This window comes from Phyllostomus discolor, chromosome 3 (assembly GCF_004126475.2).
Source record: "Phyllostomus discolor isolate MPI-MPIP mPhyDis1 chromosome 3, mPhyDis1.pri.v3, whole genome shotgun sequence".
Taxonomy (NCBI): domain Eukaryota; kingdom Metazoa; phylum Chordata; class Mammalia; order Chiroptera; family Phyllostomidae; genus Phyllostomus; species Phyllostomus discolor.
In genome coordinates this window covers 190,939,673-191,065,852 of record NC_040905.2, presented here as the reverse complement: position 1 = coordinate 191,065,852, position 126,180 = coordinate 190,939,673, and the positions used below count along the sequence as shown (strand labels likewise).

At 36.0% G+C, this 126,180-nt stretch overlaps 7 protein-coding genes across 7 annotated transcripts; 3 read left to right on the top strand and 4 right to left on the bottom strand.

The window, feature by feature from the left end:
* The first annotated feature begins 8,641 nt into the window (after positions 1-8,641).
* On the top strand, positions 8,642-9,775 carry LOC114504280 (olfactory receptor 13C7-like). Its single transcript, XM_028522051.2, has one exon. The coding sequence runs from the start codon at positions 8,763-8,765 to the stop codon at positions 9,723-9,725; it is 963 nt and encodes a 320-aa protein (XP_028377852.1). The 5' UTR covers positions 8,642-8,762; the 3' UTR covers positions 9,726-9,775.
* A 15,138-nt stretch (positions 9,776-24,913) lies between these two features.
* LOC114504815 (olfactory receptor 13C9) lies at positions 24,914-26,400 on the top strand. The gene has a single exon (XM_028522677.2). The coding sequence runs from the start codon at positions 24,935-24,937 to the stop codon at positions 25,889-25,891; it is 957 nt and encodes a 318-aa protein (XP_028378478.1). The 5' UTR covers positions 24,914-24,934; the 3' UTR covers positions 25,892-26,400.
* Positions 26,401-40,425: 14,025 nt separating this feature from the next.
* On the top strand, positions 40,426-41,856 carry LOC114500705 (olfactory receptor 13F1). Its single transcript, XM_028517473.2, has one exon. It carries the CDS (start codon positions 40,707-40,709, stop codon positions 41,664-41,666), a length of 960 nt encoding a protein of 319 aa, XP_028373274.1. The 5' UTR covers positions 40,426-40,706; the 3' UTR covers positions 41,667-41,856.
* A 7,508-nt stretch (positions 41,857-49,364) lies between these two features.
* On the bottom strand, positions 49,365-50,458 carry LOC114488763 (olfactory receptor 13C7-like). Its single transcript, XM_028502583.2, has one exon. It carries the CDS (start codon positions 50,301-50,303, stop codon positions 49,365-49,367), a length of 939 nt encoding a protein of 312 aa, XP_028358384.1. The 5' UTR covers positions 50,304-50,458.
* Positions 50,459-67,341: 16,883 nt separating this feature from the next.
* On the bottom strand, positions 67,342-68,323 carry LOC114505410 (olfactory receptor 13C8). The gene has a single exon (XM_028523320.2). The coding sequence runs from the start codon at positions 68,302-68,304 to the stop codon at positions 67,342-67,344; it is 963 nt and encodes a 320-aa protein (XP_028379121.1). The 5' UTR covers positions 68,305-68,323.
* Positions 68,324-95,946: 27,623 nt separating this feature from the next.
* Positions 95,947-96,885, bottom strand: LOC114488824 (olfactory receptor 13C3-like). The gene has a single exon (XM_028502711.1). It carries the CDS (start codon positions 96,883-96,885, stop codon positions 95,947-95,949), a length of 939 nt encoding a protein of 312 aa, XP_028358512.1.
* Positions 96,886-112,876: 15,991 nt separating this feature from the next.
* Positions 112,877-114,071, bottom strand: LOC114504764 (olfactory receptor 13C8). Its single transcript, XM_028522620.2, has one exon. The coding sequence runs from the start codon at positions 114,069-114,071 to the stop codon at positions 113,109-113,111; it is 963 nt and encodes a 320-aa protein (XP_028378421.1). The 3' UTR covers positions 112,877-113,108.
* Between the last annotated feature and the right edge of the window lie 12,109 nt (positions 114,072-126,180).

Genomic DNA, 126,180 nt, shown 5'->3' with positions numbered 1-126,180 from the left:
TTTCTTTGTCAGATTGAATTTTGAGGTATATTTTTCACACATAGTATGTAGCATGTCTTATTCCAAGATGGCATAGATACCTCTCCCTATTCTATTAAATACAGCTAAAAGTCCAGACATCTTATATACATATAAAACCATGAAAAGACTCTGAAACATGGAGAGTAAAAAAAGACCAGTAGGGGACTTTAGGACCTAAGGACCTATAAGGGAGTGGTCTCCTTGTTTTTTTTTTTCTGCCTTCTATATATTCCAGGCTGAGTACTAGGTAAGCCAACAGCTTGGAAATTAACTAATGGAAACAAAAGAATGACCCAGAAAACCTTTCTTTCTCGAGTTCTAGGGCCAGAAAAGGAGTGGTTTAGCAAGACAGAAAGTCTTATGGCAATAGTTGCCCTAGTTCAGACAAACACCAGAGAAAAATACTGCAACCCTACCTCCTCTCCTGCTCTTTCAGCTCCAGACAGGGTTTCAGAAGAGGAATAGTGGGAAGTCAGGGCTTTCACCATAGCCCAGTGATAATTAATCTTCCCACTACTGTGTCATGAAGATCATATGGGATGGAGCCTAGACTTCCATCCCATTTGGAGTGAATGAGGTAGTGGCTCCCTTTCCTAAAGGGCATCATGGTTTTAGAGGAGGCCTGCTAAAATGGAATATTTGAAGAAGATTCAGATTTGCATTGTTCTAAAATAAAAAATGTACAGATGAATATTATTCATCATACAAAGATTTGAGCATCTTATGGTAATTTGAATGATAAAAGACGATCTCTTTTATGCAACAAAAAGATGAACAGTTGTTGGAGTTCTTTGACAAGGAATTTAAAGCAACCATGGTAAAATACTTCAGTGAGCAATTTTGCACACACTTGAAACAAATGAGAAAATGGGAGGCATAAACAGATAAACTCTCAGAAAATATATAGAAAATATAAATAAGAATGAAAGGGAGACTCTGTTCGAGATGGTAGCATAAGTAAATGCAGTGCTCACATCCACCAACAACCACATCAAAATTATTAAAACTGAACTATAGAAAAACTGCCATTCAGAACCACCTGAAACCTAGCTGAATGGAAGTCCTACAACTAGGGATTTAAAGAAGGAGCTATATTGAGATTGGTAGGAGAGGCACAGACAAGGAACAGGCTGGTCCCATACCCACCTGAGGCAGATAAAAATTGAGAGGGATATCTTGGCTGCATGGGACATCCTGAGGAGTGAGGAGTCCCACCCCACACCAGGCCCCAAGCCCAGGGTTTTAGTGCCAGGAAGAGAAGTCTCTATAACTTCTGGCTGTAAAAACCAGCAGGAATTATGGCTAAGTGAGACAGAAGCTTCTGGAGTCCCAGGCAGTTCCTCTTCAAGGGTGACACTGGGACTTACTCTGACTCACTCCCTCTGTGCTCCAGCACTGGGACAGCACCTTGAAAGGCACCAGGGGAATACAGGGAGGAACTAAAGTCTTTGGCCTTAGGGTGAAAGCTGGGGGGACAGCTGTCTGTCAGACAGCAGTGCTGGGAGAAGTTCTTTTGATGAGTCCTGTCCCAACAGAGCCAGCAGGTGGGTGCCATAACTGAGGTTCCATCAACCTGGTTCACACTGTTTGTCCCACCCTGGTGATTCTTTGAGGTCCTGGCCACCCAACTGTGGGCCCACCCAAGCTGTTTCCTATGGCTTTTCCATACGAATGGCTTGTCTTCGTTCATGCTTCAGATTTTCTAAAAATTGCTCAAACAAGCAACATCTGCCCTTGGTGTGCCCTGTTCCCCTTGCTAAGTGGCCCCAGGCCTGGCACTAGTAGTAGTCATCCTTGGTTTACAGTTTGGCCTCACCTAGGCACCTCAAAGCCCAGCAAAAGTTGCAGCCATCTGCAGATTGCTTTGTAGCTCATGACACGTGGCCCCAGGCAGAACACAGGAGGTCATTGACCTTGGCTCATACCTCCCAGGAGGTGCCAGAGTCAGTGTACCCAGAGGATAGCTTCAGACCACATTGGAGCACCACCCAATCACCTCCACAATTGACACATGTAAGGGCAAACTCAGCAGGCACCAGAGCTCCGTTGAAATAAATCCTGCTCTATAGGGTTGGCCCCTGCACAGCTGATTCTTAAAGGTAGTTGGTGGTTGCACCCAGTCTTTGCAGCTAATTGACCTGGAGGTAAATCCCTCCCACTGATGTGCCAACAGTAATCAAGGCTTAAGTACTATAGGAAGGTATACACAGCCTGCCTGGGCAGGTGCACAGAAGGTGCCCAGCTCAGGTGAAGGGGGAGACTATGCCACTGGGTCCTACAGGACACCTACAACATTAGGCCACTCTACCAAGCCCAAGAGATGTGGCAGCTCTACCTAATACATAAAAAGAAAGGCAGGGAAGCTGCCAAAATGAAGAGACAAAGAAACACGTCCCTAATGAAAGAACAGAACAAAATTCCAGAAAAAAATACTAAACAAAATGGAGACAATCAATCTACTAGATGCAAAGTTCAAAACACTCTTTATGAGGATACTTGGTAAACTCAGTGAGAACTTCAAGACCATGAAAAAGAACCAGCCAAAAATTAAGATTACACTAACCAAAACAAATAATAATATACAGGGAATGAACAGTAGAATAGATGAGGATGACAAATCAGGGATTTGGAATATAAGGAAGCAAAAAACACCCAAAAAGAACAGCAGAAAGAAAAAAAGAATAAAAAAGAAATGAAGATAGGGTAAGGAGCCTTTGGAACAACTTCAAGTGTACGAACATTTGCATCATGGGGATGCTGGAAGGGAAAAAGAGAGAGCAAGAAATTGAAAACTTATTTGAAAAAAAATAATGGCAGAAAACTTCCCTAACCTGGTGAAGGAAATAGACATACAAGTCCAGGAAGCACAGGGTTCCAAACAAGAACCCAAAGAGGCCCACACCAAAACACATCATAGTTAAAATGCAAAAGGTTAAAGACAAGAAGAATGTGAGAAGCAGCAATAGAAATGCTGTTAGTTATTTACAAGTGGGCTCCCATAAGACTATCAGCTGGTTTCTCCCTAGGATCTTTGCAGCAATATTCAAAGTGTTGAAAAGCAAGTGCCTGCAACCAGGATTATTCTACTCAGCAAAGCTGTCATTTAGAATCAAAGGACAGACAGCTTCCCAGACATGAAAATACTAAATGAGTTTGTCATCACCAAACCAGTGTTATATGAACTGTTAAACAGTCTTCTTTAAGAAGAAGAAGAAAAAGAAAAGTATGAACAATAAAATGGACAATACACACACACGCATATACATACCTCAACCATTGAATCTAAAAAACAAAATAAACAAGCAGAACAGAAACCAATGCACAGGTACAGAGAATATTTTGATGGTTGCTGTATGGGAATGGGGTTGGGAGGATAGGTGAAAAAGGTGAAGGGATTAAGAAGTACAGATTGGTTGTTACAGAATGGTCATGGGGGTGTAAATACAGCAAAGGGAATATAGTCAATAATATTCTAACAACAATGTATGAGTGCATATGTGGGTATAAGATTTGTCAGGATGATCACTTTGTGAGGTATATACTGTCTAACCACTGGGGTGTACACCTGAAACCAACATAATATTGTATGCCAACTCCAATTGAAAAATTAAAATGAGTTAAATGAAAAATAAATAATAAGAGAAAAACTAACAATATATCAATTTATAAAATATGTGAATACATTTTGTTAATCAAATCGTAAAAGAATGGGTTCAGAAAATTCATTTGTGCTTTCAAAATCTGCATCATTTTTCCTGGAACTTGTATTCCATATGGAGTTAATAAGTTTTTTCCCTTTGCTCATTTTGGAAATGGAGAAAAATTTTATTTTATCTTTGTCACAAAAGAATACCTATATATTGCCATGTATAATATACACCCACATCTTTGTGCACATTACAAATAAGATTATAATATTATACCCATGGTATATAATCATTATGCCCATGTATAATGTGCATCCTTATTTTTCCCTCAAAAATTTGGGCAAAACATGCATTATACATGGCAAAATATGGTACTAATCTTTTTGCCTCCTTATTTTTCTTGCCATGGCTAGTCTTCATAAATTTTCTAAATAACTGCTATTCTTTGCACCTAAGCAAAAATTAGATTCACCATCTGTATAGCAGGCATTTTTTTTTGCAATAAATTCAATAAAAGAATGAAAAGGAAATTTTAGAACTGCAAAATACAATGATGGAATAAAAATTTCAGTGAATGGGCTCAACAGCAGAACAGAGGTGGTAGCATGCTGGCTTTCAACAGTGTTTGGTTTTCTGTTGTTTTTCTAATTTAGAGACAGAATCAAAGATCATTTTCCAACACATGTATTTTGGATGATAAATTTTCTTCTGTTCCCTGGCTTTAGCTAAATCGCTAAGTTTTTATTAGTGTCTTCATTATCATTAATTTCAAAACAGTTTTATATTTGTTGTAATTTATTCCTCACACTGTATGTTATTACGAGTACATTATGAAAATTCATAACATTTAGGGATTTTTTACATTATATTTTCTCTAAAGTTTTAGCTTAATTCTGTATGGCCAAAGACATTCAATAAATTATTTAAATTGTTTTAAAGTATTTGAGGCTTATTTTAAGACCCATTGTATATTGTAGTATTCATTCTGCTCCATATACTGAGTTTCTTATTTGGACAGTTCTGCTTTTTATCTAGTCTATCTAGTCTTACCATGTGATTCTTTTTTTTTTCTTTTTTTGGTAATTACTTCTTATTGCTTTATGCCACCAATACTCTCCCATATCTCATTAAGGGTATTTATTTTGCTCATTCAATATTTTTACTCTGTTCAATGAATTCTACCTCATATGATCTTGGGTTGTTCGTTTTATTGTCTTTTATAGTTGTTCTCACATTATTAGTCTTTATGGACTTCATTTTCCACAGGAAAGGAAAAAGTTCAGGCCCTAACTCGAGGTGGGTTCAAGGTTTGGGGATCCCTATTTGTGTATAAGCAAATCTGTTTCTTCTCCTGGAAACCACCACCTAAGGGTACATTCCTTCACCTCTGTCTAGACACGGTTCTTTCCTAAGTCCCTTTTTTTATTGATAAAAATACCCCAGGTTTTGCAGTGAGATAAGGCAGAAGGAAGGACCTCTCTAGGTAGGCTGCTTTCTGTGCCCTTACAGTGAATTGTTCAAGCTTTACCTGTTCTTAGTTCTGTGCAAATCTCATGTTACATTGTCTGCCTTAGTTAGTGAGGGTTAGAGGAGGGTCAAGTGTAATTTCCCCATGGCGATGCAGTAAATAAAGAAGAATTAGACTCAAAACTATTCAATCAATATCTTGTCAGTGGTTACATTCTGCTTCCTTGGGTCTCTTCTAGCTTCAATCTGTTCTTCAGAGTGGTGCATTTTAAATCTCATCTCTATAGCATTTCCATGTTTGAGTGAGGAGGAAGTCAGAAGATTATGTTAGATTGCTCTTTCCAGAACTGGAAATATATTACTTTCATAATAAGTTTTTTATTGAATGATTAGATTAAAAAGTTAATAGTTCCTGGAACAAGGTCTCAATTAGTAAAAACTGAATGAATGAAATCAGAAGGGGAGAAGATGAGGTAATAGACTAGGGCTTGGGAATGTTGAAGAACAGTAGTCAATCGTGTGTCTCAATAAGTTCTTCCTAGTTGTGTCTTCCTACCATTTTTTGCCCTAGAAAAGGACAGAAGGTTGAAGCTATAGGTGATATTTATGTGGTGGGTGGGTACATTTGAGACAACAATATATAATCATGTATCTACTAGAATGGCTTAGGGAAATACACTAAATATTCTTCTCTCTTCCTCATTTAAAAATTCTAAAATAGTACTGTCTCATGGGGTTGTTGTGAGCAGTACTGCCCAGACACTGGGGCTTTGGGAATGGCCAGAACTGGCAGTGATGCTGGGTGGGGCAATGCAGGCTTGCACTGGGGTCCATGTAAGTCCTGGTTGCAGCAGGTTAGGGTTGCCATGTAAGCAAATAAAAATAGATGACACTCAGTTAAATTTGAATTATTCCTAAGTGCCTTTGCATATGTACACTGGGATAAAAGAAAATATTGCATAGGAAATACTTATACTAAAAATTACTTGTTGTTTATCTGAAATAAATTATAAGTATCTATATCACGTACTGCTTTAATTTCATTTCTGTAATTATTTGGCTCTACTCTAACATTTCTTTGTTATACATAATTTGCCCATAAAACTTCTTGCAGTTACATTTGCAATGTAATATAGCTTTACTATGGCCAAATCAAAACTATTTAATTCCTTTGTCCACTGAACATTCATTAAGGAGAAAACATGTTCAACATTTGCATTATGAGCCAGTATACTGAAAACGTATTTGCATAAAGTTAGAAACTCTGAGAATTGCTCTTCAAATTTGATTTGTTGAAGCACATAATACCATTTTTCATGGCATAAGTTGCTTTCCTATGTTCAGCATTATGATACATCTTTTGCTCAAAAACTTTTGACAAATGTTGTCCCCTGACAATAGCAAGTGCTATTGTGAAATTTTATTCCATTCTTTTTAACAGCACACATGATGATTTGGACTATTTTAATGCTGAAGAATATTTTATAATATCCCTGTATAATGATTTAATTCTTCAAGATTTGACATTGATTTCAAAAGATAGTCATGACAAGGGTCATGAGGATTATCCACTTTAAGTCAGAAGTTCCTTTATTGTTCTAAGTACAGTTTGCTTGTCCCATGGAAATCATTGATGTGGTCTGCTCCATGTTGTCTCAAGCCAGTGTGGGCCTGACTGAAGGACAGGTTGGGTAAGTCTGGGGCATTGTGTGTGTGCAGGGTGGGGCAAAACTAGGTCTACAGTTGTTCATATAGAAAATACAATAATTCACAAATAATAATAATACAAGAATCAACTCTGTTTTGTGAACTCACAACTGTAAACCTACTATTGCCACATCCTCTATTTGAACAGAGGACATGAGTGAGAACAGTTAAAGTGGCTGTGCATATGACTGGCTGCTTTAGGGAGACCAGTGACAACAGAATGAAGCTTATGGGTTCTGAGACTGCAGGGTATAGAGATCAAAATAAAGGTGATTAGCAAATAATTTTATTAAGAACAAAGCATCATTTTTTACTCATGTGTCACAGATTACTATTGCATCTCTCCATCAGATATAGTCAATTTTAATTTCCATGTCTTGAAATTCCATTTTACCAGGGTTGTAGTTTTAACTCTGTTCTTCCCAGGGAATGTAAAGTCAGAAGAATTATTTCTGTTTTGTGAGTTACACTTCAATTAAATTGTATTAGCAACTTTGTTTTAATTGCTGCTAAGGGATTTCATCTCCAAAGTACTAGAAAGTTTCTAAATTCTGTTCAATCCACATTGTGAACTTTAAATTGCTTTTGGGATTTAGGAACATCCTCAAAGCAGCAAAAACTTCAAGTTGCTTTGGTGTTCTGTTGGCTGGTTCTTTAAAGGAGCCTCTCATAGTGAAATGACTGTAAAGAGCCTGACTTTCATCTTTACTGGAAGTCTGTTCTATTTTGCCACTGGTAAATTATTATTATTTTTAACAATGGTAATGGTAGCTACTTGATGTTAATGAAAACTAAAGCAGATAGTTCTTTTAGTTATCATACTGAACTTATTGGGATGGGATTTATGAGACTAGCAATCTCATAAAATAGTAGGACTTCTGTTTCTGGCATTCTAATATGGAAATATTCTATATTCCAGTGAAGTGGGATGCAAATAATTATAACATTGCTAATGCTAATAATACTTTGAGTGACTTTATCATGGGTGATCTGGATATCCAGGGAGAGGAGGGCCAGCTGAGCAGCTGTTGGAGTGGAGGGAGCTGATTTCTGTGTAAGGTGAAGATAACATGTGCTTTCTCATACTTGGCAGTGAAAGAGTAAATTCCCTGTCACTTAAATCCTTAGTTTATACATTAACTTATGGTTTAGCTCTAGACTGAGACATATCCATTAGAGTTTTTCTGTGATCAACTTGTCATTCATTAATATGTATGAGCTAGGATAGTTACCTAAATGTTCCAATTTTGTACAGAAAAAACAATTTTATCTAAAAATGTTTTCTTTTACAAACATCACTGATGCATCTAGTTAATGCTCTTAAGATATTGCAGGTATACATTTTCCCCAAATTAGAAATAACCAAAAGTTCTCTTTTCTAAAAATGTATCTTTTTGATTTGTTCTCTTAGTCACAAAACTTTTGTAAAACCAAAGTTGTTACCATTGAAGCAGGATTTGTATAGACCATTGTGTGTGTATGTATATGCTGAAGACCAGTGATTTTTGTTAAGGCTAACATATTAGTTGTGGAGGAAATTATATATATATCCCCATTAATATTTTATATATTTTAGATTTTTTTGGTCAAAATGTTATGGTGATACCGCATTCAAAATAATTTCAAATTCATAATGTAAGTAACATACATAATTCTAACCCAGTTGTGTGTGTTCTGAATCTTTTTTTAACACAGACTTTTTTTTTGAGCTAGAATCTCTTTTATGAGATCTAAAAGTCTAACTGATCTTAGCTTAGAAGATTGTAACATTCTTATTCTATCTGTGTATCCAGTTATAGGTCCATATTACCTAGAGGGAAACCACTGAAGAATGCACACAACTCTTATGAACACCTCTTTAACAGATCCACATGTACTCTGGATGCTGCAGAATTCCTTTTGGTGAAAGAAAATATTAACATGGGAAAGACCAATCAGTCTTATGTGACAGAATTTGTCCTTTTGGGGCTTTCCGGCTACCCAGAGCTTGAGGCCATTTACTTTGCTCTGGTCCTTTATATGTACCTGGTGATCCTGCTGGGAAATGGAATCATCATCGTTGTCAGTGTCTGTGACTCCCACCTGCACACCCCCATGTACTTCTTCCTCAGTAACTTGTCGTTCTTGGACATTTGCTACACCAGTTCTTCTATTCCCCTATTTCTCAGCAGCTTCTTAACTTCAAAGAAAACCATTTCCTTCTCTGGATGTGGAGTGCAAATGTTTCTTTCCTTTGCTATGGGAGCCACAGAGTGTGTCCTCCTGAGCATGATGGCATTTGACCGCTATGTGGCCATCTGTAACCCTCTGAGATACCCCATCATCATGAGCAAGGCTTCATATGTGCCCATGGCTGCTGGGTCCTGGATTGCAGGGAGCGTCAATTCTGTGCTGCAAACGTCTCTTGCAATGCGGCTTCCTTTCTGTGGGGATAATGTCATCAATCATTTTACTTGTGAAATCTTGGCTGTCTTAAAATTGGCCTGTGCTGATATCTCCATAAATGTTATTAGTATGGTTGTTGCTAATATGATTTTTCTTGTTGTCCCAGTACTTTTCATCTTTGTTTCTTATGTTTTAATTATCTCCACCATCCTAAGGATCCCTTCTGCGGAAGGAAGGCGCAAAGCCTTCTCCACTTGCTCTGCCCACCTAGCAGTGGTGATCATATTCTATGGAACCATCCTCTTCATGTATGCAAAACCCAAAGCTAAAGACTCTTCTGGTGCAGACAAAGTCCAAGTCACAGACAAAATCATCTCTCTCTTCTATGGAGTCGTGACACCTATGCTTAATCCTCTCATCTATAGTTTGAGGAACAAAGATGTGAAGGCAGCTGTGAAGAACATACTGTGTCGGAAATGCTCTTCAGAGGGAATGTGAATGCTATTTTTATTTAAAAAAATTCTTTTACTCTGAATGCAGGACTAGTTCTTACCTGAAGTCTCCAAAATAAAAATAAATGTTAGTGACACCGTGAATCCCTGAAACCTCTTTTTCTGTTCCTGGTATTTAAAGGTGAGAGAAATCTAGGGCCTACATTTTCCCTTTATGACTAGATTAAGGAGAAAGGGGACAGAAATTTATGGGTAAAAGGATTGTCATCCAAACCACTCACCTTCCCATGGATAACAGATTTTAGTTCAGGAATGATGAGTTCTATAATTTTATGTAAAAGGAAATATTATTTTACTAGCTGAACTTATTTTCGATGTAAATCAGTTTTCCAGTCTCATATCTTTTTTTTTTTTTTAAGAAGTAGAAAGTGCCTTGTTAAGGGGCAGAGTATTATATGAACTCAACATTAAATAATTCATAATGAGACTGGTAGTCTTTGATCACTTAGAGGGAAAGGGTGAGCGCTTTAGGGTGTTAGGTGCCTGACCTTATGTATATGTCATAGAGAGACAAGAGTAGCAAAATGAAGCTATTTCTTACTAGGGTTGATTTTCTTTTTGCTACAAACTGGCAAGCGCACCTCTCTTCAGAGATGTCTGAGGTAATGTGAGAATTGGTGCAGACAACCCAGCTAATAGGGAAATTTGGTCTATCTTGAGTTTCAATAGATGAGCTGTGGTATCTTTGAGTGAAAAAACATTGTTACTGATAAATGACTCAAAAAAAGTACTTGATTTCTAAAGAAATTGGTTGCATGGTTCTCTACAAACATTGTGATAATGGGCTTAGAGTGTCACACATTAAATATTTTTTCAGTTATGTGAATTTCCTGTAGAATATTAGCTTTCCATTCATTCAGTTAGTTGTTTATATCTTATTTCAGTTACACAATCAACCAGTATTTACTGATTACCTATTTTGTCTCAGGCAATGTGCTATTGGGGATATCAAAACACTAAATAAAATAGAAACAAAAACCAAAACATTATGAAAGAGATCACAGTCTTGTGGAGCACAGACTGACACATAAATTCAGGACAAAAATATTAAAGGATATTCATAACATCTTCCTCTCCCTTACCTTCTAAGCTGACTATTTTGCTTTCATAGTATGCCGAGTCTTTATTGGGCTGAACGGAGTAATGGATGGACTTGGAGTAGTTTAAATGGTATAAACTGAAAGGGCTTGGTCCGTCTCTAAGACACAAATAAAAGAGGATAATGAGAAAGAGGAGATCATACAATGAGGAAGAAAGATTTGCATATTAGAGATTTCAAAGGTAGATATGGGAGATATCTAAATAGCTACTGGAAAAATAGAGGAAAAGAAAAATTGGCCAACTGGGAAGATTTGATGCTGGTGATTCTTTCTCGGTGTCTTTTAAAAATCTCAGTAAAGATGTGTACTATCTTTTAAGAAATTTGGTGATGTATTTTGTTTGCTTTGCAGTCTCACCATGCTGACACTGGCCATAAAATTGGTTAACTTAAGTGGGTCACAATTATAATTCAGTGTCTTAAGAACTATAATAGGCGAATACGTAAATTTTCCCTAGAAGGGGGAATTCTGGGATGGGAAAGGGCTATTTTTGCTTGACTGAACTGGGAAACACAATTCTCCCCATGGTGCAGAGGAAATTCTTGTGCAGAAGAAATTTTCAGACAGATAATAAAACATGTATATTGCCTTACCCCTAAGAATGCACTAACACTAACGGTTTGGATTGATTGAGTTTAGGTTGTTTTGTTGGTGTAGTAATAGGGGAAAAGATTGGAAAGGCAGCCTAGAGCCAAATTGTGGGGGCTTCAGATGCTAAGCTGTCAATGTCTCAATATAGTTTTGAAGTGGCCACCCTCTACTCTCTGGGGCTTAGGAGGATGCATTAGGGCTACCACACAGATTAGCACATTCCAAGAAGTCACATCTCTGATACCCCTAACTCTCTACCTGGCTCTGCTTTTGTCTGTCTTATATGCCCCAGGGTTCCACAGAATATTTTATTTGGAAAAAAGTATTCTGTTGCTAGGAAAAGTTTTAAAATACTAAGGTGGGCAATGGAATTCAGTAAGGGTTATAAGAAAGAAATTGGTGCTTTTGGATTGGTGTTTTAGAAAGATTATTTTGGCACTGGGGAGGATAAAGTGCTATACCTCTTGCTGATAAGTTCTCAGAGCTGTTTCATATTTCTTGGCTAGCCACTGCCTTCATCTTGTCTTCTTTCCTGTACGCTTCCGGTACTGAGACCTACCCAGTTCTTTAGAGTTTCTGTTCTCTTCCTGACTGGTTGTGGAATAGTTTCTCAAATAACTTTCATAATCCTTTGGTTTAAAGTTTCACTGTAATTAATAGAGGCAACAGAGAATAAAAAGAAAGTAACATGAATGAGAACATTCTACAGGATTAGGAAATCTAGGCATTACCAGAATTGGCTTTGATATATAGATATTGACTATATATATTCACCTCTGCATCTTTCCTAGGACTTCAAGTTATTTTTCTTTAGTGGGAGATCTTTTCAGCACCTAAGTCTAAGAGAAAAAAAATGCCTCCAACACTTGGGAGGCTATTTTACTTTATGTTAGTGGAGGGTGGTATTGTTTAAACACTTCTTGTGGTGCAGAGAGTCAATTTGACTGCTGGATGTTAGCTTTTTCCTTGATTCTTTCCTTATGTTTTTGTTCCTTCTTTCTAAAGTTAGGTTTAGGTACTTAATGTATGTTCTTATGTCACTGACTAATCCCAACACCCTCTACCATTTTCCCCTTAGCTGTTCAGTATTCACATTGCTCTGCATGTATTCATTTGTGCCCACAAATATATATAATTTAAGGAGACCTGGAGTGAAATAATATGACTTTGGACAATTTCTAAATTCACTCATTGTCTGAAATTCAGTTTCATCATTATTAAAATCCAACTTGAATCACTTGGTCAATGTGAAGTGGTAGGCTAGTGAAATCCTTTATGTAAACATAGTGGAAAACCTTAAAATACTGGAAAAATGAGACATATTAAATTATAACTTTACTTATTTATTTTTAATAGCAGGGACTAGATCCTTCATTTCTTCTGCGTTCCACTATAATCTAGTATTATACCATAGTTTATGTGTTTTTAGGTCTATAACACAAGCCCCATAAGTATCACACACCTTGTTTAGTTGATTGATTTACAAAAATTGGCTGAGTACACTAAATTTAGAATATATTAATACTAGTGAAGCAGTGCATTTATCATGCTATGGTTAATGTAAAGATGAAATATCTGAAATATCTGCTTCTAGTCCATTCCTCTCTTGATCAGACAAAATGAAGCCTGACCTCCAGAGTTCATCCCCTTTAGCCACCTCATCCTCTTCCATCGCCTCCTGCGAATGCTCCCTCCTTTCTTGTGCCATGTTCAATTGTAAACATCCAGGGATCCACAATGAACAAATTAGGAAAGTAAGTGATGAGATATAAAGTAATATTTAAATAATGCAGAATTAACACATGCTATTTATAAGGTAATAAATATATATACTAGTATAAGATTATATATATACACTATTTTAAAGTAGCTTACTGTTTCATTTAGATACAGATACCCAGGAATTCTTGCTTAGTGTCCTTATTTTTAAGAATCAGAGAACAAATGAGGAAGGCTGTACATGGGTAAGGCATTATTATTTAATTAATGCATACTGATAAATACTATCTGGTTTGCTAAGTGTCTCATATATATTATCTTTTAAAATTGTTTTTATTAATTGATAATAATAGGTAGTGTTAATAGGTGTTGCCTTTCTTTTTTAAATTTGTGATTACTTCCCCCTTTTCTTCAACACTCTGTGTGTGTCTTTTAGGGGTTGAAGATTCAGTGCTGGGTATGCTATTGTCCCTACTCTCAAGGATCAGTTCCATATGGCCTTTAAGGTAGATGAGAAATTGTAGGCTTATATAAAAGTCACATAGGTCATAAATGGCAGCTAAGACTTAAGTCCATTGTCTGTCTCTGCTTCCTATATAAATTCCATAATATGTTTGAGGAGTAAGGTAAATATCAAGAGATATGTCAGGAGGACAAGAAAAATGGTGATACATTCTTTAAAAGGGAGAAAAAGGTTGCCTATTAATGATGTATAATTTTTCTGAAGGAGAATCACAATTTAGATTTTGACTTTTGATTTTAAATCAGGATATTTTTGTTTGTGCTACAAACTGAATTTCCTTTGTGGCAAAAAAAAAAAAATTTTTTTCTTTTGCACAGCATTTCAACAATATTCTTTAGAAATCACCACCATATATGTAGAGTTAATTTAAAATTGTTTTTAAAAGTACAACCTGAGCCTTAGCTGGTGTGGCTCAGTGGATTGAGTGCCAACCTGTAAACCTAAAGGTCACTGGTTTGATTCCCAGTCAGGGCATCTGGTTTGATTTCCAGTCAGTACCTGGGTTGTGAGCCTGCTCCTCAGTTGAGGGTGTGCAAGAGGCAACTGATTGATGTCTCTCACATATTGATGTTTCTGTATCTCCCTTCCCCTCTTTCTAAAAATAAATAAATAAAATCTTAAAAAAATAAAATCTGAGTTAATAGTTCAGAATTGGAGCAGATATATAAAATCAGAGGAGCAATGATATCTTAAAAAATGCCACTATATATTACAACTCAATAGTCATTCAAAGGAGAAGTTTTTATGATCTCTTCTGTATCTTTTATTCATTCCTTTATCTTCCATTACTTTAAAGATTAGCTGCTATTTTCCAAAAGTATTTGGAATTTTTGTTTGGGAGATGACATATTATTTAAAATATATTTACCTTGTTTCCCTGTGTCATATTTCAGATATATGGACCTCAATTTTTACTGTTCCCTTTCCATTTTAATTAATTTATTAATTTAACAAAATGAGTGCCCAGTATTTTTTATTAATTGGCACTCAGTTTTCATACAGAGAACAATGAGCCATGGTTTTGCCATTGGTGAGATTTCAGAAGCTAACACATGGTTATAGCATAGAAGAAAATTGCTGTAGGAGGTAAGGGTTAGGGTAGCACGGAGGAGGTAGCATTAAATTATATATATATATATATTTTTTTTATATATATAAATATATATGTGTTATATATATATTTTTGGAAATGCTTAATTTCAAATATTCTTTTGTCTTGTTCCCATAAGCTTACTTGTGTTTCTTAAGACTACTTAGCCCTACATTTTTATGAGATTACAGTCATTTTTAGAAAGTGATATAATTGGACTCCAAGCTCTTGAGATTTCTTCTAACTCTGAAACTGTGAGTCAACATATGACCTTCTTTTGTTCTGTTTATGTTTAAAACCCATGTCCCAAAATATGTGAGCTTTTTTCATGCAATTGAACTCTCAAAGATGTCAGTTTCTTATAATTTTCTCCAGAAACAGGGCCTATTCATTAATTTTCATAGCTCCAGGCATGTACCTCCTTGCTCCTCAGGCTATAGATGATAGAATTGAGCATGGGGATGACTGTCCCACAGAACCAGGTAATCAGTTTGTCTGAAGTCATGTCTTTGGACTTCAGCTTTATGTACAAAAAGAAGATTGTCCCATAAGACACAATCAACACTGTTATGTGGTCTGAGCTCATAGAAGAGGCTTTATTTTCCCCTCTTCAGCTAAATTGATTCTCAGTATGGCACAGATCATGAAAATATAGGAAACAGAAATGATCACTAATGATAATGGACCAAATGAAAATAATACATTACCCCACATTATTACACTGTCATTCAAGAAAATAGCTGTTGCAGGCCAGCTTTATTAAAGTAAATGTCTTACAAAAGCTATTAATGTACTAAAGTTTGAGAGACTCTCTACTAGATCAGTGGTTCTCATGCTTGATTGAATATTAAAATCAGCCGGTGCCTAATTGTGTTGGAAAAGTTCACTCATAGTGAAAAAAAAGTAAAGTCTGAAAGACACCTGTCCAAGGCGGACCTACACAGGGCCCATAGACATATGAAAGGATGCTCAGCACCACTAGCCATCGGAGAGATGTAAATTAAAACCACAATGAGATACCACTTCACACAGGTCAGAATGGCCATTATAAACAAATCAACAAATAACAAGTGCTGTCTAGATTGTGGAAAAAAGGGAACTCTAGTACACTGTTGATGGGAATGCAGACTGGTGCAGCCACTGTGGAAAACAGTATGGAATTTTCTCAGAAAACTAAAAACGGAACTGCCTTTTGACCCAGCAATACCACTGCTGGGATTATACCCTAAGAATTCTGAAACACCAATTCAAAAGAACCTATGCACCTCAATGTTCATAGCAGCACAATGCCCATCAGTAAATGAGTGGATCAAAAAAAGAAACTATGGTACATTTACACGGTGGAATACTACACAGGAGAAAGAAAGAAGGAGCTCCTACCCTTTGCAACAGCATGGATGGATCTAGAGGGCCTTATGCTAAGTGAAATAAGCCAGGTAGTAAAAGACAAATACCATATGATCTCACCCATAAGTGGAACCTAATCAACAAAACAAACAAGCAAGCAAAATATAATCAGAGACATTGAAATAAAGAACAAACTGACAGTAACCAGAGGGGAGGTGGGTAAGAATAATGGGGGAGAAGGGAAGGGTCATTAAAGAACATGTATTAAAGGACACCATGGGCAAAGCCAAAGGGGGGTAGGATAGAGGGTGGGAAGTGAAGATGGCTGGAGTGGGGGGAGTGGTTGGGGGAAAATGGAGACAACTGTACTTGAACAACAATAAAACAAAAAGACAGAAAAAATAAATTGTTTAAGCAATTTCTTTAGGCCTGGAGATTACACATTGGGTCTGAGTTGAACTGCATGCCCATTAGAGCATTTTATATGTCCTAGGTGATGACATAACAGATAACTATAGCTTAAAAAATTATTTTTGTGTGGGGCCTTATTTAACTTATAAAATTATCACCCATGTTCTAGCATTAATGAAATAGGTTGAAAAAAGTAGCAACTAAAACTTCTCTGCCAAGAAAAGTAAAGGCATAATTTCATTTGCTTGAAACATCGTTCTGCTGTGACTTAATTGGGTGCTTCACTTATGCAATGCTGGATAAAGGATTTTAAGGATCCCCTGTGACTTATGGTGAAGAAAGGAAGACATGGGTAAAGAGCTCTGTTCTTGGGAAAAGAGTCTAGAAAACTGTCTGGGAAGCAATTCCTTGTCATCAGGTCACTGAATTTCATGAACAATGATGTTAAAGACCCAATTTTAACTTGTTTCCTATTCATTTTGTAATTTTTTCCCCATACTTTTAGACCTCAGCAAAAATCTATTTTGTCTGGATTAGTGGTCTTATGGTGAACAAACTGCACTCATTACTTGGGTGAAGCAGTTCAAGAAAAGGCAAGCACTGCCTGTAGAAGTATTGGGTTGGCCAAAGTAGTGCTTAGTTGTCTTTAACTTCATTTGAAACAATTTTGTTAGATTGTATTGTGACAGCTGTCATATTAGCATGCATTAAAAAAACTTACCAAAATTGGTAAATTTTTGTGTAGCCATTTTAATATTGAAGATAGAAGAAAATATGGAATATTTTTGGTATATTATGCTTTATTATTTCAAGGAAGGTAAAAACAAAACTGAAATGCAAAGAAAGATTTGTGCTGTGACTGATTGAATGTGTCAAAAGTAGTTTGCCAAGTTTCATGTTGGATGTTCTCACTGGACGATGCTCCATAGTCAGGTAGACCAGTTGAAGTTGATAGCAATCAAACTGAGACATTAACTGAGAATAATCAATGTTATACCATGTGGGAGATAGCCAGCATACTCAAAATATCCAACTCAATAAAGTTATTGGTGAAAATAAAAACTTTGTCTTTCTAACAGGAAAAAAAACCCCTAAACAGAACTGTTGGCCAAATAGAATATGACTGAGCGCATGTCCTAATTGTTTAAATTAGATAGGTGGTTGTTACCAGATAGACACAGGCCTGGAGTGCTCTGCCTCAGGCTGTAGCATGTGGGTTCCTGACTTCATACAGGAAAGCTTTCACAGAACAAGTTCAGGTGATTTTGAGAATACATTTATTAAGGCTGGGGACAGTGAAACAAAGGAAAGACTTAGCGTAGGAGACGTAAAAGGAGAGTGCCTAGGTGAGGCTGCTTTGGCTCCCTAGACAAGTTATAGGAAAGAAGTGAGCACAACCAGGCTGCTATTAGCTCACCTGGAAGTCAGAGAAAAAGCCGGCCCCCTGGAGACAGGATTAGGGGGTAAGCCTGGGTCCAGCTGCCACTGCCCACTGCTCCCTTGGCTGCAAGACTCCTTAAGACCCGTAGAGTTCAAAAGGATATAAAAAGTTCATGTCCAACAAGGGGCAAGGGCATGCTCTAGAGTGAGCCCACACTGAGTCTTTGTTCTGAGGGTTTTTAATCTTTTTTTCCTGCAGGTTAGAATCTTAGGGGATGGTTTCAGCAGTATATTCATCAGCTTTCCAGCTACATTTTTAATATGCTGATGTGTTAAAATGAGTGCATAGGTTTTGGAAATATGTTTTGGTCTGTTATACCAAAGAATATCTTTGGTCTGTCTGGTTTTACTTTTATCTTGGGTCTGTCTGGTTTTTAATGGGACTTTTTGTTTTTTGTTCCCAACTTCATCTGTCCTTGGGTTTAGCTGGTACAAATGACATTAATTGGGTCTCTGTTCTCTATGTCCCAGACCAGGGTGATCACTGGTTAGGGAGAAGAGGTATAAACCATTCACTCTCAAGTGTCCTTGGTTAGGGGAGATAAGTTCTTGGGATTCACACAGCTGTCTATAAGTTGCTCAAACTGTTTGGCCTTGTTTAATTTTTTGTCTCAGTTTCCCCATTCCACTTACCCATGAACTTTCTTAGCTTCTTACTATCCTGCTTCTTGGTGATTTTATGCCAATTAATCTGGGTGATAGGTCTGTCTGTTTAGGTGAATTCTTTGGAGATGCATATAGTATGGAGTGGGACTGAGTTACAAATTAGGTTGTACAGTTACAATAAGGAAACCAAATACTTTGATACCTTCTATGTTTTCATTATATAGTTTCAAAATTTTGAATTTATTGTGAATTTCAAAATGCCACTCATTCACATAAGCACATATAAATTCTGAGCTTGAGTCAAATGAAATAATTTTCCCTTATTTTGTAAAATAAAACCCTTTTGTCTTTTCTCACTAATTTAATTCAAATTAAATATCAATATGTATAGAATTCTTAAAACAAAGTCTAGAACCTTATATATTTTTATTCTTATTCTTCTTACTAATAACTAAGACTTAGGATAGGTTAATGAGGTATTTCTACTATATTACCAATAAAGTATGGTAAAATGAACAAAATTCTGGACAAACCAATTAGAATATGTTTGGGTTGAGGATTGCAACAGTGTCTGATAATAGACTGAGAATAGGAGAAGATACATCCTCAAGACTTCTGATTGGTTATTTGAAATATAGTAATGGATCCAGTATAATTAAGTCTTTAGGGGATTATTTTTAAATTTTCAAAAGTTTTGAACACCTTTCCCCTGAAGCAATTTAAAGTTGTGGCTTGCAAAATTGCATAAGTCCCTGAGAGCAAGAAATATTTAAATGGCTTTCCTGAGCCTGCAGAAGATTCTTTAGAGCATTTCCTGGGTCTTCAGAATGGGGCAGTATTTCCACCTGGGCTTGAAGAGCTAATGAAATTGTCCATATTCTCAAATATTCATTTTCCTCTTACTTTGAACTAGCATAACCAAAATACTATATACTTCCTTTGTAATCAATCATATTTGGTAGTATTATATAGGCTTTAAAACAATTTTGAAATCGTACCTTTGCTATCAATGTTTTCCAGAAAACGAGTCCTGTGACACTGTCTTTTCAGTGATAACATCTTCAGAAGTTCAACCTCACAGAAAATTTCATTCAAAAGCCTGCAAATAGAAGAACAAGGCAAAACAATCTTCTGTGTGTTGCAACCTAGGAGGTGAGTGAACCCTCCATTTAGATGTAATTGCTGCAAACATACCAATAACACAAATCCAAGGGATGTCAGGCCAATGAACTGAGTTGATATAGGATATATGTTTTGGGATATAATATATCTTACCGCAGAGAGTCTACAGAGAATAGGACTAAAAAATTTCTGAGTGGATTTTCTTGTATATATTTAGAAAATGAAGAAAAATAGAACAAATATGACCAAAAAAGTAATTTGAAATATAAAGTAGTTTAAATGTCAAAAAAGATGGCTATATAGGTGTAGAATTTATCTTACAGAAAATAAAGGTTCATTTAGTCAGAATATAGTTCACTGGTCCTTAGTACAAGTGCCTACATGTCTGATGGTGTCATTTCTCACTGGTCCAGCGAGGTTGCTGTACAATAGGCAGCAGATTTGTACTCTTGATCCAGAACATAAAGTAGGCTGGTGTCACCAAAACTTGGATTCTGTAAAAATTTACCTCACAGCACCAATCCATTTCTATTTGGTTCAGTTAGCAAATGCTTGTCCAGTACCAATCACAGCAGACAGTCCCTGTCCCGGCGCCTCTCCACTGGGAGTGCTGTTTGAAAACTTCATTACTTGTTTTTGAATACGTCTTTTGATCAGTGTAAAAAGGAAATAAAAAAGAGCGATGAGTTCTTAGCTAATAGGAAAGAATTTGACTTTCACTGTTATGTTTGCATGAGTCTTGGAAATTGTTTTGAGTGTGTTTAATTCTTTTCGTTGGTGGTGGCGGTAATGTATTTCTATGGTAACTGAGGTATAATATTTGTCAGACTTTAACTCTAACATTTAGATGAATGAATTTAAATAGCCCCTCTTTAAAATAATGCCAACCTGTGAGTTCATTGTTTTAAGTGGCACTGGCCTCTGCTATACTGTACTTGTATAATGCTCCTCATTGCAAAGTGAATAGAGTTTGGTATAATGTGCACCCATGTCATACCATATGTGATGAAAATTATTGGTTGGGTAAGAAGAGACCAGATATTGGAACAAGTCTGACTGTGAAAATTTAAAGGTACTCTTGTAAGAGCATGAAACTGGGACCCACAATGTAAAAGGCCTTGAAAAAAGAAAAAGTCGAGGGAAGATGAAGGAAACCAAACAGTGCTTACCATGTGCTAGGTGCTTTCCAGGCGTTTTATTTACCCTTCCGAGAGCACTTGATAATGCTATTAAAATCCTCTGTTAAATGTAAGGATACTGAGATACAGAAGTTACGCAAATTGCCCAAGGTCACAAAGCTAGCTACTGGCCTTGCAAGCAGTGGGGACATGGATAAGGGACCCTAGCCCTGAGGACATTGCTGGCCATAGGCAGGTTTAATTCATATAGAAACCATATAGAGTGTGTGTCCTGCACATAACCAGAGGCCTGTCATCACTCATCCAATCCACTGAACAACGGCTTTCAGTGAGGACTGAAGGGAGCAATGTGGGCTGAAGCTACAGGTTTTTGCTGGTGCAGGACCCCAGGCAGGACAGGGCTGGGAAGAAGCAAAGCTGGGGAAACAGGAGGTGGAGTCCCCTGTGGGTGATTCCATCTGCAGCACAGACTTGCACGATGCCCTTTTGTTGGGCAGTGCTTGAGCTTTTCCCTGTTAATTGTGAAAGACATCTCACAGCCTGTTCCCCTCCAAAGTTGATAGCGGCCTACTCCTCTCTGTGGTTGGAGCTGTGGAGGAGCTGATTGTATTTGTTGTACTGTAATAGTTTTAACATCCCGTGACTTCATGCTAGAAGTTTTCTATCATTTACAGAACATTTTCTGTAGAAAGATTTTCTCAGAAGCATATCTGCATGTCAGTAAAAATCTCAATTTCATTTAAAAAATTCAGGTTCTTTTTAATAGGCAAAGCGAGCTTGCTTTGTGAGACAGTGAGATTGCCTTTCAGTTATCAATTACCAGGATTAGGATTTGGGTGGCTAGCTTTACAAAGGTGATCTGGGCCTCAGAGTAAAAGAAGCATATATCTTTAGGGTATAAAAGAATCTCAAAGTAAAAAGTGTAGAATTGATCAGAATAAGGACAAAATAGAATAAGTATCCTAATAATGACCAAAAGTAAATATAGGTAATTAGAAGCTAGTTGAAATATGTCAAAAGTATTCAGTTCAGATGTAAAATTCCCTCCAAGCTTCCTGAATAAGGAGAAATAGTCTACACACTAAGAGCTTATTTGTTTTGTGAATAGGTTAGAGCACTTTCAATGGATTCTGTGTCCTTGAACCAGGATATTGCTGGAAATTAGTGTGTGTGTGTGGGGAGACACTATTTTGGAAAAAAAAAAAGAAAAGGAATGGCCTGAGACTTTATGAGTAAAGATCTTTGAATGCAAAAACCTACCTTTTCTGATTCCTGAGTGATGGCAGTAGTTATTTCCCTGAGCATTCACTCAAGGTAAGAGGTGTCAGTGAACTTTTGGAAGATGTCTTTTTGGTCATCATCTTTCTTTCAGTTGGACTTAAGAAGCAACTAATTAGTCCTGGCTGGTGTGACTCAGTGGTTGAGTACAGGCTTGTGAATCAAAGGGTCTCTGGTTTGATTCCTGGTCTAGGGCATATGCCTGGGTTGCTGGCCAAGTCCCTGGTGGGGGGTGGGTGAGAGGCAATCACACATTGATGTTTCTTTCCCTCTCCTTTTCCTTCCCTTCCTCTCTCTAAAAAATAAATAAATAAAATCTTAAAAAGGAAAGAAACAACTGATAAAAATGGCAACTAAAGGTGTTTGCATTAGGAGAATTAGAAGACAAGTCATAGATTTGTAGACAATATGTGCATGATATATCTGATAAATGATTCGTACCAGAATATATAAAGTGTTGGGAACCACTCTGCCTGGTTTCAGAAGCTGTAACCCGCCCGTGCAAGGCTAAGGCTGAGGGAGCGACCTTTGGACCAGAAGCCACTAAGGAGACAAAGCTTATCTCCCTGGCAGGAGCACTGCTTCTGCTCCTTTTACTTCATCCATAACTGGCCCCCAATGCTTGGTTGATTAGCCAATGATGGGTAAGATTCCCCAAGGGGGGAATGATCTAAGACAGGCATGATCATGTGGGAAGCCCCCAAGGAAGGACTTGGGGGGCTACTGCAAAAGGGGGTGATGGACCCTCACCCCACGGCTTTGACAAAGCCTGAGTCCTCATTCTGTTTGAGAGAAGTCTCCTAATCTCTTGGCTGCCTTACTTCCCCTGCCTGACTTAAGCCTGAAACAATGACAGAGGGCATCCCAGTGCTGGAAAGGGCGGGTTCCTCAGGCAATCAGGCCTAAGAAAGAATATGTAAAATCCTGTGAAACCTGCTTTGTTTAGAATGCTCTCAATTAAATAAGGGTCCAAGCAAGAAGTGAGTTTGTTCCTCAGAAGTTTTATTTCTCTTTAGCTATCAGGTCCTGACTCAGAATAGGCCCTCAGAGTTCTTTGTTATCTATTGTTTGATCCTTACTGCCTGACAATGATTAATGAGCTTTACCTGTATTCTTGTGCAAACAAACTCAATAAAAACCCATTGAGGAAAAGGCTCTTGGCCTTCTCCTTTGAGAGATCAGCCACTTTTCCTCCCCAAGCAGCTCTTGTCTTGGTAGACTTATTCTCATTCATGGCAGTGGGGGTGGGGTGTGGGGTGGGATGGGGGGGCAGAGCCCCCCCCCAATAAAGAACTCTCAAAACTTAACAATAAGGAACCAAACAACCCAATTAAAAATGGGCAAAAACATGAATGACACTTTACTAAAAGGAATATAAGAATGAAAAAAATTCCCCAAACATTAGTCATTAGGGACATGCAAATTTAAATTTTGAAGAAATATCACAGCATGCATATGAGAATGTATAAAAAATACATATGCTAACACTGCCAAGTGTTGAAATCATATACATTTTTGGTTGGAGTGCAAAAATGACATAGCCATTCTGAAAAACTGCAGTGTCTAATAAACTTAAGTATGCATGTCTCATAACATCCAGTATTCTGCTCATGGACATTTACCTTAGAAAAATGAAAACTGTTAACACAAAAATCTGGGCATAAATATTTATAGCAGCTCTATTCATAATCGCCCCAACTTGGAAATGACCCAGCTGTCTTTAAACAGGTGAATAAATAAACTGTGAACTGGAATACTAGTCAGCAATAACAACTTGAATGAATCTCACTGCTTTATGCTAAGAGAAACCAGACACCAATGGCTCATATATTTCCATTTATATGACATTCTGGAAAAGGTAAAACCGTAGGGATGAAAAATTAGTCCTTGATAGAATTTATGAGTGGACGAAAGTGGTGGCTATAAAGGGTTAGCCCAATGGGGATTTTAGGGTGATCGAAGAGTTCCATGTCCTGATTATGGTAGTAGTTGCATGATCTATACATGTTTTAAAATTTACAGAACTGTATAACAAAGTAAACAAAATCAATTTTACTGTATGATGATTTAGAAAATAAAAATTAAAAAATTACTTTATATTCCACACAAAAAGGATACTTATATTGTAATAAAAAGGCAACATATTATTGGGCTTTCCATGAATTTTACTGGCTTTTCTGTTTTTTATTTTTGTTTTTGTTTTTGGCAATCAGTCAATAAACACTGCTTGGTTTTATTGCTGACCTTCTCTCATCAGACTGACACATGTCTTTCAGTGTTTTAATATGCAGGGCATTGCTGCTGAGTTTTCTTGGTCTGGGAGCTGGGTTGTCTTTACAAGTTAATTAACCCAATCGCTAATGTAATTCATTCTGTATTGCTTTTATAGTTCATTAATAAAAACCCATAATTATGGAAGACAATCAAGTTGGAGTTTGATCCTGGGCTTTGCTACATGTTAATTTTAGAACTTCAGGCTAAAATAAACTCTCTTAGGTTAACTTAGAAAAATTTCTTATCTTTAAAATGATAAGGATTGTGGCGTTTAAATGAGGTAATGTATTAATAAAACCTCATGAACTTGCTGGTGCAGAAAGAGTGATTGTTATAAAGCTCCCTCATACTCTTCTTTCTGTATTGTTTGTTTCTTTACTCCCTCACCATTTTTTCCCTCTTCTTTCCTTTCCTTATTTTCTCTCTTCCTTCTTCTTATTGGGTTCATGGCAAACTTTTATATTTATACATTGATGAACTTGAAGTTATCATATTAAAGAAATTATTATTATTTTTTAATTATTTGAATATTCACAGGTAAAAGAGAAAAGTAAAATGGAATGGGAGAACCAAACTATTCTGGTGGAATTCTTTTTAAAGGGGCTTTCTGGTTACCCAAGTCTTGAGCTACTCTTTTTTGTGCTAATCTTAATAATGTACATGGTCATCCTTCTGGGCAATGGCACCCTTATTTTAATCAGCATCTTGGACTCCCACCTTCACACCCCTATGTACTTCTTCCTGGGAAACCTCTCTTTTTTGGACATCTGCTACACTACCACCTCCATCCCTTCCACACTGGTGAGCTTCCTCTCAGAAAGAAAGACCATCTCTTTCTCTGGCTGTACGGTGCAGATGTTCCTTGGCTTGGCCATGGGGACAACAGAGTGTGTGCTCCTGGGCATGATGGCCTTTGACCGGTATGTGGCTATCTGCAACCCTCTGAGATATCCTGCCATCATGAGCAAGAATTCCTATGTGCCCATGGCAGCTGGGTCCTGGTTTGCAGGGGTTATCAACTCTGCAGTACAAACTACATTTGTGGTACAATTGACCTTTTGCAGGAACAATGTCATCAATCATTTCTCCTGTGAAATTCTGGCTGTCATGAAGATGGCCTGTGATGACATCTCAGACAATGAGTTCATCATGCTCGTGGCCACAACATTGTTCACATTGATGCCCCTGCTCTTGATTGTCATCTCTTACTCATTAATCATTTCCAGTATCCTCAAGATCCACACTTCAGGGGGGAGAAACAAAGCTTTCTCTACTTGCTCAGCCCATCTGACTGTGGTGATAATATTCTATGGAACCATTCTCTTCATGTACATGAAGCCCAGGTCTAAAGAGACACTCAATTCAGATGACTTGGATGTTACTGACAAACTTGTATCCATGTTTTATGGGGTGATGACTCCTATGATGAACCCTTTAATCTACAGTCTCAGAAACAAAGATGTGAAGGAAGCAGTAAAACACCTACTTAAAAGAAAAGTTTTTAACAAGTAAATGGGAAAGGAACATGTGATTTTTATAATCACAGTGAGGAAATGAGGAAATTGAAGCCAAATGTGTAGGTTCTTGCTATTGTGTCAAATTTACCTCTTGCTGCTTTCAAGCTCTAAAATATTTTTTTTGGTGCAGTGCACAATGAAAGTAAGTAAACATCAGTGTTTTAAGAGTGGAGTCAATGACTGTAGTTTGCTGTTGTTATGATGAGCCTGATTGTGAGGGCAAGTGGAGGGATGGTGGAATATGGAGAGAAATTTCTAGATGAAAGTTATACTAGTATTAAAACCTTAAATTTTTTGATATGATTATTTCCAAAACCAATTTTACATTTTATTTACAACAAAGAATGAAATCTGATTTCAGATTTTTAAAACTCAGTTAAAATTATGAGTTTCCAAAACTGTACTTACTGAAATAATTTAATTTATTTGAGGTCTATTCAGTTGTGTAATGATGATTATCTTATATCTAAGTAGCTGTATACTATTAAATTTTGGGTTCTAAAATACTATAACTTTTTGTTCATCTCTAACTATGAGGCATTAAATTATTGCTTTCTGCTTTTAATGTATCTGTGGTATTCTTTTTTCCAAAGATATTCTGATACATGGGATCTGACTACTTTGGACTTGGAACCAAACAACTGACCTTTAAAGCTGTTTGAAAATTAAATATAAATAACTTCGGTGTCAAATATTCACTGATAAAAGTAGAGCTACATCTTCTCCCCTCTCTCATTGGCTCTTTATCCATTAAGCATGTTGCTGATCCAAGAGGAATTTGATACTAATATACATTTTTATTAGCTCTACCTTGTTATTAGATCTCCCTTTTCCATGATTTTTACACTTTATTTTTATAAAGATTTATACTTTTTTCCTCTGTTATGGTAACCTTCTTTTTAAAAAGTTTATCATTTTATTTCCTCTTGACTGAATTTCACACTTAAAATTTTTATGTTAGACTTTACTGCTTATTTTAATATTACATCTTTCTTCTTCTCTATCTGCTATCAAGTTAGCCTCAAATTTTTTTATTTTAAATTTTATGTAGTTTAGCTTATATTTGTTTTAGAATTTTAGAAAACTTAGCTTTTATTCTTAGTTTTATTCTTTTATTTCTATTTGGTTGCTTTAGCTTTTTAATGCTAATTGAAATTCCACATCATATAATTGTTAATTTTTTAACTTAGATTTTAAAATATTCTTAGTTTTATATTTTGTCCTTTAGATTCTTAAAAAATCTTGTATTTATTTACTTTTTTGCCAACCCTAGAAATTGTCAATACTTTAATAAGATGATATAGGTATCAAGAGTACTTTTAGCTTAAATTAGACATCTATTTCTCCCTTACAGTTCAGAAATGAAGCAGCAAGGAGCATTACATAGAACACCACACCATGAAGTAGAGAGTTTAATGGGTCTTCTGTTTCATTGTCATCCTACTTCTATCACTGTGTCCTTGAATAGTCTTTTAGCTCGTTAATTATTTTTTGAGAATGTCCCCCAAGAAATTTGAGTGAACTACAAGAAAAACCTAACTGACTTCATGGAATTGTATCCTTTCCTAAAATATATGAGGGATAAAATGTTTTAAGATGTAGTTTCTCCAATACATAAAGCTATTAGATTTGGATAAACTGAGCCAAAATTTGTCTCAAACCAGAAGCTATCAGCATACCCAAGGAGGTCATGAGAGATTTAACAAAACACAGTAGAGATTTTGTATATGGGTTCACAGGTTGCTTTAAAATTTTTTTTAATTTATTGAGGTGACATTGGTTAATAAAATTATGTAGGTTTCAAACCTACAGTTCTATAATATATCATCTGTATATTGTATTGTGTGTTCACCACCTAAAGTCAAGTCTCCTTCTGTCACCATTTCTCCCCATTTATCTTCTTCTATCTCTCTCACCCGCCTTTTCCTCTGATGATCACCATACTGTTTTCTGTATCTATGAGACGTATTTTTTCTTTTTTTCTTAATCTCTTCATGTTTTTCTCTCAGTCCCCCAACACCCCTCCTCTCTGACAGCTGTCTGTCTGTTCTTCTGAGTCTATCTCTACTTTTTTTAGTTTATTTTGTTTATTTATTCTACATATAAGCAAAATTGTATGGTATTTGTCTTTCACTGACTGTCTTATTTCACTTAGCATAATACCTTTCAGGTCCATCCAGACTGTCACAAAAGGTAAGATTTTCTTCTTTTTTATGGCTGAGTAGGATTCCATTATATAATTGTATCACAGAATTTATTAATCCACTACTCTATTTATGGGCCCTTGGGCTGCTTCTGAATTTTGCCTATTGTAAATAACTCTGCAATGATATACAGGTACATATATTCTTTCAAATTAGTGTTTTGGGTTTCTTCAGGTATACTTGCAGAAATGGAATTGCTGGGTAATAAGGCAGCTCCATTTTTTATTTTTTTGAGGGAACCCCATACTGTTTTCTACAGTGGCTGCTCCAATTTGCATTCCCACCAAAAGTGTACAAAGTTTCCCTTTTCTCCACATCCTTGTGAACACTTGTTTGTTGACTTATTGGTGGTAGCCATTCTAATAGGTATGAGGTGGCATGTTATTGTGGTTTTAATTTGCATTTCTCTGATAATCAGTGACATTGAGCATCTTTTCATATGTCTATTGACTATCTGTATGTCCACTTTGGGGAGGTGTCTATTCAGGTCCTTTACCCTTTTTTAAATTGGATTGTTTTTTTTCAGTGTTGAGTTATACAAGGTCTTTATAAATTTTTTATTTCAACTCCCTATCAGATGTATCATTGGCAAATATATTATCCCATTTAGTAGGTTCCCTTTTTATTTTGTTGATGGTTTCCTTTGCTGTGCAAAAGTTTTTAGTTTGATGCAGTCCCTCCTGTTTGTAGCTGATCATCTCTTGTTTCAGATCACTATATAGGTTTTACTGCTAGTCACTTCTGACTATTCTTTAATGTCATCACTGTTGATGCAGCTCCTTCTGCAGTTTGTTTCATCCCATGCATAGGTATACCTTACCTTTATTTTTTGAACTACAGTGGAAAAAGCTCAGGGCTTTTCCATTTACTAATTGAATGAGGATTTGAGAAGGTATAAAGGCATGAAAATGCTGAAAAGGAAAAAAGAAGACCCTAATTAGACATTAGATCTCACTGTTCCTAAACTCCAACATAAGCTTTTATAAAGGTAACTTATTTTCCAACTCTCTCCTTACCCCCTGGTGTCCTGTTATGTTAATAAGGTCCACTCTGCCTCAGATTAGAATTATATCTTAAATGTATTACTGTCCTGAGTCCCATGAAAGCTTAGTATCTGTCCAGGATTTTTTCCTCTGCCTGACTTCATGAACTTAGTTTCTGTGGAAGTGCAGTCCAAAGTTTAAGTAGTTGCTGTCAGCAAGGGCAAAACAGTACAGTTTTTGGGTGATGGTAATCCCTAGTGTAATTAGTGATAGTTCTCCCTTTCATTGTCAAAAGTATCCTAGTTTGGGTGGTCTAATACATGATGACCCTAAAGTGTAGGGCCTATTAGAGGCAAGAGGAGCATCAAATCCCAGGGAAGTGATAGCAACAGCACATCATAACATTGTGATGGCAGTGTCCCGAGGGGGACGGAATGGACACATGTGAAATACTCCCTGGGATACTTCAAATTAAGTGAGTGGGTTTTTTATTGAGTTTGGTGGTATTTGAAGGAAAGTTAGAAGATACTATTCACTTGGCAAATGTGCTATAAATTAGATTTTACATTTTATTGAAAAATTATATAATGTTCACCCATAATAACTTTTATATGAATCTATAGATTTTCTTTTAAGCAATAATTTACTAGAATGGTTATTCTGGTAAAAGGATAATAAACATCATCTGTTTATTAAAATTTTGTGATTTTTTCTTTGTATGGAGGAATAGCAACCAATTCATCTAAAATATTATGTGATAGTTAGATAACAAGTAAAAATACAAGGGACCAAAGCAAAGCAATTCAGTTTTCCTACTGGAAATGTTAGCACAGAAGATCACTCTTGTTGTCTTTGCCTCTTTTGAGATGAGGAGTATAAATGGGAAGTCTATTTTGAGCTTGAAAACCTTGGCCGATTACTCATTTTTGAACATTAAATATGAACAATTTAATGGAGCAATATCTACAGGCAAATAGGAACAATTTCACATACTTCCCTATTCACCAGCATTGCTAGGGGCTCAACAGTTACCTAAAATTGCCTTATGCTTAAACATATGCACATAGATTTTCTTTTATTCTATTTGTATGTTTCATTGCTTAATGACATTCTTTTATAAGACATTCTTGATATTCTTCTTGCTATTGGTCTTTTAAGGCTACGATAGAATTTCACATTAATTAATTAAAAGAAGAAAGTTTTTTTTATTCACTGATGTAGTAATTGTTGGGGACTGCCCTGTCTGGTCTCAGGAAGCTGTAACCCCCCATGACTTAGGCTGAGTGAGAGACCTCTGGACCAGGAGCCACTAAGGAGACAAAACTTATTTCCCTGGCATGAATGCTGCCTGTTCTATGCCTGTCCTCCTAAGCTTGATCAGTTAGCCAATGACGGGTAAGGTTTCCCATGGAGGGAATTGCCTAAGACAGGCGTAATCACATGGAGGCTTCTGGGAAGAGACTTGGGGCGGTGGAAATGAATGGGTGATGGACATCAACCCCTACCCCCTCAGCTTTGTCAAAGCCTGAGTCCTTGTTCTTAGAGGTGAGTAATCCAAGTCTCCTGGCTGCCTTTGTCTTCTCTGTTAACTCAGGCCTGGGGAAATAGCAGGGGTGGTGCAGCCCAGACCAGAAATGGCGGACCCCCTGGGGTAATCAGGCCTAGGACGTAGAATATGCAAGATCCTGTGAGATCTGTTTGCTGGAGGATGTTATTAGATTAGAATTTGAAGGCACAGACGGGAAACCAAAACTAGCCCTTTGAGCCCTGTTAGATAAAACCCCAAGCTCTGCCCAGAATCACAGTGGGGGTTCTGTCCGCACCTTTGTAAGTCATCTACTTCTTTTGATTTTTTCTGCCAGACTGTGAATCCACAAACTAAGTCTGTATTCTCAATAAAAATCTGCTTGGGAATGGAGACTGGGCATTCTCCACTAGAGATAGTGGCCATGACGCTCTCCACTAGAGAGAGTGACCATTCTGTCCCTATTTCTCCACAGGGCTTGGTTGTCTCTGTGTATGTTTTTCTCGTGGTTCAACGAGCATCCGCAGCAGAGATGGACACTGCCGGCCAGTATCCACCTCATAGAATGATCTCTAAAATTTTGTTAAGTGAAAGAAGCAAGGTGCAGATCAATGTCAGTAGTTTGCAACCTCTTTGCTAACTTATGCATAAAACATCTTCAGAAGGATACATAAAAAACTGTTAATATTGGTTGTCTCCAACAAAGGAGAGCTGTTTGTTAGGTGACAGGGTTTGGAAGGTTTTTTTGTTTGTTTTTTTTTCTTTTATTGTCATTCAATTACAGTTGTCCCCATTTTATCCCCATTATTCTCCCCTTGTCCTACCCACCCTCACCTCTCACATTTACTCTCCCCCCATTTGTCTTAGTCCATGGGTCCTTTATACATATTCCTTGGTGACCTTTCCCCTTCTTTGCCTGTTATCCCCCTCCTCCCTCCCCTCTGGCTACTGTCAGTTTGTTATTTATTTTCATGTCTTTGGTTCTATTTTGCTTGCTCATTTGTTTTATTGATTACATTCCATTTATAGGTGAGATCATATGGTATTTGTCTTTCACTGCATGGCTTATTTCACTTAGCATAATGTTCTCCAGTTCCATCCATACTATCACAAAGGGTAGTAATTCTTTCTTTCTTTCTGCTGCATTTTATTCAATTGTGTTGATTTTCATATTATTTTAAAAGCTACATATCAAGAAATCTTCAAAAATGAGATATCATTAATGGTTTTATTAATTCTGAGGAAACTTGAAAATATCAAGATGTGTCTGCCATTACTCTGAAAAGACTAACACTGAAAACCAAACTTCCTACTCTCCACTAGACTGGGGAAATGAGTTTCTGGGATCTGGATTAATCTGGACAAAATGTGCTTATTTACTGTGATCTTGAGTTACCACACATATGAAATATCTTGGATTCTGAAGAGTAACAAGTTTCTCAGGTTTCTACGAATGGACTATTAACTGTCTTTCTTTGGTTACTGGGAAACCATGCTCTGCACACAGTGAATGCAGTTTAACTAAGGCTAAAAGTAAGTTAATATGTTTTCCCAACAAATTTCCTCATTAGTCACAAAGAATATTATTCTGGACAGATGTAAATTGATGTCTATAGTCTGTCTGGTACCCATGGAATATTGGAATCCTAAATTTGTTACCCATTTAGCTGTTGATAAATTTTGTTAGAATGTTGAATAAATTAGCAGACTCATACTTATTGAGGAGTATAGGTATACCTAGTTTTGAATGTTTGGATCCAGTTTGAAGGGATATCAGCCTATAATTACTAACATTGACTCAATTGATACAGATCAGAGGAATTTGTCATCTTCTCTGGAAATGAAGAATTTTATTCTTGGGCACATTTCCTTTCACCTTAAGTTTTTAAACAAGCTCTATGATATGTGCGGGCCCATTATCTGGACCCCTGGAAGAAAGTAGCTTATTACATAAAATCTTTAGGAATATGGACCTTGGTCTGTGCTAAAATATGTGAAGGTTTCTACTGAAGTCTTGGATCTCCATCACCTTGGATCAAGTCATTCTGTTTCAGAATCTGCTCATACCGTATATCTAGTGGCAGAGCACATCTACCAAAACTATATTATAATGATGTTTTCCACAACTTATTTTGAAATTCGTAACTTGCTTTATACTCACTAGACATGAGATAATGACCAGGTTTTTTTTCTTATTTTCATTTTCTTTGATTTTATCTCACTAACATTATTAGAAATATGTTTTATAGGATTCCTGGGAGCTCATTTATTCCTGATATTAAAAAGATGGATATATATTTTCTATAATAATTTGTAGCAAGAAATATTTTGTTTTCTGCAATCTTCTTGTTTGTGTTACAGGAGAATCTTAATGTTTTAATGAATATTAAACCTAGTTTTAAATAGTTAATAGTCATTTTCAGGCAACAATTAATTTTTCAAATAAAATTCTCTTATTTTACCTTATTTTCTCAGCCCCTGAATACTCACTGTAATAGTAACTATTGATGACCTCTGCAACAATTATACCCAGGGTTAAGAAATTCTTCCTAACCCAGAATGATTATTGTAAACAGAATAAGATAGCACAGGGAGCAAACAGTATTATCATTTATTTATTATTTTATTTATTTTTAATTGAATGTATTGGGTGACATTGGTTAATAAAATTATATAGGTTTCAGGTACACAATTCTATAATACATCATCTGCATATTGTGTGTTCACCACCTCAAGTAATATAATTTAAATTATTAGACATTTACAGAGCGATAAGCTAGAAGCAATCTTCCTTTCACAATAGATCATGTACTGAGTCCTCAAAAGATATGCAATTCAATTTTCTCATACCTAATATTTTCTTAGCAGCCTTCTAGGTACACACAATGCATTGGTGAAATAACAGACAAGACACTTTTTTCTCTAATGGGGCTTGTACTCTAGAAGACGTGTTTTCAAAAATGTAAAAGAAAATTGAAAAGTAGTGAACATTTGGTTTTCCACATGAGCATTTGCTGATTCTTAGGCTGCTCAGTAAGAAGCTTATAAACTGGGCAAAAAGGAACTAAGGACATTAGGTCAGATTTTAGCAGTCCCACAGTACTTATGAGATAAACATTGAGATCTTGGACTCATGAGAGAGAAAATTCTTCATAAAAACTCCTGGTTTTCAATTCAGACTCTAAATAGGTAAATCTTAAAAAGGAGGTAATCTAGATTTTGCCTAAACCTTATAAAACCTGAAATTCATCACTAATTTACCTCAATCTTTCTTTGATGTATTGCAATCTCTCCTATTCTAGGTTTCTACCTGAGGATAAAGTAATTCTCTCTGTATAAATAAAACATCATCCAGATATTCTGCATTTTTTCATATACAAAATCTGGCATTAAGTTTAAAAATTACTGGTATATTAAAATGTGAGATCAAGAGACAAGAACAGACAGATTGAATACCTTTAAGTGATCCAAATTGGACACAGATGAAGAGTTCACCAAGAATTAGATATTATGTAAAAATCAAAGAGGAATTATGAAGCTGAAAAATACAACTGGAATTAAGAACTACATAGATGAATTTCATAACAGATTAGACAAAATTGAAGAAAGGCTTAGCAAACTGAATATAGATCAGAAGAAAACATCCATACTGGTGCATGGAAGAGAAAAGAGAAGGAAAATATATGAAGAACTATAAAAGCTATATGGAACCTTTTGGAAAATTCTAACATATATAGATATACACAACTGAACACTTATACAGAAGGGAGAAAGAAGAAATGGGGCATTAGAGAATATGACTCATACTGAATGATTTTCTCAAGAAAATGTCAACCCACAAACTCAAGGAGATCTACAATATCTAAAGAGAAAGCAACATTTAAGAACTTCATTATAAAATTTCTGAAACCAACAGTAAAAATAAATATTTAAAAAACAGTCAAAGGTAAAAACAAAGGCACTTTTCCTTAAAGAAGCAGCAACAAAACTAAGATGTGACTTCTCAACAGAAACAATGGATATTAGAATATAAAGAAGAGCATTTTAAAAGTGTTGAAAAAATAATTGCCAAATGATAATTATATACTCAATGAAATATCCTTCAAAAGTGAAAACAAAATGAAGACATTTCCAGATCTTGCCTCCTAAATCCTCATCTACACACACACACATTTGTCTCTATCCAACTTGCCTTAAAAAAATTCTAGAGGGATAATAACTATTCAAGTGAAAAGAAAATGATCTCAGACACAAACAGATGGGTCAATCCAAGGGACTATCAAGTTTAACAAGCAACAATCACAAGGAATGGCTATATGGAGTTAAAGGATTTCATTTCTAGAAAGACATAATTGACATATATGTTATATATGATATTACATAAATTATAACCTTATAAATCAGAGATAGATATTTTTATCTATAAGGTTAGTATCTCCCCAAAGAAGTTTTAAAAATGAAGGGGAAATGACAATTGCTTCAAAGGAAGGACAAAAGGAGAGACAAAGGATAAAATAGGACATTTGGGACTAATAGAAAACAAAGTGAAGTATTAGATAAAAATGCACACATATATATGTACTTATATATGTAGGTATTTACAATAACTGAAGTAATAAACGAAAAAAAATGCATGATGTCATCATTTACATTCACTATTGTAGTGATAGTCATAGTCCATACTATAAGTAATGACAAAGGATATAAATGAGAAACAGAAAAATATGTCATTATTTACCATGTGGTCTATAAACTATTGGAATTAATAAAGTGAATTAGCGAGATTGATTAATGCAAGTTTGGCATACAAAAGTCATTATATACCAGCAACAAAAAGTAGAAAATGGAATATAATGCATGTTATAATAACATTAGAAACATAAAGTTATGTAATAAATCTAATATAATATGTGCAAGACATTTATACAAGTAAAACCAATACACATGGTTGAAAGAAATTAAAGATCTAAATAAATGGAAAGATATACCTTTCTTATGGATTACAAGATTCAATAATGTAAAGATGTTAATTAACATGAAAGTTCAAGGCTATCACAATCAAAATTCTGGCCAAATGATAAGGATATGCTAAAGCATGTGAATGCTAACACAAGCCAACCATCCATAAAGAATAAAAAATTAAGAGGACCAGAAATCAAGACTTATTATAGAGCTACAGTTAACAATATGTTGTAGTATTAGTGCAAATTTAGAAAAATAGACCAGCAGAACAGAACAAGAGGCCCAAAACAGATCCATACAAAAATAGTCAATTAGTTTATATGAAAAGTAACACTACAATGCAGTCATGAAGGGATCTTTTCAATAAGTTATGCTGAGTCAAATAGTACCCAGATAGTAAAAAATAACTCTTGACCTTTGTTTCATACATGCACAAAAATTAATTCCAGATGGATTCTATATGTCAATATTAAAGATAAAATGTAAGTTTTCTAGAAAGTAAGGTCAGAGACTTGAGCTAATCAGGACCTTCTATGGATAAAAACAGGACAAAAAAATGAATGCAATCATGATTCTTTTAAGAAGGGTAAGTGTCCAAAGTGAGTTAACGTTGAATAGGTAATGAAAGCACTTCTTGCTACATCAGTGTTACATTGCTACAATGATGCAACATAATCAACAATCATAAAATCTCAGTGTCATACCAACATAAATATTTATTAAAATCTATTAGATAATAGTTTATCTGGACTGGAGCCAAGTGATCTTAACTAGATTATCTTTGCATCTTAAATCAGCTGTGAGTTGGCTTGTTTTGACACCCACTAATTTGTTGAGCATTGACTGAGAGCTGGCTCAACTGTGGGGACTGGGGAAATTCAATTCTGCTTAATGTGCATTTCATCCTCCAGTTGACTAACTTGGACATATTCTCATAACAATAGCAAAGATGGAGGGAATAGGGCTAGCCTAACTATACAAGTCTCTGCATGCATCCTGTTTGCTACTACCCCTGTGACCAAATTGGGTCATGTGCCTAGATCTAAAGTCAGACTAGGCTGGTCTAGGAAGAAGTGAATAACTGGGGTCATTAATGCAATTAATGTACAACTGTATATGATCACTTAGTAGTTGAGCTGAAATTCAATCCATAGCTCTTACTTTAAGTCCAATACTCATTCTAATGACTACACCATCAGGGATTATTACATAATCTTTATAAAATCACAAACTGTACTAGGGACCCAGTCTATTCAAGGGGCATTTGGTAATAATAAACTATCTGGTAGATCAATGCTGTCTCTTCACTTCACAGTGATTTAAAAGTTCAGTAAGGATGTTTTATCTTCTATTACTCAGATAACTGAGTTATTTTGAGATATTTCTCAAAATAAATAGATCACTGTATAAGCTCAAAGGTCATATGGGAAGGCATTTCCACAGTGCTATTAATTGCAATATTTGCTGTATGATTCCTGGGCAATCTACAGAATGAATAGAATAGGCAAATAGTTTTCTCTAGTTCTGCTTACTCAAATGCTTTTGTTTTCTTTTCTTTTTGATTGCTGTTCAGTGACAGTTGCCAGCCTTTTTCCTCATTGCTCTCAAATGCTTTTCAAGTCAGGTCTTTTACTGGGCCAAATGACTTGAAATAATTTTAAAAATTTGCCTAATATTTTAGGGTCCTGAATTAGTTAATGTAACTTGGAGAAGCATACCTTTGAGAACTAGGAAATGTATTAACTTTATGTTTCTGAATCAAAACATTAAAACTGTTAAGGGAATTGGAAGGCCCCAAAGGGCAACAAGAGACTTTATTAGTCTTAGTTCCAGGGGTAACCCTTTGGAAGTTTTTTGAGCAGATCATAGGTGGTGATTGTAGCAGAACAAATCTTCATGTCATGATTTCTCTTAAGTTATTTTTAAAATTTTTAATTAATAGGAGCTATGCATGTTGAGACTTTTTGAATCAGGCAAGAGTTGAATTGATTTTTTGCAAACTAAGACCATCTATGTTTGTTTTCACTGCAAACTTCTGAATAAAAATGCCTCTTCACAACTGACTTTAATATAGTTTTCATAAGGTATGATTGTAATTTAAAATTCGGAATCTTTTACTCTTTTGAGATCTGTACCAGATTCATAAGAAGGACTGGGCTGAAGACAACTAACCCTAAACATTGAAACGTACGTTAGCCGAAAGGAACATGTTCATCCTACATTCTAAGGTAAATGGAAATAGGCATTGTGCACCTCTGATTGTATTCTCAGATTAGCAGAATTTACTGACAGGTCTCAGCTAGGCCAGGAAACCGGAACAGAGAGGTTTATTTAAAAAGAAGTACCAGTTGGAAGGAAAATGTTGAGTCAAAGAAATAAGTCATGATACACAGGGTGGGGCAAAGGTGTGTGTTTGCAGTTGTGAGTGTGCGATACAGTCTGTCCTTGTGTTGTTATTTAATTATTGTCTCATTTTCCGCATGAACCACTGCATGCTGCAGCCTGTATTGTTATAGAATTTTTACCACTGTTATGCCCTTCACCTCAGACATTGCATTAAACTTCTCCAGGCATCTGTCAACTTCAAAGTGAGAGGGCTTGATTATAAATTCTCTGGCCCTGACATTTGAAAAAGGGGGAATTTGTAGGAAACCATCAAATTATTTTAGCACTGTTATCAGAAGAATTTTCAGATAAAGATAAAAAATATCTAAATAAAAAGTGGGATAGGTGAGACTGGTGAACATGTAAGATATGGGTAAGGGAATGAGTAGGGATTGAATATGCATGAGAGAAGCCTTCATTGTTCAGTTTCTGAAAGGGAGGACTGGAGAGTGTTGGAGAGATGTGAAAGGAGAGGGGAGACAGGAGCCAGAGGTAGAGCAAGAGGACTGGATGCTGTCTGGGTGAAGACCCACTGAGAACCCCTCAGTTGAAATAGAGGGTGTATGTTCACAAAAATGGACTTGAGCTCTGGTCAGTGGACATCAGAGACCAGGCATGTCTAACATTCACCCTCCTGGAAATAATCAGTAAAGGGTTCATATTCACCTATGGACTGGGGGTTGAAAGTTTACTAGATTCTAAAGAGGTGCAAATTTATTTCCTCTGAATCAATGTGGGCCAGCACTGGAGGAACACACGGCAGTTATGTTTCTGGAAAGCAGGGAGACTGTGCAATCTAAACCCTTTGTGACTCTGGAAAATTTTAGAGAAGCTGTGGAATTAGGGTAGAGGGAGGAGAATTTAAAAGAAGTTGACTTACATCTCTGATATCTGCAAGAGATAGGAATGATCATCCTTGTTGTATAGGTTAGAAAACCAAGTTGCAAAGGGGTCAAGTGATTTACCTAATTTTGCATACTGGTAAGTAGCATGGCTGGATTTAGAGCCCAAACCTCACACTCTGAGGCTAGTGCTCTAGCTGCCTACAGAGAATGATTGGAAAACATTTCTACCTCCTCTGGGAGTCAAGTGGTCATTGTTTTGACCCCATCACCGTATATCAAATATTTAAAGATCTTTATTTCTTATGTCATCTAGTTTTTTTAATGTTGCTGATAAGATTTCAAATGTAAATGACAGGTTGAGAAATGTTCAGGCTTTTATGTTGACACAGAACTATAGTGAAAATGTACTTATTTTAATGTGTATCAAAAACTTGCCATGTTCAAGGCAGCATGGTGTCATGAAAAGTATTAAATGTGCATTATTACTTTGGTAGTATTGTGGGGAATAAGCTCTTGAGTCAGTGGTTGTGCACATCTGACTGTGGGTCAGTGTGATATATTTGGGTAACATAAGTGTGTACACATAACCAAGTGTATTTGAGACAATGGCAAACAGTTTTAATGATTGGATAAAATATTCAAGAAAAACAGATTGGAGCTGGGAATGAAGGACAACTCTAAGTGAATAAACTGTAAATAAAAGCCACAAAATATATAAAATTGCATGGTAAGTGTGAGGAACCACAAGCTACTTGTCTCAGACTAGAGTATGGAGTCTTGGGAGATGAGGTTGGAGAAGTAGGCAATGATGAAAATGTGAGGCTTGTTTGTTTGATAGTGATTTCATCTGAACTCTACCTTGTAGGACAGTAGTTTTTAAACATAGTGCCATGTGTGATGAATTGTGAGATCTATTGCAAGTAATTTGATTTGCATTATAAAATGATTACTTTGAAAGAAATTTTCTAAGAAAGCCAAAGTTCATGATTATTCCACGTTAAAAAGTGCCTTCTTGAAGTCAGAAATCAGTTAGTGTTACAGTGACTGGAGTCTTGTGTATCTTCTGCTTATATTTTTCAGGGTGCGGCGTATCCATCTGTTATATTACATAATTTGCAGCTTCATGAAGTGCAACCAAATATTTTCTTTTTGCAGCTTTTATAAAAAATTTCTTTGCCCAGAAAACCACCCCTGATCCTTAACTTGAGTAGGTCCAATACATTTTTTTATTAAACTAATTCTCAAAGTCTCTCACTGTGAATTGCCCCCAACATAGAGTTAGGATTCTTACTTCATATTTACCTAGTACCCTGGGACATACTTATATCATTTTACTGTAATTATTTATTTACTTGACTGTGTCTCATTTTTTTTGAATTGTCACTTTATAAATAACAGAAGATATTAAGAGGGAAAATTCTTGTTAAAATATTTTCTAGCTCAACAACTAAACTTCTGCTTTTCTTTTTCTCTCTAGGCCTGTTGCTCTTCTTTTTTTTAAAATCATTTTTTATTGTTATTATATTATAGTTGTCGCAACTTTTTCCACTTTTCCCTCCTCTATCCTTCCAATTCCTCACTCCAACAATCAATTTCCACACTGTTGTCCATGCCCATGGGTCTTTGCCCATACATGTTCTTTGACTAGTCCCTTCTCCTCTCCACCATTATTCCTCTACTCATATTTTATTATGAGTTGCCTGGGAGAAGCTTTAGATCTTCAGTGACTTGTAGCATATTCAATAAATGTTGAATGAATGGATGAATAATTAAATGGTATTGCTAGAATATTGGTTCTTTTAAAGTACCCCTAACAAAAACCCCTTATCAGTTGGTAGAGTTTAAATTTTTAAGTATACACAATGATATTTTTATTCATTATGGCAGATGAACAAGAAGGAATAACATGGTCAAGACAAACTCAACAGTCATTTCAAATTTTGTTTTTCTGGGATTTACTCACTACCCCAATGTTGAAATCGTCATATTTGTTCTGTGCTTGCTGATGTACCTGGTCACCTTGTTGGGTAACATCATTCTGATCTGCATCACCATCCTGGATTCCCGCCTACACACACCCATGTATTTCTTCCTCAGCAATCTCTCCTTTCTGGACATCTGGTACACCTCTTCTGCTCTCACTCCAATGCTGGCCAACTTTGTGTCAGGCAAAAACACCATCTCATTCTCAGGATGTGCCTCTCAAATGTACTTCTCTCTTGCCATGGGCTCCACTGAGTGTGTGCTCCTGTCCATGATGGCATATGACCGATATGTGGCCATCTGCAAGCCCTTGAGGTACCCCACCATCATGAACAAGAGGGTTTGTGTGCAGATTGCAGCTGGCTCCTGGGTGACAGGCTGCCTCACGTCCCTGGTGGAAACTATGTCTGTGCTGCATCTGTCTCTCTGTGGAAATAACATTATCAATCATTTCATTTGTGAAATTCTGGCTGTCTTGAAACTGGTTTGTGTAGACACTTCCAAAGTGCAGTTAATCATGCTGGTGGTCAGCATACTTCTTCTTCCTATGCCGATGCTTCTAATTTGTATCTCTTATGCATTTATCCTTACCAACATCCTAAGAATCACCTCAGGGGAGGGTCGAAGCAAAGCCTTTTCGACGTGTGCAGCCCACCTAACTGTGGTGGTTTTGTTCTACGGGACGGCTCTCTCCATGTACTTGAAGCCCTCAGCTGTCAATTCACAAGAAATAGATAAATTTATGGCTTTGGTATATGCTGGATTAACTCCCATGTTGAATCCTATCATTTACAGTCTACGAAACAAAGAGGTGAAAGAGGCTGTGAAAAAATTGCTGATTAGACACCCTCTTTGTACTCTTCTCATTCACAGTAGCAAATAATATCAATAAACGTTAAGGGGTGTTTAGTGTTTTGTGTACACCAGAACTTTGGGATAGTGGGCGAAGACACTCATGTTAAATGAGGTGTGGATTTCCTAAGTCTCTTCCTTGACCAACCTCTGAAACTCAAAGATAATATAGATACATTGCGTATAAGTTTATATATGGTATCTTATACAAATAGGTCTCATGCTTTGAAGTTTCAATTTTTGTTCTGAGTTGCACAATATGAATGTAACTTTAAAATAAACATTGAAAGTTAATATAAGGGATATGCAAGGTGGTAGAGATGTAATATACAAATATAATAAGTCTAGATTTTTAAAAGCTAATTTATGGTTAAGTTCTATTTCAGGCTGACTTGTTTCTCTCTGGAACTCTTAGGTTGAAGTGCTGACCTCCCAGCACCACAGAGTGTGTCTTTATTTGGAGATATGGTCTTTAGAAAGGTGATCAAATTAAAATGAAGCTGTTGTTGGGGGCCCGCATGTAATCTGAGTGTGTCATCATAAGAAGAAACTACAACATGCTCAGATTTACCAGGGGTGCTCACACTCAGCAGAAGGCACAGAGTGAGGAGGCAGTCATCTGCAAGCCAAGGAGAGGCCTCAGAAGAAATCCAGCCTACCCACGCCTTAATTTTGGACTTCTGGCCTCCAAAACTAAGAGCAAATAAATTTTTGTTACTTAAGCCATCCAAACTCTGGAATTTTGTTCAGGCAGTCAGCACATGAATACAATCTCTTTTTCAACAGAGGTTACATTTAATGGAAATCACTTCATATTCGTTAAATGTGTGGCTATGTTTTACATGTGTTGATATGTTTGTGTGTGCAGACGGGTGTGTGTGATGTGAACGTCTGTGTACAAATGTAAAAAGTCTGCACAAATACATCCTGAATAGCAGTGGGTAGAGAGTAGTGTCAGGCAGGAAAAACAGTATCAGAGAGTTTGGTGGCATGCTGTAGGCCTCATGCTGCTGACATTATTTTGTAAATTCAGGGAAGCTACAGAGTATATCAGTGAAACTACTAGTACTCTTTCTTTTAACTGTGCCTTTTCCTGACAGCTGTTTTCTTAAATCCACAGGTGTATAGGGACCCATTAGCACTTAAAAAGACATGGTATCTATATTATATAATATATAATACCCCAAATTCACTAAATTTATGTAAATTATTAAAACATATGAATATATCTTATATAAATATTATATAAACACAATATATGAGGAATTTAAAAATGTACACTCAGCAGCATTTATAGTGTTTGTAATTCTCCTCTGGGCCAGATGATTAAGTGTGAGGTTAATGTGCAAAACTTATTTGTTCTTTATCATGGAGTTGTCACGAGAGTCAGTACAGTTGTTGTGATGGTTTAGACCCAGGTTAAAGGCTGTGCATTGGTGTAGAAGATACAAGAAAAGAACTTGGATTAACTTTAGGGCATGTGAGAATATTGTATCAGAATATATCTATTCTGTCTAAAGTGTAACAACTTCAATACAGGTAGATATACTGGGGTCAAGGAACTGACCAATTGTTATTCCATGATAATCCTTGAAGGCAATGACCTGTGGCCATTGAAAGAGTAAAGGAAAGGTGAGGGAGTGGAAGTAATAGGTAGGAGAGTAGCAGTAAATATAAGCAACAGCTAACACAGTGATACGAGTTCAAGCTTATTAATTCCAACTAGTCATAGGTACTCATTTTACCCTCAGAGATTTCGCCTTCACTCCCTGAAGAAAGGCAGGGTGAATATGATCTCTGCATAAGTAGATAGAAAGCATCTGAGCCTCACAAACCTCTATTTCTATATGGAGCCTTCCTAAGTAAAGCTTTCATTCCCTTTAAATTGTTCTGTTATCTGGCCGTGGGTTTACTAAGTCCAAATGGATACTTTTCTGAGCCTGACTTCACAAAATATCTATAAGTTTATGATGATGCCTTCACTTTGTGAAGACCTCCTAAAGTTTTTGAAAGGATGACAGGCATTGGTGTTGTGAATTGCTCTGCCTGATTTGAATCAACTTCAGTAGCACACATACCTGATTACCATGGATCTCTTATTCTTTTATTGCCTATAATTAGTATTTCTATATTTCATATATTATTTTAATACATTAAATAGCATGGTACTGTTAGCATTCTCTTTTATTTCCATTTCACAATGAAAAGGAGAGATTGGTAGATTCCATATGAAATAATCAATACTTTTTAATGTTAACACATAGACTACACTGAATTGCAGATGCAATGAGGCATTGCCCCATTGAAGATGAAGGGGCATATCATAGCAAATAAAAAGGTGTGTGAACAAAGGAAGGAGTGAAGTAAATGGTAATAGATAATAACTCAAAAAATCCTGTTCATCATCCTTTCCATTGAATCCTCATTAGCACAATAAAATAAGGTATATGATAACCTGATTCTCAATGAACATCAAGAAGCATATTATTCTACCTAAAGATCTACATACTCTTGTTGAAGAAGTAAAAACTTGTGGAAAAAATCTATTTCTCACTTAAAATGCCAATACCTATCAATATAGTAACTACTGCCACAGGAGTAGTGAGGTGGTATTATGGGAAACCATGGTCTTTACAACCAAAGAACTCAGGATTGAATTCCTACTTTTCTACTGCCTAGCTACATGACCTAGGACAACTGAGTATGACCTCTCTGTGCTTTGGTTACTTCATTTGGAAAATGGACACAGCAATGCCTGTATCATGAGGTTGTTTGCAACAACCAAATGAGAAAATAAATCCAAAACCCATAACCAGTTGCCTCAATTTTTGTTATCCAAGGGCTTAGAGAGATTATTTCAATACTGTTAGCATTCATTTAAGAGATGAAGGTGAAATGGTTTAATGAGGCCAGATTTCCAATAATCTTGTATATTGGTCTTGGTAGAAAATGGAAAGTCAGTGCAGATTTTCTCCCACTTGTTTGATATAATCATATTAAATGTTTGGTTAGAAAGACTGGTTTTGTGACAGTGTGGAGGATTGATTAAGAATGAGTTAGAAGCCCATTGCAACAGCATCCATTGAGGCAATGAAGACTAGTGAAACAATGGGATGGGAAAGACAGGATGAATATAGGAATTATAGGGTTGTGGGATTGGATTGGAGGATTTCTCAGATAGATAGTCACCAAAGATGACTCTAAGGATCTAAGTAAAGAAGTCTGATGCAACCATTGGTTAGATGAGAAGAGAGGCTTAAGGAGGATCACTTCATGAAAATAAGGATGTCAACTGGTTGACTGGTGGACTATGCAGTGATGGTGAGACTTCTGGGTGAAGAGATTAGGGAAGTCGAGAAGAGAGGTCAGGACTAAAGCAATACATTGCAAAGTCCAGAGAAGAAAACTGAGCCCTAGGTGTGGATGATGTACTCTAGGGAGAAGTTTAGGACAAATGTCTACAAAGTGATTGACTATGTTTTCCTGTGAATGGTCAGAGCTGTGATATAGGGGAAAAACAGTACACTTGTGATCTGGAGTGAAGAATTGCAATTTGGATTTTCTGTATAAGCTGAGTGATTTTAGTCAATTTCTTAAATATCCATATCCAATATCCTCTCCCATGAAAGAGGGATGATGGATTTATCCCTTTGATACAGTTTTTGATCCCTTTTTCATGGCTAGACTCTACTAGCTTCAGGTAGTTTGAATTTACCTGTGATGTCAAATGTATTGAGCAACCTCTGTTAGTGTATTACAAGTCTAAGCCTATCACTATGGCAGTACTTAGGGATTAAGCAAAAAATACCCCAAGATAACTCTTTGTTTTTTTCCAGCTTAATCCATAGATATGCACCCTGGAATTGTGCTTTTCCCCAGTTTCTGGGGGTAGAACATCAAAGTGGTGAGGATTTAGATGTCTGCTTCTGAACAACATGAGGTAACAAGGACCAGATTTACCTGTCTTCCTGTAACAATAAAACAAAACAGAAAAAATATGAAAAACTGATTTTACGATATCAGACATCAAGCAACATAGGACAATGAGCCCTGAGAAATGAGAAGCAAATTAATTGGGCCCTATAATTTTCCTAGCTTACTTCCTTGAGTGAGTTTTTAGGTAATACAATAGAGAGAGGAACTTGTGTGGAATCTGTATTAGTTTAGGGGATGGAGTTGAGAATCCAGGGAGAACAAGGCAGGTAGTTTTGAAAAACAAAATACTGAAGAGGAGAAAGCTACAGAGAAAAAGAGTTCTGGAGATCTAAGGGGATGGCTGTTGAATCTGCAACTGAGTACTGATTAGTGCAAGTATATGAGAAAACTAACTGAGTCCTAAGAAAGAATCATTTAAGAGGATTGAAAGAAATGAGTTTTAGAGCTCACACAAGGCTGAAAATAAAATCAACACATTGTACACGTATAAAGAAGTCACATTGTGCAACCTAAATGGATACAATTTTATTTGTTAGTCATATATCAATAAAGCTGAAAAAAAGTAGTTTATAAAACAAACGTAAAAACCACTGGAGGTATAATACTAGCACACGCACACACACACAAAACCGACAGATGAATGACTGATAGAATTACTAGACAAGGCATTAAAAAGTTATTCTGACTATATCCCATAGAGTCAAGAAGATAGATAAAAACTCATTCATGTCATTTGAGGCATAGATTACATAGAGATATAGAAGATTTTTTAAAAGGACAAAATCTAAGATCTAGAAATGAAGACTACATCAACCAGTTGTGTACCTAATACATTTAGGTGGAATTAAATAACTGGACTCTGTAGAAGAAAAGGTTAGTAAACTTGGAATCAGAGCAATAGTAACTTAAAAATGAAGCACAGGGAATAAAAAAAACTAAAAAAAGTGACTAGACCATTAGTTGCTGTGAGACAGCTGAAGTGGTCTGATACACAAGTAACAGAAGCCCAAGAAGAAAATATTGACAGAAGAATACTTAAAAAATAATGATGTAAATTTTCTAAATTTGGTGAAAACAATAACTGTACAGAGATGGAAATTCAAAAATCAAGACAATAAGAAAGGAAGAAAACCACACCAAGGCACATGATAATTAAGTTGCTTTAAGAAAAGAAAGATAGAAAAAGATAGATTGTGGTTCTGAAAGAGTTCTGTGTTCTTTTCTAAGCATGATAAGACTTCCCTTAGTACAAACCAGAGGCAATGGAGCAATATCATTAAAGTACTGAAAGAAAAAACTGTTCATCTAGAATTTTACACCCAAAGTACATGTCTTTCAAAATCAAGATTTTTCTCTGCATTATTCCTAGAATCAGATCTGGTTCCTTTTTAGTGGAAAACTGTTTTAGAAATTAAGTTATGGTACCAGATATCATAATAATTACAATAATAATAATAATTCCTCACATACCATTGCTCCCAGGCACTGTCAGTGAGTATGTTTGGGGAATAAATGTGTGAAGTTCTATGTACATATATATATATATACACACACACACATTTACAAACATTTACAACCATGTTAATTTTATACATATATCTACATCTATACATCATGTGTCTATGTCTTTCCACATGTATGTGTGCATCACTCTATCTATCTATACATGTTGAAAGCCATGAGTTCACAGTTTCAAATTCTAATCCAACACCATATTATTTATTCTATTGTAGTTTCTTGTCTTTCTACATTTGTCACTTCTTCTGTGGTAGTGAGAAAACTGGTCTCAATATGTTTAATTGTTACTTGTTTTATCCACTGTAAATAACTGACCTCCCATTTCTTCTGCTTCATGTTACTCTCTACAACCCACTGTTCCTACACTAATATTCTTTTAAGTCTATTGAGACCTAATACTTCAGGCAAGGTTGTCCCACTTTAAAGATGCCTGTGTGAGGCTAATCCATCTGACTCACTTGACTATTTCCCCCTCCTCAGGTATGCTCTTCTCACACCACGGAGGTCTTTATTTTCTCCTCAGCCCTCTTAGACTTGGGCACCCATGCTCTGAATTATCGGCCTGTGAAGGCCTTTCTCACCCATTTAGGCCCTGAGAATTAATTCAGGGCCTCCTGGCCCACTCCTTCCCCTGGCTTTTCAATGTTTACCTTGTGCTACGTGTGTTCTGATATCTTCTACTAGGCAGCCTTCCTTTATAGATGTGATCCTCAACCAGGTGCTGGGATCCATATTCTGCCTCTTTGTGTAGGCCCCTTTCATCCTGCTTGGGCTCTGTCAACCTGAGCTGGCCAATTGCTCTGTGGACATTGTCTTCATTCTGCTTGTGTTCCATCAACCTGCACTGGGCCTCCCTTCCACATTGACATTCCACTTACTGCATAAGGCTTCAGACCATCATGCTGGGCAGAATAAGCACAGGTGCCCTCCTGCACACTGTTGGGTTACTAAAAGCTTTGCCAGGTGGCACTTGAGCATAGGATGCTCTGTTTATCCAGCTCAGGCTATGACATTGTACCAGGCAGTTCAACTATATATCACAGAAATATGTGATATGATATTATACAAAAATACAACTATATACTATTCTTCATTTGACATTTCAAAGAGATTTTTTGAAAAAGGAAATATTTATAATGAGACTACTATTGCTTCTGAAAAAGTGCAATTGTCAGTGTTTTTAAGGATTTCTACACTTGATGTATTTTTCCTTAACAGTTGCTTATTAGAGGATAATATACACCAATATGACTTTTTCTTATCCAGCCCAAATGACCTCTTCAATATGTTTTATTCAATCTTTTATCTGTCTTTAAAATTAGCTCTTGGATTTGTCATTGGATAAATTAAATAATACATAAATTCAGGTTTTCTTATCTCCCTGTATTATATCAAGTACTCAGACTGTATTTTACTCTTCTTTTAAATTTTAATTAATTAGTTCAATTGTTAATTACTGCCTACTGTTTTTAATCAATTTTGCACTGAATTTCATAAAGAGAACATGAAGAACTTCATAAAGAGAACAGTGAATTCTGCCCTTGGGGAGATTTTTAGAAGTTAACAAATGATTATAGTAAAAGGAAAATTGCTATGAAAGAGATAAAGTTCAAGGCAGTGTAGAGGAGGGCATAACTAATTCTAGGTAAATTTTGGAAGGATTTGCAGAAAATAGAACACTTGTATTGTCTTTAGTGAGCATGCTGGGATGTCACCTTAGAAAGGGAAATGTGATAATGGGAATGAAATGGCATATGCTATTGACCTTAGGTGTGAAAGGACCTGATGCAATTGAATAACTGCATAGTGAGTGAGGCACAGAATATGTAAAGGGGGTGGCAGAAAAATGGGTAGGAAGAGAAAAAGGGCAAAAGTACGTGAAAATTTAGGTCAGGGCCAGATCAAGTGTCAGAGTAAAACAAAAATGAACAATAAGCAAACAGAAAAACATGAATGAAATAGTTCTCTCAAAAAGGGGAATGAAAAATACATGTTTTCTCATTGTTTAGACTTATGTACTGGATTTACTTGGAAAAACTTAATTTAGTTTTTCTTGCTTTTAAAAGTTTAATCTTCCTTCTTAGACCAATTGTCTCTATGTTTTTGTGTCATTTTCCTAAAAAGATAAAGTTAGATTATTATCTTGAAATTTATTCCCAACTCTGAAATTCTGTGACTCTACATAGGATTTTACTTCTCTTGTTGCACTTATATTAAAAAACCTTTGGCTTCAATATTTAAGCTTATTTTTGCATGAACCCAAAGATTAAGTTTCTTATCCTTTCCTCCAGAACCAGTGTCTACTCATCAGTTTTCTCATAGCTCCATGCACCTCCTTATTCCTCAGACTGTAGATGATAGGGTTGAGCATGGGGGTGACTACTCCATAGAAAAGGGCAGCGAGTTTGTTAAAAGCAGAATCTTTGGATTTTGGATTCATATATATGAAAAGGATTGTCCCATAAAACATAGTCACCACTGTTATGTGGGCTGAGCAGGTGGAAAAGGCTTTTTTCCTTCCTTCTGCTGAGTTGATTCTTAGTACAGTAGAAAGGATGAAAATGTAGGAGATACAAATCAACAGCAATGGCAAAAACACAAATATTACATTACCCAACATTATAGTAATCTCATTCAAGGAGATATCTGTGCAAGCCAGCTTGACAAAGGCCAACATTTCACAAAGAAAATGATTAATGACATTTTTTCCACAGAAGGGCAATCGTATTGCAAGAATAGTTTCTGTTAATGAGTTGAAAAAGCCCAGTACCCAGGAGAGAGCAGCCATCTGAATGCACAGTGCCTTGCTCATGATGATGGGGTATCTCAGAGGCTTGCAAATGGCTACAAAGCGATCATATGCCATCACTGCTAGGAGCACACACTCTGTGGACCCCATAATGTAGGAGACAGACATCTGAACAACACATCTAGTGAAGGAGATGGTTTTTTTCTTTGACAGGAAGTGTATCAACATTGAGGGGATAAACGAGGATGTGTACCAAATGTCTAGGAAGGAAAGATTACCAAGGAAGAAGTACATGGGTATGTGGAGGCAGGAATCCAGGAGAGTCAGGATGACCAAGGTGCTGTTCCCCAGGAGGATCACCAGGTACATCACCAAGCACACCACAAAAAGGACCTTCTCAACTCTTGGATACTCAGAGAGTCCCAGCAGAATGAACTCAATCTCTGTCCAGTTGGTCCTTTCCATTTGATTATTTTATACCTGGAGTAATCCAAAAGAGAAAACTGCATGTGAATGTAATGAGTCTGTAGAGTATTAAGATGTGAAGCAGGAGATTGTTGTAGGAGGGGCATCAAGTGTATCAGTACTAGCCAGAATGGTGGTAACAGTTTTGAATTTAGCTTTACAAATTCCCCTTCTAGCTTGTAAGGCAGAAGATTGAAGGCATATGATAATTACATTGGTTGCTTATTAAAACTACAGGTGTCTTCTGTATTCCATTGCTGAGGTTATAATGCATTTTGAAATAAATGGCTGTCATTTCTGATTCAGTGAACCCACAGAACACACTTTAAATATTATTATTTTAAAAGAACATTCATAATCTGTTAAAATATCTATTTATTTGATTTTATACCATGCCACTCATTAACCATCACACTCATTTAGGGTTTTATACTTTACAAATAGGGTTCACACATCATATGTATTTTATCATTACAATATTTTCCCTAAGGAAATAAAATTCAAAGAGGAAATTTATATAAAAACATAATAAGTGAAATATATATATACAAATGTACCACTCAAATCTGCATTTTCTTACTTTACCCCACCTCCTTTTTTAACTGCATGCTGATTGCTGTCCCAAAATTATGCAAGTTGTCTAAGGGATGAGAATCAGTCATATATTTTTAATAGTGCTCTCCAGATGATCCTCACATGCAACTGAGGAACTGAACCACTTGTCTAGTGGAATATTTCCAAATTTTAGTAAACAGCTGAATCACATAGAGAATCTGTGTAAAAGGCTCTGAGTCAGTGGTTCTGATGTGGATTTGAAGATCTGCATTTATTAACAAGTTCCCAGATGCTGTTGACGCTGCTTCTCAACAGAATTCACAGGAATAGTAAGGCCTTTTAGACCATATTTTTTCAAAACCTTTGGAGAGCACCATTGGTGCTTTGATTGTTTGTCAAATTGAATTGAAAAGTAGACAATGCAAAACTGAACATTTTGTGAGTTGGAGGTGAGACTTCTGTGTAAGTATATAGCAAGAAATTTTGTATCCTTTAGATTTTAGATAATCAAATAACCAAAGTGCATACAAAAGAGTCTGCTTTTTTTTCCTGCCCAGGTAAAAGTCACCCCTCTGTCATTTGTTGAGTTTTTAATTAGGGTCAATATTTTTTCAGAACAGGAATTGGAAGTTAGCTCAAGTATCTGAGTTATGTACCATAAAGCATGGAACTAATGACTTTAATTTGAAAAAAATGAAAGAATAGATATTAGTAGTTGGCCTTCTTCTTGATAGTAAATAAATTATAAAACATAATTTTGGAAACACCTCCTTCATTCTCAAGGTATTGTACCTAGCTTTGAGAATATCCCTAGAGAGCCCTGTCTGGTTGGCTCATTTGGTTGAAGTGTCCTGCCGTGCACCAAATGGTTGTGGGTTTGATTCCTAGTCAGGGCACATATAGGAAGCAACTGATTGATGTCTGTCTCTCACACATCAGAAAACACATCCTTAGGTGAGGATTAAAAAAAGATTCAATGGATTAGTTTCTACCTACTGTTTTTAACTAATGGCTGTGTTTCTGGTGTAGGATTTGCCATTTCTCTGTGTGATAGTCATTTGAAAATTCCAGTTTATAATTGTGAGACATGTTAGTCAGCATAATAGAATGTTTATGTATTTGTTGGCTATGGAAAGGAGAACTCCCATGCAATTCAAACTGCACCCTGATTCGTAGACACACATTACAAAGAGGGTAGAAAGGCTTGAGTAGACCAGAATATACATGAATTGAGTATGAAAGATGTGAATTGATTACCTGTACGTGTGTATATCAACCTACTCTAAATCTGGGAATAATATAGAAGCTATGAAACAACATTAACCATTTGGGGTCTGTACTGAAATTTTTTCCAGGAAAGATGAGAATTAGGTTAAATGTTCTCTTTTTCTTTTCTAAAAACATCTCCTAAAAATTGATTCCTATTTGGAAGTTGCAGATAATAATTATGGTGTGCATTTGGACTTCTAACAACCCTGAGATAGTTGCTGGGGGAAAAATCACTTGCAAACCTTTAGAAGAGAAACCACCAATCTGCTTTAATTCTTCTAAATGGACAGTATAAAGGAAGTTATTTTCATTACTCTTGTAGTGGTAGTGTAACTTTTAAGAAGCACTCAACAAACACTTTGTTGAATATCATTGTGTCTGAAATGTTTTTCCCATTTATGTTTACTTCCGTAAATGTATTCCTGGGAACAATGGGATGAACGTTTTTTTTTTTTTTTTTAATATTTTATTTATTTATTTGTAGAGAGGGAAGGGAGGGAGAGAGAGAGAGAGAAACATCAATGTGCGGTTGCTGGGGGTTATGGCCTGCAACCCAGGAATGTACCCTGGCTGGGAATCGAACCTGGGACACTTTGGTTCCCAGCCCGTGCTCAATCCACTGAGCTATGCCAGCCAGGGGGGATGAACAGTTTTAAGATTCTTGATAGTTTCTAATAAATTACTTTCCATGAGATCTGTATATTAGATAATTCAATTTTTCCTAGATCTTTGTCATTACTGGATATTATTTTTGTAAAATAGTTTTCAAATTTTGGTTAACACTAAGATGATTTTTAAATAATTATAGTACACTTATTTGATGGGTTATTATGCACTTATTAATATGACATTTGTGGGGAATTTGTATAAATATGAACATGATGTTACAGTATTGTTTGCAAAACCAAAACCTCCACCCAGATAACCTAGACAGAATAGGAAGATTGGAAAGAAATTTCCAAAACATTAGTGGTTACCTTACAGACCTTTTATCTGTTTTTCTGACTTATCCAAATTTCTAAAATAGATGTGCATGAAGAAAAATTGTAATAGAAAACAAAAAAAACACTGAAGCAGATATCCAATTAGGAAAATTAACTCAGAAAAAATATTAAAACAATATAAATTATACACCAATTGTCTTAGGTATCTAGAGGCTACACAGTGAGCCCAAGTCGTGTTGGTGTCCAGGTATCAATGGGAACCCACTCTTTCTGGTGGACCCAGAGCATTTATAATCCTTACCCTCAAAATCCTCCTGTAAGAGTGTTTATTGTTTTAGGAGGTACACCAACATAAACAACTTGAGTTCCTCACTTAATCATATATTATAAAAAGAGGTTGCAGACCACTGATTTCTAGAACAGAATTGTTCCTAGAAGATGAAATTCTTATTTGTAAAGTCAGAATGGCCTGGGTCCTAGCCATCCTCTAATCCCTCTCTTCCAACCCCTGGTCTTTTATAAGAAATCAACTCTCTGGTTCAATGCTTTGGGACTTCATGCAGGTCCAGACATGAAGTTACAGTGTTGGAATGGACCTAGGAAAGTTTGTGACTTTTTTCCTATCCAACTCAGAAGTCAAACTCTAACTTGTAGAAGGACCCCTAACTTTCTGTGTTTTCCCTTTTGTTTTGTTTTATTGACTTAGCTACTTAAAGATCTAACTTTTAAAGTACTAAGATTTTTCAATGAAAAAGTTATGCTATCTGTACTCTAAATTCTCCCTATAGGAAATAATCCTATTATCCTCTCCAACTCTTTTAAAATGATTAATTCAGCCCATTCATGATACTGCACAAAGATTAATGGATTTGCCAACTCTCAAATTATAGATTTTAAAAACTCTAATCTTTGATTTATATACTACAAGGAAAGATGTACTATTTTAGCTATATGAGAGAAGAATGATTGACATGTAAGGTCCTAGTATGATGCACTTTATATAATTTTTATCATTTAGTCTTCAAAGTAACCCAAATATTATTCTTACTATTTTAACTATGAGGAAATTAATCTGAGATTTCAAAGGTTAAGTACAATATAAATATCTTATGGTTAGCAAATTTAAACCCTTATTTCTATGACTCCCTAATCTCCATTTCCCCCTCTATGCCTCAATGTTTACTATTTATAAATTTTCAAATAAAATTATACTTTAACATGTACAATTAACTTTCATCAAGAATTCATTTGGGAATTATGCAGTATATATATATATATATATATATATATATACATCAAAACATGTTGAATACTGTAAACTTATCGTTACATAATATAAATCATATCTCAATAAAGCTGTGGAGGACAAATTCTTGGGGAAGTTTAACTTTTCTCAGAACTTTTGGACATATTCTAATTCCAGGCCCAATTTACATTGAAGTCATAAATATGTGATGAATACTCCAAAAAATGTATGGGAGATTTTCAAATGAAACATACAAAATACATTTACCTCTTTTGAAAACATTGAAGACATTGTCTTCCTCTTATGAAGACATGTATCACAACAATGAATTCCAATGAAAACATGCCCAAAACTCCTTTCATGACTAGTATGGAGAGAATTAAGGCATGGGGTAGTAGAATTTGATTTGTAATAAATGAAAATGCAAGCATTTTTAATATGTTTTCTTTTGGCTTCACCTCCTGGGATTCAGACTAACAGGTGTAAGTACTTCTGCCCTCTGTTACTTACTTTTGTTTCTAATCCTATTTTCCCCTAAACAACTTTCACTACATGTGTTTTTGAACTCTTACTGAACATAGTTTATGTCTGAATATTATATAAATCACCATGGGCCCTTGCTGCAGATAATTTTTACTTAAGATTTTAGTGATTGGATACTTGAATATAGTAGTCATTTGGGCCTATTATTTATGAGGGTCTGTTAATGTTGCAAGCACCTTTGACTTTCTCCCTAGTCTCTTCCATGAACTATTTTGTGATTAAAATATAAATTCAGATAATATTCTGGTCTTGAAAATGATGTCTTTGTATTTGTATTTTTTCCTTTACATATATGTATTTAAATATATGTATATGTTTATGCCTATAAATATATGTGTATATATGTGATTTTCAAAATCCTACTAGCAAGCATCACCTGCACTCAAAATCTTTATATTTATTGTTAGAATGTTTTTCTTTTGAAATAATTTTAATAAAAATCTCATCATCTTACCTTGTGACTGGGCTTTTAAAGTCATCCACACCATCCACTCTGTTAAGTAATAGGAAAAGTCCCCAGAAATTTAAATTTTATTTGCATTTTTCAGGTGAGACCAGAAATTTTTCAATTTTAAAGATGGTTGCTTCTCCTTCCTAAGGGGTGGAAATATATGGGATAGAATAGCCATAGTTAGGCGATCTTGAATCTTTTTAGGAGGGTGTCAAGGAAATAAAACATATTAAAAATAAAGATGAATGATGCAACTCTAGTTTTACATCATTTGCTCTAAAGTTGACACTTACTTGAAAGATACTGGACTTCTTTTGGCAGTCAATTGAGCACGTATTTTTACAATCTTCTTCAGTCCCTAAGGCTGTGAGTCAGAAATTCAGGATTCCCTAGAGACAAAGACTTTACTTCTGCACCTTGCAAAGGCCCAATTACCTTGACTTAAAGAAAATCTCCCATACATTTCTTGGAGTATTCATCACATATTATGACTTATGACTTCAGTATAAGTTGGGCCTGGAATTAGAATATGTCCAAAAGTTCTGAGAAAAGTTAAACTTCCCCAAGAACTTGTCCCCCACAGCTTTATTGAGATATAATTTATATTATATAATGATAAGTTTACAGTATTCAACATGATGATTTGATGTATGTACATACTGCAGAATAATTACCATAATTAAGCTTAGTGAACACCACACATCATCTCACATTGTTGCTTTTTTGTGTGTGTGGTGAGAACACTTCCAGTCTACACTTTTAGCAACTTGCTAGTTTGCAATACATATTAAGTATAGTCACCATGCTGTACATTTGGGCTCCACAATTTTTTTTTTTTTAAAGATTTTATTTATTTATTTTTAGGGAGGGAGGGGAGGGAGAGAGAGAGAGAGAGAGAGAGAGAGAGAGAGAGAGCGCGCGCGAGAGAGAAACATCAATGTGCGGTTGCTGGGGGTTATGACCTGCAACCCAGGAATGTACCCTGGCTGGGAATCGAACCTGGGACACTTTGGCTCCCAGCCCGCGCTCAATCCACTGAGCTACGCCAGCCAGGTGGGCTCCACAATTTATTAATCTTGTAACTAGAAGTTTGTACCATCTGGCCACCATCACTCATTTACTCCTCCCCCAGCCCCAGAAACCACTAATCTACTCTCTGTTTCCTTAAATTCAGCTTTTGTAGAGTCCACACATAATGATGTAGATCATATAATATTTGTCTTTCAGGAATTTGTTTATCTTTTTATTCCAATATAATACTGTGTCAATGCTCCTGTATCCTAAATAAGTCATTTCACCTGTTTCATATCTTGTAATCTTATATAATTTTGTTAATTTTACAACACGTATGATTTTTCTTTAGCCAGTTTAATCATTGTACAGATATATTTTAATTAGTATGTGCCATTTTAGAGCAATAATTTTTTGTGATTTTCACAGTCCTTGTAATATCCCTTTTTTATAATGGAAAAATATTTCATGAAGTGTGATTGCTATAAATCTACCCTGCAATTTTAATATTATTGGATATTTTAATTTGTTTCTAATCTTTTGAGATTTTGATAAAGTGACCATTACTATATATGTATCAGACTATCTGCTTTATTTCTACTGGAAATAAGGTAAATCTCTACAGATAGGATTATAAAACAAAAGGATGCAAACTGAGAGAATTCTTAGTACCCATGTAAAATAATTGTCCCCAAACTAATGCTTTACACTATTATCAATGTATTTGCCCAATGTTGTATTTTTTCTGGAAGCAGAGAAAGTTTTTTTCTTTTCTTTTTGGGTAAAACATTACTTTGTTTTAGTGATTAACAATCATGTCTATGATTGTTAATTTGAACATTTCTTCCATCTTTATTTGTTACTTATACAAGTATTTATTTACTTTTGTTGCCTATCCACATTCCTTGCTTAACTATCCTTTGCTTAACTATCTCTTGGTATTTGAATAGTTTTCCTTTTAATTTGCATAAGCCCTCAATACACTTTGCACTCTAATATTTTTGCAAATACTTTTCCAACTTGTGAATTCCCTCCTTACTTTTGACATGTTATCTTAATTTCCATTGAGGTAAGATTTTCATATGATCACTAAAAATATGAATGTATTTTCTTCTATGATTTGATTTTTTGTTTCATCCATATGAAGGTGGAGATAAAAAGAATTAAGTGTACACTCTTTTAAATTTTAAAATTGATTAATTTTAACTTATTAGAAATACCTTAAAAATCTTATTGTTTGTGCTATTATAGTTGTCCCATTTTTCCCCTTGTCCCTCTCTCTTCACACATCCCCACCACTCCCTCAGGCAATCCCCACACTGTTGTTCATGTCCTTGGATCATATATATATGCTCTTTGGCTACTCTATTTTCTATACAATACTTACATCCCCATGATTGTTCTGTACCGATTTGTGCTTCAGAATCCTTTCACCTTTTTCACCTGTCCCCCTGACCTGCCTCCCATCTGGCAACCATTAGAATGTTTTCTGCATCTATATTTTTGTTTCTGTCCTGCTTGTTTGTTAATTTTGTTTTTAGATTCAATTGTTGATAGATATGTATTTATTGCCTCTTCTTCTCTTTCTCCTGCTCCTTCTCCTTCTTCTTCTTGTTCTTCTTGTTGTTGTTCTTCTTTTTCAAGAAGACCCTTCTTTAATGTGGTGGTGATGAACTTTAGCTTTCTTGTCAGGGAAGCTCTTTAACTGTCCTTCTGTTCTAAATGACAACATTGTTGTGTAGAGTAATCTTTGTTGTAGGTCCTTGCTTTTCATCATTTTAAATATGTCTTGCCTGAAAAGTTTCTTTTGAGAAATCTGACAGTCTTGTGGGAGCTCCCTTGTACTTAACTGTTTTTCTCTTGCTGCTTTTAAGATTTTCTTTGTATTTAACTTTGGATAGTTTAGTTATGGTGTGTCTTGGTGTGGGCCTCTTAAGGTTTATCTTGTCTTGGACCCTCTGTACTTCCTGGACTTATTATGTCTATTTCCTTCAGAACAGCAAGGAGAAGAAAGAATTCCCCCAAAATGAGTTTAGTGTAAGGAGCCTCTGGGATGACTTCAAGCATACCAACATTTCCATCATGGGAGTGTCAGAACTAGAAGAGAAAGAACAAGAATTTGGAAACATTTTGGAAAAAAATAATGACAGGAAACTTTGCTATCTTGGTAAATGTAAACTCTTATACACTTAGACCAGTAAAATAGTCAAATTCTAAATTATTGGAACTTAGAGCTGGAAATCATCTTTATCTTTGTCTTAACCTATTTATAACACTTATGAGATGACAGAAACACATCTAAGTATGGTTGACATTCATCTTATTTCTGCTCCCAAACCCAGTGATGGTTAGAGCACTTCATGAGGCCACTGAGGTTATGTTAGGACAATTCTCATTTTTAGAGTATTCTTTATATGCATAACTCTTTGTATGCAACTCATCTTTCCATTTCAAACAACAAAAAATAAGTATATACTCCTTTTTCTTGGCATCTTTTCAAGTATTTACAGTTTGTGGACAGGGTTATTATGTGATAAAGAGTACTTATTACCAAGAGTACTTGGTTGTTAGTATTTAATAGGCACTCCATGAAAGACAGTTAACATTATTATATTTAATTACAAATCAGTGAGTCTGAGTATAGTTTGCCTACTGTTAATGATATAAATAATCTCAGTTTGTTCTGGTAAAAAAAAGACTTAATCATTATGCGTCAATATGAGCTATAAAAATCAGTAAGAAGAATATCAAAATGAATCACTGCCACCAAAGAATATAGTCTGTTCCTTAATGAGTTGAAGAAAATACTGTTTGCTTGTATGAGACAACATTATATAACTTACTGAATTTGATTACACAAAGCCTTGGCAAGTCTTTAAGATCATTCCATCTAAATTACAGGAGTCTCATTTTTCTGGATACATGTATTCAAGTCAACTTAACTCAGCAGGCACATTGGTATTCCAAAGAGCTGTGGGAAACCCCAAGCTGAGTAGTGTACAGCTCTGACAAGTCATGAGCTCCTGCTTAAAATGGCATTTCTGTAACAGCTTCCTGCTGGTCTCTTGGCTTTCACTCTGGCCTTCCTTCAATACATTCTTCAAACAGCAGCATGATGGATCACCTTAAAATGTGATATAGAACATATCACCACCACTCTGCTTATAGCTTAATATGTTATTAAGCACCCCAGCTGTGCTTCTGTTGTGATTTGTTGTTGCCTGTGCCTTATTTGTTCAATACTTTTTTGCATATTGTCTCTTGTTAGGGACAAGTTTCACACTTAAAGTGGGAAATGGCCACAACTTGATGTCTTGTGAGGACTATCTTCTAGATAATATTTATTTTCTCAAGACGAGAAAATATGCTCTGTTCTGACTCTCATGTTTCATGGGTTCTTATAAAACAAAGTAGAAAATATTTGGAAGAAGCAGAGCTTATACTCTCAAGGATTGAGGGTGTAATTTCCATGATCATCTTTGGGTATTTCATTTGTAGCCAAAACTAGGGTAGCTTATCCTACTTTCTTGGAACTTTGTGTGGTTTGATGGTGGGTAAAGAAGAAGGTATGACAGGAACACAGGAGTTGGCAGATCAGTATGGCCCAATTCCCTTCTCCCCACACTTGTCTGTGTCCAGTGCTGCCAGATGCCAAATGGACAGATAAATTTTTAACTGTGATAAGTTCTAGGTAATGTTTAAGATGACATATTTATTTGAGACATTTCAAATCTGAGTCCTCTAAAATTAGATTGCAATCATAAAAAATCTCCAAAAAGATAAAGTGGTTTGATCAGCCTTCGTGCCCTTACTCACATTTGTGTTATAATCAGTACAAATATATTCTCAGTGACTCAGCTTAAAGATATCTGATCACATAGCTACTATTAGAAACCTTGGGCAACAATATATTAAAATTTCTGCAATAAATGTTCCCATATTTAGATGCAGATGAACAAATAGTTTGTTAACTGCCTCCAAAACAACCATAGTAGAATCAATTGCTCTTTGAGGGTCAATTCACACTGATTTTGAATTGATGTGATGAACAGTCCTATTACAAAGGTGTGCTAATTAGTATGACTAATTATTACCAATTTTGTTTACTTGCCATTAATGATCTTACTGGCCCTGTGCTGAGCACCTGATCTGAACTATATTTAAATGTCATTATGGATTATTTAAATTCAGAGTAAGAAAAAAAAGTCTTAATACTGATTGAAGCTTACTCTGGATAGGAGGAATCCTAGTCAAGATTCTCCTTTGTAATATCCTGAGCCATGGTTGTCCTGGGCTTATGTGAATATGGGAGAAAAGAAGGCCTCTCTGCTTTAAAAATAAGAGCATTTTACTTCCCAACAACTGTAATGATTTTTTAAAAATCACAACATTAATTAGATGGGCCTTCAATTGATTTCATAGAATGCAAATGGAGTATCTGCATGATTTTATGTCTTTTGGAAGTCAGAAACTCAAGTATCTTCACTGCTGTGCCATTAATGTACTTGAGCAAAACAAGTTGAGTGTAATCAAGGTGAAGGGGTGAGGACTGTGGCTATCTCTTGAAATCTTTTAGACTAAAGAGAATGCACATGTTAGATTATCCCCTTCCCACCAGTTTATCAAGACTGTCCACTCCATGTTTTCACTAGAATGTCTTATTTACCCTGTGTAATTACACTTTATGAATGGCATGGTGATGGCAAGTGCACAGGGAGCTGCTTTCTATTCACAGAATAAACAGATTCCACTTTCAGAATTTCCATGTGATGACCTCATACATTCTTTACTTTTGTGTTTTGTTGGCAACTAAGGTGGAGAATTGACTCTCCTAGGAAAATCCTGGATTCCCTCCAGAAAACTTGCGGAGGGAAGAGTGTTGTTGTTAAAAAGTTACAAGTTCACTTTAACAAGCTTGACTTCAGACTGTTGCAAGCACATGGGATCCTGTCCCTATGTAACTTATTTGTACCTTGATATCAGAGACAAGTAGGTCAGTCAACTTTTAATGATGTCCTTTGAGATGTAGTTCTCTGCTTAGTTATAAATATCAGACTGTGTTTTGTGTTCCCGTGGGAGGAGATTACCAGGTTACGAGATAAGAAGTAGAAAAGAAATGGTGTCCTCCTAGGCCGATTGGCCTTTTTGGACCCATTGTGTTCTACACTAGGAGAAGTCATATAAAGCTGCAGATCATTCTTTGTGTATTTGCTAAAGAGATGAATAGGAAGGCCTTTCAGCAGTCAAAAAATGACATATGTGATGTGGTGATGGGAAATGTATGAATTTTGGAGTCTGTTTAATTGTGCTCCAATCTCCCCTGTGCCATTTCTTATCTGTGTGACCCAGGGCATTTTGTATAACTTTTGTGGACTCCACATTCCTTATTATGTAAAATTATGTATATCTTAAGTGTTTTATGAGAATTAAGTGTATCTGCAACTGAAGTGATGTTTAACGTGTTCCCTTCCCTGAGCTCCATGAAACCTTAGTCACTGAAGCAGTGACTTTAATCCATCTGCAACAGGGAGGAGGGCTCTTCCTTCCTTTTCCCATTTCTCTGGAAACCTCATGGGTGTTATCCAGAGATAGTCATGAGAATTTTCTCTCTGGGCTCCATAAAATGATTGCTTTTTTATTATTCTTTATGGTCCTACTGATCCTATGACACCTTTGGCCTTAACAGTGGTGTCTCTCCAGCTGCCCTACAAGGAGCCATTCCTGACCCAACTGAGCCACAGTCTCTCTTCTGCACATGAATATCCCTGGTATCGCCAATGCCCATCATGGCAGACTCCAGCCAGCAGAGTCTGTGTGTTGTGGCTGATGACGAGAACCAATGCACACAGACTACAGAAGGCCTGTGGAGAAAAAGGGACAGTACAGATAGTGTCTTAAGAGGAGAGTCCTGCAGTCACTTCTCTCAAGGGGGGAGTGGCTTGGCCACTGTCTTAAGGGGAGAGCACCCTGACCCTTGCCTGGACAGGCTTTTATTGTTTCTCTTGGGTCTTACATCAAAGAAGGATTAATTATCTATTACATAGAATGTTATTTTCTATGTATTAGGTACAATCATGGAAATGAAAATAACAAAGGCAGAAGGGAAAGATGGGGAGCTGAATATGGTATGTCCTTGGGAAAATTGACACAAGCTTTGGAAATTACCTTGAAGACAGGCAATACACATGTACTGTTTCAGACCAGGTTGAGGGAGCTTTTAGCAAGAGCAAGCTATATCAGTCTGGATGCATTTTCTAGGCCTGATTCCCATGAGAAAACCTGGTTTGAGGGTCTGGCTCCTGCCTGCCACTTTACTCCTGTTGGTTTTCCCATACAGAGCTGAGTCGCATTTGCCAGATTTAAAGCAAACCAGTTCCCTACAGTTGGTATATTCAATTTCCTTTCTTAGAGTTAGGATATTTCCTTTTAAGCTTCTGGAGGCTTCCCCTTTTGTGATCTTGGTGACTCTATGTATCCGTGCCTTCTTTCTCTTTCTCCCAACTTACTCCTCCTTTCAGTGGTTCTAAAGGATTGTTTCTTCCCTAAAATGTGGATGCAATTTTAATTTTTGCTCTGCCTTCCTCATATACTGCAAGGATATTACCTATAATATGTGCATAAAAAATCACACCATTTACAGCATCACATGAAATGTCCATCATTAGTGTTTAACTTTTTATTTCTTCTAATGGCTAGACTACATCTTCCTGGTGACCCACTATACTACAGCAAACATGGTTATAGTTGAACTCCCCCTATTACTCTGGCTTTTTGGTTTTTCAGACTAAGACCCTTTCTCTAGAGTGTGAGAAGTGCTATAAAGTATGGATGAATGATCTGGTATATTTAGTCCTTACAATAAATAAGAAAAGTGAGATTCAGAGAAGTTAAATTGCTTGCCTAGGCTATAGATTAGTACGGTAGATGTGGGGATGAGATTCGTCTCAACAGTTTAATTGCACATGTATTCTCCTAACCAGTAATGTTTTCTGCCTCTCTTATAAACTAAAAATCCTTGAACCCTAAGAATTCATCCCTACATCACACTGAACACCCATGATCCTAGGTTTATTTAGCAGTTTTCTGCTTGGTTAAGACACTTGATTCCTTGTGATTATTGTCTGTCATATGAAGCACAAGGATATCAATGAATTTCTCAGGAGGATGATATAATACTGGGAATAAACAAAGTCAAAGTGTTACTCACTCTTATTCATGGCTTTTGCTAAAATTATTGAGAAGTTTGACATTATAGTCCCCTGAATTTACCGATATATCCAGTTAATAGCATTGGAAATATTCTGAGGTTAAATTCATTTAGGCTATTTCAACTTTCTTGCCCTCTCATATCTTTAGTTTCCTAATTCATGTGCAACTGGACTTGGGGATGTTTCCCTTAATACTAGTAGGCAGTAAAGGAAATAACACATCTTCATAGTCACAACCATGGTTGGGGAACTAGCTTTACTAATTAGAACCTGCATGATCTTAACTTCTATGAGTCTTGGTCTCTTCATTTATAAGTTAAGAGCAAGGAGATATACTTTCCAACCTTATAGGGATGATTTCATAGGAAATAAGATGTGAATACACAGCACAATGCTTTGCATATGGCTTTGCATTCAAATTCTATAGTTTCTTATCCTTATCTTCTGTTTCTGTTTCCTTCAGTCTCTCTTCTTTATGAAACTGTTTCCTATAAGAACTTAAAAATGAAAAATTTCCTCAACTACTTTTTCTCTATCTAGTGAATGTTAATATACAGTATTCAGTCATATTTTATTTCTTAGCAGGGTTGATAGTGAAAATATCTTTTACAAAGACTATATCACATTTATCATCCAATCAGCATGACTACTCACTATCAACAACAGGCATTGTGGTACTAATGGGTATGAGTTCAGGTCTAGATTTATGAGATTTTAATTTTTTTTTGTAATTTTCTCTGATCTGTAAAGCAAAGGTGAAATTTACCTGGCATATATCACTATAGCCACACTGGTTATATATGGCAGGCATTCATTCTGATTTATTGGATTACTTGTCATAGAAATTGCTACATATTTTAAATATGGTTACTCATTTGTTATTTAGAAGAGTTACCTTAGGTTATGGAGTTTTTAAAATTAGTTACTTGTAATTAATTGGAAGAATATGACTATTTAATATAATTTTTAAAATTTGCTGATTTGTGCTTTCAGTCTAAAAAAGGATTAATTTTTGTATATGTTTTATATGTGCTTTAGAAGAGTATATAATGTGTATTCTATATTAGTTAAGTTGTTATACTTGTTCATTATTTTGTTCAAATGAATTCCTTCCCATGTCCTGCTTGTGACTTCAGCAATTTCTGTAATGTTGGAACTAGGTTTCATATTATATAAAGTTGGGCCAATGTTAGCTACTTGAACAGTTATCATGAGGATCCAATAATATGAGCTTGATAAATTATTTTGGAAACTACATGTACCCTTCTGAAGTTTTCTCATTCATTTATTTACTTACCTAGGAATTAATTTACCATATTTATAGAAATAGCATACTTTGTGCCAGAGCTAGAACTTAGGTAGGTGCTAGGTATGCATTAATAAAAGAAAAGAATTATGCTTATGTTTGTGTCAAGGTCCTAAGTTTGTCCCTTCTCACTCCTATTTCAGGGTCTGGTATAATTACTCAATATTTTCCTTTCATTGGACTATATGACTATTATCATGTTATTTTAGCATATACTAAAGAAGCTTTCATTATCTACTTTTAGACGCAAGAAAGCAACAGCTGAAGAACTACAAATATCTTCCCACTACCTTTTGTTATTTAGTTGTGTATGAAAATGATAATCTAACGAAATCTATTGCTTATACTCTATCTAATTCACTGAACTTCTGAAGCAGAGAACTGCATATGTTATTGCTTTGAAAGATCTTCAAGACAGGCTAGAGACTTGACAGGCTTATTCATTTCAGAAGGAACAGCTGAGAAGTACATACAAACTTCTGAAGAGATGGCACTGGTAGCTGCTGGCTCTAGGTTATAGAAAAGATGAAATGAAAACTAAAACCAGAACTGTAAGCCATGGAGGAGCTGCGATTGTCATGGTGAAGGGTCACATGTGGCATGATGCTGACAGGAACAAGACGTGTATAGGGAGGTCCCTTATCCTCATCCAACCTTCCATTCTCTCTCTTGCAACTCTTTTGGAAGAATTTAACAGATGCTAGCTAGCAAAGGAGCAGTGTGGTTTCCAGGTGCCAATCTTTACTCACAAAGCAGAGCATAGAAAAGTGGATTGGAAGCTGAGATATAGTAGTTTAATCCTATCAAAATTACCTCATAAAGAGTGAGGATGAAAGTCTTGTGCCTCCTCAAAGCTCTATGGCCCAGTATAGTACACCCAACAACCACAATAATAAAACAGTCAATGTTTATTGGACATTTAGTGTTTTAGGCACTTTTTAGTGTTATGCATGAATTAACTTATTCAGTCTTATGAAGAAACAATAATTACCTGCTGACAAGAAAGGAAGATTTTATGGGCTTACTTTCACAATTTAGAAGTAGCTATAGTCTTTTACTTTAGATTTGTGTTCTACATTTAAACTCTTGTAGATTCCCCAAAGGGCTAGATGTGACTCAGTTCCTTTAATGTCTATGGGGCTTCCAGAACCCTATAGCCTTCAGTTTACCGAACAACTTGACTCTTTCTCCTTTGCCACTTCTACTCCTCTTATTACAGTTTTTGTCAGTTACCAGTCCTGTCTAGCTCTCCTGCTGTTTAGGAATTGTGTGATTCAATGTAGACTAGGAAAGAAGTCTTCATTACAGCCCAGTTTCTTTCAAGAATCCAAGAAGAGTTCTGTGGCACCATGTCACCTCTATTTTATGAGGTTAAAACTTATATTGCATCACTAAGGGACTCTTTCAGCTATCTTAGTCTCATTGTGTATCAAATCCAGAAAAGTTATGACAGCTGCAAATAAAACCTGTTCTTCTATATCACATAATACATATTATATGAGGAAGGTAGTACTTTAACTATTCACGGTGTCATGTGACAGAATGCCAATACAGGTAATTTAGATACTATTACATTGGATCAATTTTTTTTTTAATTTTTTTTCTTTTTTTTTATTTCAATCATTGTTCAAGTACAGTTTTCTCCCCCCTACTCCCGTTTCAGCCCCTCCATGGATCAATTTTTAAAAAGATTGTATTAATTTATTTTTAGACAAAGAGTAGGGAGGGAGAAAGAGAGGGAGAGAAATATCAATGTGTGGTTGCACTTGTGTGCTCCCTACTGTGGAACTGGACTGCAACCCAGGCCTGTGTCCTGACTGGGCACTGAACCAGCGACCCCTTGGTTCTCAGACCAACACTCAATCCACTGAGCCACACCAGCCAGGGTGGATCAAATATTTTTGAATAAACTTTTTAACTTCAGTTATGACAGATATATATTTCTATTTTATACATGATATAATTGGTTTATTCATTGTAAAATATATATTGAGCATCTGTAAGATGTCATGTTCTATTCTAGGCCCTTGGGATGTTATAGGGTAATAAAGAGACAAGTCCCCACTCTCATAGAGTTTATATTTGTGGTGGACACAAATAGTAAATAAATGAATAAATTAAAAGTAAGTATGTAATATATCATATGTTGATTAACGATCACTTTGAATAAGTGACAAATAGTGCACTTATTGTAGGTTACAGAGTTCTTTTTAGAACACCTTTTGCCTTTATTATTTTCTGAAGGTTTGAGAATGATTATGTTTTGCTGGGCCTTCCTAAGAGACTTTCAACATTTTGCATTCCATAAACTGTTTTATAAATCCAAAGTGTGTTTTTTTCTGCACCTAGAATAAAAACTAATAGTAACAACTGCAGCCAAAATATTCTATAATATGGTTTTGAATGGCATAGTGAATTTGTTTTCACATAGTAAATTTCTGTATTTGAATTTTGTGTCTGCTGCAGTTTTGAATGGTGAGTCACACAGAGTAAGTCAGAATTCATTCATGTCCCATCAGAGAAGTTTTTCCTGCCCAGCAAGTTCTTCACAGCAGCTTTTACATCCTTGTTCCGCAGACTGTAGATGAGAGGGTTGAGCGCGGGAGTTACCACTCCATAGAAGAGGGAGATGAGGGCCTCAATGATGTCTTGATTATCTGTGCCAACAGACCTGGATGACTTGGGCTTTGAATACATGAAGAAAACTGTTCCATAGAATATAGTCACCACTGTCAAGTGGGCTGAGCAGGTGGAGAAGGCCTTACGTTTTCCTTCAGTGGAAGGGATCCTCAGAATAGTAGCAACAATGAAAGTGTAAGAGATAGAAATTACTAGCAATGGAATAACCAGAAACATCAGATTTGATACTGTCATGCTGATCACATTGATTGAAATATCAGCACAGGCGAGTTTTAGGATAGCCAGAATTTCACAGACAAAATGGTTAATGACGTTGTTAGTGCAGAATGGTAATCGCATTGCGAGAGATGTCTGTACCACTGAATTGACAAGGCCAGAGACCCAGGAACCAGCTGCCATAAGCATGTAGACACCTTTGCTCATGATGACAGGGTATCTCAGTGGGTAGCAAATAGCCACATAGCGGTCAAGTGCCATCATGCCTAGAAGCACACACTCTGTGACCCCCATTGCAAAGGAGAGAAACATTTGCACCATGCACCCAGAGAAGGGAACACTGTTCCTTACTGTCAGAAAGGTGTTAAGAACTAGTGGGACAGAAGAGCTTGTGTAGCAAATGTCCAGGAAGGAAAGATTACAGAGGAAGAAATACATGGGGGTGTGCAAGTGAGAATCATAGATGATTACTGAGATAAGGACACCATTTCCCAGAAAGATCATCAGGTACATCCACAAAACTAGCACAAAGAAAACTGTCTGGAGCTTTGGGTGGGAAGAAAGTCCAACCAGGACAAATTCTGTCACTATGGAATCATTGGTCCTTCCCATATTTCATATACTCTTTTTCCAACAGCACTCTAAGGACAATAGAATAGAAACTTGTTAAAACAGTGGAGGTAAGAGCTCCTCTCTTAAGAATTGTATTCTATACTACTGTACTCTTGTATTTGGATACAACAATATAACTCCAGGAGAAATTTCATACTGGAAACCCATGTCACTAGAGCAGAAATTCTAATTTGATTTTCTTGGGGCTAAGAGAAAACACATTTGATTATGGGCTATTTGGATCCCAAACTAGTTTATTGCCATTTTAGTGGTTCTGCCTCTTAATGCATTGACCACAAATCAGTGGCCTATAGCCAGGATGCAGGAGACAGATGTGCTTTGTTTAGCAGTGATTGGTGCACCGTGCTGTAAATTTAAATTAAAGGTCAGCATTGTATCAGGAGATAGAGTATAAAATCTGTGTTTTTAGCCTATCTTCCAACAAATTATAGTTATTTGAAACATTGGACCCATTTCTATCATTGAGCTCAGTTATAGCTGACCCATTGGACTTGAAGCATGTTCTCTGTTCTACCCGGATACCCTCCTCTGTCTGTTACCTGTGTACTACTGGAGATGAATGCTAACATGTTATTCCCAGTTGGTCCCAATAACAATTACTACCTGTCAGAATCCTGTGTGTATTTGAATGCTTGGCCCCTGGCTGCCAGGCTGACTTATCCACTAGGCACAGTAGGCCTCCCATACTGTTAGGAGACTATGACAATGTTTTGATTTCTTGTAAAAATGAATAAAATGATGAATTTTAAAGTTTTAATAGACACTATACTTATCTTCATGCCAATGCAGATATAACATGTAATATTATTACATGGAGAAAAGGACCTATAATGGCCAAGTTCTGGGGCCCATCAAAATCATATAATGCAGTCCCATGTGGTTGAGTCTCGTTTTAGAGCTCAGTGTGGTGTGCTGGCGATACAAGTAGTCATTACATATATGCACACTGTCTCACTGAGGACAGTAACTTTGTAGAAAGGACACGTATTTATATGATTCCAGTATCTACCTCAATTTGATGAGTAACTTTGTGTTCAATGACTGTTTTTAATAGAAATGAAGTAAAAGTATTTACAAAGTCAATTTTTATCACTGACACAGAGATATAATGTTGTGTATTGTAGCTGCCCCCAAACTTGTTCCTTTTCATCTCATGTGAGAACTATCACTTAGGGATCAACTGTAATAACAGTGCCTTTGTTAACAATGTGTATGCGTAAAACATTAAGCCAGTGACATGCAACTATTATTTCTTTGCAAACAAAATTTAAACAGAAGTATAATACATAAAACAAACAAAAAGAAGAATTTTTCTGAAGTTGCACTGTTTGCAAGAAAAGAAAAAGGCACTATTTTTAGTACCTTATTCATTCTCCCTCCCTTGATTTGGTTTCTAAAGGGCATGGTTTGAAGACCAATGCAAAGAATAGGGAGTAATATTAATAATCTGCAATAGAAAAATTTTATTATCAAATACAATAGTAATATATATTGATTACTCTATGCCAGAGACATTTGTAAATGTTTTTATTCATAACAATGTAAGGAAGTAAGAACTATTATTCTATGCATATGGACCATGCTTATTAGCCTTCCTTAAACATTTGGTAAACAACATCAGTAAATTGTAATAGAAACAGATAGAAGAAGGTTAAAAGTAATTATTTTATGAGATGCAAGAAAAAATTTGGTAGAGGTCAATTAATCATTTTCATACAAACCATGTGAAGTTCAGAAACAGAAGGTAACTTCCTAATCTTAAAAGGAAACTATATACCAAAAGCCTAGAGAAAATTACTATTCAGTAACAATCAAAACAGTTTATGCATTGTCACTAAGATTTTTAATAAGGATCTTCACTGCTACAGCTACTATTTTACATAGACTTGGTAGTCCTGTTTAAAATCATACAATAAATGGCAGAAGTAACAATAAAAGGAGACTAAAAAATAAGTAAGACCTAATGAGAAAAAATTAGTAAGACTTTTGAATGTAAGCTCAGTGGAAAAATCAATAGTTCTCTCTATATTAGCAATACATGATTAGCAAACATAATGGATATTAGTATAATAAAAATAAAATTATGAGGCATCTGGCTTATTTTAACCAAGCCTGTACAGGTATTTATAGAAGTTGTTTAAAATTATAATAGACTATGAGTAATTCAAAAGGTACATGTTAATAAATGGGATAAAATATAAGGCTGCCATTTCCCCCCAAATTAGGCTATACATTCAATTAAATACATTCAAAATTTTGGCTGGATTTATTTTGAGGAATATGAATACTCATTCTAACATTCATATGGACGAATAAAAGTACACAACTTGCACAATTAAACTATAAGAGAAAAATAAGGGGAACATCCATATTTGAAACACACTGTAAAGTCACAGTTGTATAATATTATAGCCCTGGCTGGGTAGCTCAGGTGGTTAGAGCATCGTCCTGTGCACCAGAGGGTTGTGGGTGCAGTCCCCATTCAGGATGCATATGGGTGACAACCAATTGATGTTTCTCTGTCACATGGATGTTTCTCCATCTCTCTCTTTCCCTCTCTCTCTGTCTCTGTCTCTCTCTCTTCTTCGCTGTCTCTAAAATCTCAATAAATATATCCTGTGATGAGGATGGAAAAATATTGTCATAAAAGTTCAGGGATATTAAAGTGCAGTCTGGTGTAAAGGAAAAGAAATCTTAGATATAGACACATGTTTGTATGGAAATATGACATATTATAAAACTGTCACCCCAAAGCAATGGGGAAGTAACATCATAGTAGATCATGCTAGGAAAATGCTCATATATATGAAAAAAGATAAGAGTAGATCCTTAGATTACTGTACAAAAAAGTGGAAACCAGATGGACTAACAATTTATATGCAAAGAAAAAAATAGTATAAAATTAATAAAAGACAGTACAGAAAATCTTGTGAATTTATAGCACAGGAATCAACCTTATAAAACTCCAAGATTGCTCTACCAAGCAAAGCTTTCATTTAGAATGGAAGGGCAGATAAAGTGCTTCTCAGATAAGGTCAAGTTGAAGGAGTTCATCATCACCAAGTCCTTATTTTATGAAACGTTAAAGGGACTTATCTAAGAAAAAGAAGATAAAAAACATATATAGTAAAATGACAGCAAACTCACAATTATTAACAACCACACCTAAGACAAAAACAAAAACAAACTAAGCAAACAACTAGAACAGGAACAGAACCACAGAAATGGAGATCACATGGAGGGTTAGCAAGAGGGGAGTGGGAGGAGGATAGAGGGGGAAAGGTACAGAGAATAAGTAGCATACATGGTAGGTAGAAAATAGACAAGGGGAGCGCAAGAATAGTATAGGAAATGTAGAAGCTAAAGAACTTTTGACACATGGACATGAACTAAAGGGGGAGAATGTGGGTGGGAGAGGGTGTACAGGGTGGAAGGGAATGAAGGGGAGGATGTGGGACAACTGTAATAGCATAATCAATAAAATATATTTAAACAATTGAAAAAAATTCCAGTTAATAATTTGAAAAACAACAACAACAACATAAAGATTTAAACCAATAGAAAGTTAGAAAGGATAAAAATCTCTGATTCATAGAAAGGGTTTCCTATGTGGCTGACAAGTATATGGAAAAATTCTCACAGTTAGAAAATCTGAAAATGCTCACTAAATGATAAAAAGCCATGATATATCATTACTTTTTAAAAGTAAGATGATACCAAAAGTTGGTAAGCGTGTGGGAAGGTAGATTCTGGTGGGAGTGGACACTGGTATGCTGGAAAAGTCTCTGACTGTATTTAAAGTTGCATAGGTCCCAGTGATTTCAGTCATGAGAATATGTCCTTGATAATTTCTTACCCATGACTACAAAGGGAATAGCCTTAGGATGCTCATTATTGCATTGCTTGTGGCAAAATATGATTGGAGGAAACCTGGATGTCCATCATCAAAGGAATGGGCCCTCTACATGTGAGCATGCATTATAGAACAATTTGCAGAAGTGAGAAGCAAATGAAGTAGATGCTTATACAACAGTGTAGATAGATCATTGGAAAAGTATTTAAAAAAGGAATCTGTATTGTGATTTTTTAGCACAATAAAGTGTACATATAAATTTAAAATACATAAAATGTGCTGTTCATATAAGTAACCCCCTTCATTTGGCCTAGTTTTCCCCTTCTGATGAGAATGCTGCATCCAGGCATTGAGCAAAAAAAAATGGACTGATCAGAGGAGTTCAGTGACAGCTCCCCCACTGACCTTTCTGTTTCTCATGTAAAGGATGACACACTGCTTCACAGTAGCATTTGCAAGCTGGTGTGAATCCACTCCTGTGAATGAGGTTCAGCCTCTTCTCATTTTAATTATTTTGAACTCAACAATTATTTTGAATAGAACTAGCAATAGCAACTGCTGAGTATGATTAAAAAAAAAAAGAAAAGGAAGATAACCCATAGATTCTTTGGGCCTTTGTGGTTATCTGAATGTTTCTGTACCTTTTGAGCTCCAGAAAGATCCCCCAAGACAGCAGCCATTAGTACAGCAAGACATTTTAAGTTCTTTTTGAAGTGAGCCAGGGAGGGGCTCAATATTTGCAGCAAGTTAAAGTTAGAACTGTCAACATGGAGGATTCAAAACTTTCCAAAACTCCAGGGAGAATACAGTTAGATCCAATTATATCCTATAATTGGTGTATTCCTGTTGCATTGCAACCTAAATAAAAAATTTACATCACCGTCTACATTACCACAGTATTTGAAGAATTAATAATTTACACAGTAAAACTCTTTAATCAGCATTGTTTTTTCTTTTCTGAAATTCTATGAAATCATCTCATGATTAATAGCATATAATTGCCTTCATTGGTATAGTATTTTCAAATATCAACAGTTCTCAGAATACTAGCATGAGTTAGTCCAATTTTCCTGTTTTACAGATGTAGAGCCTGAGACTCTGAAAGTTGAGATATTTTGCTGAATGCTGTCCAGCCAGTAGAAGAGGTGGTAAAAAAGATCTCAAATCCAGCTTTTATGACTATTGCTACTGCAGTCTACTTGCCACCCTGCCCCATGGCTCACCAATGAGAACCTGCAATGAAAATTAGCTTTTTGAGTATTGCATCCCCACTCTGCAATGAGTGCAGGAAAAGTTAGGTTAGAAGATTTTAATAATTTAAACTGACAATTAGATGTCAATTAAAAGTTAAAACTAGGCTTCCTTTTCCTTCTAGATACAAATAAAAGTTAAAGCATGTGGAACAGAATGTAAACTTTTATCAAAAACAGATTCTGTTTGACTTGGATTATAAAGGTCTGTGTTCAAACTCAATTTTTGCCCCAGAAGTGAATCCCCCTTTCTCAGTACTTTCCTGTTAAAGCTTTTTCAGACAGCTCTATTATTTCAAATTAGTCATTTCTCTTTAACTGTTTACATATTTCTTTAGTTCACTCTAAATGCTATGTTATGCTGTACAGGTATCTGTAATTTAATGCTAGTTAATAACAGACAATACCAGATGAGTGGGGGAAAGGAGTATTTTTGGTAAGCTTTACATGCATTTAATTTGTATAATCCTTATTACAATTTTATGAGATATATGCTATTATTATCTTTATTTTAAAGATTGAATGACTGAGAAACAAAAAGGTTATTAATCCAGTGAAATGTATGTGCAATGAGTTTCCCCTCAGGGGCTGACACATACTTAAGGCAGAAAACTTTCTGCTCTTCTGTACCCCAGCAACATCTCAAGACATGCCTTGAGCACGGTGGACACTCAGAATATCTCCTTGTGGGCAAATGGGCAGCTTTACCATCCACGTTTAGTTTCACAGATGTGCTGTATGGTTTCTGTACCATGAAATTACATGTTGCCTTAGTGTTTATAATTTTTGTCTGCAATGGTACTTTTCACCAAAGACCACTGGAAAAATAAAGAGTCCTGAAAGGAGGCAGAGCTTGATTTCTCTTTTGCTCACTTCTTTTTCCCTCGCTTCAATCAGAAAATCTTGGAATATATGTTTTATGTGTTATTCTGAGTTTTCCTATTGACATATAATATTGTGTTGATATGCTACAATTATAAATTACCGTATGAATACCATCATTGGATTAGCTAACACTTCTATCACATCACATAATTATCATTTCTTGTGGTGGTAACATTTAAGATCTATTGTCTTAGTAACTTTCAAGTATATAACACAGTATTGTTAATTATAATCACAATGCTGTCATTATATCTTCAGAACTTAGTCAGCTTCTAACTGCAAGTGTGTATGTTCTCTTTGACCAACACCTTCCCAGCTCCCCCACTCCACAGCCACTGGTAACTACCATTCTACTCTGTATGAGTTTGGCCTTTCTAGATTGTACATGTAAGTGACATACAGTATTTGTCTTTCTCTGTCTGAGATATCTCAATTACTATCATGCCCTTAAGGTCTATTCATGTTGTCCCAAATGGCAGGATTTCTTTCTTTATTATGGTTGAGTAATATTCCATTGTGTATATGTATGTATATTATATTATATTAATCTTCATTCATTGATGGACACATAGGTTGTCTCCTTATCTGGGCTAATGTGAATAAGGCTGTAGTGAACAGATATCTTTTAACTTATTCAGATATCTTTTTGAGATCCTGTTTTCATTTCCTTTGAATATATACCCATAAGTGGGATTGCTAGATCATGTTATATTTAATTTTTGAAGGAAACTCCATACTATTATCCTGGTAGCTGAAGCAATTTACATCCCCACCAACAGTGTACAACTTTTCCCTTTTCTCCACATCCTCACTAACACTTATCTCTGTCTTTCTGATGATAGCTACTCAATAGATGTGAGGTACTATCACATCATAGTTTAGATCTGCATTTTCTGATGATTAGTTATGGTGAGCAACTTTTCATGTACCTATTAGCCACCTGCATAATTTCTTTGAAAAAAGTCCATTCATTTTTGCTGCCCATTTAAAAATCTTATTGTTTGTTTTTTGTTACTAAGTTGTATGACTTCATATATTTTGGATATTAACCTTGTATCTGATAAACAATTTGCATATATCTTCTGCCATTACACAGGTTGCTTTTTCATTTTGTTGATTATTTTGTTTGCTACACAGAAGCTTTTTAGTTTGATGTAATCTGACTTGATTTTTGCTTTTGTTGTTTATGCTTTTGGTGTCTTATCCAAACCATAGTTGTCAAGTACATTCTCAAAGAGTTTTATGTTTTCTTCTAGGAGTTTATGACTTCCTTGATCTGTTCTATTACTTTTCTGGTCTCTATTGCATTGATTTGTTCTTTGATTTTTGTTATTTTGTTTCTACTGATAACTTGGGCTTAGTTTGTTATTCTTTTTCTAGATCGTTGAGGTGTGAAGTAAGGTTATTTGAAAAGTTTGTTATTAATGTATGCTTTTATCACTACAAACTTCTCTCTAAAAAGGGTTTTCTAGCATACAATAAAATTTGCTGTGGTGTGTTTTCGTTTTCATTTATAAATATTTGAAAACTAAGCAACAGCCTCATAAAAATAGAAGAGTCAAATAAGAAATTAAAAGGGAAATAAAAATATAACTGTAGGCTACTATGCCTAATGAATATAAATGTTAAAATTCTCAACAAAAATTCAGCACACTGGATTCAGCAATACCTTAAAAAGTTCGTAAACCATGATAAACATTCTAGGGATGCAAGGTTGGTACAATATCCTCTAATCAATAAACATGATATACTACATTAACAAAATCAAGGCTAAAAATCCACATCATCATATCAACAAATGCAGAAAAAGCATTTGATAAAATCCAGTGCCCATTTATGATAAAAATCTCTCAGCAAAGTGGGAATAGAGGGAACACACATCAACATAATAAAGGCTACATAAGATAAAACCACAGCCAACATCACACTCAATGGGCAAAAACTATAAGCATTTCCCTTAAGATAGGGAACAAGAGAGGGATGTTTACTTTCACCAGTCTTATCCACAGTAGTACTAAGAATCCTAGCCACACCAGTCAGAGAAGAAGACATAACAGTCAGCCAAAATGAAAAGGAAGACTTAAAACTGTCATTATTTGCAGATGATATGACACTATATAGAGAACCCTAAGATTCCACCAAAAACTTTTAGAACTGAAAAATAAATTCAATAAAGTAGTAGGATACAAAACAATTGTCTAGAAATCAGTTGCATTTTTATATACAATAATGAACTACCAGAAAGGGATACTAAGAGAGCAGTCCCTTTTAAAATTGCATCAAAAAAGTAAAATACCTTGGAATAAGTTTAGCCAAAGATATAAAAGAACTGCATGTGGAATATTGTAAGACACTGATGAAAGAAACTGAAGAAGATACAAATAAATGGAAGCATATACTGTATGCATGGATAGGAAGAGTTAGCATCATGAAAATGTCCATACTACCCAAAGTGATCTATATATTTAGTGCAATTCCTATCAAGTTACCAATGGCATATTTCACAAAGCTAGAACAAATATTCCAAAAATTAAATGGAACCACAAAAGACCCTGAATAGCTACAGCCATCTTGAGAAAAAAAAAGCTGGAGGAGTTACGCTACCTAATATTAAACTATGCTACAAATTATACTACATGGCAATAGTAATAAAAACAGCATGGTGGTGGCATAAAAACAGACATATAAATCAACAGAACAGAATAGAGAGTCCAGAAATAAACCCATGTTTTTATGGTCAATTAATATTTGACATAGGAAGCAAGAACATATGATGGGATAAAGATAGTTTGTTCAATAAACATGCTGGTAAAATGGACACATAGATGCAAAAATGAAATTAGACCACTTCTTACACCATAGACAACAGTAAACTCAAAACTGATTAAAGACTTAAATGTTAGACTTAAAACCATAAAAATCCTAGGAGAAAACTCAGGCATTAAAATCTTAGACATCTCTTGTAGCAATATTTTTTCTGATATGTTCCTAAGGCAAGGGAATCAAAAGAAAAAAACAAATGGGACTACATCAAACTTGAAAGTTTTTGCACAGGAAAGGAAACTATTGACAAAATGAAAAGACAATCCACTGAATGGGAGAAGATATTCACCAATGTTACATCTGATAAGGGGTTAATATATAATATTTATAAAGAATTTATACAGCTCAACACCAAAAACCAATGATCCAGTTAAAAAGTGTACAAAGGACCTGAATAGACACTTCTCCAAAGACTATGCATAGATGGTCAATACACATATAAAGATGCCCAATGTCACTAACCCATCAGAGAAATGCAAATTAAAACCACAATGAGATATCACCTCACACCTATCAGAATGGCTATCATTAATATATCAACAAAGAAGAGCTGGTGAGGATGTGGAGAAAAGGGAAACCTCATGTGTGCTTGGTGGGAATGCAGATTAGTGCAGCCATTGTGGAAAGGAGTACAGAGCTACCTCAGAAAATTAAATATGGACCCAGTAATTCCACTCCTGGGAATTTATCCAAAGGAACCAGAAACTTAATTCAAAAGAATATATCCACTCATGTGTTCATTGCAAAGTTATTTGCAATTGCCAAGATTTGGAAGCAGCTCAAGTCTCCATCAGCAGATGAGTAGATAAAAAAGCTGCAGTACATTTACACAATGGAATAGTAATTGGCTAGAAAAAAGAAGGAAGTCTTGCCTTGTGACAGCGTGAATGGACTTTGAGAGGATTATATCAAGTGAGGTAAGCCAGTCAGAGAAAGAAAAGTACCATATGATTTCACTCATATGTGGTATCTAATGAACAAAATGAATTATCAAACAAATAGAAGCAGATTCATAGAAAACAGACTGACAGCTGTCAGAAGAGAGGAAGGTTGCAGGGCCGAGTGAAAAAGGTAACAGAATTAAGAAAACAATAATAGACACAGAAAAGAGTATGGTGATTACCAGAGGGAAATGGGTGTGGGAGAGGTAGAAAAGGGTTTGGGGGGATAAATGGTGATGGAAGGAGGCTTGCCTTGTGGGGTTTTTTGTTTGTTTGTTTTGGTTTCATACATTACTTTATTGTTCAATTACAGTTGTCTGCATTTTCTCCCCACCACTGCACCCACCCCATCCAAACCCACCTCCCTCCCTTGTTTCCACCCTCCCCCCTTGGTTTTGTCCATGTGTCCTTTATAGTAGTTCCTGAAAACCCTTCTCCCCACAGTTCACTCCCACCTCCCCTCTGGCTAGTGTTACATTATTCTTAATTTCAATGTCTCTGGTTACATGTTGTTTGCTTTTTTCTTTTGTTGATTGTGTTCCAGTTAAAGGTGAGATCATATTGTATTTGTCCCTCACCACCTGGCTTATTTCACTTAGCATAATGCTCTCCAGTTCCATCCAAGCTGTTGCAAAGGGTAGAAGCTCCTTCTTCCTCTCTGCTGCGTAGAATTCCATAGTGTAAATGTACCATAGTTTCTTGATCCACTCCTTTGCTGATGGGCACTTAGGTTTCTTCCAACACTTGGCTATTGTAAATTGTGCTGCTATGAACATTGAAGTGCATAGGTTCTTTTGGACTGGTGTTTCAAGGCTCTTAGGGTACAATCCCAGCAGTGAAATTGCTGGGTCACAGGACAGTTCCATCTTTAGATTTTTGAGGAAATTCCTTAATGTTTTCCACAGTGGCTGCACCAGTCTGCATTCCCACCAACAGTGTAATAGAGTTCTGTTTTTTCCATAACCTCTGTAGCAGTTGTTGTTTGTTGATTTATTTAGTATGTGAAGTGGTATCTCATTGTGGTTTTAATTTGCATCTCTCTGAATGCTAGTGATGCACAGCATCCTTTCATATGTCTCTGGGCCCTCTGTATCTACTTCCTGGAGAAGGAGGTAAAAGACCTCTACTAAAAAAGCTATACAACACTGAAGAAAGCAATTAAAGAAGATACCAATAAATGGAAGCATATACCATGTTCATAGATTGGAAGCATTAACATCATTGAAATGTCAATACTACTCATAGTAATTTATAGATTTAACACAATCCCTATTAAAATACCTACGACATACTTCTTTTTAAAATATAGTTTATTGATTATGCTATTACAGTTGTCCTACTTTTCCCCCTTGACTCCCATCCACCCTACCCACCCTCTCCCACCCACATTCCCCCCTTTAGTTCATGTCTATGTGTCATACTTATAAGTTCTCTAGCTTCTACATTTCCCACACTATTCTTACCTTCCTTCTGTGTTTTTTCTACCTACCTTCTATGCCACTTATTCTCTGTACGTTTTCCCCCTCTATCCTCCTCCCACTCTCCTCTTGCTAACCCTCCATGTGATCTCCATTTCTGTGGTTCTGTTCCTGTTCTAGTTGTTTGCTTAGTTTGTTTTTGTTTTTGTTTTAGGTGTGGTTGTTAATAATTGTGAGTTTGCTGTCATTTTACTGTACATATTTTTTATCTCCTTTTTCTCAGGTAAGTCGCTTTAACATTTCATATAATAAGGCCTTGGTGATGATGAACTCCTTCAACTTGACCTTATCTGAGAAGCACTTTATCTGCCCTTCCATTCTAAATGAAAGCTTTGCTAGATAGAGCAATCTGGGATGTAGGTCCTTGCTTTTCATGACTTGGAATATTTCTTTCCAGCCCTTTCTTGCCTGCAAGGTCTCCTTTGAGAAATCAGCTGACAGTCTGATGGGAACTGCTTTGTAGGTAACTTCATCCTTTTCTCTTGCTGCTTTTACAATTCTCTCCCTCATTTTAATCTTGGCTAATGTAATTATGATGTGCCTTGGTGGTTCCCTCTTGGGTTCAACTTCTTTGGGACTCTTTGAGCTTCCTGGACTTCCTGGAAGTCTATCTCCTTTGCCAGATTGGGGAAGTTCTCCTTTATTATTTATTCAAATAAGTTTTCCACTTGTTGTTGTTCTTCTTCTCCATCTGGTACCCCTATAATTTGGATGTTGGAACATTTAAAGATGTCCTGGAGGTTCCTAAGCTTCTCCTCCTTTTTTGAATTCTTGTTTCTTCTTTCTTTTCTGTTTGTTTATTTCTTTCTTCCTTCTGGTCCACTCCATTGATTTGAGTCCCAGTTTCCTTCCCATCACTATTGGTTCCCTGTACATTTTTCTTTATTTCACTTAGTGTAGCCTTCATTTTCATCTAATTTGTGACCAAATTCAACCAATTCTGTGAGCATCCTGATTAACAGTGTTTTGAACTGTGAACCTGATAGTGGTGATCTCTTCATTGCTTAGTTGTATTTTTCCTGGAGCTTTGATCTGTTCTTTCATTTGGGCCATTTTTTTGTCTTCACGTGCTTGTTATATGGTGAGGGGTGGAGCCTTAGGTGTTTGCCAGGCTGGGGCAACCCACGTCACTGGGTTGTTGACACTGTATATGGGTTGGTGACACTGTATGTCAGAGGGGGAACAATGGCACTTACTCTGCTCTCTGCTGAATTTCAGTCCTTTCTATTGCTTCCCCCAGGCAAACTGGGCCCATCTGGTGCTAATTCTCAGGTCGGTGGTTTTGTGTGTATTCTAGGACCCTGTGGGTTTCTCCAACAAACTCTCCTGGCACCTCAACACCCACAGGTGTTTTCAATCAGTGTTTTGAGGCTTTATTTTCATGCACTGAGACTCTGGGTTGCACAGTCTGTCTCACTCCACAGTTTTGTTTGGTTTATCTATGTGCAAATGTGGGACCACACTGTTCCACCAGCCATCTAGTGTGCTGCGCACCTCCACAATTTTTGCCTTGCATGCCAGGATCTGCCAGCCACCGTTTTCCTGAGAGCCCTCTCCACCCGACCGTCTGATTCTACCCCTTGTACTGGTCTGGATAAATGTATCTTCTTTAACTCCTTGGTTGTCAGACTTCCATACAGTTCAGTTTTTTATCCATTCTGGTTACTTATTGTTTTTAAATAGTTGTTGTCCTTCTTTTGGTTGTTTGAAGAGGCACAGTGTGTCTACCTATGTCTCCATCTTGGCCAGAAGTCCCTAGCAACATATTTCACAGATATAGAACCAACATTTCAAAAATTTATATGGAAACAGAAGCAACCCTGAATAGCCTCAACAATTTTGAGAAAGAAGAACAAAGTAGGAGGAATCACAATACTTAATATCAAACTATAGTACAAGTCCACTGTAATCAAAACAGTCTGGTAGTGGCATAAGAACAGACACATAGATCAATAGGGCAGAATAGAGAGCCCAGAAATAAACCCATGTGTCTGTGGTCAATTCATATCTGACAGGGGGGGCAAGAGCATAAAATGGGGTAAAAAGAGATCCTTCAACAAATGGGCTGAGAGATCTGGACAGCCACATATAAAAAAAAATGAAACTTGACCACAGACTTACACCATACATAACAATAAACTGAAGATGGATAAAAGACTTACACTTAAGTCATGATACCATAAAAGTCCTAGAGGTAAACACAGGCAGGAAAATCTCAGATAGCCCACACAGCAATATTTTCACTGATACATCCCCTAGAGCAAGGTAAGTAAAGGAAAGAAGAAACAAATGGGAGTACATCAAAGCAAAAAGCTTCTGCACAGCTAAAGGAAATATCAACAAAATGGAAAGGGAACCAACCATATGGGAAAATATATTTGCCAATGATTCCTCGGACAAGGGTTTGATCTCAAGAATACATAAAGAACTCACACAGCTCCACATGAAGAAGACAAACAATCCAATTAAAAATTGGGCAAAAGTCCTTGTTGATTTTCTGTATCACCTATCCTGCTCAAAGTGTGATATTGAAGTCCCCTACTATTATTTTGTCATTGTCTATTTTTCACTTCAATACTGTTAGTATTTACATAACAGTGGTAATGTAAATGGGTAAAAACACCATAGTATTACCTAATTAGAATTTTATGAATCTGACCATATATTTACTTTTATCATTGTGTGTATATTTTCTCAGGTTTTCATGTGACTAATTAGCATCCTTTTTTTTAGCTCAAAAGCTTCTTTTAGCAATTTCTGTAAGGAGAGTCTTGTGGTAATGAACTCTCTGAGCTTTAGTTTGTCTGGGATGATCATTATTTCTCCTTCATTTTTCAAGGATATCTTTGTTGAACCTCAGTGCTAATATCTAATATTTAGATTAATAGATTTTTCTAAATATTAGAATTTATTAGCATGTTATTTGTGTATCTGAATTCATGCCTCAAACTATCCATTCTGGCTATTTTAACCTTTGTGGCAATAAATATATGAATTCACTTTTGTCCCATGAATTTATTTATTTTATTGCCATCTGTATTTTCCATGCCAAAAATTGTTGGCAAAGGCATGTTGCATGAAATTTACTTATCTGAAAGATGAATGTAAAGTAAGTTAAAAAGTTAAATGACAATGCACTTAATTCACAACAAATAACTTTTTAATTTAATTTATAATATCCAGATCATCTTTTTAATGCTAGCATTTTGTTTTGGTAATTACCATTTGAATGTGTAATTTCTGACATTGAATTTACTTTGGTAAATATATTTTGAGCTTAAAAGTTCTCACATTTGGGAGGAAGATCGCAGTGAAGTAGGGGGGAACAGATTCCACTTCTTCTACACACAGGAGAAAAATGTAGACAATCTATGGAGGAACAGAGCAAACAGCCAAGAGTACCCCAGCATATATGAAAACAGGAGACCAAAAACAGTAGCAGAAATTGAAAAACCAGACTTTAAGGAGAGTGGTTCAGGATAATAAGGTCCCAGGGACCAGCTCTGGACCAGGGAGGCTACAGCCCCAGACATACCACCCACAGAGTCTGCCACAGAGTTCTTGGGAGAGAGCTGGGTCAAGTGGTCCCTGCCTGGTCAAACAAGGTTTGAGCGGCACCGGGAGAGACCTGGTTGCTTGAAGTAGGAGAGAGGGGAACAAGGACTAAGTGGCAAACACCCAGGGGCTGTGAGCACCCATGGTGAAGTCTGCATACCAGGTTGGGGAGAGTTGAGAGTTGCACAGTGACAGGTGCTCACCCTGATAGTCCCTGGTCTGGCTGCAGAATTGGGCTGTGTGAGAGGCCAGGCTGCTGTACAGAGTGGCAGGCCTGAGTAGGAAGACTTTCTCAAGAAAAAAAAGTGAAAAAAGAGTCACTGTTTGGGGAATTCTGCAGCAATTGCTCTGGCATCTTCCCCACCAGCCAGGCAGCAATTCCAATGGGCCTAAATAAGCCCTGGGAAGGGTATGGGCCCCAGCCCATGGGTCCAGAGACATCCTGGCCGAACATGCACATCTGCAACCTGGGGAGAATGTGCTCTGTGGAAGGCCCCAGCCCACAGCAGTAATCCTGGCAAGAGTGTGTTCTGAGGAAGGCCTGGATTCCACACCAAGGACCCATGGAGGGGCGAGAGGCGCAAAGCTAGCTTTGGGGAGAGTGCCCTAGAGGATGACTGAGTACTGATTGGGAAGGGAGAAAGGCCCCTCAGCCTGCTGCAGCCAGCAAGAACAGAAAAACCAGTGTGGCTAATTTGAAACAAGCAAGAGGTTTTTTTTTAAAAGTAATTTTTTTATTTTTTAGTTTTTAATATTTTTATCTCCCAATTTCTTTTTCCTTTCTCTCCTTCTTTCTTGTTTTATTCCTTCTTCCTTTCTTTCCAATTTTCTCTCTTCCTACTTCCTTCTGCTTTTTAAAAAAATTACCCACAAGTGAGATAAAAAACCTGGAAGTGTGAAAAGACTAGAGTTGGATCCAAAGAAGGGGGATCCCAATAACTGAGATAGTGAGACAAATTTCACTTTGCTATTACAGAGAACCTGCAAGTTATTGCATATTTGTGTTATCATTTTTTCATTATTCTTACATCTTTTATTTTAATAGTATTTTTGTATTCCTCTTCTTTCTGTTTAGTCTCCTTTGCTTGGTGGGTTATATTGTATCATTTGACAGGTTTCCCCTTTCTCTCTTTCATAGTGTATTGCTAATTTACTGTCCTTCACTTCACTTGTGTCCCATTAGCACACTACTCAAGGTCCTATACTCCCTATTCTTGCTATCCAGATCATATAGATTCTGTCATATGATTGTTGCTCCAATATTATTTTAAATAATAGCTGTTCCATACAATTGTAAATACTGCACAATACCCCTCCCAGATCCTAGCCCACTTCACAGTTTCCTGAATTCTATTACTGTAGTGGTTAACCCTATTCAGTCACACACTACACCTATTTACTGTCCTTTACTCTCACCTTACCTCAGAATCTGACCTCCCGCAATCTTGCTGCCTTCTAGATCCAAATCACAACCCTTCCCTCCTCAACAAGAGTCTTATCTTCTTTCCGTTCTTTCTGAAAAGTGGCTAGTTGGCTGGAATATCACATTTAACACTATACATAGCCAAAGATCTCCTATCTCTTCTCTACTGGCTGCTACTGTAAATATCATAGAATACTCTCTTGCTGTCTTAAACCATTTTGGCTTCCCCCTCCAACTAATCAGATAAAAGCATAGGTGGAAGCTGTGAACAACAGGACACCCACTGGAAGAGGAAACCCAACAACAAAGGAATCACCAACAGATAACAACAGAAGAAGGTGAAGGAGGGAGTGGAAGCCACACTAACCTCAACCCAGGACCTATCTGGAAATACAGCTAATAGTGGAGAAATTATCCAGAACAAATAACTGAGCAGGAGTAAGAGAGAATCCTCAAAACCTTGTACACACATAAAAACCAGCTTCAACACAACCTGCCCTCACCAGCACAACAAAATACAAGAGGTGGTGGACAGAGTGACACTCAGTTAACCCCCTGGTGGGAAGGGCCCACCAAAGAAAGACTCAACAACAATCAAAACCCAAAGAAAATCACAGTGTCAACTTAAATGACAGCCCAAGACCACTGAGCTCTGAAGATTAAGGAGATTACACCACTGAATCTCACAGGTATTCTATCACACAAGTTCACACCATAAATCCAAGGAGCCAGAACAGATCAATTTAAGAAGCTGAGGCTAACAAGAAGATTCTCACAAACAGTCGGAAAACAAAGAAACAATCCTGAAATGAAAGGAAAGGAGGAAGGCTCAGAATGAATGCTAAATGAAATAGCAGCAACTCAACTATCAGATATTGAGTTCAAAGCAATGGTTATCAGGGAGCTCAATAAACTTCCAGTGAATTACCAGAAACTACAGGGAAACTACAATGACCTCACTGCAAATTATATCAACATGAAAAAGGAAATAGAACCTATTACAAGGGCCAAGACGAAATGAAGAATACAATTTCTGAACTGAAGAACACAGTAGAAGGAATCAAAAGCTGGACTGATGAAGCAGAAGATTGAATCAGTGAGCTGGAGGACAAAGTAGAAAAAAACAACCAGAAAGAGCAAGAAAAGGAAAAGAGTCTCAGAAAGATGAAGAGGGATTAAGAGAAATGCAAGACAATGTGAAATGTAATAATAGCCATATAATAGGGATAGCAGAAGGAGAAGAAGAAGAGCAAGGGATAGAAAACCAGTTTGAAAAAGTAAAGATGGAAAACTTCCCTAATTTGATGAGAGAAAAAGTCACACAAATCAAGGAAACATAGAGAGTCCCAATCAAGAGGAATCCAAAGAGTCCCACCTCAAGACATATCATAATTAAAATGGCAAAATTTCAAGACAAAGAGAGAATATTAAAGGCAGCAAGGGAAAAACAGGAAGTAACATACCAGGGAGCCCCAATAAAGCTAACAGCTGACTTCTCAATGGAAACACTTTAAGCCAGAAGAGAATTGAAAGAAATATTCCAAGTAATGAGAACCAGAGGTCTGAAACCAAGGCTACTTTACCCAGCAAGGCTCTCAATCAAGATAGAAGGCCTCCTGGCTGGCGTAGCTCAGTGGATTGAGCACGGGCTGGGAACCAAAGTGTCCCAGGTTCGATTCCCAGCCAGGGTACATTCCTGGGTTGCAGGCCATAACCCCCAGCAACCTCACATTGATGTCTCTGTCTCTGTCTCTGTCTCTCCCTTCCCTCTCTAAAAATAAATAAATAAAATCTTTTTTTAAAAAAAGATAGAAGGCCAAATAAGAAGCTTGTCAGATAAAAGAAGTCTCAAAGAATACACCTCCACCAAACCAGTTCTGCAAGAGATTCTAAAGGGACTGCTTTAAGGAAAGAAAGGAAAAGAGAGGGAGAGAGAGAGGAACACAGGTACAAAAATGGCAATGAATAAGTACCTATCAATAATAACCTTAAACATAAATAGATTAAATGCTCCAATCAGAAGTCATAATAGCTGAATGGATAAGAAAGTATGACCCACCCATATGTTGCCTACAAGAAACCCACTTCATGATAAAAGATCTACAGAGACTAAAAGTGAAGGGCTGGAAACAAATCTTCCAAGCAAATGGACAGGAAAAAAAAAAGCCTGGGTAGCAATACTCCTATCAGACAAAATAGATTTCCACAAAAGGGACATAAAGAGAGACCCAGAAGGTCATTTCATAATACTCAAGGAAAGAATCCACCAAGAAGACATAAATATTGTAAATATATATGTACCCAACATAGGAGCACCCAAATACATAAAAAAAATCTCAGAGGACTTCAAGAAAGATATTGACAACAACACAATTATGGTGGGGGATTTTAACACCCCACTGTCAAAAATGGACAGATATTCCAAAAAAATATCAACAAAGATATTGTGGCATTCAAAAATGTCCTAGATAAAATGGACTTAACTGACATATATAGAGCCCTCCATCCCCAAAAAGCTAAATACACATTCTTTCCAAATGCACATGGAACATTTTCAAAGATAGACCACATGATAGGACACAAAACAAGCCTCAACAATTTCAAGAAAATTGAAATCATACCAAGCATTTTCTGCAACCACAAGGGATTGAAACTAGAAACCAACCCCAAGAAAAAAAACCCAAAATGCTCAAAATCATGGAGATTAAATAACATGCTATTAAACAACGAATTGGTCAAGAATGAAATTAGGGAAGAAATCAAAATGTTTCTGGAAACAAATGAAAACGAACTCACAACAACCCAAAACTTATGGGACACAGCCAAGGCAATCCTGAGAGGGAAGTTCATAGTGATACAGGCCCAACTAAAAAAGTTAGAAACATTCCAAACAAATAACCTAACCCTACATCTACAAGAACTTGAGGAACGACAACAAAGACAGCCCAGAGCAAGCAGAAGGAAGGAAATAACCAAGATCAGAGCAGAATTAAACAACATAGAGACTAAAAGCACAATTCTAAGGATCAATGAATCCAAGAGCTGGTTCTTTGAAAAGATAAACAAAATCGAGAAGCCTTTAAGCAGACTCATCAAGAAAAGAAGAGAGAAGACCCAAATAAACACAATCAGAAATGAAAGAGGAGAGATTACAACAGATACCACAGAAATACAAAAGATTGTAAGAAATTACTACGAAGAACTGTATGCCAAGAAATGTGAAAACCTAGGTGAAATGGACAAATTTCTAGAAAAATATAATCTTCCAAAACTCAATGAAAAAGAAGCAGAAAGCCTGAACAAACCAATAACAGCAAAAGAAATTGAAGTGGTAATAAAAAAACTCCCAACACACAAAAGCCCTGGACCAGATGGTTTCACAGGAGAATTGCACAAAGCATTTAAGGAAGTGCTAACCCCTATCCTTCACAGACTATTCCAAAAAATCCAAAAAGATGGGAGACTCCCAAACTCTTTTTATGAGGCCAACATCATCCTAATTCTAAAACCAGATAAAGACACAACAAAGAAAGAAAACTTCAGGCCCACATCACTGATGAACATTGACACTAAAATCCTCAACAAAATACTGGCAAACCGCATCCAACAATACATTAAAAAGATCATACACCATGACCAAGTGGGATTCATTCCAGGGATGCAAGGATGGTACAATATTCACAAATCAGTAAATGTAATACATCACATAAACAAAAGCAAAGACAAATAGCACATGATCATATCAATAGATGTAGAACAAGCATTTGATAAGGTACAGCACCCATTCATGATAAAAACACTCAGCAAAGTGGGAATAGAGGGAGCATTCCTCAACATAATAAAGCCCATATATGAGAGACCAATAGCCAACATACTCAATGGGCAAAAACTAAAATCTTTTCCACTAAGATAAGGAACAAGACAAGGCTGTCCACTTTCACCACTTCTATTCACTATAGTACTGGAAGTTTTAGCCACAGTGACCAGACAAGAAAAAGAAATAAAAGGCATCCAAATCGGAAAGGAGGAAATAAAACTGTCACTGTTTGCAGATGACATGATAGTGTACATAGAAAGTCCTATGGACTCCACCAAAAAACTGCTTGACCTAATAAATGAATTTGGCAAAACAGGAGCATAAAAAGTCAATATCCAGAAATCAAAGGCATTTCTGTACACCAACAATGAAACAGCAGAAGCAGAAATCAAGAAAAAAATCCCATTTGAAATAGCAAAAAGAAAAATAAAATACCTAGGAATAAACCTAACCAAAGAGGTAAAAGACCTGTATTCAGAAAACTACGTAACACTCGGGAAAGAAATCAAGGAAGACACAAACAAATGGAAACAAATGCCGTGTTCATGGATTGGAAGAATTAATATCATCAAAATGTGCATACTACCCAAAGCAATTTACACATTCAATGCAGTACCTATTAAAGTACCAATGGTTTATTTCACAGACATAGAACAAACACTTCAAAAATTTATATGGAACCATATACAACCCCGAATAGCTGCTGCAATTTTGAGAAAGAAGAGTAAAGTAGGAGGGATCACAATACCTGACACTAAACTATACTACAAGGCCACTGTAATCAAAACAGCCTGGTACTGGCATAAAAACAGGCACATAGACCAATGGAACAGAACAGAGAGCCCAGAAATAAACCCAAGTCTGTACAGTCAATTAATATTTGACAAAGGAAGCAACAGCATAAAATGGAGTAAAAATAGCCTCTTCAACAAATGGTGTTGGGAGGACTGGACAGACATGTGCAAAAAAATGAAACTGGAGCACCAACTTACACCTTATACAAAAATAAATTCAAGGTGGATAAAAGACTTAAATATAAACTGTGACACCATTAAAGTCCTAGAGGAGAATGTAGGCAGGGAAATCTCAGATATTTCACGCAGAAACTTTTTTACTAACATGTTTCCTAGAGCAAGGGACATAAAGGAAAGAATAAACAAATGTGACCTCATAAAAATACAAAGCTTTTGCACAGGTAAAGAAAATAGTATCAAAATAAAAAGAGGACCACCTGTATGGGAAAGCATATTTGCCAATGATACCTCAGACATGGCTTTAATCTCGAAAATATATAAAGAACTTACACGACTACACTCTAAGAAGACAAGCAACCCAATTAAAAAATGGGCAAAGGACTTGAACAGACACTTCTCCAAGGAGGACTTAAAGAAGATCCAAAGGCATATGAAATGATGTTCAATATCACTAGCTATCAGAGAGATGCAAATTAAAACCACAATGACATACCACTTCACACCAATCAGAATGGCCATCATAAACAAAGCAACAAACAACAAGTGTTGGAGAGGGTGTGGAGAAAAGGGGTCCCTAGTGCACTGTTTTTGGGACTGCAGACTGGTACAACCACTATGGAAAGCAGTATGGAACTTCCTCAGAAAACTAAAAATGGATCTGCATTTTGACCCAGCATTTCCACTGCTGAGACTTTATCCTAAGAATACTAAAACACCAATCCAAAAGAATGTATGCATCCCAATGTTCATAGCAGCACAATTTACAATAGCTAAACAACCTAGATGCCCATCAGTAATATAGCACATATACCTGATTACCATGGATCTCTTATTTTTTTATTGCCTAAGGTTAGTATTCTCTATATTTCATATATTATTTTAATACATTAAATAGCATGGTAGTGTTAGCATTATCTTTTATTTCCATTTCACAATGAAAAGATTGGTAGATTCCATATAAAATAATCAATACTTTTTAATGTTAACACATAGACTACACTGAACTGCAGATGCAATGGGGCATTGCCCCATTGAAGATGAAGGGGCACATCATAGCAAATAAAAAGGTGTGTGAACAAAGGAAGGAGAGATGTAAATGGGAATGGATATTAACTCAAAAAATCCTGTTCATCGTCCTTTCCATTGAATCCTCATTAGCACAATAAAATAAGGTATATGATAACCTGATTCTCAATGAACATCAAGAAGCATATTATTTGACCTAAAGATCTACATACTCCTGTTGAAGAAGTAAAAACTTGTGGAAAAAATCTATTTCTCATTTACAATGTCAATACTTATCAATTAGTAACTCCTGCCACAGGAGTAGTGAGGTATTATGGAAAACCATGGTCTTTACAACCAAAGAACTCAGGATTGAATTCCTACTTTTCTACTTCCTAACTACATGACCTAGGAAAACTGAGTATGACCTCTCTGTGCTTTGGTTACTTCATTTGGAAAATGGACACAGCAATGCCTGTATCATGAGGTTGTTTGCAACAACCAAATGAGAAAATAAATCCAAAACCCATAACCAGTTGCTTCTAATTTTTGTTATCAAAGTCAAGGGCTTGGAGAGATTATTTCAATACTGTTAGCATTCATTTAAGAGATGAAGGTGAAATGGTTTAATGAGGCCAGATTTCCAATAATCTTGTATATTGGTCTTGGTAGAAAATGGAAAGTCAGTGCAGATTTTCTCCCACTTGTTTGATGTAATCATATTAAATGTTTGGTTAGAAAGACTGGTTTTGTGACAGTGTGGAGGATTGATTAAGAATGAGTTAGAAGCCTATTGCAACAGCACCCATGGAGACAATGAAGACTAGTAAAACAATGGGATGGGAAAGACAGGATGAATATAGGAATTACAGGGTTGTAGGACTGGATTGGAGGATTTCTCAGATAGATAGTCACCAAAGATGACTCTAAGGATCTAAGTAAAGAAGTCTGATGCAACCATTGGTTAGATGAAAAGAGAGGCTTAAGGAGGATCACTTCATGCAAATAAGGATGTCAGCTGGTTGACTGGTGGACTATGCAGTGATGGTGAGACTTCCAGGTGAAGAGATGAGGGAAGTGGAGAAGAGAAGTCAGGACTAATGCAATACATTGCAAAGTCCAGAGAAGAAAACTGAGCCCTAGGTGTGGATGATGTACTCTAGGGAGAAGTTTAGGACAAATGTCTACAAAGTGATTGCCTATGTTTTCTTGTGAATGGTCAGAGCTATGATATAGGGGAAAAACAGTACACTTGTGATCTGGAGTGAAGAATTGCAATTTGGATTTTCTGTATAAGCTGAGTGATTTTAGGCAATTTCTTAAACATCCATATCCAATATCCTCTCCTATGAAATAGGGATGATGGACTTATCCCTTTGATACAGGTTTTGATCCCTTTTTCATGGGTAGACTCTAGCTTCAGGTAGTTTGAATTTACCTGTAATGTCAAATGTATTGAGCAACCTCTGTTAGTGTATTACAAGTCTAAGCCTATCACTATGGCAGTACTTAGGGATTAAGCAAAAAATACCCCAAGATAACTCTTTATTTTTTTCCAGCTTTACTCCATAGATATGCACCCTGGAATTGTGCTTTTCCCCAGTCTGGGGGTAGAACATCAAAGTGGTGAGGATTTAGATGTCTGCTTCTGAGCAACATGAAGTAACAAGGACCAGATTTACCTTTCTTCCTGTAACAATAAAACAAAACAGAAAAAAATATGAAAAACTGATTTTAAGATATCAGACATCAAGCAACATAGGACAATGAGCCCTGAGAAATGAGAAGCAAATTAACTGGACCTTATAATTTTCCCAGCTTACTTCCTTGAGTGAGTTTTTAGGTAATACAATAGAGAGAGGAACTTGTGTGGAATCTGTATTAGTTTAGGGGATGGAGTTGAGAATCCAGGGAGAACAAGGCAGGTAGTTTTGAAAAACAAAATACTGAAGAGGAGAAAGCTACGGAGAAAAAGAGTTCTGGAGATCTAAGGGGATGGCTGTTGAATCTTCAACTGAGTACTGATTAGTGCAAGTATATGAGAAAACTAACTTGAGTCCTAGGAAAGAATCATTTAAGAGGATTGAAAGAAATGATTTTTAGAGTTCACACAAGGCTGAAAATAAAATCAACACATTGTACACGTATAAAGAAGTCACATAGTGCAACCTAAATGGATACAATTTTATTTGTTAGTCATATATCAATAAAGCTGAAAAAAAGTAGTTTATAAGACAAACGTAAAAACCACTGGAGGTATAATACTAGCACATGCACACACACACAAAACCGACAGATGAATGACTGATAGAATTACTAGACAAGGCATTAAAAAGTTATTCTGACTATATCCCATAGAGTCAAGAAGATAGATAAAAACTCATTCATGTCATTTGAGGCATAGATTACTTTAGAGATATAGAAGATTTTTAAAAAAGACAAAATCTAAGATCTAGAAATGAAGCCTACATTGAACAGGAGCATACCTAATACATTTAGGTGGAATTAAATAACTGGACTCTGCAGAAGAAAAGGTTTGTAAACTTGGAATCAGAGCAATAGTAACTTAAAAATGAAGCACAGAGAATAAAAAAACTAAAAAAAAGTGACTGGACCATTAGTTGCTGTGAGACAGCTGAAGTGGTCTGATACACAAGTAACAGAAAGCCAAGAAGAGAAAATATTGACAGAAGAATACTTAAAAAATAATGATGGAAATTTTCTACATTTGGTGAAAACAATAACTGTACAGAGATGGAAGTTCAAAAATCAAGAGAATAAGAAAGGAAGAAAACCAACCAAGGTACATGATAATTAAGTTGCTTCAAGAGAATAAAGAAAGAAAAAGATAGATTGTGGTTCTGAAAGAGTTCTGTGTTCCTTTCTAAGCATGATAAGACTCCCCTTAGGACAAACTAGAGGCAATGGAGCAATATCATTAAAGTACTAAAAGAAAAACTGTCCATCCAGAATTTTACACCCAAAGTACATGTCTTTCAAAATCAAGATTTTTCTCTGCATTATTCCTAGAATCAAACCCAGTTCCTTTTTAGTGGAAAACTGTTTTAGAAATTAAGATATGGTACTAGATAAGATAATTACAATAATAATTCCTCTCATACCATTGCTCCCAGGCACTACCAATGAGCATGTTTGGGGAATAAATGTATGAATTTGTATATACATGTGCATATACACACACACACATTTACATCCATGTTAATTTTATACATATATCTACATCTATACATTTGTCTATATCTTCGCACATGTATGTGTGTATCACTCTATCTATCTATACATGTTGAAAGCCATGAGTTCACAGTTTCCAATTCTAATCCAACACCATATCATTTATTCTGTTGTAGTTTCCTTTCTTTTTATAGTTGTCATTTGTTATCTGGTAGTGAGAAAACTGTTCTCAACACGTTTAATTGTTACTTGTTTTATCCACTGTAAATAACTGACCTCCCATTTCTTCTGCTTCATGTTATTCGCTACACTCCACTGTTCCTACACTAACATTCTTTTAAGTTGATTGAGACCTAATACTTCAGGCAAGGTTGTCCCGCTTTAAGGATGCCTGTGTGAGGCTAATCCATCTGACTCACTTGACTATTTCCCCCTCCTCAGGTATGCTCTTCTCACACCATGGAGGTCTTTATTTTCTCCTCAGCCCTCTTAGACTTGAGCACCCATGCTCTGAATTATCGGCCTGTGGAGGCCTTTCTCACCCATTTAGGCCCTGACAATTAATTCAGGGCCTCCTGCCCCACTCCTTCCCCTGGCTTTTCAATGTTTACCTGTGCTACATGTGTTCTGATATCTTCTACTAGGCAGCCTTCCTTTACAGATGTGATCCTCAACCAGGTGCTGGGATCCATATTCTGCCTCTTTGTGTAGGCCCCTTTCATCCTGCTTGGGCTCTGTCAACCTGAGCTGGCCAGTTGCTCTGTGGACATTGTCTTCATTCTGCTTGTGTTCCATCAACCTGCACTGGGCCTCCCTTCCACATTGACATTCCACTTACTGCATAAGGCTTCAGACCATCATGCTGGGCAGAATAAGCACAGGTGCCCTCCTGCACACTGTTGGGTTACTAAAAGCTTTGCCAGGTGGCACTTGAGCATAGGATGCTGTTTATCCAGCTCAGGCTGTGACATTGTACAGGCAGTTCAACTATATATCACAGAAATATGTGATATGATATTATACAAAAATACAACTATATACTATTCTCCATTTGACATTTCAAAGAGATTTTTTGAAAAAGGAAATATTTATAATGAGACTACTATTGCTTCTGAAAAAGTGCAATTGTCAGTGTTTTTAAGGATTTATACACTTGATGTATTTTTCCTTAACAGTTGCTTATTAGAGGATAATATACACCAATATGACTTTTTCTTATCCAGCCCAAATGACCTCTTCAATATGTTTTATTCAATCTTTTATCTGTCTTTAAAATTAGCTCTTGGATTTGTCATTGGATAAATTAAATAATACATAAATTCAGGTTTTCTTATCTCCCTGTATTAAATACTCAGACTGTATTTTACTCTTCTTTTAAATTTTAATTAATTAGTTCAATTGTTAATTACTGCCTACTGTTTTTAATCAATTTTGCACTGAATTTCATAAAGAGAACATGAAGAACTTCATAAAGAGAACAGTGAATTCTGCCCTTGGGGAGATTTTTAGAAGTTAACAAATGATTATAGTGAAAGGAAAATTGCTATGAAAGAGATAAAGTTCAAGGCAGTGTAGAGGAGGGCATAACTAATTCTAGGTAAATTTTGGAAGGATTTGCAGAAAATAGAACACTTGTATTGTCTTTAGTGAGCATGCTGGGATGTCACCATAGAAAGGGAAATGTGATAATGGGAATGAAATGGCATATGCTATTGACCTTAGGTGTGAAAGGACCTGATGCAATTGAATAACTACATAGTGAGTGAGGCACAGAATATGTACAGGGGGTGGCAGAAAAATGGGTAGGAAGAGAAAAAGGGCAAAAGTTCGTGAAAATTTAGGTCAGGGCCAGATCAAGTGTCAGAGTAAAACAAAAATGAACAATAAGCAAACAGAAAAACATGAATGAAATAGTTCTCTCAAAAAGGGGAATGAAGAGCTGGCTGGCATAGCTCAGTGGATTGAGCACAGGCTGAGAACCAAAGTGTCGCAGGTTCGATTCCCAGTCAGGGTACATGCCTGGTTTGCAGGCCATGACCCCCAGCAACTGCACATTGATGTTTCTCTCTCTCTCTTTCTCCCTCCCTTCCCTCTCTAAAAATAAATAAATAAAATCTTAAAAAAAGGGGAATGAAAAATATGTTTTTTTCATTGTTTAGACATATGTATTGGATTTAGTTGGAAAAGCTTAATTTAATTTTTCTTGCTTTTAAAAGTTTAATCTTCCTTCTTAGACCAATTGTCCCAATGTTTTTGTGTCATTTTCCAAAAAAGATAAAGTTAGATTATTATCTTGAAATTTATTCCCAACTCTGAAATTCTGTGAATCTACATAGGATTTTATTTCTCTTGTTGCACTTATATTAAAAAACATTTGGTTCCAATATTTGAGCTTATTTTTGCATGAACTCAAAGATTAAGTTTCTTATCCTTTCCTCCAGAACCAGTGTCTATTCATCAGTTTTCTCATAGCTCCATGCACCTCCTTATTCCTCAGACTGTAGATGATAGGGTTGAGCATGGGGGTGACTACTCCATAGAAAAGGGCAATCAGTTTGTTAAAAGCAGAGTCTTTGGACTTTGGCTTCATATACATGAAAAGGATTGTCCCATAAAACACAGTCACCACTGTTATGTGGGCTGAGCAGGTGGAAAAGGCCTTTTTCCTTCCTTCTGCTGAGTTGATTCTTAGTACAGTAGAAAGGATGAAAATGTAGGAGATACAAATCAACAGCAATGGCAAAAACAAAAATATTACATTACCCAACATTATAGTAATCTCATTCAAGGAGATATCTGTGCAAGCCAGCTTGACAAAGGCCAACATTTCACAAACAAAATGATTAATGACATTTTTTCCACAAAAGGGCAATCGTATTGCAAGAATAGTTTCTGTTAATGAGTTGAAAAAGCCCAGTACCCAGGAGAGAGCAGCCATCTGAATGCACAGTGCTTTGCTCATGATGATGGGGTATCTCAGAGGCTTGCAAATGGCCACAAAGCGATCATATGCCATCACTGCTAGGAGCACACACTCTGTGGACCCCATAATGTAGGAGACAGACATCTGAACAACACATCTAGTGAAGGAGATGGTTTTTTTCTTTGACAGGAAGTGTATCAACATTGAGGGGATAAACGAGGATGTGTACCAAATGTCTAGGAAGGAAAGATTACCAAGGAAGAAGTACATGGGTATGTGGAGGCAGGAATCCAGGAGAGTCAGGATGACCAAGGTGCTGTTCCCCAGGAGGATCACCAGGTACATCACCAAGCACACCACAAAAAGGACCTTCTCAACTCTTGGATACTCAGAGAGTCCCAGCAGAATGAATTCAATCTCTGTCCAGTTGGTCCTTTCCATTTGATTATTTTATACCTGGAGTAATCCAAAAGAGAAAACTGCATGTGAATGTAATGAGTCTGTAGAGTATTAAGATGTGAAGCAGGAGATTGTTGTAGGAGGGGCATCAAGTGTATCAGTACTAGCCAGAATGGTGGTAACAGTTTTGAATTTAGCTTTACAAATTCCCCTTCTAGCTTATAAGGCAGGAGATTGAAGGCATATGATAATTACATTGGTTGCTTATTAAAACTATAGGTTTTTGTATTTCATTCCTGAGGTTATAATGCATTTTGAAATAAATGGCTGTCATTTCTGATTCAGTGAACCCACAGAACCCCCTTTGAATATTATTATTTTGAAAAGAGCATGCGTAATCTGTTAAAATATCTATTTATTTGATTTTATACCATGCCAATCATTAACCATACCACTGGTTTAGGGTTTTATACTTTACAAATAGGTTCACACATTATATGTATTTTATCATTGCAATACTTCTCTAAGGAAATAAAATTCACAGAAGAAATTTATATTAAAACATAGTAAGTAAAATGTATATATAAAAATGTACCATTCAAATCTGCCTTTTCTTACTTTACCCCACCTCCTTTTTTAACTACATGCTGATTGCTGTCCAAAAACTATGCAAGTTGTCTAAGGGGTGAGAAACAGTCATATATTTTTAATAGTGCTCTCCAGATGATCCTCACGTGCAACTGAGGAACCGAACCACTTGTCTCGTGGAATATTTCCAAATTTTAGTAAACAGATGAATCACATAGAAAATCTGTGTAAAAGATTCTGAGTCAGTGGGTCTGATGTGGATTAGAAGATCTGCATTTATTAACAAGTTCCCAGATGCTGTTGATGCTGCTTCTCTACAGAATTCACATGAATAGTAAGGTCTTTTAGACCATCTTTTTCAAAGCCTTTGGAGAGCACCATTGGTGCTTTCATTGTATGTTGAATTGAATTGAAAATGAGACAATACAAAAATGAACATTTTGTGAGTTGGAGGTGAGACTTCTGTGCAAGTATATAGCAAGAAATTTTGTATCCTTTAGATTTTAGATAATCAAATAACCAAAGTGCATACAAAAGAGCCTGCCTTTTATTCCTGCCCATGTAAAAGTCACCCCTCTGTCATTTGTTGAGTTTTTAATTAGGGTCAATATTTTTTCAGAACAGGAATTGGAGGTTAGCTCAAGTATTTGAGTTATGTACCATAAAGCATGGAACCAATGACTTTAATTTGAAAAAAATGAAAGAATAGATATTAGTAGTTGGCCTTCTTCTTGATAGTAAATAAATTATAAAACATAATTTTGGAAACACCTCCTTCATCCTCAAGGTATTGTACCTAGCTTTGAAAATATCCCTAGAGAGCCCTGTCTGGTTGGTTCATTTGGTTGAAGTGTCATGCCATGCACCAAAAGGTTGTGGGTTTGATTCCTAGTCAGGGCAGATACAGGAAGCAACTGATTGCTGTCTCTCTCTCACATCAGAAAACACATCCTTAGGTGAGGATTAAAAAAAAGTTCAATGGATTAGTTTCTACCTACTGTTTTTAACTAATGGCTGTGTTTCTGGTGTAGGTTTGCCATTTCTCTTTGTGAGAGTCATTTGCCAACATACCATATTGCTGTCCATGAAAATTCCAGTTTATAATTGTGAGACATGTTAATCGGCATAATAGAATGCATATGTATTTGTTGGCTATGGAAAGGAGAACTCCCATGCAATTCAAACTGCACCCTAATTCGTAGACACACATTACAAAGAGGGTAGAAAGGCTTGAGTAGACCAGGATATACATGAATTGGATATTAAAGATGTGAATTGATTACCTGTACTTGTGTATATCAACCTACTCTGAATCTGGGAATAATATAGAAGCTTTGAAAGAACATCAGTCTTTTGGGGTCTGTACTGAAGTTTTTTCAGGAAAAATGTGAATCAGATCAAATGTTCTCTTTTTCTTTTCTAAAAACATCTCCTAAAAATTGATTACTATTTGGAAATTGCAGAAAATAATTTTGGTATACATTCTAAATATGGTGGTCTTCTAACAACCCTGAGATAAGTCCTGGGGGAAAAATCACTTGCAAACCTTTAGAAGAGAAACCACCAATCTGCTTTAATTCTTCTAAATGGGCAGTATAAAGGAAGTTATTTTCATTACTCTGTAGTGGTAGTGTAACTTTTAAGAAGCACTCAACAAACTCTTTGTTCAATATCATTGTGTCTGAAATATTTTCTCCATTTATGTTTACTTCCCTAAATGTATTCCTGGGAACAATGGAATGAATAGTTTTAAGATTCTTGATAGTTTCTAGTAAATTACTTTCCATGAGATCTGTATCTTAAATAATTGAGTTTTTCCTAGTTCTTTGTCATTACTGGATATTATTTTTGTAAAACAGCATTTTATTTTTGGGTAACACTAAGGTGATTGTTAAATAATTATATATTATATACACTTATTTCATGGGTTATTGTGTACTTATTAATATGACATTTGTGGGTAATTTGTGTAAATATGAACATGATGTCACAGCATTGATGGCAAAACCAAAACCTCCACCCAGATAATCAAGACAGAATAGAAAGGTTGGAAAGACATATCCAATACATTAGTGGTTACCTTACAGACCTTTTATCTGTTTTTCTGATTTATCCAAATTTCTAAAATAGATGTGCATGAAGAAAAATCATAATATAAAAGAAAAAAACCACTGAAGCACATATCCAATATATTAAGAAGATTAACTCAGGAAAATGTTAAAACAATATAAATTATACACCAATTGTCTTAGGTATCTAGGGGCTACACAGTGAGCCCAAGTTGTGTTGGTGTCCAGGTATCAATGGGGACCAACCCACTGTTTCTGGTGGACCCAGAGCATTTATAATCCTTACCCTCAAAATCCTCCTGTAAGAGTGTTTATTGTTTTAGGAGGTACACCAACATAAACAATTTGAGTTCTTGACTTAATCATATAGTATAAAAGGAGATTGCAGACCATTGATTTCTAGAACAGAATTGTTCCTAGAAGATGAAATTCTTATTTGTAAAGTCAGAATGGCCTGGATCCTAGCCATCCTCTAATCCCTCTCTTCCAAGCCCTGGTCTTTTATAAGAAATCAACTCTCTGGTTCAATGCTTTGGGACTTCATGCAGGTCCAGACATGAAGTTACAGTGTTGGAATGGACCTAGGAAAGTTTGTGACTTTTTTCCTATCCAACTCAGAAGTCAAACTCTAACTTTGTAGAAGGACCCCTAACTTTCTTTGTTTTCCCTTTTGTTTTGTTTTATTGACTTAGCTACTTAAAGATCTAGTTTTTAAAGTACTAAGATTTTTCAATGAAAAAGTTATGCCATCTGTACTCTAAATTCTCCCTATAGGAAATAATCCTATTATCCTCTCCAACTCTTTTAAAATGATTAATTCAGTCCATTCATGATACTGCACAAAGATTAATGGATTTGCCAACTCTTAATTTATAGATTTTAAAAACTCTAATCTTTGATTTATATACTGCAAGGAAAGATGTACTATTTTAGCTATATGAGAGAAGAATAATTGACATGTGAGGTCCTAGTATGATGCACTTTATATAGTTTTTATCATTTAGTTTTCAAATAACCCAAATATTATTCTTACTATTTTAACGATGAAGAAATTAATCTGAGATTTCAAAGGTTAAGTACAATATAAATACCTTGTGTTTAGCAAATTTAAACCCTTATTTCTATGACCCCTAATCTCCATTTCCCCCTCTATACCTCAATGTTTACTAATTTATAAATTTTTAAATAAAACCATACTTTAACATGATACAATTAACTCTCATCAAGGATCCATTTGGTAATTATACATACCAAATACATTTATCTTTTTTGAAAACATTGAAGACATTGTCTTCCTCTTATGCAGACATGTATCACAACAATGAATTCCAATGAAAACATGCCCAAAACTCCTTTCATGACTAGTATTGAGAAAATTAAGGCATGGCATAGTGGAATTTAATTTGTAATAAATGAAAATACAGCATTTTTAATATGTTTTCTTTTGGCTTCACCTCCTGGGATTCAGACTAACAGCTGTAAGTACTTCTGCCCTCTGTTACACACTTTTGTTTCTAACCCTATTTTCCCCTAAACAACTTTCACTACATGTGTTTTTGAACTCCTACTGAACATAGTTTATGTCTGAATATTATATAAATCACCATGGGCTCTTGCTGCAGATAACTTTTACTTAAGATTTTAGTGTATTGGATACTCGAATATAGTAGTCATTGGCCTATTATTCATGAGGGTCTGTTAATGTTGCAAGCACCTTTGACTTTCTCCCTAGTCTCTTCCATGAACTATTTTGTGATTAAAATATAAATTCAAATAATATTCTGGTCTTGAAAATGATGTCTATGTATTTGTATTTTTTCCTTTACATATATGTATTTAAGTATATGTATATGTTTATGCATATAAATATATGTGTATATATGTGATTTTCAAAATCCTACTAGCAAGCATCACCTGCACTCAAAATCTTTATATTTGTTGTTAGAATGTTTTTCTTTTGAAATAATTTTAATAAAAATCTCTTTATCTTACCTTGTGACTAGGCTTTTAAAGTCATCCACACCATCCACTCTATTAAGTAATAGGAAAAGTTCCCAGGAATTTAAATTTTATTTGCATTTTTCAGGTGACACCAGAAATTTCTCAATTTTAAAGATCATTGCTTTTCCTTCCTTAGGGGTGGAAATATGTGGATAGAATAGCCATAGTTAGGCAATGTTGAATCTTTTTAAGAGAGTGTCAAGGAAACAAAACATATTAAAAATAAAGATCAATGATGCAACTCTAGTTTTACATCATTTGCCCTAAAGTTGACACTTACTTGAAAGAGACTGGACTTCTTTTGGCAGTCAATTGAGCACGTATTTTTACAATCTTCTTTAGTCCCTAAGGCTGTGAGTCAGAAATTCAGGATTCCCTAGAGACAAAGACTTTACTTCTGCACCTTGCAAAGGCCCAATTACCTTGACTTAAAGAAAATCTCCCATACATTTCTTGGAGTATTCATCACATATTTATGACTTCAATATAAGTTGGGCCTGGAGTTAGAGTATGTCGAAAAGTTCTGAGAAAAGTTAAACTTCCCCAAGAACTTGTCTCCCACAGCTTTATTGAGATATAATTTATATTACATAATGATAAGTTTATAGTATTCAACATGATGATTTGATGTATGTACATACTGCAGAGTAATTACCATAATTAAGCTTAGTGAACACCACACATCATCTCACATTGTTGCTTTTTTTGTGTGTGTGGTGAGAACACTTCCAATCTACTCTCTTAGCAACTTGCTAGTTTGCAATACATATTAAGTATAGTCACCATGCTGTACATTTGGTCTCCACAACTTATTAATCTTATAACTGGAAGTTTGTACCATCTGACCACCATCACTCATTTACTCCTTCTCCAGCCCTGGAAACCACCAATCTGTTCTCAGTTTCCTTAAATTCAGCTTTTGTAGATTCCACATATAATGATGTAGATCATATAATATTTGTCTTTCAGGAATTTATCTTTTTATTCCAATATAATACTGCATCAATGCCCCTGTATCCTAAATAAGTCATTTCACCTGTTTTGTATCTTGTAATCTTATATACTTTTGTTAACTTTACAACACATACAATTTTTCTTTAACCAGTTTAATCATTGTACAGATACATTTTAATTAGTATGTGCCATTTTAGAGCAATAATTTTTTGTGATTTTCACAGTCCTTGTAATATTCCTTTTTATACTGGGAAAATATTTCATTAAGTGTGATTGCTATAAATCTACCCTACAATTTTAATATTATTGGATATTTTAATTTGTTTCTAATTTTTTGAGATTTTGATAAAGTGACTATTACTCTATATGTATCACACTATCTGCTTTACTTCTACTGGAAATAAGGTAACTCTCTACAGATAGGATTATAAAACAGAAGGATGTGAACTGAGAGAATTCTTAGTACCCATGTAAAATAACTGTCCCCAAACTAATGCTTTACACTATTATCAATGTATTTGCCCAATGTCGTTGTGTTTTTTCTAGAAGCAGAGAAGGTTTTTTTCTTTTCTTTTTGGGTAAAACATTACTTTGTTTTAGTGATTAACTATCATGTCTATGATTGTTTATTTGTTACTTATACATGTATTTATTTACTCTTTTGTTGCCTATCCACATTCCTTGCTTAACTATCCTTTGCTTAACTATCTCTTGGTATTTGAATAGTTTTCCTTTTAATTTGCATAAGCCCTCAATACACTTTGCACTCTAATATTTTTGCAAATACTTTTCCAACGTGTGAATTCCCTCCTTACTTTTGACATGTTATCTTAATTTCCATTGAGGTAAGATTTTCATATGATCACTAAAAATATGAATGTATTTTCTTCTATGATTTGATTTTTTGTTTCATCCATATGAAGGTGGAGATAAAAATAATAAAGTGTACACTCTTTTAAAATTTAAAATTGATTAATTTTAATTTATTAGAAATACTTTAAAAATCTTACTGTTTGTGCTATAATAGTTGTCCCATTTTTTCCCTTGTCCCTCTCTCTCTTCACACATCCCCACCACTCCCTCAGGCAATCCCCACACTGTTGTCCATGTCCTTGGATCATGTATATATGCTTTTGGCTACTCTATTTTCTATACAATACTTACATCCCCATGATTGTTCTGTAACTACTGATTTGTACTTCTTAATCCCTTCACCTTCTTCACCCATTCCCCTGACTTCCCTCCCAGCTGGCAACCATCAGAATGTTCTCTGCATCTATATTTTTGTTTCTGTCCTGCTTGTTTGTTAATTTTGTTTTTAGATTCAATTGTTCATAGATATGTATTTATTGCCTTCTTCTTCTCTTTCTCCTTCTCATTCTCTTTCTTCTTCTTTTTCAAGAAGACCCTTCTTTAATGTGGTGGTGATGAACTTTAGCTTTCTTGTCAGGGAAGCTCTTTACCTGTCCTTCTGTTCTAAATGACAACATTGTTGTGTAGAGTAATCTTTGTTGTAGGTCCTTGCTTTTCATCATTTTAAATATGTCTTGCTTGAAAAGTTTCTTTTGAGAAATCTGACAGTCTTGTGGGACTCCCTTGTATTTAACTGTTTTTCTCTTGCTGCTTTTAAGATTCTCTTTGTATTTAACCTTTGATAGTTTAGTTATGGTGTGTCTTGGTGTGGGCTACTTAAGGTTTATCTTCTCTGGGACTCTTTGTATTTCCTGGACTTATTATGTCTATTTCCTTCAGAACAGCAAGGAGAAAAAAGAATCCCCCAAAAATGAGGATAGTGTATGGAGCCTCTGGGATGACTTCAAGTGTACCAACATTTGCATCATGGGTGTGTCAGAACTGGAAGAGAAAGAATAAGAAATTGGAAACCTTTTTGAAAAAAGAATGACAGGAAACGTTGCTATCTTGGTAAATGTACACTCGTATACACTTAGATCAGTAAAATAGTCAAATTCTAAATTATTGGAACTTAGAGCTGGAAATCATCTTTATCTTTGTCTTAACCTATTTTTAACACTTGTGAGATGACAGAAACACATCTAAGTATGGTTGACATTCATCTTATTTCTGCTCCCAAACCCAGTGATGGTTAGAGCACTTCATGAGGCCACCCAGCTTATTTTAGAACAATTCTCATTTTTAGAGTATTCTTTATATGCATAACTCTTTGTATGCAACTCATCTTTCCATGTCAAACAACAAAAAATAAATATATACTCCTTTTTCTTGGCATCTTTTCAAGTATTTACAGGTTGTGGACAGGGTTGTTATGTGATAAAGAGTACTTATTACCAAGAGTACTTGGTTGTTAGTATTTAATAGGCACTCCATGAAAGACAGTTAACATTATTATATTTAATTACAAATCAGTGAGTCTGAGTATAGTTTGCCTACTGTTAATGATATAAATAACCTCAGTTTGTTTTTGTAAATAAAACAGACTTAATCATCATGCTTCAATATGAAGCTATAAAAATCAATAAGAAGAGTATCAAAATGAATCACTGCCACCAAAGAATATAGTCTGTTCCTTAATGAGTTGAAGAAAATTCTGATTGCTTGTATGAGACAAAATTATATAACTTATTGACTTTGATTATACAAAGCCGTGGCAAGTCTTTAAGATTAGAGGAGACTAAATTAGAGTAGTCTCATTTTTCTGGATACATGTATTCAAGTCAACTTAACTTAGCAGGCATGTTGGTAGTCCAAAGATCTGTGGGAGACCCCAAGCTGAGTAGTGTACAGCTCTGACAAGTCATGAGCTCCTGCTTAAAATGGCATTTCTGTAACAGCTTCCTGCTGGTCTCTTGGCTTTCACTCTGCCTTCCTTCAATACATTCTTCAAACAGCAGCATGATGGATCACCTTAAAATGTGATACAGAACATATCACCACCACTCTGCTTGTAGCTTAATATGTTTCCCCAGCTGTGCTTCTGTTGTGGTTTGTTGTTGCCTGTGCCTTATTTGTTCAATACTTTTTTGCATATTGTCTCTTGTTAGGGACAAGTTTCACACTTAGAGTAAACAGGGAAATGGCCACAACTTGATGTCTTGTGAGGACTATCTTCTAGATAATATTTATTTTCTCAAGATTAGAAAATATGCTCTGTTCTGACTCTCATGTTTCACAGGTTCTCATAAAACAAAGTAGAAAATATTTGGAAGAAGCAGAGCTTGTCCACGATCATCTTTGGGTATTTCATTTGTAGCCAAGACTAGGGTAGCTCATCCTACTTTCTTGGAACTTTGTGTGGTTTGATGGTGGGTAAAGAACAAGGTATGACAGGAACACAGGAGTTGGCAGTTCGGCATGGCCCAGTTTCCTTCTCACCACACTTGTCTGTGTCCAGTGCTGCCAGATGCCAAATGGACAGATAAATTTTTAATTGTGATAAGTTCTAGGTAATGTTTAAGATGACATATTTATTTGAGACATTTCAAATCTGAGTCCTCTATAATTAGATTGCAATCATAAAAAATCTCCAAAAAGATAAAGTGGTTTGATCAGCCTTCATGCCCTTACTCACATTTGTGTTATAATCAGTACAAATATATTCTCAGTGACTCAGCTTATAGATATCTGATCACATAGCTACTATTAGAAACCTTGGGCAACAATATATTAAAATTTCTGCAATAAATATTCCCATATTTAGATGCAGATGAACAAATAGTTTGTTCACTGCCTCCAAAAGAACCAAAGTAGAATCAATTGCTCTTTGAAGGTCATGATTATTTCACAGTGATTTTGAATTGATGTGATGAACAGTCCTATTACAAAGGTGTGCTATTAGTATGACTAGTTATTACCATTTTTGTTTACTTGCCATTTATGATCTTAACTGGCCCTGTGCTGAGCACCTGATCTAAACTATATTTAAATGTCATTATGGATTATTTAAATTCAGAGTAAGAAAAAAAAGTCTTAATACTGATTGAAGCTTACTCTGGATAGGAGGAATCCTAGTCAAGATTCTCCTTTGTAATATCCTGAGCCATGGTTGTCCTGGGCTTATGTGAATATTGGAGAAAAGAAGGCCTCTCCACTTTAAAAATAAGAGCATTTTACTTCCCAACAACTGTAATGATTTTTTAAAAATCACAACATTAATTAGATGGGCCTTCAATTGATTTCATAGAATGTAAATGGACTATCTGCATGATTTTATGTCTTTTGGAAGTCAGAAACTCAAGTATCTTCATTGCTGTGCCATTAATGTACTTGAGCAAAACAAGTTGAGTGTAATCAAGGTGAAAAGGTGAGGACTGTGGTTATCTCTTGAAATCTTTTAGACTAAAGAGAATGCACATGTTAGATTATCCCCTTCCCACCAGTTTATCAAGACTGTCCACTCCATGTTTTCACTAGAATGTCTTATTTACCCTGTGTAATTACACTTTATGAATGGCATGGTGATGGCAAGTGCACAGGGAGCTGCTTTCTATTCACAGAATAAACAGATTCCACTTTCAGAACTTCCATGTGATGACCTCATACATTCTTTACTTTTGTGTTTTGTTGGCAACTAAGGTGGAGAATAGATTCTCCTAGGAAAATCCTGGATTCCCTCCAGAAAACTTGTGGAGGGAAGAGTGTTGTTAAAAAGTTACAAGTTCACTTTAACAAGCTTGACTTCAGACTGTTGCAAGCACATGGGATCCTGTCCCTATGTAACTTATTTGTACCTTGATATCAGAGACAGTAGATCAGTCAACTTTTAATGATGTCCTTTGAGATGTAGTTCTCTGCTTAGTTATAAATATCAGACTGTGTTTTGTGTTCCCGTGGGAGGAGATTACCAGGTTACGAGATAAGAAGTAGAAAAGAAATGGTGTCCTCCTAGGCTGATTGGCCTTTTTGGACCCATTGTGTTCTACACTAGGAGAAGTCATATAAAGCTGCAGATCATTCTTTGTGTATTTGCTAAAGAGATGAATAGGAAGGCCTTTCAGCAGTCAAAAAATGACATATGTGATGTGGTGATGGGAAATGTATGAATTTTGGAGTCTGTTTAATTGTGCTCCAATCTCCCCTGTGCCATTTCTTATCTGTGTGACCCAGGGCATTTTGTATAACTTTTGTGGACTCCACATTCCTTATTATGTAAAATTATGTATATCTTAAGTGTTTTATGAGAATTAAGTGTATCTGCAACTGAAGTGATGTTTAACGTGTTCCCTTCCCTGAGCTCCATGAAACCTTAGTCACTGAAGCAGTGACTTTAATCCATCTGCAACAGGGAGGAGGGCTCTTCCTTCCTTTTCCCATTTCTCTGGAAACCTCATGGGTGTTATCCAGAGATAGTCATGAGAATTTTCTCTCTGGGCTCCATAAAATGATTGCTCTTTTATTTTTGTTTATGGTCCTACTGATCCTATGACACCTTTGGCCTTAACAGTGGTGTCTCTCCAGCTGCCCTACAAGGAGCCATTCCTGACCCAACTGAGCTACAGTCTCTCTTCTGCACATGAATATCCCTGGTATTGTGAATGCCCATCATAGCAGACTCCAGGCAGCAGAGTCTGTGTGTTGTGGCTGATGACGAGAACCAATGCACACAGACTACAGAAGGCCTGTGGAGAAAAAGGGACAGTACATATAGTGTCTTAAGAGGAGAGTCCTGCAGTCACTTCTCTCAAGGGGGGAGTGGCTTGGTCACTGTCTTAAGGGGAGAGCACCCTGACCCTTGCCTGGACAGGCTTTTATTGTTTCTCTCGGGTCTTACATCAAAGTAGGATTTATTATCTATTACATTTCTATATATTAGGTATAATCAAGGAAATGAAAATAACAAATGTAGAAGGGAAAGATGGGGAGCTGAATATGGTATGTCCTTGGGAAAATTGACACAAGCTTTGGAAATTACCTTGAAGACAGGCAATACACATGTACTGTTTCAGACCAGGTTGAGGGAGTTTTAGCAAGAGCAAGCTATAACAGTCTGGATGCATTTTCTAGGCCTGATTCCCATGAGAAAACCCGGTTTGAGGGTCTGGCTCCTGCCTGCCACTTTACTCCTGTTGGTTTTCCATACAGAGCTTAGTCACATTTGCCAGATTTAAAGCAAACCAGTTCCCTACAGTTGGTATGTTCAATTTCCTTTCTTAAAGTTATGATATTTCCTTTTAAGCTTCTGGAGGCTCCCCCTTGGTGGGATGTGATCTTGGCGAGTCTATGTATCCATGCCTCTCTTTCTCTTTCTCACAACTTGGTCCTCCTTTTAGCGGTTCTATTTCTTTCTTCTCTAAAATGTGGGTGCAGTTTTAATTCTTGCTCTGCCTTCCTCATATACTGCAGGGATATTACCTATAATATTTGCATAAAAAATCACACCATTTACAGCATCACATGAAATATCCATCATTAGTGTTTAACTTTTTATTTCTTCTAATGGCTAGACTACATCTTCCTGGTGACCCACTATACTACAGCAAACATGGTTATAGTTGAACTCCCCCTATTACTCTGGCTTTTTGGTTTTTCAGACTAATACCCTTTCTCTAGAGTGAGAGAAGTGCTATAAAGTATGGATGAATGAGCTGGTGTATTTAGTCCTTACAATAAATAAGAAAAGTGAGATTCAGAGAAGTTAAATTGCTTGCCTAGGCTATAGATTAGTAAGGTAGATGTGGAGATGAGATTTCAGTCTCAACAGTTTAATTGCTCATCCATTCTCCTAACCAGTAATGTTTTCTGCCTCTCTTATAAACTAAAAATCCTTGAACCCTAAGAATTCATCCCTAAAGTACATCACACTGAACAACCATGACCTTTGGTTTATTTAGCAGTTTTCTGCTTGGTTAAGACACTTGATTCCTTGTGATTATTGTCTGTCATATGAAGCACAAGGATATCAATGAATTTCTCAGGAGGATGATATAATACTGGGAATAAACAAAGTCAAAGTGTTACTCACTCTTATTCATGGCTTTTGCTAAAATTATTGAGAAGTTTGACATTATAGTCCCCTGAATTTACCGATATATCCAGTTAATAGCTTTGGAAATATTCTGAGGTTAAATTCATTTAGGCTATTTGAACTTTCTTGCCCTCTCATATCTTTAGTTTTCTAATTCATGTGCAACTGGACTTGGGGATATTTCCCTTAATACTAGTAGGCAGTAGAGGAAATAACATGTCTTCATAGTCACAACCATGGTTGGGGAACTAGCTTTACTAATTAGAACCTGCATGATCTTAACTTCTATGAGTCTTGGTCTCTTCATTTATAAGTTAAGATCAAGGAGATATACTTTCCAACATTATAGAGATGATTTCATAGGAAATAAGATGTGAATACACAGCACAATGCTTTGCATATGGCTTTGCATTCAAATTCTATAGTTTCTTATCCTTATCTTCTGTTTCTGTTTTCTTCAGTCTCTCTTCTTTATGAAACTGTTTCCTATAAGATCTTAAAAATGAAAATTTTCCTCAACTACTTTTTCTCTGTCTAGTGAATGTTAATATACAGTATTCAGTCATATTTTATTTCTTAGCAGGGTTGATAGTGAAACTATCTTTTACAAAGACTTTATCAGATTTATCATCCAATCAGCATGACTACTCACTATCAACAACAGGCATTGTGGTACTAATGGGTATGAGCTCAGGTCTAAATTTATGAGATTTTAATTTTTTTTGTAATTTTCTCTGATCTATAAAGCAAAGCTGAAATTTATCTGGCATATATCACTATAGCCACACTGGTTATATATGGCAGGCATTCATTCTGATTTATTGGATTACTTGTCATAGAAATTGCTAGATATTTTGAATATGGTTACTCATTTGTTATTTAGAAGAGTTACCTTAGGTTATGGAGTTTTTAAAATTAGTTACTTGTTAATTAATTGGAAGAATATGGACTGTTTAATATAATTTTTAAAATTTGCTGATTTGTGCTTTCAGTCTAAAAAAGGATTAATTTTTGTACATGTTTTATATGTGCTGTAGAAGAGTATATAATGTGTATTCTATAATAGTTAAGTTGTTATACTTGTTCATTATTTTGTTCAAATGAATTCCCTCCCATGACCTGCTTGTGACTTCAGCTATTTCTGTAATTTTGGAACTAGGTTTCATATTATATAAAGTTGGGCCAATGTTAGCTACTTGAACAGTTATCATGAGGACCCAATAATATGAGCTGGACAAATTATTTTGGAAACTACATGTGCCCTTCTGAAGTTTTCTCATTCATTTATTTACTTACCTATGAATTAATTTACCATATTTATAGAAATAGCATACTTTGTGCCAGGGCTAGAATTTAGGTAGGTGCTAGGTATGCATTAATAAAAGAAAAGAGTTATGCTTATGTTTGTGTCAAGGTCCTAAGTTTGTCCCTTCTCACTCCTATTTCAGTGTCTGGTATAATTACTCAATATTTTCCTTTCATTGGACTATATGACTATTATCATGTTATTTTAGTTATACTAAAGAAGCTTTCATTATCCCCTTTTAGATGCAAGAAAGCAACAGCTGAAGAACTACAGATATCTTCCCACTACCTTTTGTTATTTAGTTGTGTATGAAAACAATAATCTAATGAAATCTATTGCTTATACTCTATGTAAGTCACTGAACTTCTGAAGCAGAGAATTGCATATATTATTGCTTTGAAAGATCTTCAAGACAGGCTAGAGACTTGACAGGCCTATTCATTTCAAAGGAACAGCTGAGAAACACATACAAACTTCTGAAGAGGTGGCACTGGTAGCTGCTGGCTCTGGGTTATAGAAAAGATGAAATGAAAACTAAAACCAGAACTGTAAGCTATGGAGGAGCTGCCATTGTCATGGTGAAGGGTCACATGTGGCATGATGCTGACAGGAACAAGAAGTGCATAGGGAGGTCCCTTATCCTCATCCAACCTTCCATTCTCTCTCTTGCAACTCTTTTGGAAGAATTTAACAGATGCTAGCTAGCAAAGGAGCAATGTGGTTTCCAGGTGCCAATCCTTACTCACAAAGCAGAGCATAGAAAAGTGGATTGGAAGCTGAGATATAGTAGTTTAATCCTATCAAAATTACCTCATAAAGAGTGAGGATGAAAGTCTTGTGCCTAGTCAAAGCTCTATGGCCCAGTATAGTACACCCAACAACAGCAATAATAAAACAGTCAATGTTTATTGGACATTTAGTGTTTTAGGCACTTTTTAGTGCTATGCATGAATTAACTTATTCAGTCTTATGAAGAAACAATAATTACCTTCTGACAAGAAAGGAAGATTTTATGGGCTTACTTTCACAATTTAGAAGTAGCTATAGTCTTTTACTTTAGATTTGTGTTCTACATTTAAACTCTTGTAGATTCCCCAAAGGGATAGATGTGACTCAGTTCCTTTAATGGCCATGGGACTTCCAGAACCCTGTAGCCTTCAGTTTACTGAACAACTTGACTGTTTCTCCTTTGCCACTTCTACTCCTCTTATTACAGTTTTTGTCAGTTAGCAGTCCTGTCTAGCTCTCCTGCTGTTTAGGAATTGTGTGATTCAATGCAGACTAGGAAAGAAGTCTTCACTACAGCCCAGTTTCTTTCAAGAATCCAAGAAGAGTTCTGTGGCACCATGTCACCTCTATTTTATGAGGTTAAAACTTATAGTGCATTACTAAGGGACTCTTTCAGCTATCTTAGCCTCATTGTGTATCAAATCCAGAAAAGTTATGATAGCTGCAAATAGAACCTATTCTTCTATATCACATAATACATATTATATAAGAAAGGTAGTACTTTAAATATGAAGCAAGTCATGTGATAGAATGTGAATACAGGTTATTTAGATACTATTACATTGGATCAATTTTTAAAAGGATTTTATTAATGTATTTTTAGACAAAGAGTAAGGGAGGAGGAAAGAGAGGGAGAGAAATATCAATGTGTGGTTGCACTTGTGTGCTCCCTGCTGTGGAACTGGACTGCAACCCAGGCCTGTGTCCTGATTGGGAACTGAACCAGTGACGCTTTGGTTCTTAGACCAACACTCAATCCACTGAGCCACACCAGCCAGGGTAGATCAAATATTTTTGGATAAACTTTTTAACTTCAGTTATGACAGATATATATTTCTGGTTTTATACATGATATAATTGGTTTATTCATTGTAAAATATATATTGAGCATCTGTAAGATGTCATGTTTTATTTTAGGCCTTTGGGTTGTTACAGGGCAATATAGAGACAAGTTCCTACTCTTATAGAGTTTGTTTGTGGTGGACACAAATAGTAAATAAATGAATAAATTAAAATGGGTATGTAATACATCATGTGCTCATTAACAATCACTTGGAATAAGGGACAAATAGTGCACTTATTTTAGGTTATGGAGTTCCTTTTAGAACACCTTTTGCCTTTATTATTTTCTGAAGGTTTGAGAATGATTATGTTTTGCTGGGCCTTCCCAAGAGACTTTCAACATTTTGCATTCCACAAACTGTTTTATAAAACCAAAAGTGTGTTTTATTTCTACACCTAGAATAAAAACTAATAGTAACAACTGCAGCTGAAATATTCTATAATATGGTTTTGAATGGCATGGTGAATTTGTTTTCACATGGTAAATTTCTCTATTTGAATTTTGTGTCTGCTGCAGTTTTGAATGGTGAGTCACACAGAGTAAGTCAGAATTCTTTCATGTCCCATCAGAGAAGTTTTTCCTGCCCAGCAAGTTCTTCACAGCAGCTTTTACATCCTTGTTCCGCAGACTGTAGATGAGAGGGTTGAGCGTGGGAGTTACCACTCCATAGAAGAGGGAGATGAGGGCCTCAATGATGTCTTGATTATCTGTGCCAACAGACCTGGATGACTTGGGCTTTGAATACATGAAGAAAACTGTTCCATAGAATATAGTCACCACTGTCAAGTGGGCTGAGCAGGTGGAGAAGGCCTTACGTTTTCCTTCAGTGGAAGGGATCCTCAGAATAGTAGCAACAATGAAAGTGTAAGAGATAGAAATTACTAGCAATGGAATAACCAGAAACATCAGATTTGATACTGTCATACTGATCACATTGACTGAAATATCAGCACAGGCGAGTTTTAGGATAGCCAGAATTTCACAGAAAAAATGGTTAATGACATTGTTAGCACAGAATGGTAACTGTATTGCGAGAGATGTCTGTACCACTGAATTGACAAGCCCAGAGACCCAGGACCCAGCTGCCATGAGCATGTAGACACCTTTGCTCATGATGACAGGGTATCTCAGTGGGTAGCAGATGGCCACATAGCGGTCAAGTGCCATCATGCCTAGAAGCACACACTCAGTGGCCCCCATTGCAAAGGAGAGAAACATTTGCACCATGCACCCAGAGAAGGGAACACTGTTCCTTACTGTCAGAAAGGTGTTAAGAATTAGTGGGACAGAAGAGCTTGTGTAGCAAATGTCCAGGAAGGAAAGATTACAGAGGAAGAAATACATGGGGGTGTGCAAGTGGGAATCATAGATGATTACTGAGATAAGGACACCATTTCCTAGAAGAGTCATCAGGTACATCCACAAAACTATCACAAAGAAAACTGTCTGGAGCTTTGGGTGGGAAGAAAGTCCAACCAGGACAAATTCTGTCACTATGGAATCATTGGTCCTTCCCATATTTCATGTACTCTTTTCCCATCAGCACTCTGTGGATGATAGAATAGAAATTCATTCGAACAGTGGAGGTAAGAGCTCCTCTCTAAGAATCATATTCTACGGTACTGTACTGTTGTATTTGGATGCAACAATGTAATTCTGGGACAAATTTCACATTGGAAACCCATGTCACTAGAGCAAGAATTCTAATCTGATTTTCTTGGGGCTAAGAGAAAACACATTTGATTATGGGCTATTTTGGATCCCAAACTAGTTTATTGCCATTTTACTGGTTCTGCCTCTTAATGCATTGACCACAAATCAGTGGCCTATAGCCAGGATGCAGGAGACAGATGTACTTTGTTTAGCAGTGATTGGTGCACTGTGCTGTAAATTTAAATTAAAGGTCAGCATTGTATGAGCAGGAGATATGGTATAAAATCTGTGTTTTTAGCTTATCTTCAAACAAATTATAGTTATTGGAAACATTGGACCCATTTCTATCATTGAGCTCAGTTATAGCTGACCCATTGGACTTGAAGCATGTTCTCTGTTCTACCAGGATACCCTCCTCTGTCTGTTACCTGTGTACTACTGGAGATGAATACTAACGTGTTATTCCCAGTTGGTCCCAATAACAATTACTACCTGTCAGAATCCTGTGTGTATTTGAATGCTTGGCCCCTGGCTGCCAGGCTGACTTATCCACTAGGCACAGTAGGCCTCCCACACTGTTAGGAGACTATGACAATGTTTTGATTTCTTTTAAAACTGAATAAAATGATGAATTTTAAAGTTTTAATAGATACTATACTTATCTTCATGCCAATGCAGATATAACATGTGATGTTATTGTATGGAGGAAAGGGCCTGTAATGGCCAAATTTTGGGGCCCATCAAAATCATATAATGCAGTCCTGTGTGGTTGAGTCTCGTTTTAGAGCTCAGTGTGGTGTGCTGGAAATACAAGTAGTCATTACATATATGCAAACTGTCTCACTGAGGACAGTAGCTTTATAGAAAGGACATGTATTTATACAATTCCACTGTATATTTCAATTTGATGAGGAACTTTGTGTTCAATGATTATTTTTAATAGAAATGAAGTAAAAGTATTTACAAAGTCAATTTTTATCAATAACACAGAGATACAATATTGTGTATTGTAGCCTCCACGTAACTTGTTTCTTTTTGCCTGATGGAAGAACTCAGGGATCAACTGTAATAACAGTGCCTTTGCTAAAAATGTGTATGTGTAAAACATTAAACTAGTGAAATGTGACCATTATTTCTTAGCAAACAAAATTTAAATGGAAGTATAATACATAAAACAAACAAAAAGAATTTTTCTAAAGTTCCACTGTTTTGCAAGAAAAGAAAAAAAGCACTATTTTGTGTACCTCATTCATTCTTCCACTCTTGATTTGGTTTCTAAAGGACATGGTTTGAAAACCAATGCAAAGAGTAGGGAGTAATATCAATAATGTGCACTTTAACAATTGTATTATTGAATACAATAGTAATATATATTGATTACTCCATGCCAGATACATTTGTAAATGCTTTTATTCATAACAATCTAAGGAAGTAAGAACTATTATTCTATACAGATGGACCACTCTTATTAGCGTTCCTTAAACATTTGGTAAACACCATCAGTAAATTGTAATGTGAACAGACTAAAGAAGGTTAGAAGTAATTATTTTATGATATGCAAGAAAAAATTTGGTAAAGGTCAATTAATCATCTTCATACAAACCATGTGAAGTTCAGAAACAGAAGGCAACTTCCTAATCCTAAAAGGAAACTATATACCAAAAGCCTATAAAAATTACTATTCAGTAACAATTGAAACAGTTTATACATTGTCACTAAGATCTTTAATAAGGGTGTCCACTCCTACAGCTACTATTTCACATAGACTTGGTAGTCCTGTTTAAAATCATATAGGAAATGGCAGAAGTAAAAATAAAAGGAGACTAAAAAATATGTTAAGATCTAATGAGAAAAAATTAGTAAGACTTTTGAATGTAAGCTCAATGAAAAATCAGTAGTTATCTTTATATTAGCAATAAATGATTAGCAAACATAATGAATATTAATATAATAAAAATAAAATTATGAAGCATCTGGGTTTTATTTTAACTTAGCCTGCACAAGGTATTTACAGAAATTGTTTAAAATTGTAATAGACTATGAGTAATTGAAAAAGTACATGTTAATAAAGGGGATAAAATATAGGGTAAAAATAAAATATATGCCATTTTTCCCAACTTGCTCTATATATTCAATTAAAGACATTCAAAATTTTGGCTGGATTTATTTTGAGGAATAGGAGTACTCATTTTAACATTCATATGGAAGAATAAAAGTACACAACTTGCACAATTAAATTATAAGAGAAAAAAAAGGGGAACATTCATATTTGAAACACACTGTGAAGTCACAGTTATAAAATATTATAGCCCTGGCTGGGTAGCTCAGGTGGTTACAGCATCGTCCTGTGCACCAGACGGTTGTGGGTGCAATCCCCAGTCGGGGTGAATATGGGAGACAACCGATTGATGCTTCTATGTCACATGGATGTTTCCCCATCTCTCTCTGTCTCTGTCTCTCTCTCTCGCTGTCTGTAAAAACTCAACAAATATATCCTTGGATGAGGATTGAAAAATATTATCACAAAGGTTCAGAGACATTAAAATGCAGCCTGGTGGAAAAGAAAAGATATCTCAGATACAGACACGTGTGTTTGGAAATATGAGATATTATAAAACTGTCACCCCAAAGCAATGGGGAAGTAACAGCATAGTAGATCATGCTAGGAAAATGCTCATATATATGAAAAAAGATAAGACTAGATCCTTAGATTACTGTACAGAAAAGTGGAAACCAGATGGACTAACAATTTACATGTAAAGAAAAAGATAGTATAAAATTAATAAAAGATGGTACAGAAAATCTTGTGACCTTATAGCAGAGGAAACAGCATTATAAAACATAAAGCTTTAAACCAATAGAAAGTTAGAAAGGATAGAAATCCCTGATTCACAGAAAGGTTTTTCTAAGTGGCTGACAAGTGTATGGAAAAATTCTCAGAAAATCTGAAAATGCTCACTAAATGATAAAAAAGCCATGATGTATCATTAATTTTTAAAAGTAGATGATACCAAATGTTGGCAAGCATGTGGGAAGGTAGATTCTGGTGGGAGTGGACACTGGTATGCTGGAAAATTCTCTGGCTGTATTTAAAGTTGCATAGGTCCCAGTGATTTCAGTCATGAGAATATGTCCTTGATAAGTTCTTGCTGATGACTACAAGGGGAATAGCCTAAGGATGCTCATTATTGCATTGCTTGTGGCAAAAAGTGATTGGAGGAAACCTGGATGTCCATCATGAAAGGAATGGGCCCACTACATGTGAGCATTAATTATAGAACAATTTGCAGAAGTGAGAAGTAAATGCAGTAGATGTTTATACAACAATGTAAATAGATCCTCAAAAAAGTGTTCAACAAAGGAATCAATATTGTCATTTTCAGCACAATAAAATGTACATATAAATTTAAAATACATATTTACAAGAGAGCATGCATTTTTAGGACAAATCAAACACATAATTACAAGTTGGGGGTGGAATGTTAGTGGAATCAGTGATTATGGGAGAATAGGAAGCTTCTCCAGGAGTGAGAAAAATAATGTGTAGAAGAATATAAAAATAAAATATAGAAGAACATGATTAACTAAGGTCTAAGTAAATGGAAACAGACAACACAAAAATCCTGAAGAGAAATATCAGGAAAGTGTACATCAATGAAGGAGCTCTGATCAGATCTATAGTGCAATAGAAGGGACTATCAGAGACGTAAAGGGAGAAAGAAGGAAGAAAATTGACTTCCGACAAGAAACCAATATGCAATGGACTAGAGAGGAAAAAAATAAGACACTTAAAAAACAGGTTAAAGCTTAATTAGACCAGACATTTTTTAAGATTAAAGTTTTAAATCTAGTTAAAGAAAGAATAATAGTCATAAGTGGTTGGTTATGAATGGAGAATGGTGGGAAGTTCCCAAGGTTAATGAGAGACAGTGCTCATCCAAAAGCTCTCATCTTGTGGTCCTGTTGGGAAGGTTATGCCTAATGTAGAGAGAGATGAAGCTGGTATTCCTATTATTATCTTGATTCCAAAACATGTGCTGTTCACATAAGTAACCCCCTTCATTTGGCCTAGTTTTCCCCTTCTGATGAGAATGCTGCATCCAGACCTTGTAGAGCAAGAAAAAAATGGACTGACCAGAGGAGTTCAGTGACTGCTCCCCCACTGACCTTTCTGTTTCTCATGTAAAGCATGACACACTGCTTCACAGTAGCATTTGCAAGCTGGTGTGAATCCACTCCTGTGAATGAGGTCCAGCCTCTTCTCATTTTAATTATTTTGAACTCAACAATTATTTTGAATAGAACTAGCCATAGCAACTGCTGAGTATGATTAAATGATTGCATCAGAGCCACACATTTGGGACAGAGAATTAATTTTTCAGTAGATTATAGGTCCAATAACAGTGTTCACATTGCTTGGCTGCTGAATTAAATAAGAGATAATGCACCTGTTTTGCAGTGAAGACTAAGAACACTGGTATCAAATGTTCTTACTCTATCTGCTGAAGGGAGTGGAGGACAGGCACAATATAATCTTGTCCATGAGTCAACTGTAAATGTTCTTGAAGAGGAAGGCATGGCAAATGAGCACTAAATTTTATTTTAGAGTGCCTAGGTTTGAAAGTCAAATACTTGGAGCCTCCTTTTTCCTCTTCTTTAAATGATGTCAATTCCTACCTGAGAGCTTTGTTGTGAACATAACCCAGCCACATTCTAAAATATAATGCAAAGCTTTATGGCACTAAATGATGAAAACTTGTCAGGTGAGAAAATTAGATATACCCAGTTAAAACATACAAAATTGATTATCTTACCCATAATTCAAAAAAACAGTATTTACAAGAAAAGAAAATGTATTATATTGTTTATATACCTCTGAGCCTGAGGAATGGTTTTCTTTCCTTGATTTGAGAGCAGGCTTCTTCCGTAAGGCTATCTTGCTTCACAACTTTAAGAAATGCTCTCTATATTAGGCAGTAATCTGCAGGCCAAAGTGAGGAGATGTCAGTGAGATTTAGACAGTAAGCAGGGTGCTATAATTATTTTCTTCCAGTTTGGGCTGACCAGTAGTTTACTTCTCAGGTAAAACTGATAGATGAGTTTATTTAAAATGTCTGACTCTCAGGCCCAGAGTTTCTAGTTCAGTCTCTGGCGGGGGGGGGGGGGGGGGGGGGGGGAGGAAGATAACCCATAGATTCTTTGGGACTTTGTGGTTTTCTAAGTGTTTCTTTACCTTTTGAGCTCCAGAAAGATCCTCCAAGACAGCAGCCATTAGTACAGCAAGACATTTTAAGATCTTTTTGAAGTGAGCCAGGGAGGGGCCCAATATTTGCAGCAAGCTAAAGTTAGAACTGTCAACATGGAGGATTCAAAACTTTCCAAAACTCCAGGGAGAATACAGTTAGATCCAATTATATCCTATAATTGGTGTATTCCTGTTGCATTGCAACCTAAATAAAAAATTTATATCACTGTCTACATCACTATAGTATTTGAAGAATTAATAATGTAAACAGAAAAACTCTTTAATCAGCATTGTTTTTTCTTTTTTGAAATTTTATGAAATCATCTCATGATTAATAGCATATATTGCCTCAATTGGTATAGTATTTTCAAATATCAACAGTTTTCAGAATACTAGCATGAGTTAGTCCAATTTTCCTGTTTTACAGATGTAGAGCCTGAGACTCTGAAAGTTGAAATATTTTGCTGAATGCTGTCCAGCCAGTAGAAGAGGTGGTAAAAAAGATCTGAAATCCAGCTTTTATGACTATTGCTACTGCAATCTACTTGCCGCCCTGCCCCATGGCTCACCAATAAGAACTTGCAATGAAAATTTGCTTTTTGAGTATTGCATCCCCACTTTGCAATGAGTGCAGGAAAAGTTAGGTTAGAAGATTTTAATAATTTAAACTGACAACTAAATATCAATAAAAAGTTAAAACTAGGCTTCCTTTTCCTTCTAGATACAAATAAAAGTTAAAGCATGTGTAACAGAATGTGAACTTTTATCAAAAACAGATTCTGGTTGTCTTGGCTTATAAAGGTCTGTATTCATACTTAACTGTTGCCCCAGAAATGAATCCCCCTTTCTCAATACTTTCCTGTTAAAGCTTTTTCAGACAACTTTATTATTTCAAATTAGTCATTTCTCTTTAACCTTTTACATATTTCTTTAGTTCACTCTAAATGTTATGTTATGCTGTTCAGGCATCTGTAATAATGGTACTTAATAACAGACAATACCAGCCAAGTGGGGCAAAGGGGTATTGTTTAATAAGCTTTACATGCATTTAATTTATATAATCCTTATTACAATTTTATGAGAGATATGCTATTATTATCTTTGGTTTAAATATTGAGTAACTGAGGAACAAAAAGATTATTAATCCAGTGAAATGTATGTGCAACAAGTTTCCCCTAAGGGGCTGACACCTACTTAAGGCAGAAAACTTTCTGCTTTTCTCGACTCATGCCTTGAGCATGGTGGACACTCAGAATATCTCCTTGTGGGCAGACGGGCAGCTTTACCACCCACGTTTAGTTTCACAGAGGTGCTCTATGTTTTCTATACTGTGAAATTACATGTTGCCTTAGTGTTTATAATTTTTGTCTGCAATGGTACTTTTCACCAAAGACCACTGGAAAAATAGCCCTGAAGGGAGGCAGAGCTTGATTTCTCTTTTGCTCACTTCTTTTTCTCTTCCTTCAATCAGCAAAAGTTGGAATATATGTTTTGTGTGTTATTCTGGGTTTTCTTATTGACATATAATTTGTTGATATGATACGAGTATAAATTACAATATGAATACCATCATCGTATTAGCTAACATTTCTATCACATCACATAATTATCATTTCTTGTGGTGACAACATTTAAGATCTGTTCTCTTAGTAACTTTCAAGTATTTAACACAGTATTGTTAACTATAATCACAATGCTCTGCACTGGATCTTTAGAAATTAGTCAGCTTCTAACTGCAAGTGTGTATGTTCTCTTTAACCAACACCTTCCCAGCTCCCCCACTCCACAGCCACTGGTAACTACCATTCTACTCTCTGTTTGCATGAGTTTGGCCTTTTTAGATTTTACATATAAGTGACATACACTATTTGTCTTTCTCTGTCTGAGATATCTCAATTACTATCATGCCCTTAAGGTCTATTCATGTTGTCTCAAATGGCAGGATTTCCTTCTTTATTATGGTTGAGTAATATTCCATTGTGTATGTGTGTGTATGTATTATTATATTATATTATATTATATTATATTATAATTATCTTCATTCATTGATGTACACTTAAGTTGTCTCCATATCTGGGCTAATATGAATAAGGCTATAATGAACTTGAAAAATCAGATATCTTTTTGAGATCCTGTTTTCATTTTCTTTGAATATACACCCATAAGTGGGATTGCTAGATCACACATTATATTTAAATTTTTGAGGAACCTCCATTCTAGTTTCCTGTTGGCTGAAGCAATTTACATCCCCACCAGCAGTGTACAAGTTTTCCCTTTTCTCCACATCCTCACTAACACTTATCTCTGTCTATCTGATGATAGCCTTTCAATAGATGTGAGGTACTATCACATCATGGTTTAGGTCTGCATTTTCTGATGATTAGTTATGGTGAACAACTTTTCGTGTACCTATTAGCCATCTGTATGATTTCTTTGAAAAAAGTCCATTTATTTTTGCTGCCCATTTTAAAATCTTATTGTTTGTTTTTTGTTACTAAGTTGTATGACTTTATATATTTTGGATATCAACCTTTTATCTGATATATAGTATGCATATATTTTCTCCCATTACACAGCTTTCCTTTTAATTTTGTTGATTATTTCAATTGCTATGCAGAAGCTTTTTAGTTTGATGTAATCAGACTTGAGTTTTGCTTTTGTTGTTTGTGTTTTTGGTATCTTATTCAAACCATAGTTTTCAAGTCCATTCTCAAAGAATTTTATGTTTCCTTCTAGGAGTTAATGACTTCCTTGATCTTTTCTATTACTTTTATGGTCTCTATTGCATTGATTTCCTCTTTAATTTTTGTTATTTCCTTTCTACTGATAACTTTGGGCTTAGTTTGTTATTCTTTTTCTAGAACTTTGAGGTGTAAAGTGAGGTTATTTAAAAATTTTCTTATTAATGTATGCTTTTATCACTACAAACTTCTCTCTAAGAAGGGTTTTTCTTGCATGCCATAAAATTTGCTGTAGTGTGTTTTCATTTTCATTTATAAATATCTGAAAACTAAATAATAGCCTCATAAAAACCCAAAGGGTCAAATAAGAAAGTAAAAGGGAAATTAAAATATAATTATAGGCCAATATCCCTAATGAATATAATTATTAAAATCCTCAACAAAAATTCAGCACACTGGATTCAGCAATACCTTAAAGAGATCATAAACCATCATAAATATTCCAGGGATGCAAGGTTGGTACAATATCCTCTTATCAGTAAACATAATACACTACATTAACAAAATGAAGGCTAAAAACCACATCATCATATCAATAAATGCAGAAAAAGCATTTGATAAAATCCAGTGCCCATTTATGATAAAAAAAACTTCTCAGCAAAGTGGGAATAGAGGGAACATACATCAACATAATAAAGGCCATATATGATAAAACCACAGCCAACATCACACTCAATGAGCAAAAACTATAAGCATTTCCCTTAAGATTGGGAACAAGAGATGGATGTTTTCTTTCACCAGTCTTATCCACTGTAGTACTAGGGATCCTAGCCACACCAGTCAGAGAAGAAGCAATAAAAGGCAGCTGAAATGAAAAGGAAGACTTAAAACTGTCGTTATTTGTAGATGATATGATACTGTATATAGAGAACCCTAAGGATTCCACCAAAAAACTTCTAGAACTGATAAATTCAATAAAGTAGTAGGATACAAAATAATTGTCTAGATATCAGTTGCATTTTTATACACAATAATGAACTATCAGAAAGGGATACTAAGAGAACAGCCCCTTTTAAAATTGCATCAAAAAAGTAAAATATCTTGGAGTAAATTTAACCAAAGATATAAAAGAACTGCACTTGGAAAATTGTAAGACACTGATGAAAGAAACTGAAGAAGACACAAATAAATGGAAGCATATACTGTATGCATGGATAGGAAGAGTTAGCATCATGAAAATGTCCATACTATCCAAAGTGATCTATATATTCAGTGCAATTCCTATCAAGTTACAAATGGCATATTTCACAAAACTAGAACAAATATTCAAAAAAATGAAATGAAACCACAAAAGACCCTGAATAGCCACAGCAGTCTTAAGAAAAAAGAAATTGGACAAGTTACACTACCTAATATTAAACTATGCTACAAATTGTACTACATGGCAATAGTAATAGAAACACCATGGTGGTGGCATAAAAACAGACACACAAATCAACAGAGCAGAATAGAGAGTCCAGAAATAAACCCATGTTTTTATGGTCAATTAATATTTGACATAGGAAGCAAGAACATATGATGGGATAAAGATAGTTTGTTCAATAAACATGCTGGTAAAATGGACACATAGATGCAAAAATGAAATTAGACCACTTCTTACACCATAGACAACAGTAAACTCAAAACTGATTAAAGACTTAAATGTTAGACTTAAAACCATAAAAATCCTAGGAGAAAACTCAGGCATTAAAATCTTAGACATCTCTTGTAGCAATATTTTTTCTGATATGTTCCTAAGGCAAGGGAAACAAAAGAAAAGATAAACAAATGGGATTACAACAAACTTGAAAGTTTTTACACAGGAAAGGAAACTATTGACAAAACGAAAAGGCAATCCACTGAATGGGAGAACATATTCACCAATGTTACATCTGATAAGGGGTTAATATATAATATTTATAAAGAATTCATACAACTCAACACCAAAAACAAACAATCCAGTTAAAAAGTGTACAAAGGACCTGAATAGACACTTCTCCAAAGACTATGTACACATGGTCAATACACTTATAAAGATGGCCAATATCACTAACCCATCAGAGAAATGCAAATTAAAACCACAATGATATATTACCTCACTCCTGTCAGAATGGCTATCATCAGTCAGTATATTAACAAACAAGAGTTGGTGAGGATGTGGAGAAAAGGGAACCCTCATGTACTCTTGATGGGAATGTGGATTGGTACAGACACTGTGGAAAGGAGTATAGAGCAATCTCAAAAAATTAAATATATAGCCCTGGCTGGGGTAGCTCAGTGGATTGAGTGTGGGCTGCAAACCAAAGTGTCGCAGGTTTGATTCCCAGTCAGGGTACATGCCTGGGTTGCAGGCCATGACCCCCAGCAACTGCACATTGATGTTTCTCTCTCTCTCTCTTTCTCCCTCCCTTCCCTCTCTAAAAATAAGCAAATAAAAATCTTAAAAAAAAACACATATTTAAAAAAAAATTAAATATGGACCCAGTAATTCCACTCCTGGGAATTTATCCAAAGGAACCAGAAACTTAATTCAAAAGAATATATCCACTCATGTGTTCATTGCAAAGTTATTTACAATTGCCAAGATTTGGAAGCAGCTCAAGTCTCCATCAGCAGATGAGTAGATAAAAAGGCTGCAGTACACTTACACAATGGAATAGTAATTGGCTAGAAAAAAGAAGGAAGTCTTACCCTTTGTGACAGCATGAATGGACTTCGAGAAGATTATACTAAGTAAAGGAAGCCAGTCAGAGAAAGAAAAGTACCATATGATTTCACTCATATGTGGTATCTAATGAACAAAATGAATTATCAAACAAATAGAAGCAGATTCATAGAAAACAGACTGACAGCTGTCAGAGGGGAGGCAGGTTGCAAGGCCGAGTGAAAAAGGGGACAGAATTAAGAAAAAAATAATAGATACAGAAAAGAGTATGGTGATTACCAGAGGGAAATGGGTGTGGGAGAGGTAGAAAAGGGTTTGGGGGGATAAATGGTGATGGAAGGAGACTTGCCTTGTGCGGTTTTTTTTTTTTTTTTTGGTTTCATACATTACTTTATTGTTGTTCAATTACAGTTGTCTGCATTTTCTCCCCACCACTCCACCCACCCCATCCAAACCCACCTCCCTCCCTTGTTTCCACCCTCCCCCTTGGTTTTGTCCATGTGTCCTTTATAGTAGTTCCTGAAAACCCTTCTCCCCACAGTTCACTCCCACCTCCCCTCTGGCTAGTGTTACATTATTCTTAATTTCAATGTCTCTGGTTACATGTTGTTTGCTTTTTTCTTTTGTTGATTATATTCCAGTTAAAGGTGAGATCATATGGTATTTGTCCCTTACCACCTGGCTTATTTCACTTAGCATAATGCTCTCCATTTCCATCCATGCTATCACCAAGGGTATAAGCTCCTTCTTTCTCTCTGCTGTGTAGAATTCCATTGTGTAAATGTACCATAGTTTGTTGATCCACTCCTTTGCTGATGGGCACTTAGGTTGCTTCCAACACTTGGCTATTGTAAATTGTGCTGCTATGAACATTGGGGGTGCATAGGTTGTTTTGGATTGATGTTTCAGGGCTCTTAGGGTATAATCCCAGCAGCAGAATTGCTGGGTCAAAAGGCAGATCCGTTTTTAGTTTTCTGAGGAAATTCCATACTGTTTTCCACAGTGGCTGCTCCAATCTGCATTCCCACCCATAGAACACTAGGGTTCCCTTTTCTCCACATCCTCTCCAACACTTGTTTTTTGATTTGTTTATGATGGCCATACTACCCAAAGCGATTTAGAGACTCAGTGCAAACCCTATTAAAGTACCAATGACATATTTCACAGATATAGAACAAACATTTCAGAAATTTACATGGAACCATAAATGACCCCTATTAGGTGCAGTAATTTTGAGAAAGAAGAACAAAGCAGGAGGGATCACAATACCTGATATCAAACTGTATTATAAGGCCACTGTAATCAAAACAGCCTGGTACTCGCATAAAAACAGGCTCATACCAA

What these genes read in the sequence shown, in the direction of transcription:
- LOC114504764 (XM_028522620.2), bottom strand. Translation starts at nt 114,071, where the DNA reads ATGGGAAGGACCAATGATTCCATAGTGACAGAATTTGTCCTGGTTGGA.
- LOC114504280 (XM_028522051.2), top strand. Translation starts at nt 8,763, where the DNA reads ATGGGAAAGACCAATCAGTCTTATGTGACAGAATTTGTCCTTTTGGGG.
- LOC114488763 (XM_028502583.2), bottom strand. Translation starts at nt 50,303, where the DNA reads ATGGAAAGGACCAACTGGACAGAGATTGAGTTCATTCTGCTGGGACTC.
- LOC114504815 (XM_028522677.2), top strand. Translation starts at nt 24,935, where the DNA reads ATGGAATGGGAGAACCAAACTATTCTGGTGGAATTCTTTTTAAAGGGG.
- LOC114500705 (XM_028517473.2), top strand. Translation starts at nt 40,707, where the DNA reads ATGGTCAAGACAAACTCAACAGTCATTTCAAATTTTGTTTTTCTGGGA.
- LOC114505410 (XM_028523320.2), bottom strand. Translation starts at nt 68,304, where the DNA reads ATGGGAAGGACCAATGATTCCATAGTGACAGAATTTGTCCTGGTTGGA.
- LOC114488824 (XM_028502711.1), bottom strand. Translation starts at nt 96,885, where the DNA reads ATGGAAAGGACCAACTGGACAGAGATTGAATTCATTCTGCTGGGACTC.